Here is a 144,179-nt window from a genome sequence, read left to right as displayed (position 1 = left end):
ATAAAATTAGCACCCATGATTTGTGCATAAAAACATGACAAATTTAATATATCTTAAAAAATGAGTTTTGTTTTGCACTTAAAGATTTAATTCAGTCTTTCTTATATAATTATTAAAGTGAGATCTCAGAAGAGGTAGACTAAGAGATCTCATTATTTTAATTTTAAAGGGTTTTTTTCATCCACATTGCCCTTTGATTTCGACAGTTGTGATTTTTTATGTAGTAATGCATCACAGAGTTTGGGCAATTTGGCATAGAATAAAAGGAACAAAATTAAATTATAAAATACCATAAATCTTCTCTCTGCTATTTGTTTGCACCACTACACTTTGGCGTGTTAAAATTAGTCCCAAATTTCTGATGGGGATGGAGCATGGAAATCATCTTTATTTTCTTTGGATTGGTTTTCCCTCCTTGGAATAATTCTGAAGGGTGGGGCTTTGACATTTGTCTTAGTTTTCCTTTTGAACCTTGAAATTATAATTCATAAAACCCTTTGTGACAAAATCCTAACACCTTTCCTGTGCTTCATCAAGAAGTTTTTAAAAAAGCCCTAATTGCTTATGCATCATCCCTCTTTATTGTAGGGTTCTTCCTACTTCCATCCTGGTCCTTCTATGGAAGCCCTGCTGAAAGAAAAGGTGTTTTCACCTGGGCAGTGAACGGTGTTTGCCCAGACAGAGCCCTGAGGATCAGAAATAGCTTCTGGCCAGCTGGCTTCAGCTGAGGTGGGGTTAGGGGCAGTCACATCCATCTGTGAACATCTGTGCACCCCCCTCTTTGTTACCCACAGAAACCACACATCTTTTTTTCCTGTGGAAAAGTCATGCTGAAGAACTTCTACAGCTTTGGATTTATGCACTTTTCAGGGGACTTTCTGAAGACCATTGGCAAGTTTTGGATCCATCCCCTTTGTCATAGAATGGTTTGGGTCAGAAGGAATCTTAAAAATCATGTAGTTTCAACTCCTCAACCTTATTGCTGGGTCTGCTTTCTTGAGGAGTGTCAGGGCATATGAAAGGGTTATGTTCTCTTCTTTTTGGTGTTTGCCAATCTGAAGGAGATAAAGGAGTTCAAGGATGTGTTCAGAGAGACACTTGGAAACCAGAATGTCCATCCCAACATCCCCTGGAGTAGGTGCAAATGTCACCTGTAGCCTTCTTGGAGTCAGGCTTCTCCTCTCCTTCTGTAAAAAGCCGCGCAGTTAACAGATAAACAGGAAGGGACAAACTCTCAAGGACAGCACCCACCTCTTTCCCTGAGCCTTTTCCTGCCTACATGCTGCCCTGAGAAATGAAGACAAGTTAAAACCAAAGAATTACCTCGTAATTTAAGTCTGTGACAGCACATGAAGGTTTCTGAAAACTGATTGCTCCAAGACCTGAAGAGTTCATGGTTTGGCCCATGCTGCGTTCACACCCCCGCTATTTGACTAAGGAAGTGTTCATGCAGCTCCTGCCCAGCAGCTGGGGAATTGCTCCTGCCTTCCTTTACAGCCAAGCAACCACTGCCCCCAAGTGCCCATTTAGTGTCTGATTTTTTAAGTTGGGCTTCACGAGGTTTTTACAGAATCACAGAATGGGCCAAGCTGGAAGGACCACCGTGGGTCATCTGGTCCCACCTTCCTGCTCAAGCAGAGCACACAGCACAGGATTGTGTCCAGAGGGTTCTGGAGTATCTCCAGTGAGGGAGACTCCACACCTTCTCTGGGCAATCTATTCAGCGCTTGGTCACTGCACAGGAAGGAAATTTTTCCTCGTGTTCATGTGGAGCTTCCTGAGCATCACTTGCTGCCTGTTCCTCCTGTCCCATTTCTGGGAGCAGGGAGCAGAGCCTGGTGCAGCCCGTGTGTGATGCTGGGGTTGGCAGCCAGGACACCTCACCAGCTTCTCTCAAGGTGTTCTTAGCCTGCCCAGCACCAGCAGCTGCTCACAAAGCTGAGTCACTGCCCTTAGAATCCCACTGACCATTTTCTCCCCTCTCAACACCTATCACCTCTCAGAAACAATGTTGTTTTAATGTCTCTTTTTCCTATGGTATTGCCCTTACACCCTGCACAGGGAAAATGTATTCCTTGAAAGCAATTTCATTGTCAATATCAGTGCCAGACCATAATTTTTTCCATACACTGAAAAAATTACGTTTCCTTCCTGAGAAATGGTCTTTGTCATCCAGCATCATTATATCTATCTTCTCTTTGCTTTTCAAATCAAACAAATGCACTCTTGGCTTTCTCCAGTGTTCATTTTCCCATTAAAAAGATATTTCCCCTGTAAAATTCAGCTCTTTTCTCACCTGAGCAATTACCTTCTTACTGCTTTATTCAAATCTACTGAAGGTAATTAAGCATATTCCTTTAGTGTGCACAGTGTATCCGAAATACAATATTGCTTTATGTTTGAGATAACTATATAAGAATGGATTAATGGCATTTGAATCTCAGGTATCTGATACTACAGTTGAATAAAACAGGCCATGAACACACATTACAATAATATAAACTTGAAATGAAGAATGGAAAGAGACACCACACTAATGCTTTCCAGAGTAGATTTGTGATTTGTGCTAACAGGGCTGTAATAATTTTGCATATCTAGGCTGATGTGCCCATCAAAAAGGTTGGCATGAATACCAAGGAAAAAATTAGACATCAGTATGTTAAAAGCTGTTTTCTTTCCCTGTGACAGAGTCAGCCTACTCTGATCCCTTTATCACTACCAGAAAATCAGAGCATCTGATTTAAGAGTTCAGTTTGTAATGTGTACACACACATTAGGAAAAACATATGGAGAGGCTTTCCCTGTTCAGGCCAGTGAGTAATGCAGCAGTGTCTGGATTCCTCTCCCACACAGTGAGTGATCAAGCAGAAACCCTGCTGGTAGGTTGAGCAGGGAGAAAAAAAGTCAAGTTTTTGTTAATGTGATACTTTGCAATCAGGTCAGCAGCACTTCTGAGGCTGTTTCACCAATGACTCTCCAGTGGCATCATGGCTTTACAAAGCATGTCTGGAAGCAGCAAATAATTGCCAGCAGGCAAAAGAGAATTTCAGGAAAAAGGAAAACATCAGGAGAGAAAATCACAAAACTAGTTGTTCTGCCCAGGGGGCGGTTGAAAATCCTGCAGCCTGTGGTGCTCAGGGGAAGAGGATTTCAAGGGAAAACCTCTGGGGCAAAGCTCTTGTAGGTGCTGCTGGGAGCTGCTGAGAAGGTCCATTCTCACTTGTGAACTGGTCACTATTTCCACCTCTTACTTCCTCTTACATTTTGATTGCTTTTGTGATCCACTGACTAAAACCACTCATTTTATGCACTGTTTCTATTGAATCCAAATCACCAGTGGAAAGGGAGCCTTGCACAAACTCCAGACCCTGCTATGCACTTAAATAGAGTAAGAAATACACAGCCATAATGGATTTATTTTACATCTTGAATTCCCTCCTTCATGTCAGTGGCCATCTTATTTCAGAAACACCTACAATGTGCATAGAAAAGTCCTGTGTGAACTCCAGGTGATCTTTCATTCTGTAAGGATAGTGTGCCATAGGAACAGGAAAGGAACTTTTCTTCAGGTTTTGTAGTCTGCACTTTTGCTTTCCACCATCTCATCATTCCATGCAGTTTCCAGGTTATCTCGTGCCTGTAAGTGACTGAGTACTTGAGGAAACCAGCACCTGGTGAATCTGAGATGTGGAAAAGCTGTAAGACACGGGGAGGAATGAGCCTGTTGGGAAGTGTTTTCCTCACGGAGGGCTTGGTGAAACAGGGAAAAGGGCCTCGCTTGCTCGGGCAGTCAGGGCATGTAATGTTGCATAAGCAAGGCTGAGTGCCTTTCCCTGGGTGCAGGGCTGCTCCACCCGAGCGCTGTCAGGAGGTGTTATTTCCAGAGCTGTGAGCCTGTTGGTTATCCATTTGTCTTTCACACATACCCTGCCTTTCTAAACAGACAAGCCAATTTCCAAGCAAGCTGTCTTATTAACTATACAACCCTGAACAACAAAATGCATTCATAATTTATGCATAGCTAGAAAAGCAATTGTAAACTCTTAAGTGTTCAGCATTACACTTTGGGTTTGGTTGTATTACATGGTGGGATGAGCTTTGGAACAAATTTATCTGCAAATTCACAGAATCTGAGTAGTTTGGTATTGTTGGGGAGTTCCCTGGCTTCCTAGATAGCATCTATCTGACTTTCTAATGTATTTATACATTATAAATAACAAACGTATACATATATATATATTTGTTACCAAAACTAGGATTAAGCCATGTGATAAGCATTACCAGTTCCTTTTCTATACTGCAGTGACTTGTTTGCAGGCCAGATCTAGCACAGATACCACAGCAAGCCTCTCAGACAAACAATAGGTTGCAAAATGTGTGTTTTATTCTGGTCTTGTAGTAGCAGTACTGTAAAGAGGATCATGTTCCTCACTGTATCTCAGTATCTTAGAATCTTTCAGCTTATCAGCTGCTCATTTTCTTAGAGCTGATAGGCAGGGTTCTACAGATTTAAAATCCTTATGTTCACTTTCTTATTGCTGTCCTGTTTCTCGTTCAGACACATCTAAGGACACCTTTTCCTCCCCACTGCCCTGGCTCCCACTGTGCACCTGGCAGTTTAGCTGCTCCCTCCCCTGCTGCCTTCCAGCTCTGGGGTCATGCACAAATACCCATCAAACATTTACCAAAAGCCTCAGGTGCACCTGCTTCTGCTCAAAATGAGCTGCAGATCACAGGGATGCTGTGTGTGTTTCATTAACTTTTCATCACATCTAGACACGAGGTTTCTCCACCAGAATTTCCCTTAATGAACCACCCGAGTATTCAGTGCCAGCTTTTCCCACACTGAACTGCTCTGTGGAAATTATCTCATGGGGTGATTTGCACTGTAGTTTCTGAGAGGAGTAGCAGCCTTCCTTCCCTTCCCTTCTGACGAAAGACAAAGCCAGGCAAATGTGCACAGCCTTGAAACTGGAATTCTTGATCTGGGATGTGATCTGAGGAAAGTTGGATTAATTCAAACCTGTGCCTGGTAGAAAAGGAAGAATCTGCATCTCGTCCACATAGACAGTGACAAAAATATAAGGAGGCTGGGTTTGAACCTGATTTTGAACTACCTTTTGGGCCTTGCTTCTATTCAGGAATTTAAAAATTCAAGGCTGGCCTTGAGCACCTTGGGAGCAGTCCCATGTGGACAGGCAGTGGCTTCAGCCTGCAGGTGGCACATGGAGAGCACCGAGTGAAGAAACAAACGCACAGAGCCCCCAGGGGCTGCCCATAGTAAAGAGAATTTCCTACTGATCCAACCCAGGCTTTGCTTCGCTCACAGGTGGCTTGAAAGACCTGGTCACAAACACATCTGCTAGCAGGGATGTGGGAAGGGAAGGGAAGGGAAGGGAAGGGAAGGGAAGGGAAGGGAAGGGAAGGGAAGGGAAGGGAAGGGAAGGGAAGGGAAGGGAAGGGAAGGGAAGGGAAGGGAAGGGAAGGGAAGGGAAGGGAAGGGAAGGGAAGGGAAGGGAAGGGAAGGGAAGGGAAGGGAAGGGAAGGGAAGCAGGAAGGGAAGGGAAGGGAAGGGAAGGGAAGGGAAGGGAAGGGAAGGGAAGGGAGGGAAGGGAAGGGAAGGGAAGGGGAAGGGAAGGGAAGGGAAGGGAAGGGAAGGGAAGGGAAGGGAAGGGAAGGGAAGGGAAGGGAAGGGAAGGGAAGGGAAGGGAAGGGAAGGGAAGGGAAGGGAAGGGAAGGGAAGGGAAGGATTTTTGATACTAGTTTAAAACAGAAATATCCTCCTCATGGTAAAATTGACCTATAAAATCATGATAGCTAATGAAAGGAATGTATAGAAAGAAAAGTTTTTCTACACTGGAGAGCAAATACCTGCAAAAGAAGTTAAGCTACCTCTAATGTGGCATCCATAGCATTTAGGCATTTGTCACAGCTTGCAACAACAAATACACGAGTTTGACTACGTATTAATTTATTATTATACCACACCAATGGGATACAAGAGCATGGTTGATTAGTCTAGTTTTGGGGACTGAATGTCATGTTTTATGAAATTAACATCTTGTGAAGGTGCAGGCCATGAACTCTGAAAAGAAATATTTCTGTACAGAGATATCATCACAGCACCACAGTGTCGGGCCATAGGGCAACACAGGCCAGTGACCAAAGAGAGAGGATGAGCTGTTCCTTCCAGGCAAAGGGCACTGAGAATCACTGGGACTTTCTTCTCCCACCCTGGGCCACCTCTTCCTCTGCCCTTCTGGTTTGCAAAGTCTGAGTCCTGGCAGTGCCAAGCTGCTTAAATGTTGTCAGCTCAGTGCTAGTTCAGCAAGGTCCTGAAGGACATCACATTCATGTTCTGAAACCCTTGTCACTCTCCAGGATGAGAATCAGAAAGCTCCTCTCAGTGGGCTGCTCTTATTTCAGGTTTTTAAATTAACTTAGTAGAAAAACAGATGAAGAATAGCATGATCCACTTTTTTTTCCCTTTTTTCCCTTGAGAGAAGGCTTTAACATATAGACAGAGGTATTTTTATGTTATATCATTATTGACTATTTCAGAGAGTGAAAGTTCTGGCAGCAATTCCACTGACAAACCTTTAATCAAAGTAAGCGACATAAAAAACTTTGACAAGGCTGGTGTAAGTGGCACTTTGTTTGGCATGACCATAATTATCCTTTTTGTCATCATTGTGGTCAACAAAAAAAATGGCCACATCACTGATGCAACTGTGCTTTTTGTGTCTCATTTACATCAACATTAACAAGATATTGTCTGGTGCCTGGAGTTCACTGTTAGATAGGGGGAAAACACAGAATCATAGGATTGTGTAGGTTGGAAAAGACCTCTAAGGTGATGGAGTCCAACCATTATCCCAGCACTGCCAAGTGCACCACTACACCTTGAACCACTTCCTTGGGCAGCCTGTTCCAATGCTTGACAGCCTTTTCAGTGAATAAATCACAACAATTAAACTGGTAAACAGTTACTGCTGGTGGTCATCTCCCCTCCTGACCTCTTCTGCTGTGTTTTGGGTCCTTGTGCTCCCATCTCTTCACAATATACACTCCAATCCTTTCAAGTCAGGAAGGCTTTTCTCCTGTCTTTTTGTGCTTTCTGCTTAGGGCTTGCATAGCTATTTTATTGATTTTCATGTTCTTCAATTTCTCCATATTTTCACTTCTTTACCTTACCCACACCAATATTCCCTTTATATGTCATCCCTTGTTGAGGAAGTAAATATTCAGGACTCACAAAAAACAAAATTCAGGTGTGGGGAATTTAGAATTCTTTACCTTGGCAGGAGAGTTACAGCTGGAAAACAGAGGCAGCACCAGCAGGAACTGAGGATTTCTCTTCACCCATTAGTGCTCCAATTATAAGGGCAAATGCTTAGAAAAGAAAAAGATCCACCAGACCTCAAATAACAAACCAAGAGAGTCAGGTACTCCTTGGGCCTGTGTTTTATTTCCCATTTCCATTTATTTACTTGCATCTTACTCATTATCCAGTGCCTCTGAGAGTGCCCAGCCCTCTTTCCTTGTGTAGCATCTCCTTTGATAATGTAGTCTGTGCAAATTGCAGCCTGACAAACTGCAGCCTCATCAGGATGGCAGAGGCACAACACGAGGAGGTGCCTTCCCCTTGTAATCCTTAACCATCAAAGAAGCCAATAAATACAAAATCTTCATTTGCTTTGAGACACCCTATGGCAAGGCAGATCAAGCTGCCCTTTTCCTTTGTTACAACTGTGTTTTCTCTCTGCAGGATTAACAAACATTACTGAGGATTGGGGTTTCTGTGCTGCCAGGGATTGCTTGCAGCCATCCCAGCAGCGCAGCAGTAGCTGGTACCCTGCTCATCAAACCCAGCAATCTCTGCTTCTTCCTCATTAAAACAACCAGGGCTGCCCCCTGACTTGTCTGAGCCCATGCCTGAGTCACACATGATGTGGAAGAATGTGCTTCAGGAAACCAGTCCTTTTCTCCAGGGCAGATAAGGCAGTGTTGTGAGATAAAAGGAAAGTTTACTAGGCAGCACTGATTTAATGATGTTAATAAACCACAGCTATTAGTCCAATTACATAAGAGCAGGTTACCTTGCCAGCCCTAATACCAGGAGATGATAAATGCAGATTAATCTCAGCTTCTTTACCGTATCCCATTCTCCAGATAGGGAATTAAATGCCTGAGTTTATCTTTTTGTAAATTGCCCTGATATAGTTTAATTCTATCTTACAGAGAGCTTTCTGCACAGCAAGGGAAATCCTTAGCTCTTCCCTTAAGCAGGGCTGAAACTGCTCTTAGCTTGCAGTTACTTGTAGGTTAAAAAGTGAGAATTTAGAGTGATTTTTCCAGGTTTTTTTACTTAGAAGTGGGGAAGGGAAGCAGTGTAGCCTGTGTCAGAAATGTAGCATTTTGGGTTGGTTTGTTTCCAAGCAGCTGTTTGGGGAGATGCTCTGCTCCCTGGGCACCACAATGGTGGCAGAATGGGGTTTTGTGCCAGGGGAGGGTTCCAAAAACCAGAAGGCTGTCACCACCCAGTGACTCTGCTGCTCCTCACAGAGGCAGCAGACAGGATCTGAGCTGCTGAGCCAGCAGGCACAGACTTACGCATGGCACATGCCCTTCACTTCAGCCCATGGCTCACCCCAAAATGACCTGCCCTGCCTTCAAAATGATATTTTTGTGCCCCCAGAGCACTCTGCTGGCCTGGCCCTTAGTGAGGCAGCAACACAGGGGTGGGGGGCTTGTGCTGTCTTATGGCTTTAAAGATTTGTTCTCAAATAGCTGCTTACAGCTTACTGAGTCGAGGGCAAGTGAGGAGAAGGGATCCCATTCCTGTTTGCATCCAACCTGGCATTCAGCTTTATTTCCTGTAGTTATACTTTGTCATTTGATCCTGTCCCTTGATCCTTGCATGAGAGACTAAACAACAGTGGCCACCCCAAATTACAGTGCTGGAAGTGATAGAAACCCATGCTTTGAAATGTACAGTTCTGCTAGAAATAGGCAAATAATTTTAAATGTGTTTAAAATATTAGTGCAGAGATATTCTAATTATACTATTCTAAAGCATATTTGCAAAAATTCCTGGACATGGGTCTTTCAGGCCAAGTTTCATCTCAAAATGAACTCCCACAGCACTTGATATCATTGTGAGACCATTAATTATATCTTGGCAGAAACTGAGCCCCTATAATTAGGCTGATGTATCTGACAGATTATTTTTCACAAAAAAGTTGACCACAAATAGTTCTCAATCAAGCTAACAATCTTCCCATTTGTGAACCCCTATGCAAATGTAAAAGATACAGTCCATCTTGCCTCTCTAGTGGGCTTGATATGATTTGGCACAACTTCCAGAGGAGCTTGAAGCCAATTTGTTGGTGGAACGAGCTAAGAGGTGATGAAAGAGCTTTAGGTCTTGGGCTATGAGAAGGCAGCTGGCCACACACTTAGATAAATGGAAAATAAAATACATTATTGGATGAAATTACAAATATTCCCAGAGGTTTCATATACCCTGGAGTGCCTTTGCTTTCAGAGTGCAAGGACAGCCAAATGTCCCTTAGGCTCAGCCTTTCATTTCTCATCCTTGAAAAGTTACTCCAGAAAAAATCACACAGCTTTTTTAAGTAGTTCACCATTTTTTAAAGCTGGCAAACATGGGGTGTTTGACCCAGTTTGCTCTCAATAACTGGAACTTGCTCCTCATGTACCCAAACTAAGGCCATGTGCCCTGGCTTAAGCTCTGCTTAGTGAGGTTTAAGCTGAGGGATGGAGACAAGGACATGCACAGGGGTAGAGAGAGGGACTGAGCTGGAGGGAGCTGAAGCCACGTGCCTGCATCTGCTCAAGAATATTCTGATTGTCTCACCCTCCAGCACAGCACCCTGGTGTGGAGCCTACCCTGTCCCTTCCTCATGTGGGGTCCTCTCTCTCCATGGCAAAGGGATATTTGATGAATTGCTGGGCAGTTTCAGAGATTTAATTTTCTTTTTGCAAGCTTTAGTTTAGATTATATTAAAATATCATTTGTGAAAGAGGATATTTCTGTTGGAAAGATGCAAGTTTTCTGCACAACTTTATCTGTTCTATCCCTACAGAAAGGCATATATATACATATACATATTTTTTTTTTAAACAACCAACATAAAATCAAAAGTTAAATCGTTGAGGGGCAGGAAATGTGCTAGAATCATTGTCCAAGGACAATACTCCTATTTAATGCAAAATCACTAATGCCTTCTAGTTACTAACTAGAGCTGCCTCAACAATACCACAGGTTGGAAATGATCCTTGAGATTCAAAGCCCCTTTTTTTTATTTCATTTGATTTGTCAGATAAATGTGATAAATATATAAATGGCTGCTGAAAGTGAACCCTCACATGGAGCAGACTGTGCCTTTTTGGCTAGGAAGAAAAAGAAAGTTGGACTGCACACAGACTGAGGAGAAAGTCTGGGCTGTAGTATCCACAGAGGAGCAGATGAACAGCTTTTGTGAATGAGACTAATGATAAAGGATTTTAAATGTATATTCCCATAACTGCTATGAACAATAAACATTTCTGTTGGTACAATGCTCACTCATTTCAGTCTGATGAGAATTCCTACAAGGCTCCACTGTGGTAACTTCCCTCACAGACCAATGACAGTCTGTGTTTTCCATTATCCTGGAATACTTGATATATTTTTATTACACTGGATACCTTGGCATAACTGATGTGCTTCTGGGTGTCTCAGTAGCCAAGGCTTCTTTTTGTAACAGAGCTGAACATTAGGATGTTTGGTAAGAGGTATGAATTTCTTTGTACCTCAGTGATGTTCAAAGCAAGCTTTTTGCATAATTCCTGCCTTTTCTCCTCCCATGGAAATATATTTTATGAAACTTGTGAAGCTGTGGGCTTATTTATTTCAACCTCTTTTCTTCCAGACACCTTTGTGCCTCTTGAGAATATTTTTATTGCAATACCTACACCCGTGATCTCCAGATGAGCACTCTGAGATAGTGAATGTCATTACCTTCAACTTTCCAAGCAGATAGACTAATGCAGGAAAGGAATTCATCTCCCTTAACTTCAGCCTTATGAGAAAGTCAAGCATCTGCTACAAGCTTGTTTTCCATGAGTCCTCATGGGCAGAGATCCCTTCATGAGGTGATAAATGCTGTGTCTCTGAGGCACTTTTCTCAAGAGTGGGACAGTTCAGCCTCTGGAGGTGCCTTGGCTCTGGCAGTCCCAGAACACTGTGAAAGAGCAATGAGCACTACCAGGATGCCTGATTTCTTAATTCAGTGCCTCTGCCTCCCTGTACAAACACATAGGAGAATGAGAACATGAATTGTTCATTCCAACACTGTAGCTTTTGCACAATGAAATTTTGCAGTATTTTCTGCTGTTTATTCTATCATATTCATGCTTATTTCTGTATTGTGTGTATTGCATTTCACTGTGTGTCCAGTCTTCCACAGTGGCAACAGCACTCAGGAGGTTCCACTGGAAGGTTTTTTGGGAGTGACCAAAGCTGGAGCAGGTCAAGAACTGTGTGTTTTTGCTAGGAGCACTGTTGGTTCAGACGCTGCTCTGAAGTTCACAGATCAATTCTTATTTTGTTTTCTCTGTGCACAGGTATCACGGCTTGGTAAAGGTTGATACAGCTCTTGTCTCAATATGCCAAGACTCTGCAGAGTAATGTATGCACAACTGTGAGACCCCTGCATGCTGGGAGCATTTCTTATTCCTTTTATGGCTGTAATTCTGTATCTTCAGGTGTGGAAGAACTGCCTGCCAGCATCTGTTTCATTATCTGTTGATAGTTAAGAAAAGTTGAATCTTAAACAGTTCTGTGCCTAAACTTCTTTCTGTCCTAAGGAAGAGAACTCTATAAAAAGGAGACATATTTTTCAATGTATTTGTTTGATGGACTTAGAGATGTGAAAGACTTATAAGGCCTTATAAGGAAAAGGCTTGGAAAACAACATGCTACCACTGCTCTTCCACTGTTTTATAGATGTTCAGGTTTCTGAAGCCCATAAGTACATACATTTTCTCCTTTGAGTAGTGATTTCAAATCAAATCAGAATTTGACATAGTTCATAAACACAGATTTCATTACCATTCATTGTTAATGGTACATATTTGAACTTTCCATCCATATTCCTGTTTATGTATTAGGGAAGCAGTGATTTCTGGAGTCCACAGAAGGCAATTTGCAAGCAAGGAGGAAAGAAGACTCTTCATGATTTCCAATCTGAGCAGGGTGACTTTCTAAAGATGGAACAGATTGGAAAAAAAAAAAGTCACAGAACAGGCAGGATCAACAAACAGGCTCCAGACAGTGAGATCACCCCTGCCAACTCCAGCCTTGGCTCCCACAGAGCCCCTGGTTGTGCACCTTCAGATTAGAAAAGAAGCTAAAACCATAAAGCACTAGCTCAGCTGTGGAAGATAATTAATGGGCAACCTCTTCCTCTTCACTCACACTGAGTGACCCCTTGCTGAAAGGAGTGGGACTATTTGGGGAGAAAGGTAATTGCTCTAAGTGAGCAGCCACTGTAATTTTCCAGCCCTTTCTACACTGCAAAAATAGCCCTGTCTGTACAGTTATATAAATGGATTGCTGGGGTAAAGGGAGCAAGGGTCTGCTTCTGAAGAAGAAGGAGAAGGACCTAAAGATCCAAGTGCACAGAGCCCTCAGCACCAGTTGCATTTAAGTAAAACGAGTCCTGTGGGTCAGCCCTGTATAAAATGTCCTCATTTCTGCTCCCCAGGTCCCAGCCTGGGAGGGTTGTGGTGATACACCAAGAGCAGCCTGGCAATGCATGTTTGCTCCCAAAGTACTGCTCTCTGTGGATGTCCAGGCAGCTTGGCAGCTGCATTGGGATGTTTGCATGGTTCGTGATCTGGCTCAGCAAAATTATTTGGGGCCTTACCTTTGCAAGGAGGTAACTTTTCCCAGGGCTCACTCGAGTTTAAAGGAGAACTGGGCCAGTTCCAAGTGTGACCATGGCCAGCTATATTCCCTGCCCAGGAAAAAGTAGTACTGGGAGTTTCTATATTTTCCTGGTTAGATTGTAGTTTTCAGATGATACTTTTATTTGATATGTCAGTTTAAAAGAGAAAATATTTGTCTTGTAATGTAATTTGGATAGTGGCTGCAAAATAGGATGTTTCTTATAATTTCAGGTGTACTTTTCCCTTTTGTCATCTGATTCTGTTCTGCCAGTTTCTGGAGAGATGGACTGAGAAGCCATTCACTGATCTATGTAAAATGAGCCAGATATCTCTTGTCTTCAGAGATCATTCTTTTATTCCTTTCAGTCACTCAGGTTGGTATCATATTATTGTGTCATGTTACCTTATGTTATACTAATTTCTGGTTTCTGGTGCTGTATCTCTTAGAGTGTTATGGTGAGCTGAACAGGCACCGTCTTACTGCTGCCAGTGTTTGTGACAATTATGGAAAACATTGACTTCTGCTTGGCATTAAATTGCATTTCAAGGGTTTCTGCAGCATATAAAAAAGGACACTTGCTTATCATGGGTTGTTTTTACAAGCATTGATAAACAAATGCTATTGGCTTGTGTTGAGACTGACCATGTTTCAATGAGAAAACATAAATAGTCAGAGATATTTATTCATTACATGGAGAGCTTTGGCTTGAACCAGCTGCCTATGAGACATCCACTTCACATCCTGAGGTTTCTCAAAGCAAATGTTCAGTCTCCTCATGAAGGCAGGGCATGATTAAGGGTCTCTCAAAAAAAAATGAAACCAACAACAACAACAAAAAAAAAACCTAAAAAAACAAACAAAAAACAACTCTACTGCTATGTGGCCCAATGAAAATGGGCTGAAGAGGAGTCAGTTCCTTACACATCTAAAGGATTTAAGCATAAAAAACTGAGCCTGACTATTTCAATATGGTCCATGGATACCTGCAAATTGACAGAAAGTGAAGTCCCAGATACAGCTATAATGGCTTTCAGAATGGATGCCATCAACAATCCCTGACAGGTTTCCATTGCTGAGTATGTTTAATTTTACTCACAAGAAAGTGCACCACCCATGGATCTCATGCCATTTTCAGTTTGGCACCGTTATAGAACAAAACCAGTGTGTTTCATGTAAGCTCTGTCATGGAAGGAAAAGAGTTTCAGTACACCACTCATTAGCATTTCAGATAAAAAAAAAATCATACTGCAATTAAAAAGAATGGGATTAAGCAGTAAAATCCTTGTAAAGCACACATTGTCCCTGTGAGGAGCTGCAGGGGCAATGGCAGCTATTGCAGCGTGGGGAGGTGGCTTAGGCAGGGTTAATAATGCTCCTTATTAGTGTAAACCAAGCCCAAGTGACAAAACAGGACTGAACTCACCCACGTCAGAAGCAGGTGCCCCTGCACTGACTGCAGGCTCTCAGCCAGCCAACATTTGTCTCATCTCATCTCTCAGAAGACAGCGCTGCTGACAGATCCTTTTATGCCCATCCCTTTCTACATGCAGAAGATCCCTTTTTCCAAACACAGGAGCATCCTTCTCAAAGGCAGCAGAGGCTGGCCAAGACCTCTGGTTGGTTTGACTTCATTTTCCCAAATCACAGCACAGGGGACACATCACACCATAATTAACCCTTTGGTCTGCTGGGACCCAGAGCCACACTCTGAGCCCACTATCAGCTTGAACCATCTCAGCAGGCACCAGCCAGAGCTTTTTGCTCTCTGAGGCAGGTGTTTCCAGCTTGCTGTTTGTGATCTGTGAAGAGGTTAAAGCCAGCTAATGCAATTTGGTTCCAGCTCAGCAGAGCTTGTAAACACGTGGTTTAATTTGATTGGAATCCCTGGGACTGTTGTGTTGTGTGTTATTTCCCATGTGCTTTGCTAGCACAGCAAAACACTTCCCAGTTTTGTAGGTCTCTAGCAGACAGTAGGACTGTCTAGACAACACCCTAAACAACCATTGTTTTTCAGCAGTTTTTTGGTGGGAGCCAATCTTCCTCCATGCATTTTGCAATGTCGCTCTGCCTAAATGCACTTCAGGGAGCCAGAGACCAGGCTCTGAATGCACAGGATTTACACACCTTACATCACTGGATCCTGAAGTCCCAAGCTCTGGTTTTTGCCACCTCTATTAAGAGAAGTTTCAGAGGAGGCTGATTTTACAGCTATCTCAACCAGACAGCTGTGTTGTATTCCCTGTTTCCTGCTCCATATTGCATGGAGCAACAGAAATTACCCACTCTAAGTTCATGAGAAAAATGAAATTTCTTCTGAGAGAACAGATATTAACAATATAAATTAAAAAATCATCAAAATCATAAATTTTTATCAAAAAAATTATTGACTTTAGACCACAGAGCTGCTTTGTTAGTACACTGCTAGAAACTGAACAAGAAAGGGATGCAGCTTTTAAATGTATTATTTACAACATTTTAGAAAAGCAGCACATTTTTCTCCTCTCTGCAACAGAAATTGAACAATTCTGTGTTCATTTTCTGGTTGGTTGTGCCATTCCAAAAGAGCAATTTCAATTAAAGGGACATATGACCTTCTTTTGTCCTCAAAGGAGACTCATTTAGTCCTCTGGTGTAATGCAGCTGGGAGCAGCAAACAAAACCTTGCAAGCTATTTATCTAAGTGTAATGTTGTCTACTAAACCAGAGAAAACTGTCTCTATCTGGATGTGTCAATGTAGGACACAGGGATCTTGTGAGAATATCAGAAGACCCATCAACAAAACTCAGGTGGTTTACAGCAAAAATGGAAAGTGCTGTAAATATCTGCGGATATTTTTCTACTCTTTGGACATAGTTTCCAATTTTGAGTTTTTCCTGGCATTAATTAATCTAGGTCTTTGATTAATATATTTCTGATTTTCTATAGATACAAAGGACTGTTAAACTTAGTTCTTGGACCAGTGCATCGTCTGCATCACAAAAACTGCAAAGTAGAGCATGTAAAAATGAGCTGAGGTCTGTGCATGGGTGTGTGAGTACACAGAGGGGCACTACAGATTGCCAAGGAACTGTGCAGCGGGATCACACAGTTCACCAGCTAAACTAGAAGGTCAAACTTTATTTATACCCACATGGGCAGGGATAGGGCCAGAAAAAACAGAAAGGAAACAATATAAGAGCTTTAGAATATATGAATCATAGAAATATAGAAAGTCAGGCAACTAAAATAAAATGACATGCCTCTGAAATGATGCAGAAGAGCTGCACTCTCTAGGGTGCCCTGGAAATGCCATAAGCTTATGGAAATAGGAGAGCTGGAAAAGGCAGAGGAAGAAAAGAAAAAGAAATGAGTGCCTGTGTCAACAACACAGCCCATGGATTCAGGTAATTACTTCGCAAGAGTGAGGGAGGGATTCTCTTGTCATTTAAAGAGAAACAAACCTTGAGGAAGTGGAGTCACAGTCTTGGGTCAGGCAGACTAAGCTATTGCCCTAATGCACTGAACAATCAGAAGTGATGAGAGATCTGTGGGATTTTGTCTTTACTTTGTCCTTCTAAATCAGGGGGGAAACAACTGACTTGCCTTTTATTTAGTGGGTTTTTTGAAGGAATTAGCTGAGACTGGAGCTCTTTATTTGTAAAGACAAGGGGCAGATGTCTCTGGAAAAGAAAATGTTCCCATTGTCTTTCCTGAAGGAATAACAAAATGGGGATAATTTCTTCTCTATCTCCTTGCCACAGGACAGAGGTGAAAAAAAATTAAATCTCTCCATTCAGACTCCTAAGTGAAAAAGCTACAGAGGAAACATCATTTGACTTTCTTATGTTTTACAGCAAATTTGCAGGTTTGGATTTGCAATTAGTTCACGGTGAAGCTGGCTGAAACTAAACCTGCTGGGGGAGTCCAGCTCTAAACAAACCCTGCTGTAACCCAGAGAATCTGAGGGAGAGGAGAGGGAGAGGAGAGGGAGAGGAGAGGGAGAGGAGAGGGAGAGGAGAGGGAGAGGAGAGGGAGAGGAGAGGGAGAGGAGAGGGAGAGGAGAGGGAGAGGAGAGGGAGAGGAGAGGGAGAGGAGAGGGAGAGGAGCATCCTCCCTGCGGCGGGGGCCGCGGTTGCCATGGGAGCGCGGATGTTTTCCCTTTCATCAGCATCTCATCTGCCCCCAGCGCTCTGCCCTTACAGCCCCGCGGACCCGCAGATGCGGCTGACGTGGGAGCTCTCCACGCTTGTCGGAAGGAGGACCTACGGTTCAACCCTGCAATTCCTTTCTGCCCAGCTGGATAAATTTTTTTCTTTTTAGAGGGGGAGGGGGTGAACCAGGGAGGATGCAGTGTCCTGTTTACCATTTGAGCGCACGCTGCATGTGCAGGGCTCTGCCAAGAGCCGGCTCTCGGTGCTAGGGAGGAAGCGGGAGGATGCGGGAGGAAGCGGGAGGATGCGGGAGGATGCGGGAGGATGCGGGAGGATGCGGGAGGAAGCGGGAGGAAGCGGGAGGAAGCGGGAGGAAGCGGGAGGAAGCGGGAGGATGCGGGAGGAAGCGGGAGGATGCGGGAGGATGCGGGAGGATGCGGGAGGAAGCGGGAGGATGCGGGAGGATGCGGGAGGAAGCGGGAGGATGCGGGAGGAAGCGGGAGGAAGCGGGAGGAAGCGGGAGGAAGCGGGAGGAAGCGGGAGGAAGCGGGAGGATGCGGGAGGAAGCGGGAGGATGCGCGGAGCTGCCGCGGGCGACCCCGGCCCCGCTCCCATCCCCGCTGCTCCCGGCGGCTTTCCCGAGCCGATGCCGCCCTCTCGCGGGCTCCGGGGAGCTCCAGGCACCCCCGGCTCCCGTAGGAAATGAAAAAAAAACCAACATAAATCCGGGCTGCCCGCTGCTCTCCAGGCAAAGCCCGACCTTTCCAAAGGCAGGGCGCCCGCGGGTAGAACTGGCAGGAACGGCGCTCCTCAGGTTTTCCTTTCTTTTCTCCATTTGACACTCTCTGGTGTATTTTCAGACCTGATTGCAGGCGCCCTCCCAAGGCAGGAGACGCGGGTGCCTGGTGGACTGCTCGCACAGGCAGAAAGCGCCTGCCCGGGGCAATCGGCTCCGGCAAACCAACCCTGGGGCTGCTCTGCTGTTTCATTAGCGGTCTGAGGAAGCCAGCAAGCTCTTCCATCCAACCCAAGGCATTGGGTTTCCCCCCGTCTCTAGCTTCAGACTCCAAAAAACCCTGCCAAAGCTGTCCTGCAGACTCAAATTGCATGTGGTGTTAAGCAGTTCTTACGAGAAGGAAATTCTCCCTCTGGTAGCAAGTCTCCAAGGGAGGGAATCTGGAGTCAGCCTGAGATTTCAGACACTGCTTTAAATCTTGTGACCTCATCTGGCCAAAGCTAGCAAGGCTGAGGGTGTCCCTGCCCTGACAAAGGTTTTTCCTGGTGCCTTATGCAAGGTTCCTGCTGTGGGACTTGACCTGAGTGCCTGGACAGCTCTGGGATGCTGAACAGCAGCAACAAGGATGTTTGCACCTCACCTGGCCCCAAACTGCAGGGGACCAAGCAGCCTGGGGAGCCTAGGGGAGTGGACAATATTTTTCTCCCCTAAATTAATCTTTCCATGGAAAAGGAGTGCAGGAACTCCTAAGATTTCATCTCAAGAGCAAATCCTATTTATTTGCTGTTATCCACAATTCCCCTGGATCAGGAGGACCCAGCACTCCATCCCCCAGCACATCTGTGCAGCCGCTCCCTGGAGCTTGACAGCAGTTTGGGCATGAGGAAACAGCACTGCAGGGCTGCTGGTCTTGGAAGGATGATACCCAAAAATTAATGAGCATTGCTACAAAAGTCTGGAGGATTGAAGCATGGCACTAGAGGGACCTGTGAGCATTTTACACCAAATGTAAGGGGTAAGAAGGCACCACAGGAACAGCTCCAGTACAAACACTCACCAGTGCAGGAAACTGTCTTCAAGTGCAGATGCTCTTCCTAAGGACTTTATTGCATATCAAAGGCAATAACAATTTATTTCAGTGTATTCACTGTTAGATATAATAGCCAAACAGAGGTATGAAAGACCCAAGCTGACACTCCGGTTAAAATCTATTGCTCTGCCTAATCATTGTACAGCTGAACAACAAATCACCAGAGTGGCTATAAATTGTGTATTTGCATAAATAAATAAATGTAGTCTTGTGCAGACAGGTTTCCCATTGCATAATGTGGCTTCTCTAAGACCCTTCTGGGGACTTCTGAGTATTGCTTGTCAAGCTCCCAATTCATCCCAACATGTCACTTTTCCTCCTGGAAAAAAAAACAACATTTTGTTTTACCTGGTCCAGAGAACATCTGTGTGCAATTGGGCTCATCCGTGTTAGAAAAAGGGATTCAAAGTGTTCAGAAGAAGGGATTCAGACAAAAAAAATAGAATAGACATCCTGGACATTTGTGGCCATGGAATAATCAATTACTCTCAATACAAATTTAGGAGGACTCACCACATTTTTCGGGGCCCTGCCCCATCCTGCCTCTAAACTAAAATCTTCCCTGCAGCTTTTTTGTGGTGCAAGGTTAAAAAGTTCCTGTTTGCCATCCCACTGTGGATGTAATTATTGCTATATATTCTCATTTTAGCACAGTTTGGTATGTTTGGGAAACAAAAGTCAGCAAATGCATGTGGTGATTATCCAGAGAGTTCATATTTTCTGCATAAGCAGAGGGAGCAGTGAGCTACTGATCACCTCTCTGTGAACCTTTACATTCTGTTTGCTCTGTCTCAGTCTCTTTGGTGTTCATTATTGCTTTCTCTCTCTCCTGCTTGATACAGTGAAGTAGACCTGAATATTTTGTGGTTCCTTTAATAGGCTCAGTGCAGCAAAGTGCTTCCAGTCCACATACACTTCTTCTGATTCCAGGGAAGGAAAAACAAAGTTAAGGGCATTTTCATTAGTGGCTGTTTGCTGACTCAGTCCCTTCTAATTTTGCTCCAAATCCTTATAAGAGTTTATCTAATAGTTTTTAAAGTAGCTTTATAATCGTGTCCTCACTTTAAAAAGTTGTCCTTTGCCACAATATGTTATCTACAAAGGGTGAAGCTGCTTTTCACCACACTCAGTGCCAGGATCTGCACTTTAGGTGAAAATACAGAACAGAGAAAAACAGGCTTGAGAGGTCACCATGAGAAAGATAATAGGACAAAGGGATGAAAGACTTGGCAAACCTAAATCCCTTTTTTATTATTATTTAATATTTTAAATCTGATCATCTTGACTCTGTTTAGGTGTACGTGTTCATACTACACAGGTGGTTTGTTTTTTCATATTGCTCACAACATTAACCATCAATTGCCAAGTATCCATCCAAAATAATGAAATTTGACATTTAAAAGACATCTCATTTATTATTCTATTTCTGTGGACACCATATGGCCCAAAAAATAGACTCGATTTGTCTTCCAATTTTAGAAATGGGTTTTTCAGACTGTCCAGCCTTCTGGTCTGTGCCTGTTGTTCCAGCTTCTCCAATGCCAGGAGTCACAAGTCACAAAAGCCCTGAAGACCTGCAAAGCCAGTGCTCAGGAAAGTGAGGGTGTTGCTGGTCCACTGTTAAAACGTGTTTGTGTGCTAAGCCTTGGATGTAGTGATGGAAATTTCAGAAGTAAAAGAAATTTTCAGCAGTTATTTTTAAGATTTTCAAAATAATTTACCTTATCAAGTTTTTCTGTAGAGCTCTGGGTAGGTGCTGCCTTGCACATGTGTGACATCCCCAGAAAAATCCTACCTCACCCTGCACAGTAGCACCCATCAGGCTTCTCCAGAGGTAGTGGCAATTCAAATACCAAAGCAATAATTTGTCCAATTACTGGTAAAAGCCAAAAGAGGATCCTGGGTCAGCTTCATCTCGTTGTGTCTTCCTGATGATCCTCACCAAGTCCATTTGCTTGACAGATTATTTCAGGTCTCTCTGCCAACAGTGGAGAGGTAGGATTCTGATCTCCTTTTAACTGCACAGCACATCTTCTCCACACACAGATATAAAAATCTCATCCTGTTTCTTCTTATTTCAGAAAACTATTTCAGACTCCACTAGCAACTGTGTCAGACCATGACTTCTCTCAACCTGTCTTACTTTGCCTTTATTTCCACCTGTGCCCATCAGATGTGGTCTGATACTGGTTTAAGGAAGCCTTTCTGTCACAGTCCAGCTTATTAATTCCAGCAGAAAAAATCAGGAAGAATGCCAAACAAATTCTGCATGAGCTAGCCATGTCTCTAGACATCCCACTGCCCTTTAACTCTGACCTGTTCTCATTTCTCCCCTCAAAAGTCCTTCCAACAGAGGCCAACCACCACACAAAACTGACCTACCTTCAGTCCGTGTCCTCACAGAGATCATCTGCAATAAACAAAGTGGCCAACACAAAGCACCTCTACACTTATTGATGTTGATGCAGATTTGCTGGGGTTTTGAGTCATTTCATTGCTTAATTGAACAAGGAATCTCCATCATCAGTACTTTTGCTTGTATCTTAAGCCCCAGCTTGGCTACAGCTGTGGAATATTTTATTGACTTTTGCATTATTTTGCCACAAAGACATTTTTGCTTTGGGCAAAGTCAAAGGCTTTGTGCAAAGTCAGAGGCTCTGGGTTTTTTTCTGTATTATTCCCCTGACTTGGTAGTCTAAGTCATGCATGAGAAATATGGGTTTCAGCATAATTGCATGCCTAATGAAGCTTGAAATGAATGGTGTTGTCCACTGATGAACGAATGGTGGACATTGACCCACATCATGGCTTTAAGCCTTTTTAGTTGGGATTGATTAGCAGCAATTAGCACACAGCATGTGGAACCCCAGGTGTTCTCCTCTGCAGAATCAGATCTCACAGACTCCCTGTGATGCCAAACACCTGGCCCCAGGGAGCTCTGCAGCTCAGGTGGCTCTGTCCTGGGTGAGCCCAGCCCCAGGAGCTGAGGGCACTGCAGGAACCTGATCCTGCATGAGTGAGAGCAGTGCTACACAGCTGGCACTGTGCTCAGAGATGAGACTGCAGCTAATGCAGGGCACCCTGGCCATGCCTTTCCTTGCTCTGCTCTTCACCTTGGGCTGGTCTGAGCGAGGAAACAGTCCCACAGACATCCTGGGGTTTTCTGTGTGGGGACTCAGTGCCTGGCTGTGCTTTGATCTTCAGCAGATGTGTCTCCCACACTCACAGGTCAACACAGCATAATTTACATTCCCAGTGGCAAAGCTAAGAAAATGAGAGGACTCATCTTTTCTTTAGTTCAACAGGTATGAGAGCAACTATTTCCCAAAATGTTTCAACAGTGCTGAAGCATTTGAGATGTGCACAACAAGCAATGTACCAGTGGTTTTTCTAAGCTCTTTCCCAGCAGGGTCCTGTCCTTTAACCAACCTCTCTGAATATTGCTGTCTTCTTGCATCAACAGCTCGTCCTATTGGGAATGTATACCTGAATTTTGTTTCATAAAATACTTCTTCTCAGTTAGTTAATGGCTTGGTTCAGCATAAACTGGCAAATGCCCATTTGTAATGTTTACACCAGTTTATCCCAAATAAAGCTATTCTCACAAAGCAAACATTATGAAAAACATCAAAATAGGAGATTAGAGCAATTTAATTGACCAGTCATGAAATACAGACATCTGAGTGTGAAAAGTAGTTTGTTTCTTTGCAGAGGAGCCACTAATTTCTCTCAGCACTGAAAGATAACCAGGCAGAAATGGCCAGCCTGTGCCTGCCCACAACTCCTCCAGACCCTTCTCCTTCCTCTTGTCTCCACTCACTCCTTGCACCCTGCAGCAGCTGGAATTTGGCCACCTCTGGAGAGGTGCCTCTCTCCAGACCCACACATTTTCCCTGGCCAGGGGGAATGCTGAGGCTCAGGGAAGAGCCCAGCTCCAGCCAAATCCAGTAAATTGCTTCTTGTCTGCAGCATTCACTGTCCTGGAGTGTCCATCAGTTTGGAGTGTGCAGATCTTGCACCATTGGCCTAAAATCCCCCCAGAGAGTCTCTGTCAATATTAAACATTCTGCAGGAGGTTTATCTTAAAACACATTGAAGCTGTAAAATAATGTCCAACACAGAAAAAATACATTTTTTTTTAATCTACAAGAATTAACTACTCAATTAATTTAGCATGGGGTTGAGTCAATGATGTTGGAGGGTGGTCAGATCCACCCTGTGAGAGGATATTTTTCTTCAGGGCACTGCAGGTTGTGGATGGGTGGAACTCAGGAGTAAGAAATGCCCCCAGAGCATTGCTGTCTCCACAGATTCCTGTCCAGTAGAAGCTTTGAAAGCACAGGTTCCTAGGGACTGCCTGAGAGAGAAAAAATCATCACATCTTTCAAAAGACACAAATATTTCTGAAGTTCTTGCGTCATTAGAAGCTGGGATATCTTTTAAAAGAGTTGGTGCAATTTTGGGTTTCGATACTTTTTATGTGATTTGGCTTTGAGCAAGAGCTGAGTTGGGGAGTTTGAATATGTTAGTCTAACTGGAGGGCAGGGAGAAAAAAGAGGCAAAGAAATAAACATCATGTCTGTTAATGTCTAAAATATTAATTTGAGCTTGAAGTCCAGTAGAGTTGTTAAAGATCCAGTACAGCTCTGAAGTTTTGCTTTTCTGGCTCCAGCTAAGCAGCAAGGAAGATGCTGGTGCCTTTATTGTATTTTAAAAGCCTCATTATAAAGCCCCATTCCTTATCCAATGAACTGTCTGGTCCTGGGCTGGAGGACATCTTTCACACTTGAGAAGTGACCCATCAGGAAAGCAAATGCCTTGGCTTTTCCAGGCAGGCTGTCAGAGATGGAATGGAGCTGGGTGACAGCCTGCTCCAAAGGAGGTGGCCACTCCAGACCCATCTCTGCTCTTTTCCCTGGAGAGGCTTTCCCACAGGGTTTAGGGGCAGAGTGCCCAGGGCATCCCACAAATTGCATCCCTAAGGAGTCTGCTCAGCAGGGAGTGGTGGAGATGATCCAATCCATCCCTGATCCAGTTTGTGAGGACGCAAACTGCCCCAAAATTAATCAGGGAACAGCCCCAGCCAATCAGCCTGACAAAGTTGTGAGAGGAGGAGAGAGGAAGAGGAAAGGGGAGATTCCAAAGGTGCTGGTGCCAGAGGAGTCACTGACTTTTGGGGGAGAGCAGTTGTCAGGGTGGGAAGGGGAGGCTGCTGAGGAGCAGGGCCAGCACTTACCCCTGCTGAGGGGTGTAAGTCCACTGCAAACCACAGACAGGCTGCAAAAACTAGAAAATAGATCTGGTAAACAAAGAGAGAGAGTCAGACGAGCTCTGAAACTGGGGAAATCATCTAAAATATTGTCTTTCCATTTTGTACCTTAGAGAGTGAAATGCTCAACAAAAAACTTGATCTTTTACTTTCCCAGAGTGCATTTCTTTTTTTTGTTTGTTTCACCGCTTTTGAAAAGAAAACACCTGACTTGAAAAAATAGGTGGCATCTTTTACTTTTCCAGAGGTATTCAGTGCCAACAGAACTGGCATCTACTTTGCATGCCCATCCCTGGGCAAGCAGAGCAATCTCAGGATGGGATTGAGTACCCACCAAACTGGAGAATTTCAGAATTTCAGAAAACTAAACACAGTCCACCCTGATCACAGAACTGTTTGGGTTGGAAGGGATCTTTACAGGCCATCTAGTCCAAACCCCTGCAGTGAGAAGAGACATCTTTAATTAGATCAGGTTCCTCAGTTCCCTGTCCAACCTGACCGTGACTGTTTCCAGGGATGGGGGATCCACCACTTCTCTGGGAAACTGATTCCAGTGTTTCACCACCCTCATCATAAGAAATTTCATTCTTATAGCTAACCTGAATCTACCATCTTTTAGTTTAAAACCATTTCCTCTCATCTTATCACAACAGGCCCTGCTAAAAAATCTGTGTCCACGTGTGGGAGTCAAGTACCAGAAGCTGGAGAGAAAGAGGCAGTGGAGTGACAGCCTGTTACTGTATGACTCTTTATTGTCACAGTTCAGGCCTTGATATCTTCTTTACTTTTAATTGGCAGCTGGGGATTACCACCAAGTCTTTCATTTGTGTTTTGGAAGCAGGAGAATTAATTCAAGCCAGCTGTGTGGGAATGTTATTTTTCTTAGCCTGTGAAATATCTGTAATCCACTATTTGAGGTCTGTTACAGCACCTAAAGCCCCTGATGTTAATTCTTTAGGTTAAGCTTAGCCAGCTTACAGTTTTATCTCTGAGTATCTACATGTAAGCCAGTGCTGCCTCAGCTGCAGTTGTGGCTGTCAGGGGGACACATCCTGTTCCCTTTGTCCAGATAAAACTGAGATTGTAAATTCCCTGGAAAACGTCGTGATCTAGGCTAAATCTTCATAGATACAACTCTTTCTGGCATGGTTATGAATATGAAGCCTGTCACATTCCTGCTCATTACCATGCTTTCAAATGTCTCCATTAAATGTCACTGACGTGAAGGAGCTGAACATCATTGTTTCAGTGAACAAAGGACCAGCCATGTGCCGTGCTGCCCATGAGACCAGCAGCCTCAGAGAGAGCTGATTCAGCTTCTGTAGCTTACAGTGTTCCATGAATTCAGGCAGAAACAGATGTGGAACTCCACCTGGTTCACTTTCCCAGCATCTCCTCTGTGCCTGGGCCACTGCCTCTGTCCTGGACAGCGCTGGAGCACCGGGAGGAGAAGACGCTGGTGGCTGTGGGACTTTCCTCCTCTGGTCTGTGAGGAGCTCATGAGGCTTGGTAAAAGGAGTCCCACACCAGAGTGGGGTCAAACTCCTGGCAGCAGCATTTCATGCAGTAATACCGGTGTAGGTGGCCCTGTCCCCCGTCCCAGTCCCAGTGTCATGTCCTGCTCTCCATCGTGGTGCCCAGGCAGGGCAGTGTGGGACCCAGCAGGGTGGCACTGGTGGGCTCCTGTCCCCCAGAACTGAGCCAGGAGCAGGTGAGGGACAAGGAGATAAATGAGCACAGTGACAAATTCAGCACCCAGGGGGCCTGGCAGGCTGATCATGCTAGGAGACAACCAGGAAAAGAAACACCCGATTTTACTGTCAGGAAAGCAACACCTGATTTGTACCACAGCTTACAGTGCCAACACTGTGGGTTAACTGGATTTTGAATAACTTATTTCCAAACATTTTACAAATACTTCATCTGTCTCCCAGCCTGTGTTTTGGTGTGGAAAGTAAAAGAGGGAAAACATTTATTACAGGAGAGTATTAGCACAAGCAGCATGTAGGTGTGGAAGGAGATCTGTATTTCTAATTGTCACAAAACATCCTGTCTCCAGAATCTTGTTTCTGAGGGTACCATGCATTTTTACATAAATCATTATGCTTGGACAGAAATCATAAATACACTTCTGGAAATGCTGTAGGTTTGTACCAGCTGCCTCAGGCCTGACTGTAGAGAAACAAGAATAAAGAAAACAACCACTGAAAGCCCAGGATTTCTTTTCCTAGAATCATGCCCAAAATTCCTGTGCTTTTCTCAAACTTACTACAGCTGTTGGATTTTCCATACAACTGAGATGCAAAACTGCCAATTCTTCTGCCTCCACCAAAAACCCCACTTATGACACTTTGTCTTTAAAGCTTTGGACTGCAGATCCTTAAGATTTATGGAAATCTTGGATTGTGCTGGTTTTAAAGGAGTGAGCTTCTGCTGTCCAGAGCTGCAGAGAAGAAACTGCACCTGTAATTTCTCTAAAACAACAAAAGAAATAGCACAAATACCTCTTTTCTTTCTATGGTTCTCCTTTGTTCCAAAGAGTTTTAAGCTGATTTTTCTTTTTTACAGGGCCTGTTTATCTTAGAACATATTGAAGTAGCAAAATAATGTCCAGCCTGCCTGATGGTGCTTGGCTATATGGTGCTAGAAGCTGTGAGAACAAGGCCATGTGTACCCCGTGGTTTGGGGGTAGCCACTGGCCAGGCTGTTCCCTCTGTCCCCTGTCTGCACCTCTGGTTATCAGGTATAAACACCATAAACATCAGCAGATGGCTTCAGCCTTGTCCTCATGGGCAGCTGGAGAGGGGCTGCTGGGCACGGAGAGGTCACTTCTCAGGGGCTACAAAATGTCAGCTGGGCTGGAGTATTTGGGCAAAGAGAATGTCACACACACAGTCAGCTGGGCTTCAAAACTGCTCCTGACAACTCCCAGAGCATGATGAGACAGAGGTAAGGAGGATGCAGAGTCCCTCTGAGACATCAGGTGTTTCTGATGGTGACCCCCCCATCCTCCTCCTCCTCACCAAACCCACTGCTTGGGACTGCTACACCTCTTGGGGGGGTAGTGCATGCTGGTTCTTGTGAGATGAGCCATCCCTTGTAGTATCTCAGCTTTACATCCCATCCTAATCAGATGGACTGTGGCCAGAGATGCATGAAAATGCAAAGTAATGAGGGACAGGTATGGCCTTTATCGATGCCAAAGGTTGAAACTGTCATAAAGCCTGGCTTTGTGTCACTTTGAGTGGATTCACCAGCAGCGTTTCGCTCCCATCAGAGCTGCACATCTGCTGCACAGCAGTGGCCACGGGCTGTCCCCAAACCAGTGCTGTCCTCACAGGATCAGAGGTGTTCCATGAGCTGTGTTTGCCACACTGCCCAGGAAACCACGCTGCCCTACAGCACTGCATCATCGGATTGCAGTTTTGAATAACCATCTCCACAATTAGATCTTAGCCTTGCCCATTCTAGGCAATCTTCAGAAACCAGAAACATTTGAGAAGACTAGTTTTTTTTTTTTGCTTGCCTGCTTTTGCAGTTGCTGTTGCAGGCACCTACCTGCTATTCATGGAAAGAAAAAAAAAGAAATTAAGCTAACTGCTACATCAACGGTACTAAAAAAAGTACATCAACTGCTAAAAAAATTCCTAGAATTCAGAAATTACTTTTAGGAAATTAAGTCATTAGTTAATGCTTAACAGGTATTCCAGGATTTTAAAGTTTTCTATATTTATGCCACCATAGCTACAATCCTATACAACTGAAAACATCCTCCCTCCTTTTTTTTTATTTCTTTTCACAGGTGCTTAAAGATACCTGCTGCCTTCTGGAATTGGCTGCTGCTAGATAGTCAGAAAATACATTTGTTAAATACCTAAACATTCTGTTTATTAATGCATTGGTTTATTTTAATAGGGTTTTCCTTTTCTGAATTAGCATTTTCATTTTAAAGACTTTGCCAGCTTCTGGTGAGATGGATTGTGGAAGCAGCCTTAGCATGTGAACTGTGTTTACTCCAAATTCCTGATGGGCAGAGGCTGAGGTGTGCTTGAACCTTAAGGATGCTGTGTGCTCATGTGTGTACATTTGTGTGGGAATTAAAAAAAAAGTAAATCACATGCACACAATTCCTTTGTTAAAGGATCCGGGAACGAGAAAGAGATTTTGGCTGCAGTCATCACTGGGAAGAGCTCACTGCACATCCTCCTGTCTGAGAGATTTTGTGCTGCAATTTTAGCAGGTTGATGGAAAGCACAAAAATGCAGGTCAAAGTAGAAGCATGAGAGCTGGATCGTCACCTGAGCTGTCCACACGTCTCAAACTAAAATCCAGATAATCTTTTTTTTCATTTAGACAAACTTAGTGATGGGCTCAGGAGGAAATTTCCCAGAAGGAACAAATACAGTCAGCACATCTGTCTTAGGGGTGATAGAATGGGATTTTTTTTCTCTTGGGATCTCAGCAATTCCCTTTACAAGTCTCAGCTATGCCAAAGAAGCACTGAAAAGTGCATAAAAATGTAAGTAGGAGCCCTGATCCTGTCTCCTGTGCTCGTGCATCTCATCATTCTACATTCTGCAGTGATGGGCAGGAACTCATCTGGTCCAATTTCCTTTCCAGTTACAGTTTTCTCCAAAGCAAAGTTTCATTTTTTCTGTATTTTTGTGTATTTTATATTGCCTACCATTGTCACACATTTACCTCTAAATGCAATTTAAGCAGAATGAATGAATTCTGCCTGTGAAATACACCCTGCTCCCTGAGCTGTACTGACAACTTAAATGTCATCTCATTAGATGAATCAGGAGAGCTGCACTGTACTCAGAGCCACTCCCTCCTTACTTGGCCTGACAATAAGAGATTCTCTTGGTTATGGGTGGCTTAGAAATCAATTAGTAATGTGTTTTCATGTCCACAGCCATGCAAGCAGAAGATCCAGCTTTTTCTCCAGGCTTGGAGAGGAACACCCTGGAAGCCAGCACATCCTGTGGGTCAGCACCTGCTGTGCCAGGAGGGAACAACTCTGTCACTCTCACCTGCAACTGGTTCTGCTTGCCCTTGGCTACTACACTGTGGCTTTTTACTTTTTTTCCAGAGGGAAAAACTCGATGAAAACAAACAAACAAACAAACATGCAGATAATCAATATGTTTTGCTGCATAAGTATCTCTATTATGTGGCATAACACATGAACAGATCTTTTTTTTTTTTCTGTGGAAAATAAGATAAAAAGATCTAGCACAGTTCTGATAGAAGAATATTTAATAAGTGGGATTATTTCCCATCAGATCAGTCACTAAGAGATCTGGATGTGATCAGCACACCTCAGGCTTACCAGGACTCTGAGGAGATGGCAAACACACTAGAAAAGAGGAGCTATTAAAATTACAACAAGCATGTGTCACAAGCTGGTGGTTTAAATAGGCATAGAAAAAACATAGAAAACATATAACAAAGTGTTCTGGGGCTGGTTCACATGTCCTAGCCCACAAATACACAGGAATTTTATACCTAATACTTTATTGTACTTCTGTTTATTCACTCTCTTTCCAGGGATCTCCTGTTGATAGTCATTCCCTCACAACATAAATGTTTTCTCAGTAAAAAAAAAAATAAAATATGTCTAGGTATTATTTTTTAGAAATATATTTGAAAGCCACTCAAACTGCAGAAGAGATAAAATTCTCCTTTCAAAGGAATCCATGATTCACCACTGTGTGAACTTCAACGCCTGCAAACACAAAATGTCCTGGAGGTGAAAGGTTCAGGCAGATATGAAAGCACACATACAGGAGGCCCCCACAGTTCAGAAAGTGTACTTTCACACTGGAGAGCAAACACAATGAATTGCTTATTGCTGTAGGCTCCTTCTGATAGCTCCATGATGTTCAAGATAGTAAAATTCAAACGTGTCAGAAGTCAAAATCTAAAGAGCACCAAATAAGATATTTGCTTACTTAAGCACTGTACAGTTGATACACAGAAATTACCTTTACACTGAGGCATTGCATTAGGCAAGGCAAGCACCCCCAATTGCTAGAGACTGGGAAAGCTGCAGGAACTTGTGTCAGGTGGCTCTGTCTTGTAGAAAAGAGGAAAAGTCCAGAAAGGGAAATCAGAGTACAGAAAAATGTGAAGTGAGATCCACAGTCAGAGCTCTTGCTGATGGTGCTTTCACCTCGTGTTTGGCTGAGCTCTTCAGCCTGTGCTGTGTCCCCCAGACTCTGCAGCAGGTGGAGAAGTCACAAACTTCCTCAGGAGGGGCAGAAAGCAGCCTTTGGAGACACTTTTTTCTTCCAGCCGCTTTTGAATGCATTGCAGACACACAAGAGAAGGTGCTGTGAATCACTCTCAGCCTCCACTCCCAAGCCCCAGGGTAGAAATCACGTCACCCTGGACTGGCTGCTGTCCCCTGTCCCTGCTGCCACCCAGAGCGGTGGGCAGAGGGGTTTTCTGGGGAGAGCAGCCCTGGTGGGCACTGCTGATGGAGCCACGCCTGTCCTGACCAGCATTGGGTGGCTCCAGTCCTGCCAAGACAAAATAAATGTGCTTTATCCCCTCAGTTCCCTTCTCACAGGTGCAAAGTGAGGTTTGAGCTCATAATGACACCTGTGGCCCATAACACTGCTCACAAGATTGAAAACCACTTCTACAGCTCCTTCAGAAATATCTCCAAAAACAACTGGGGAAATTGCACTGATCGCCCTAGCTCTTAAATGACTCATTAAGGGGAGAGACATCAGGCCATGTGTTTTTCTGCATAAAGGTACCTGCAAGCCTGCCTGCTGCTGCTTCCCGTGCTCCCAGCTCTGTGGAGGAACGAGCAGCTTCATGGGCTGGTGACAGCAAGGACTTTGCCACCCTGTCTGGCACCTGTGCTGAGACAGAAGAGCAGCCTGGTCCTGGAGCCTGTGCCAAAGGCAGAAAGCAAACACATCTGCCTCTCTCTGCTGCAAATCTCACATCTGTGCCGGAATTTTGGCTGGAGATAAACCACCAAGGCAAGGAGCAGGCAGCTCAGTGTGAGAGCAGCTCCCCTGTCCTCCCTTCCTGCTGCCCTGGCACTACAAATTGAACTTTGATTGCTTTGCTCTGCTCCTATTGTGGATAACCCTTCGAGGCCCTGCACACTCACTGGCTGCTCTCTGCGGGTGAAGAATCCACATTTATTGATCAAGAACTTACGTGTAGGCAGGGGTTTCCATTTCCCTTCTGGGCTGTATGGTTTGTGGGTTTTTTTGTGGAAGCTGGGGGTGACTACTGCTAAACAGAGCTCTCAAAAAACTGCATAAGGTGGTGCAGCACTCAATTTTCTTTTACAGGCAGCATGTTGATGGACTCGATCAGAGATTATTTCTGGTTTGAGGGAGTTTTTAAATGAAGATCCAGATTAAGACACTTTTTCTCTGAAGCAGTCAAAAAAGTTTAATATGTTTCTAAGTTGCATGAAGCAGAAGTAATCAATATTATTTTAGAGAATGTTTGATATCACCAGACAAGCAACAGTCACTATCAAAAATACTGCTGAGACAGTATAGTTACACAAGAGCTCAATGAAGTTACCAACAATTCCCATTAATTTAACCAATTTATTCACAGTTCCTAATTACAATTAGGAACTGTGCTAATTCATTGGATCTGACCAATTTCTAATAATTGATCATCCAAATTTGCATGATTGTGTGAGGAAAAAAGATGCTCTAAGTCACTTTTAGGAATGAGCATGATATCGGGATCTGAGATCCTCTGCTTGGATTTGCAAAAAGCAAAATAGGCAATTAACATTATTTACTTATTACTGGAATGTGATTCCTTGGGTCACACAAGAAAATGTCCTGCATCTACAGGGTACCATCCAGTGGAGGAGTTTAAAGAAAAGAAGAAATGGCACCTTGGGAATGACTCTTCTCAACTCATCTGCCTGACAGAGGCAGGGAATTGTGTCTGTGTGACTGATTTCTACCTGGTGGAACTTGGGCTGGGGTTGCTGCAGGGAGAGGAGGGCTGGCAGAAAGGGCTGTTCAGCTCCCAAACCCCTGCACTAAATTTGCTTCTCAGGAGGAGTGCTGAGGGTTTTAGGTGTTCAGTGAAGCAGTCAATTATGTAGGAGAGAGATGAAACTGCTCATGGCTTCAGTTCACTGCATCCTGTACAGGATTTGCAGTGAAGAACAAGCTTTATTTCTTTTTGGTTGCTTCTACAGATTCCCAATGCTGTTTTACCTGACAGACAGTGAGGGCAGGACAAATTTCTCTGAGGTAGCTCAAATTTCCTCTGATAGCAAAGCTTTTTGATGCTTTTGGGGTTTTTTGCTGTTGGCTGGAGCTTTATGTCTGTAAGTGGATTATTTATTTCTTCTGGTGTTTCTACCAGGCTTTTTTACTCTCCCAGACCAAATCTTTTTTGCTATTTCGACGTCTACACTAATGATCTCCACTCATCTCCCCATATGCCTGTAATGGCAGGTCTGCTTCTAAAATCCTGCTCAAGCTGCAGCCAGGCTTTGTGATCTATAACAAACCTTTGTTCTCCAAAGGTGGTATTATGTTCAGATTGTTGTCATTTCTTATACAAGCTTTGATCTAACCCCAAGTGATACCAGCAATCCATCAGCTACATACAAGCCACTCTTTTATGGAGCTGGTAATTAAAGGGACATTTAGTTAATACCACTGAAAGTTCATTTTATAACAGGATGCATAAAAATTATCTGATATTGGGATGGTTGTGACAGAACAGAGAAAAGCTGATAGCAGCAATGACATTGCACAGTATAAATCTGCTTCAAGTGCTTTAAACAACATGAGCAAAGTTCAGGTGCTCACATCAAGTCCCACTCGCTGGCTGGGTCACACATTGTGCAACACCCACCCTTCCCCTCCAAAGGTCAGAGGGTGCCTGCATTCATGTGGGGTCTAAAACCTGGGAAGAGGTTTAGCAGCAACAGGAGCTGCTAAACCAAGAGTGCCATTAAGTCAGTTTAACATGCCCTCAGAAAGACCAGAAAGACCAGGTAGGTCTGGTACAGGGACAACCTGAAATGTGCAGGTTGAGTGCTAAACCCATGCCCTGCTGGGGCTGAGTCCAGCAGAGGGGACACAGAAATTTCTCCCAATTTCCAGAGCCCAGGCAGCTCTGCCATGGCTGCTCCTTGCTGTCACCTGTACCACTTCTTGGAGTCTTTACAGGACTTTTGGACAGAAATCTTGCAGACATCTGTTGGCAGCTATTTGGACGGCATTGAAAGCACCACGAGTGCTGCCCAGCAAAGTCTCTCACCACATCAAGATGGGATGAGGGAGTCCCAGAGGTTGGAGGAGCACCTGGAGCCCTTCTTCTAGACCTCCCTTGCAGGGTCTCCTCTAACTGACTTCATATTGGAGTTTATATTGGAGCAGAAAGTGTCAGTCAAACAAAAGTTCCAGAAGGATTTATTTAAGTTTGTTGAAAATGTTTCAGGGCTTCTTTTACTTGAAAGCAAATACAGACATATACATTTTTAAAAATACTTATTACTACAGTTAGTTACTATATTTTATCCCATATTTATTACAATAAACTTCTTTTGAAGGCAAATGAGTCATGAAGATAAGTCAGAGAGAAAGGGAAAGACTTCATGTCTGTCTTGACACTGGCATTTGACTAATGCACATAATTAAGACAAAAAATAGAGACCTAAAGAGATTAAAAACAAGTTACCAGCATAATCTCTTTAGTCACACATGTTAACTTTAACTTGAATTACCTCTATTTTGTTAGTGGGAGATGTATCTGCAGCTATGTTTCTTTCACATCTTCTGGAAAAAAACCCACTCCCACACAGAGGGATTGTACATTTTTAAAGGCAACAATTCAGTTTTGTGATCATTTTGCCTTCAGAAGATGTTTGTCAAGATGTGGTCTGAAATCTGTTGTTGCCACTGAAATGTAACTTGACTAGCTGTGAAATTGTACAGATATCTAAAAATCATTGTTTTCTTTCAGAGAGGCTGTGTGTGGGGGAAGGCTGAGTCTGGAGAAAAAAAATGGGTTTATTGCACTTCACCTGCTGTTTCCTGGAGCATTGTGTTCGTGTCTTCAAATACCTGGAAGAAAATTCTCCTCACTCTGAACCAAACAGGCACTGCTCCGTGTGAGAACTGCCTGGGCTCATCTTCTGCTACCTGCAGGTTTGTGCTGTTATTTCACCCACTGATGATGCCTGCCTAACGCTCATCAGTAGGATGCTCAAATTTTGAAGAAAATTGAAACATTTCCTTCATGTAAAAGTATTTGACAATTCTGAGACATACAGACAGGAGTGTCTGGTGCTGTGAAAGATCAATAAGTGTTTTAGTCAGAGTGCGCAACCATGCAGAGAAGTTACTTTAAAAATTTGAATGACGCAATTCAGTCTCCTTCTCAAAATACCTTCTGAATTTTCATACCACACACGCCTAATTCTGTTGCATTACACAATGAAATAAAGAGTTGGAAATATTTTGCAAAATGAAGTTATTGATGCTATCCTAGCAAAGAAAGAAAGAAAACATTTACCTAATTCTTTGGTGGCTAAAATGTACTTAACATTTTATTCCACATTTCTGTAGAGCCAAAATATCTTTTGGCATCTTGAGGCAGCAAAACTTCATCCAGTGAGTGCAAAACATGTTTCTCTGGGGGAACAGAAAGTTTCATTGCATGTAGCTGAAGGCACTGCTCTTGAGGGAGCCAGTCTCAAGCTTGTGTTTTGTTCTTTCTTCCAGGTGTAGAGGAACACTCTGAAATCTGAATTAATGTTTTAAATATATTCTAGTAGATTTACCTACCTTTTCTTCATGGCTTTAAGAAATCTCCTGACCTGCAGTTGCCTGTTTTCTCCACTGCAGAATCACAGAATGGGTCATTTGGAAGGGACCTTCCCCTGCTCAAGCAGGGTCATCCCAGAGCACACATGGCACAGGATTGTGTCCAGATGGTTCTGGAATATCTCCAGTGAGGGAGACTCCACAGCTTCTCTGGGCAATCTGTTCAGTGCTTGGTCACTGCAAGGGAAAGAAATTCTTCCTCATGTTCACGTGGAGCTTCTTTCATTTTCTTCATTGCCTCCTGTCCTTGGCACCACCAAGAAGAGCCTGGATCTCTCTTCATGGCACCCCCCTTTCAATATTTATATCCCTGCTTAAGGCTTCCAGGCCCTCAAATGCAGTCACATAATGATGCCTTCTGCATCCAGAGCTGTGGAGGAACTGAGAGCTTTGTGCAGGTGAAGGAGAGTGGATAAGGAGGTCCTGCATCAATCAGTTGCTGAAGAGCAGGAGCTCTGCCAGTGTTGGGGGCTGACTCAGAGCATCCCACTCCCCTCATCCCCTTCCATGTCCCACAGCCACTGTCCTGCACTCAGGACAGGCACTGCACCAGGAGGTTGGTGGGATGCTCTGTAGATGAGTGAGAGGGAAACATGGGTCAGCAAGAGGGTGGACAGTGAATTTTTGTTGTCTCTGTTTGTGTATCAGAAGATTCCTGGTTGTGATTGTAATGCAAAATGAACTAACCAAGTGCAAAAAGCCATGAGTGATGATAATTTGCTTCAAGGTGCATATTCATTGATTTGAGTTCAGCACAGTGCCTGAAAAGGGCTGGTCAGGAAGCATGAGATCACTGGGACTGTTGAAAACACACCAGTGAAAATGAACACTGATGAGTAAATATTCCACAGCCATCTTCGTGTACAAACACATTTTTCATACCAGTGAAGACTGTTCTGCAACATCAGACTGGTGATGGTTTTCAGATGGTTTTGAATACACATCTAAGGAAGAAAATTATCTTGAGAAACAAAGAATATATATCCTAGTCTATAAAAATGAAGATAAATACTCAACAGTGCCATCCACAGTTTACCAATCTGATTCTAACCAGTTTTTGCCAACATGTTGAACAATCTGTCTGTGAATCCTCAGCTGGGACTATTCCAGTGCATCAAGATAACTCTGTATTTGGGGGACCAGAGAGAGGTGAAGAGATTATAGGAACACTCCCTAAGGGACCCACTGAGGGCATGGTATCATGATGTTTTACTTTCAAGACCTACTCTGCCATGTCATGGTTTTAATGATTCTTGAAATGCCTCCAACAGGAGAAGTTCCAAAACACAGAAGAGCCCCCAGCACCCTGTGATGGAACAGGGGCACCAAGCACAACCCAGAGCCACAGGAAATTCCAACTCAGTATAAGGAAAAAGGGATTCACTCTGAAGGTGGCCAGACCCTGAAGCCCACAGAGCTTATGGTTTTTCCATCCTTCAGTTCATTCAAACTACACAAGATCTGCTTTGGGCAGGAGGCTGGGTAACCCCTTCCTTACTGTTAGTGAATACACATTTTCTCTTCTTCCTCTTGCACAAAACCTTGAAGACAATGATCTGCCATTGTTTGTTTGGAATTTGTTTGAGAGGAAAATACTCTACAGCCTGGAACATTCTATAGAACTTTTTTTTTTTTTTCTTTCCATAGATATGGTGTGCAACACTGTCTAAATATCATGTCCTACATGGTATTTTATAATCTTCTTTACTGATAAAGTCCTTGGGCAGGGAGAGAAGAAGGGGAAGGGGAAGAAAACCACAATCTATAAACATCATTAGCCAAACAAAATACCTGTTGACCCTAAATTTAGCCTAAGATGGTCTAAGATACTGTTCCAAAATAGAAAACTGTTATTTGAAAAGACAGTATCACCTAGAGCTGAGTTCTGAAGTTGCTCCACACCATTCCCTGTTGCCCCACAAACGGAGTCCCAGCAGAACTACTGAGTCTGATGCCTGGGAGAGTTTATTTTTCACATTTTTTTTTCACATTTCAGCTTGATGCAACCCAGATTGCTAACCCTATAATTACCAGAATTAAAATGTGTGTGAATGCAAATTTCTGTGATTTAGGCTTTGCAAAAGGCTCTGGTGCTCCCTGGAAAGCTCATCTTCGTGCATGCAGAGTGCTAATCAACACAGATGATGAGTTAATGGCAAAACTTTCAGCTGACAGTTACACTGAAGATGACAGGTTCTAGGGTATTTTAGAGAAGCTCTGTTGGTATCATTAAGATACAAGAATTACATTACTTTAGAGGTGGCTAAGTGGTGCTAATTATGACCTTGATAATGACAATCAGTCTTCTAGGAATAATGCACTCTTTGCTTACAGCACTTAGGTTCTATTTACCTTTCAAAATGCACTCATAAAACAAATAGATAACTAAAAAAACCTGTACTATGCACACAGATGTAGAACAGATAATTTATTTTATTTTTACAAAAACAATTTATTTTAATGCTAGAGATTTACCCTATGTTTGTGTTCTAATTTTTGGATGCATTGGCAAAATAAGTAACATTGAAATCAGGAAGGAATGCAAAATATCTGTGTCTTTCACAACAATTATAACTGATTTTACTCATCTTTTGGGGTATTGAGCAGACACAAAATAACACTTAACTGTGACTCTTGATGGCATGACCTGAGAAGTTTGACTTCCTCACATTAACAGCTGGTAAAATTGAAAAGCAAAAGACTGGTAGTACAAGAAAGAACTTGGTGGACTTGGACACTTATTTTTGGATACTTTTCTTCTTCATGTTCTTTCATCAACAAATTGATCCATTTTTGCCCATTCCTGGGGCTACCCAAAAATATTTGTTGTAGCTGACACAGATATGATCTCAAGTGGAAGCTTTGTTCTTGATATTTCACTGTATTTCTCAGCAACTTTCAGTCATTTTTCCCTGGCAAATTAGAAAGTCTGTGTCTGTGGCTTGCTATACCTTCACATTTATGATCATGCACTTTCTGCAGGCTCAGCAAATTATTGCTACAAATCAATCACTGAGGCAGACATAAATCAACTAGAGAGATTGCTAGGAAATGGTTTCAGCAACTGAAGCTTCCTATATTCATCCTTCAGTGTTGTTCTCTTGTTTTTTATACTGCATAACAAAGAGGGCCCACTGGTGAGCATTTCCTTCTTAATCAACTCTTCTTTCTGAGCAAAAATTGATTTATTTCCAAATAAAATTTTATCTGCTTGGAATTTCCTTTAGTTTGGCATCCCTTTATTTTCTGTTGATTTCTGAACACATTTCAAGTCTTTATTTAAAAATGTGGTATCACATTTAGGAGGATCACTCTCAATATGACACATTAACTTCCTTCCCTACTTCTTGCATTTTCAGCAAATCTATAAGGTTTATCCTATTGTTCTCAAGCAAGGCTTCAGGGTTTGGTTTTTTTCCCCAAATTCTAGATGTCTGCAGGTTTGAGTTAAGATAGAATTATTCTGAGTGCTCTTATTGATGCCAAAGACTAAGCAGTCACACAGCTCTGACAGGCATCACTACCTCTGGAATCTGTCAAAGCCCAAGGTAACCCTTGGTAACCCCTCAGGAATTTTTTCAGTCTTTACTACAATGGTTGAGCCAACAATTTGTATAATTCACTCTTGGATATCATCTCTCATCATTAGAGCTGGTCTAGGTAGAACCACTTCAGTCTCCAGTGGCCTTTAACAAGATTCTTACAGCTCCTTTTAGCACTGGAGATTTGTTGGCAAGCTTATCTATCAGCAAGTTATCTAGATGCACACAAGTTTCCTGTTGTTATCACAACGGATGTTTTTGTTGCTTTCCTCCAAACTTTGCTTCTGAATTATGAGGGAAGTGCCCCTGAGTGAAGTTTTTTCCCTGTGACCTGCCCACGGGAGCCAGCAGAGCTCTGAGAGTGGGTGTCCGTATCTCCCTGGAGAAACAGAGAGTTTTTTCCTGTTGAGCACAAAATGTTGGAACATTAGGTTTTCTGTTTCAGAATCCCAACCACTCTGGCAGCCTTGGTCTGTTCCGGCAGTGCTCCCTTTACCCTGGTGTGGAGCAGCAGCAATGGCAGTGATAATGAGCTTCTGTGTCAGCAGATGATCTCCCAGAGCAGCAGGGATCTGTTGTTCTGCCTCGCTACCGTGTCTGGCACTTCTGTGTCTGCAGAAATTGCAGCACTCTTACTGAGCTCTGCACTTGCACTTTGTAAAGTACCTGCTTTGGTTGGTGAAGAGGATCCATTGTTCTGTCTCCCGCACCGTTGCTTAGTGATTTATCGATGTTTCTGCATTCAGTCACTGCTGCCATAGAACCACAGAATGGTTTGGGTTGGAAGGGACCTTTAAAGCTCAGCCAGTCCGCTCACCCTGCAACAAGCAGGGACATTTTCAACTGGACCACGATGCTGGGAGCAACCTGACCTCGACTGTTTCCAGGGATGTGCCATCCATTTCCTCTTGGAGCAACCTGTTACGGTGTTTCACCACCCTCATTGTAAAAAATTCTTCTTTATAGCAAACCTAAATCAGCTCTCCTTTAGTCTAAGCCTGTTCTATTCCTTGTCCTGTCTAACAGGCCCTGATAAAAAGTCTGTCCTCACCTTTCTCATAGTCCCCTTTAAAGTACTGAAAGGCCTCAATAAGGTCTCTCCAGAGGCTTCTCTTCTCCAACCTCAACAATCACAGCTCTTTCAGGTGTTCCTCACAGGAGAGGTGCTCCAAACATTTTTGTAGCCCTCCCCTGGCTCACACCAACAGGTCTACATCTCACCCATTTGGCACAATTAACAAAAAACAAAGGTCCTATATTTTCCTTATGGAAGAGAAATTTCCAAGAACACCAGCCAAAAAGTACTGCAGTCTTACTGGATTCTTTGGTCATACCCAGGTATGGAATATGATTGCAGAATTGGGCATCTCTCAGAACTTATACCAATATTTAACATGAAACTGCATGAAGATTTCCTGTAATTGTGTGGACTTTAAAGGTCTCCTGTGCTTGCTTGGAAGGGGATGGAAGGGGATGGAAGGGGATGGAAGGGGAAGGCTCTCTATTTTTTCCACTCCACAGAGATGACATTTACATTTTGGCAATAAAACCTGTACGTGCTGTGCAGCTCATGGCAAGGAATATCACAACCATCGTGTATTCCAGAGCAGTAATAGTAGCTAAGTACAAACAGAATTTTGACAGCCAAGTATTACTTCAGGCATTGTCTTTGGGAAGATACGCCCGTGGAAAGGTTAACCCCTTGTTCCCTGGCTCATGGATCAACTACGATTTGACTCTAGCAGGAGGTGAGGCTTGTGGGCTGCCACAACCCCTGGCTGCAGGAATCTCCTCCTGCCGCGGTCACTGCGGGTCATTAGCCCGGGGTTACGAGAGCGCGGCTGGTTCGTACGGAGCATCCTGCCCGAGACACCCTGCCCGGGACACCCTGCCTGGGACACCCTGCCCGAGACACCCTGCCCGAGACACCCTGCCCGGGATACCCTGCCTGGGACACCCTGCCCGGGACACCCTGCCTGGGACACCCTGCCCGAGACACCCTGCCCGAGACACCCTGCCCGGGATACCCTGCCTGGGACACCCTGCCCGGGACACCCTGCTCGGGACACCCTGCCTGGGACACCCTGCTCGGGACACCCTGCTCGGGACACCCTGCCTGGGACACCCTGCTCGGGACACCCTGCCTGGGACACCCTGCCTGGGACACCCTGCTCGGGACACCCTGCTCGGGACACCCTGCTCGGGACACCCTGCCGCCGCCTGCCTCAGCCCCCGGCGGGGTGCGGCACGGAGCGGTAGCGATGCGCGCCCCGGGATGCGGCAATCCCGGTGTTCATTCCCGGTGTGTATTCCCGGTGTTCATTCCCGGTGTTCATTCCCGGTGTTCATTCCCGGTGTTCATTCCCGGTGTGTATTCCCGGTGTTCATTCCCTGTGTGTATTCCCGGTGTTCATTCCCGGTGTTCATTCCCGGTGTGTATTCCCGGTGTTCATTCCCTGTGTGCATTCCCGGTGTTCATTCCCGGTGTGTATTCCCGGTGTTCATTCCCGGTGTGTATTCCCGGTGTTCATTCCCTGTGTGCATTCCCGGTGTTCATTCCCGGTGTGTATTCCCGGTGTTCATTCCCTGTGTGTATTCCCGGTGTTCATTCCCGGTGTTCATTCCCGGTGTGTATTCCCGGTGTTCATTCCCTGTGTGTATTCCCGGTGTTCATTCCCGGTGTTCATTCCCTGTGTGTATTCCCGGTGTGTATTCCCGGTGTTCATTCCCTGTGTGTATTCCCGGTGTTCATTCCCAGTGTTCATTCCCGGTGTTCATTCCCTGTGTGTATTCCCGGTGTTCATTCCCTGTGTGTATTCCCGGTGTTCATTCCCGGTGTTCATTCCCTGTGTGTATTCCCGGTGTTCATTCCCGGTGTTCATTCCCTGTGTGTATTCCCGGTGTTCATTCCCTGTGTGTATTCCCGGTGTTCATTCCCGGTGTTCATTCCCTGTGTGTATTCCCTGTGTGTATTCCCGGTGTTCATTCCCTGTGTGTATTCCCGGTGTTCATTCCCGGTGTTCATTCCCTGTGTGTATTCCCGGTGTTCATTCCCGGTGTTCATTCCCTGTGTGTATTCCCGGTGTTCATTCCCAGTGTTCATTCCCGGTGTTCATTCCCGGTGTTCATTCCCTGTGTGTATTCCCGGTGTTCATTCCCGGTGTTCATTCCCGGTGTTCATTCCCGGTGTTCATTCCCTGTGTGTATTCCCGGTGTTCATTCCCGGTGTTCATTCCCTGTGTGTATTCCCGGTGTTCATTCCCTGTGTGTATTCCCGGTGTTCATTCCCGGTGTTCATTCCCGGTGTTCATTCCCGGTGTTCATTCCCGGTGTTCCCGGTGCTGCCGAGCACCCCTCGCCCCGTCGAGCCGCGCGCCAAGCACTGGGGGCGTGGCCACACGAGGCCCCGCCCTCAGGCAGCGCCCATTGGTGGCAGCTCGGTGTGACCCCGCCCAGGGGCGGGGCGGCGCCGTCCGAGCAGCGGGGCCGGGACGGAGCCGCGGCCGTGGCCGGGGGTGGCACAGGGACAGCGGGGACGGCGCCATGGCCGAGAGATACGACGTGATCGTGATCGGGGGCGGCATCTCAGGTGGGCCGGCGGGGGAGCGGCGCGGCATCCCGCGGGGCATCCCACCGGGAATCCCACCGGGAATCCCACCGGGAATCCCACCGGGAATCCCGCCCGCAGCGCTCCCGGAGCGGGGCCGGGCGGTGGCGCGGGGGTGGCGATGGACGGGCACAGCGCCAGGGCCACGGGGGCTTCAGGAGCGCTCGGAGAAGGAGAGGGGAAACGATCCGTGTCGCTGTGTTAGGGACAAATCGCTGCTCCTGCCTCGCTGGCCGTCGGGAGGAGGCTGGAGGGAAAAGTGTCTCGGCAGAGCCCACAGGTGCGGGACACGGCAGGGGTACGGGGGCACGGGCTGGGGTTGCTCATCCCCACAAAGATGCTGTTTTGACGTGGTTTTTTCAGGTTGCCCATGCAGCGGTGGCAGTTGTTTTGTTTGGAAAAACGCTGCAGAATAAACATCTGGGAGTATCTCTAGGTTAGGTTTGGTTGCTGTGAGCTGTTCTGGAGGCAGCCCGATTCCCCAAGTGCCATGGACTCCTCACACTTCACCAGGCAGCACTTCCCAAAATACTCTTCAGATCTGCTTTGACACCAGCAATTGCATCACGGCCTCTCATCCTTGTGCTTAAAAAAAAAAAAAAAAAACTCGTTAATTAATTATTTTTATGTTACCTACAATGAGAATGTTGCTGTGTTGGAGAAAATTGGTGTTTAGGTTGTCCCTCAGGTCAATTTTGTGTTGGCAGCTTTGGCCAGGTCTCAGGTTTTAGGCAGCCCTCACTACACTAATGATTCAGAAAAGGTGAGTTTTATGATTGTGTGACTTCAATGATGTTACAGCCATTACTGGTGTGGGCAAAGTTAGGTATTACCAGTACTGAGAGCGAGTCAGTGTAATCTGTGTATTTGTTTTTGTAATTGTAATTGTAATTTTGTAATGTAATTGGTGTAATCTGTGGTGAATTAATGCAGAAAACAGTAGATGCTTTACATAATTATGTTATTTCATTTACTAAAAGAACAGTAATTGTTTAAATAATTATTTGTGAATATGTAAAGATGCAAATAATCTTTAGCATCACTAGACAGAAAGGAAGACTTTGAATCTAGATTTCCTTGCTTTTTAGTTTTACCAGATGCCTGGTAATTTTCCTGCTAGCATGAGACATTCGGTCTTCATCCTTAGGGTTCCTGTAATGCACACACACAGTGTCCTTAGGGAATTGCCACCCATTCTGTGTGCAGCTGATGGCAACATCCTCTTAACATGGGTTTTAGAGCTCTGAGAAGCTCTTGTTCCCTTCAGGGTGCCTCGTTCCTCCAGGTCCCAAACCTGTTGCAGTGTTTCAGAAAATGCTTCGAGTATTTCTATGCGGTATCTTGCCTCACTAGTACAAAAACACGAAGTTACTTTGTAACACCTACACCTTGGACCAAAACCAAGGTGTGGGGATTGAAATGGAGCCAAGCAGAAAATTTCATGATGTTCACAGTCCCCAAAAATTTGTCGGTGGCGTGAGAAAGGCAAATAAACATGTCACAGCACTCCTGGGGTACAGGAGCATTTTTCATGCCAATGGAAACCCTATGCCAGTGGCACTGAAATTGGTGTTTGCCTGTTATGAATTAGAACAGGCACCATTTTGAGAAAACAGACATTGAAAAATAGACAATAAATGCCTCATTTAATAATTTATCCATCTTTACACTGCCATTCATAGCTGGGGATTAAAGTCTGATCAGCCTCTGGTCTGTTTTGCTTTTCTCACAGCTTCTCTGTCACTACCATTTCTGTACCAATATGCCTACACCTCAGTTCTGCAAGAGGTTAGACAGTGCTGCTTTCTGATCTTAAAAAACAATAAAAAGTAATCTTTATCTAGAATTCTGCTTCTGATGGAGTACATAGTAAATCATGCTCCAGCATGGACAGGATTTCCTCTCAACATCTCTGACTCCAGTCTTGACTTGCTGTTTGTAACTCTGAAATTGAATTTGCAGTTGACTCATCTGGTGAGATTTCTGTCTCCTCTCCTACTGTGTTTTAAATACAGGAAAGGATAGGAAATCTGGGATAAACTATTTCTTTACTAGAAATACATGAAATCTGTATGAGGTGTAAGCAAGGTGCTTATTGAGTGTGAACTTCCCAGTAGTGACACTGTGGCTTTTAAAAATATTTGTCCACTATTTGTGAAATGAAGCTCAAATCCTGACAGGCAGCTCTGGAGTTGTCTGTTCCTCAGAGCAAAGCATGGTCCTGAGAGGCAATTTCTGAACAAAGCCTGATGGATGTTCTGCTCATCCATGCTCCTGGCACACCCCAATGTGGTCATTCCCAGGACACAGAATCCACTCTGCCTGTAGGGAACTGCAATTTAGGGGTGGAGGGAGCTTCTGCAAAAAGTGCTTTTGGAAGCAGAAGCTTTTGGAAGAACTCTCTGCTTGGGTGGCTTCTACCTCTGAGATTTTCCTGCTGTACCCCATGGAATTACAGGCAAACTGCCCAGGCTTCATCAGCAAGCGCCTTTGGATCCCTACAGAGACGGAGCTGCAGAGGTTGGGATAGATTCCTCTTTCCTCTTGGTCTTGCATGTTAAAAATGTGGATTGTGGCCAGTAAAAGCCTCAGGCACGTTTGTGTTGCTCTTAATAGATAAGGTCCCCTGTAATACAGTTAATATTGATTACAGCATTTTATACCCAAGCATATTAAATAAACTGGTGCCTGAAGTTAAAGACTTTCCCCATACCCACAGGGAATTTATATGGCTTGAATATTGCTCCCATTTTCTATTTATAGCATTTTCTACTGAACTGAAGAGTGTTGTTTTGGATTGATTTTGACTTGATTGATTTTACTTGGTTGTTTGTTTGTTGAAACCCAGCAAGCTGATGGTACAAAATGTTGTAAGGAGGTCCTGGATGCTCAGTCAGTCCTCAGGCACTGCTCAATAACAACTGGACAGCAATAAATGCACAGAGAGTTTTGAGAGAAACCTCAGATATTTCAGCTTGTCAGATCTGAAAAATGATTGCTGTGACGTGTAATTTCTGAAAGCTTTCTAACTGACCTTATTGGGGCATATTTTCACATGGATAACAAACAAAATGTGCTATGTTGACTCCAGGGTTACCTCCCTGCCAAATTTCAAGTTGCTGCTGCAGTGTCCAAAGTAGGAATTAAAAAAAGGCATGATTTTCCAAAATCAAAGAATATGTTTTCCCTAGACATTAAGAAATAGATGGTCATTTTTGACCAAGATTTTCCAGCAGAAGAGAATCACAAAAAAACCACACCCTAAAAAACACGCCCTGAAAATTCAAGCTTAAATAGTTCCAAATTTGGAAAGGCAAAAAAAAGAATGTAAGCAAAATACCTTAAGTTTTTTCATGGGAGTATATTCATGTGCCAGCCTCACCTCATGTGGAAGACAAGTTTATCAGAAGATTGCATGGGGAATTAATAATGTTTTTCTACATAATGTAAACCAGAGAGGCAGCAGATATGGAGAAGTATGTCCAGAAGCAGAGAAGTCCAAAAAATGTTGTATGCAAATATCTTTTAGAAGAAATTTCAGCACATTGTGTTACAAGTACAAAACACAAGGGAAAAAGAGATGTAATTGAATCTTACACTTAAGACAATAATTTGCTGACATGGATAGTTCTTATTTCCACTGAAAAAGATGTTTGTTCTTATGTAGAAACAAGGAGATTGTGTGGGTGCATGAAATCAGAGCTGGGATTTCCCAGCCATGTGCAGGAAACAGTGCTGCTTTCTGCTGAACTTACAGGGGAGTCCAAGGGCCACAAATTGTAGGATAACAATTGTATGTAAAAATAGTAGTGATTGGTCTTTATATAGAAATAAAACATATGATAGATTATTAAGACTTTTTTGTTTTTCTCTCTGTGGAGAAGCACTCTGTGTTGGCATCTCCAGCTCCACAGAGTGTGATCGACAGCCTTACCCCTCGAGCTACCTACGCCTTGGCTTTGGGCTCTGAGAGAAAGACTGAATAATGAGGAAATGCAGATTTTCCTTGCTTGCCATCCTGGCAGCACCACTTCTGTTGTACACTGCCCTGTTTGTTTTGACAGCGCGCCAGGCTGCTGGTGGGTGGTGGTGTCAGATAAACTGTCAAACACACAGTTGTTGGTGTGAGACAGAATCAGTCTGACCTGTGCAAATCTGGACTAGTTTTCAATAGTTTTGGGGTTTTTTCCCCTCTACTGTTACTTCTGTATTTACCTGGGATTTGACCTATAGGAATGCAACATTTGATTCATAAAATGTATTCTCCGTTCGCTTTGCATTTGTCCTGTGCTGGGTTCCACCTACCCAGTTCCTTCCTTCCTTCTTCCTGGATCCAGCCAGTGGATCATCATCATCAGTGATGATGTTGTCATATAGTACCAGAGATTCCTAAAGACCATTTTTGGGGATGCAGAAATAAATAACAATGTTGCACAGAGCTCTGAGTTCCCAATGTACTCCTAGCAAGCTGACTGTTATTGTGAGAAAGATTTATAGCAGGGACAAAACTCCCAGAGCCCTGTACAAAGTGTAATGGATGCTCTATACAATAATTGCAAATAAGCAGAAATATCAATTTCCATTTGCCTTCTTGTTCATAATGTGTTCTGCTGTTTTGCTGCTGAAATCCTATGAGTGTTATTTGCCCCAACCAGCAAAAGAAATAGCCAAGTGCTTATGACAGATCCCTGAAAATACCCTAACATTACAAAACCAGGCATGGGACAGGCATGATGTCTTTTCTGGGAATAACTGTTATTGGTATTTGTGGTGATGACATTAATCATAATTTAGTAGCAACATTTTTTGACATACTTTTTTAGTTGAACGTCACCATTTAGATAACAGAAATTAATTCTGCACAGCACTGACTAAAAAAATTGTCAATAGTCATAAAATGTGTGTAATTACCTTGGTTGTTTCCATTACTAGGTGGCATCAAACTGTCATCATTTTAACTGCTCATTTTAATATGTAATGGGACGAAAGATGCCTCATATCCTACCCTGTGCTTATTAACTTTTTTCTGCCTTTGTTTTGGGGGAGGGCATTACTTTGGGGAAGGGATGTAAACTGCAAGAAGCTGTGGGCATGAAAATCCCAGTGGGTGTGTAGAGGAACAGATTAATTCTTAGGATAGAATTCCCTCTTCCTGCCCACTGTATTTCTGTTAACATTGTCCATGAGGAACTGTCTTTGTGCCCTTCAGAACAAGGCTTGATCTGTAGAAAGCATTTAGACAGTGATGCCATTGAAACCAGTAAGTGGCTTGGTCTCCTTTGGACAATGTACTCTGTAATAAAAAATATTTATTCTCTTTTGGTTAAGATCTTTGCTGAATCAAGTGGATTTTTTTTTTTTTTCCTAGAAGGGAAAAAATACTGATGAAAAAGAAATTAAATACATTTAGCTGAAAATGACAAAATACATAAACTCAATCTCTCTCCAGTATCAAGTATTCTACAAGAAGGGGTGTGAAAGGAAGTATGGCAAGATAAAACATGGTTTCTGACAAGCAGAAAATGAGTGATGTTATGGTATTAGGCAGCACTGAAATAGAAATAAATGTAGACTTGTGATCCACACTGTGCATTCTTGCTGTTTTGTGTGGATTTAAGATGCTGTTACTGAATTAATAGCATTGTTGTTTTGTTTTATTTTGTTTTACACATATATTCAGTGGCAACTGAGAATCTTTAAATCCTTACTCAGTGAACAGAAACAATTCTTTCATTCTCAGCTTTCTGTGTGTTGTTGCCCATTAGTGGCTGCTCTGGTCAATCTGATGTAACTGAGCACATTTTAACTGTATTTTAAAACTTAAATAAACGCTATGATGCACACAAAAATTCCAGTGAAAGGGTAATTGGTGTTACAGGAGAAGAATAAAGAGGTGACAAAGGGAGATTTTACCCTGTGGTCATGGCAGAAATGTTTTACATCTCTTATTGACTGGTTCATTTTTACTTGCCAAAGGGATTTCTCGCAGGAGAAATGAGAGCTGATTTTAAGGTGGTCATTGACAGGTTTAATTACTCGATTGTTAGGTTTTTCCATCAATGAAACAGTAAAAATAATCACAACATTAGAATGTCATTACATTGGAACTTCAATAGTAATGTATTGCCAATTATCTTATTTTACTCTGATGCATATTAGAAAAATGAGCAAAAAAAGTCTGAGAATTAGTTCCCCACTCAAGATCAGAAAAATGTTGGGATTTTACAGGAAGATTTTTCCCCATTTCCTCAATTAAAGCCTGCTAGAAGACTACAGTAAGGAGTTAAACATCTTTCTCACAATGTGGCTAACCCAATGCCATGTACACTAGGGTGGATTAATAAGAATTTTATGAATTCTAATGAAGTTCTGTATTTACAGAGCCTAGATTTTGAAAAGTATGCAATCACTACGACATTTCCAATAAAGCAACTTTTTCAAAACTCTCAGTGTGCTGTAGAACTCATCTCTGCTCATGTGTCCTGTATCAACCCCAGCACTGAGGCAACTTGGAATTATCCTCATAAATCTACTCTTATAACTTCCTTACAAAACAGGAAACCGTTCTCCACAGTACAGGACTCCTTTGGAATCAAGTTCAAATCTCTTAAGTCCCAGTGATTTTTGTGACCTGTGGAGGTGAACTTTTCTTCTCTGTGAGGTAGAAGTAGGGTTTTGTTGTATTACTAAATTCAGTATTATTCAGTATTCTTATGTTTCAGTCATGGGGTGTGTCTTCTAATCTGCAGGCTGGCATCAATTCATTTTAGTTTATTTTCTTTTTTTTTTTTTTTTTTTTTTTACTATATACCCAGTGTTTTGATGAACTTCAAAGGGCTTTGCTTGTGGTAGGATTATTACAGTTTTCTGGGATGAGAGCAGCCACAGAATGATCTGTAGCAGCGGCAATTCTGAGTCCTTAATAGCACTGCAAAATCAATAGGAACAGAGCTTTCCTGCATGGCATCTTCAGAGGAAGGGAGCTGCTTGTAAGATTTCCATAGAAACCCTCGTGGAGGATGTCTGGTCTTGTTTGTTCTCATTTAACAATAAGTGAATTTCCACAGCCAGACACTGCAAATGAGGCATGGTTTTGGCAGGCTCCTTCCATTTTGCTGAGGCAAGTAGTGTATTTCTAATTCATGGGGTTAGGGGGATATCTGGAAGGAGTTTGTCCAGTGGTTTGGGGTGGTTTCCAGCTTTATCTCAAGGCTGCACTCGGAGGAGGTGGAGGTGACGCAGCCCCAGGCTGAGCTGTGACAGGAGTGTCTGCAGCACGGTCACACACTGCGGTGTCTGAGTCTGAGCACCGAGCCCAGTGCTCCCTTTGGCCTGGGATAGTGTGCCTGTGAGGAATGCTTTGGGCTGGAAGGAACCTTAAAGCCCATCTCATTCCACCCCTGCCATGGGCATGGACACCTCCCACCGACCAGGCTGCTCAAAGCCTCATCCAGCCTGGCCTGGAGCACTTCCAGGGATGGGGCATCCACAAGTTCTTCCCTGCTCCTTGGCAGTTGCTGAGGCTCGTGATGTCCTCTGGGATGGAGATGGTGTAGAGGAAGTGAGAGGATAGCTCCATGCAGCCTGAGGGGAGCTGAGCAGGCAGGGATGAGGCAAGGAGCAGGAAAAGAGAAGGTCTCACTCCTTCCTCTCTCATTCTTACCCCATCAATCAAATGGTCACTCTCTGGTGTCCAGTCCTGTCCAGGATACTGGAACAGCAACAAAAGTCTTGAAAACTCAAGCTATGCAGAAGATGAAGGGCAAATATGCAGTCAATTTAGAGTTTAATTGTGTGTAAAAAGCACGGAGGTTTCATGACCTGTACTTTAGACAAACCTGTGGAAGCACCTGGACCTGGTACACTTCAGTCTCACCAGGATGGAGCTAAAGAGGTGGGTCCAACAGACAGTGATGGGGATAGACAGGGAGATGCTGTGAGTGGGTGTTGTTCCTAGTTCTCTATTTTCAAAGAAAATAGTTTCCATGCTTTGAGCAAATAAATGTGCAGTAGTAATCTTAAATAAACATATTTTGTTTATTGTTTTTACTTGTGAGTCATGCCCTCTCCCAGTTCCCAGTAAGCCATTGCTGTCTCATTTTATTTTTTGCTGTTTCCCAACCTATGAAGCTTCAAAGCCTTTTTCTTTTTTTGAACCAGTTTCTCAGATGACCATTGGGTTAACAATAATGAAACTTAACCACCTGTAAGTCTGGAGTACAAGTTTAACAGGCAAGCAGGTTAGAGAACCTGAGGCACATTACAACACATTCTTCATCCCTTAGCAGCCCTTCTTTATTTGGATATATCCCATAATCAAGCTATAATCCAGTAGTGAACTTCCAACTCAGTCCAGTGTAACCATTATTCTTCCTAAACAATTGTGGCGGGAATAGAGCTGTTGTATTCAGCATGAAATTATGTTCTTAGGCACAAAGGTTTGCATTTAATTTTGGTTTTTTTCATACCTAGGCTGGACATTTTTAGGCTTCATTTTCAATTTTTTCAAGGCATGTATATCTACAGTAAACTTTCTTACAAAAGAATTACCCACTCATGTCTGAGTGTCCAGTGGTATTTACACAGAATGGATAATGCAGCCTTTTATTTTATGTATGTAGGATATCCACTATTTTGTGACAAAACCCACTGTACATTTTGAAATCTCATTTTTCTGCATATAAAAAATCATGTATTTGTAAGAAAATACTGCAGTATGTGTTTTCAACATCACAGATTTGTGAGTTCTACATTTATGTTGGGGAGGAAGAGAAACCATCTCTCAACAGATTAAATAATTAGCTAGAAAATAATTGTTTCTAGAGTTTCATGGAGGAAAAAAATTATCACTGAAATAAATTAGATCAATTTATAAGATATCCATTCCACTGAAAAACAGCTTGCAATTAAAAAAATTAGAATATTAAATAGATGGAAGAATTAAGTATACTTCTGCTCCAGCAGCAATCTGAAGAATATGGTTCAAGGGTGTAAAGTTACTTTTAGATGAGTATGAAAATTATATATATAATTTCTGCCTATGTAAGACATTTGAACTTCCTCAGTTCTGGTTTCCAGTGAATGGCATTTCACTTTCCCATTAAAAGTTTCTATGCATAGAAGTTTATGGTCAATTCTGCATTGCCCTTAGAATAAAGGAGTATATTTAACTCTTCCCAGGATGATTCCTCTCCTCTGGTCTTTTCAGACATGCCTTCTTTAGGCTCACAAGCAGTTGATTTTAATCACATTTCAAGGTAGTGTAATAAACATGAGTGTAATATGGTTACTCCTGCCTGCAGGCTATCCTGGAAGTTCTGATCAATAGGGCTGCCTTTTGTGTACTTAAGGAGGGGAAACAACTCCAAAGAAACAATGCTTCAGTGCCAAATTGGCCTGCAGGGCTGTGGGATAATCTGATTTCACCAACTCATGATTGCTTTTTACAATTTCAGCTTGCATCTGTCAGAAGCAAAGAGGTCTCCTGTCCTATTGAATTTCAGTTGTCTCCAGAGTGGCTCCATCACAAAGTCCCATAATTAGATGATTTTTGCTGAGACCATAATTCCTTTTATAAAGTATCTACATGCAGCCTGTTTGATTGTCATGGTCAAACTCCGTTGCTGAAAATGAATCCTGACAGTGAAGCAGACTTTCCTTCTGCATGTGAATGAGGACAAGGGACAGCAGAGGAGCAGGGGGTTGATGTGGGAGAGGAGCTTTATTGATGTCACTGTAGCACTGCAAGTCCCCCAAGCTGGGTGCTGCCTTTCCATAGGCTGCACAAATGAAGAGTAAGATGTGTGTCTGTACCTTAATAATTGATCTTTTGCTGCTTTTAAAAGGCCAAAATGCCAACCCAAGGAGGAAGCTTCAGTCTGTGAATGCTGTGAGTGGTTATAATGTGCAGCTAAGCAGCAGCCACATGATTTCTGTGGTGAGATGCCATGTGAAGTTCCTAACTTCTCCCAGGGATTTTTGGGACCACTCTATTGAAATCTCTGACCTTGAATCTTAGGTTCAGTTTTTTGACCATTAATGTGGCTGATTGCTGCCACTTGCTTTAATTCTCTTTTTTTTGATAGGTTTGTCAGCTGCCAAATTGCTGTCTGAGGCTGGGGTCAGTGTGGTGGTCCTTGAGGCCCGGGACAGAGTTGGAGGAAGGACATTCACTATCAGGGTAAGTGCTTCATGGGATGTGGACTCTCACTTGTGCTGGTCTACGATGTGACAGATGTCACTCCTGTTATTTTGACACAGGGAACTGCAATTATTTTGATTCAGAGAACTACAGCTTCAGCTCAATCCCTCAGAAGGTGACAGAGCTTCTTTGACTAGTCCAAAAGTCATCAGTCAGCATGTGTTCACCAAGAATTCCTGCTTGGCCAACCTGACAGCCTTCTAAGGTGCAGTGACTGGCTTAGTAGATGAGAGAAAAATTAATATTGTCTACCTAGACTTCAATAATGTGTTGAAAACCATCATCTGGGATCATGAGTGTCAGAAAATTACCCCTCTTTTTCCCATCTCCCTTTGCATTCTGTAACAGGCATGATAACTTAGAGCTGTGTAAGAAGCAGCCTGAGCAGGGCCAGACATCATTATGCTTAGATGTATGTTTTAAAATGTCTTAAAATTATCTGAAGTAACACTCCTTCTTCTAAAAATGAACTGCATCTCAATTGCCATTAGAAAAAAATAAATGAAAGAAAAGAAGAGTGACTTGTGGCACAGGGTAATGTAATACAGACATTACCTCTGCTTCCCACCCTGGAATTGAGGGAGGTGTAAATTATGTCAGGTGCCATTGCTGGGGAGCCAGAGATAAACAGTGGTGTTCCAGCAGAAATGATTGTGTGTGAAACATGGAGCATAAACACCATCCTTCTGTGACACTGAGAGTGCCAGGTTTAAAATACTCACTATAAACAGTGCTGAAAAGAGTTACTGTCTTGGGAGATCAGCCTGCTGTAATAGTGTGCATCCCTGAAACCTTCTGCCTTCTTCTCAGTTCCCAAGTGAGTGGGATGCTGGTCTGAGGGGTGCATTGAGCACCTCTCATGGCAGGCATGGCTGGGGGTCCCTGTCCAGACAGCAGCAGGCTGGAGCCAAGGAGTGCAGTGCTGGGAAGGAGATTAATCTCCTGGAAAACTGCAGTGCAGTGCTCAGCACCTGCAGCATTAAGTCTAGGCAGGTATCTAGGGAGAGAAAATGAGCCTTGATGCTGGAGATGGTTTCAGCTGCAGAAATGTTTTGCAATGACAAGAAATGCAATGTGAATTTCTTGAACATCACCAGGGGCGGTGACTCCACCACCTCCCTGTACCCATTTCCATGCTTGGCAACCTTTTCCATGAACAAATTCCTCCTGAATGTCATACCCATACATTCCATACACGTTCAGCATGGAATAATTCTTTCTGCTTCTAGATGTTTCTATTGAGGAGCTTCCTGCACAGCTTCTGATTCCTGTGTTCTTTTCCACAGAACGATAAAGTGAATTATGTAGATGTTGGTGGATCTTATGTGGGACCTACCCAAAACCGGATTCTCCGACTGGCAAAAGAGCTGGGGGTGGAGACCTATAAAGTGTATGTCGAGGGCCATATGTTCCATCATAAAGGGGTAAGTGTTGCATTTCCATGCTGAGGGACCCAAATTTCCAAAAACTTGGAAATTACTGACGGTCATCAAAAGGGTTTCATTTAAAACTCACCCTTAGTAATCCAGAAAGCACCTGCTTGAAGTGTTGTTATTCTGTTTTAACTTGTTGGGTGTGTGACAAATGGTTCTTACTTTCTTTTTAAAAGTGTTTAGAAAATGCAGCTGACAGCAGATCTGGGATGCCTTTGGCACATTGTCTTTGAACATACCCTCCAAAGAAGCTTTGCATGAAGTTCAGAAAATACTTGTTCTGAAAAAAAAGCTAAATTTAAATTCAAAGAATGATAGTATTGATGGATAGTATTGAATGATGATACTGGACAACAGTATTATGGAGCTAGCCTGGGACTAGGACAATATATTTTGCCCACATGACTGGATTCTCATGAGATCTCTCCCAGTCCCGTGGGGTGGGATTCATCTCACAAATGGGTGTTTGGAATTAATCATCCCATCTGAGACTCTGAGGTTCCCTCTCTAGCTAATGATGGCACAAGCCCTTCCCAAGAGTCACCAAAAGTTTCTCTGAGGTGTGGGGCAGCAGCAGTCCAGGTGGCCACTCTTGAGCAAGTACTGCTATGGCTGAAGTGACCAGGAATGAAACATGTCCTCAGAGCTGATTTCCAGCCCTCGTGACAGATCTTTGGCCCACTGATATTTTTGCACAGGTCCTACCCAGGATCTGCTGCCAAAACCAGTACAGGGTGAGAGCAGCAGGGAGAAGGACAAAGAAAGACCTAAGATTCATAGGAGTGAGATGTTACTGTCTGTATCCATAACTCAAAGTATTATTTTAATTTGCAAAGACCATCACTTTCAATTTTTTTAAAAATATTCTTTAGTTTTGGTGCTTAACAGACTCTGGCAGAACCAGACTTGAAGCCTATATGAGTCACAGTTGACATACTTGATATAGATAAGCCATCCTATGTGATGGATCCTTAATTGGTATCATTCCTATTACCTTCCCACTTTTTTCCTAAGAATTAGAGCAATGTGTTCACGCTGCAAAGTTTTACCATCTGCTTCTGCAAGCACTCCTTATTGGGCAGATTGATGCCATGCTCATAAAACAGGCACATCTTGAATAATTGCACAGCCACTCCATAATACTAAAAAAGTTATTTGTCACTCCCTCATGCAAAATTGATGTAATTCTACAGCAAGAGGGATGGGCTGGTTTGTACCAGCAGAATGTTTGTCCCACTCCAATTTAAGCTCAGGCATGTATCTCTCAGCATCCTAAAAGGCACTTATCTTCTTTATGTTAAATAAAAGGCTCTAATGGGTTATATTACTTTGAGCCCTTAATCCATTTTGACACAAAAGCTGCAGCTTTTTATTGTCCCACATTGCATTATGCATGTTCCTGCTAATGACCACCTAATTTTGTATGTTTTCTTTGAAGTGAAAGCGTATTTCTAAGCAAGAGGCAGCATTATGAGCTATTCAACTGGATCACAGGCTGTGGATCAATTCTGGGTTTTTCATCGTGGCCCTGCTGAGCTAATCAGGGAGCTGTAGTTGTTGGAGCAGGGTGAGAGCAAAGGGGTTTTAAGGTCTCCCAGATGTAAGCACTGGGTGAATAATAATGATGCTTTTCTTCTTGTAGGTCTCATTTCTCCCACATTCCCTTCCCGAATTGTAGCCCTTTTCTTCCATTGTCTTTTCCTAAGGTTTCCCACTGCTTTTTCTCCTTCCTTTTTCCTTGAGACATTGTGCAGCCACCATGCCCTTTGATTTAGGGATGTGTTGTTGAACCCTCTCTTATATTCCACTTCTAGCTGAAGCTTTTAAACTCCACCTGTGCAGTCCTGGCTGTTGGCTGGGCTGGTCAGAGCCCAGGGCTCTTTCACCTGCCTCTCTTTTACCTGCCTGCTGCACCCTGACCAGGCTGGCTGGGAGGTGCAGGTAGGGGTTTGTGCTCTCCCAGCTGAAGATGCACCCACCATGTTCCTTTCAGTTGCTCCAGGAACACAAGCACCTGTGGCATCTCCTAGATGGCAGAAAGTGTTAACAAAGAGATTATTTGATATTAAAGGATCATATCCACCAGAAATTGAATATTAATCTGAAAGATGGATGTTTTCGGCTTCTTGGGCTAATACACCATCAGCCATGGGCCACCTGCTGCCTTTCAGGTTTGAAAGGTCTGATTAAACCTTCTCCCCTTGTGTCTCAGCTGTTGTTTCTGTCAGCTGGTGGCTGTCCAGGAGTGTGTAGCCAGGGCCAGACAAGAAGGTCTCCTCCCAAGAGCTTTCTCCAAAGTCTGCAGTGCGGTGTGGTTTTGTCAGAGGGGAGAGGAAGTGCTTTTGCCATGACTAAGCACAGCTTTAAAAGTGTTTGTGACATCTGTATGTAATCTTCAGCACCCTTGGATTTAGAGATTTTGGGTCTTTTCTTTACCGTAACAATCAGTTCAGTTTGGCTTTTTCTGAAGATTTCCAGGATACTGCTTTGATTGAGTTGGGAGAAAGTGGGAAAATGGTTTCTCTGAGCAGCGGAAGCAGCCAAGAGAAAGTGAAATTCCCCAGAGGGATTTAATGAGCCGCTTCTTTCTGACAGGAATTTTTCCCATATGTGTGTGGAAAAATCCCATGTACTGCAAGCTTTAATAACCAAGTTGCTTCATTGGTGCAGGTTTCCTTTGTAGTTACAGTTTCTTTGAAAATTCAAATATATAACTATTGTTTACCTTTTTTTTTATCCATTTGTTCTTTCTTTTCCATCAGTTAGCATGGTAACATGGACTCCTTTAATGTTAATGAGGAATTCTTTTGATATCCTGTCCTTGTAAATCTGTAACTTAAATCTTCAGTGTTTGTTATGAGCCTCTATCCAGCTAAATTTCCCTGTCCCATAATTCAGCCAGAGTGCTTTTGGACTGAGAAAGGGCAGATGTGCTGGAGTTCTCCTTTCCCTGAGCTGGCAGACAGCTTTTTGTTTTAACAGAGGTCCTTGAAGCTCTGTGCTGTTTTCACCTTTTCAGTAGAAGACTCTAGAAAATTGAGGCATTGGTGTGGTAATAACCTTCTCCTATAGCTGCACTCCTGCAATATCTGGCAGCAGCACACAGCTCCAGGATATACAATATTACTTAATAAGGAATTATGATTTTCAGAGGGAAGGAACACTTGATAAAATATGAGGATTTCTATACAGTGCTTCAGATTAGCCATCTAGTCCTTTCTTTTCTTCATCCTGCCTTTAGATTAAGAGCTTGGGGTTCAAAAAGTGGGTCTGTGACTAAGACCCTGCACATCACCACAAACTTGCTGCTCAGACACAGGGATCAGACAGTCCCAGGCACAGCACTGCTCCCAGGGATAGTTTGATACCTGCTGGAGGTGGGGACAGGGAAGGATTCTCTCCTGAGGGATCTCACCACGGGGAGCTGCTGCTCTGTGCTGGGCACAGCCCCTGGCAATAACAACCCCTGCTCTGGGGCATGGGGGATGCTCCTCCTGTGCTTCCTGCAGTGTGTCCTGTCCCTGGCACAGCAGGCAGGAGGCAGACCTGCCTTTCTCAAATCTGGCAAAATTGTCTGCTCCTCTGGCACAATTTGAAACTTGGGGTGGTGTCACAACTTGGGGTTAATTCCTGTAGTTTTGGCTCCAAGCCCCAGCATGGTCCTGGGCAGGGAAGGGACCTGGCAGAGCTCATCTCTCGCTGCCCTCTTTCTAACCACTGAGGGGTGGTGCTTGAGCATCTTGTTTTCTTTGGATTGGTGTGGGGTAACGAATCCAAGCAGGCAGCAGGACTCAGATCTGACTCAATACACCAGGAAATGAAAATAAGAGTTGGATAAACTCTGTGGGCCAGTCAGGCAGCCATGTGCCAGCATGGGAACTAAGCCAGTGGGTTATTTGCCTTTCAGTTAAGAGAACAGTAGTTCTGAAAATAATACATCCAGAACACTATAAATCTGTTTAAAAATGGAAAATTGCAAGACCTGCCCTGTTTGCAGTGAGCTCCTCTGTGAAACTTTCAGCCAGAGCTCTTCTGCCTAGCAAGGAGACAATATTAAAACCAAATTAATATCTTACCAGCCCCATCTCACTTGGACTAGATTTACTCCCTGCTGTGGAGATACTTGTGCCAGAGAGAAAGCTGCAGAACTGATGTGTCTAAGGCTGTTGGGCTCACACTGCCCGATGGGAAATGGGAGTTTCTCTCCTGGAATTTGCTAGAGCTGGCATTCCTCTGATCCCATCTCTGATAGGTACAGCCCCGCCACACAAGGATCACTGTGTCTGTGAACTATTTCAGCCTCTCTGAATTCAGTCTTAGCCTCTTGCAGGTCTGTTAGCACTGTTGTATTTTTCCATCTTTTCCTGCCATTGGGTTCCAGTCTCACTGAGGCTGTGGGCTTTTTTGCATGCAGAAGAGGGCAACAAGTAACACAACTTTAGACTTTTATAATTATCATTTGGCATTTCATAGTTCTCAGGGGATAAAACATGTATTCCCTTTGATCTCCCAGGGCTATGCCATTGACCAAAGATGTTTTGAGCTAAGAAAGCTAAGGATAGGAGAGCTGTTTGCAAGTTACAGCGCTCTATACAAGTGCAGTCACTTATCAGAAGGACTTTTGAAAAGAGATTTTCACTGAACAGTGAAAAACTGGGAACTTCTTGCTGCTGCTCCTGATTGGACACAGGCTTATCTTTTGCCTTTGCCCCCATGCAGTATCAACAGCGCAGAACAGCAGTAATAATAACTGCTCCTCACCCTGATTTGGGTGGCCTGGCAGCACTGCACCTCCTCTCTGCTGAAGGGCAGAATTATTGGTGTTAAAGCATGTCAAGGAAGGAATGTGGATTGCACCTGTGTTCCCAATCAGAATAAAATGACTAGCAATAAGTGGATTTTGAGCAGAAGTGTTTGACGATCTTTTAGAAGTGCAACACAGTGCTGCAGCCTGGCAGTGAGAAATTGTCCTCAAGGGAAAGGAAGAGCCGGTGTATTTTGGATTCCCTGCTGGGAGTTCACAGGAGAATTTACTCTTCTCTTGCCATGGCAGAAATGTTTTGCATGCACATGTGCACCTGGAGAAGGCTGGAGCAGCATCCCCGCTGCCACCTTCCTTCAGGGTAAGTCTGCAAAAGAACAAAATAGGGAGAAAAGAGAGAAAAAAATGTATGTGGTACACAAGGTTGAGATTACCTACTCAGAAATCCAGAGGCAACCAACCACCTCCTGGTGACTTGAAAGCACAACATTTGTTGGAAATGAAAAAAAACCAACCAACTCTAAAACATTGAATTTGCAAATCTCAGGCTGAACTAAGTGCTGTGACCACAACCTGATGCTTTGCTTGTCCCAGAGCAGAATTTGTTGAGTCTGGCTGGAACAGGAGAGTGGCTTTGCTGCTGCCCTCACTGAAGATGGTGAGGAGGAGCAGCACAGAGTGACCTGATGGGCTCCAGAGCTGGGGTACTGCTGGAACCCTGCTCTGAGGAGAGAGGACCAGGCAAGTCTTGCTGTGGTCCCTTACCCACATACATTTGCCTCCCCTACTGTGCCTGTCCTGGGTCTGACAAAAGTTCACCAAGGTGTAGGAATTTCGGTATTATACTGCTTTTGCCAAGTCTGAAAGCTCACTATGATCTCTGAGTTTCATCTTGCACCTTCTATCTTTGTTATGATCTTTGCAGAGAAAAATGTTCTGCAGAATCAGAAGCCCACATGCCTTTACACACAAATACACAATTATCAGTGGGGAAGATCAATGAATTCTCTCTCACCAAGTGTGAGGAAGGTGTGTTTGGCTCCTGCTTCATGTCCTCTGTCCTGGGTCCCCATTTCCTGCATTTGAAGCACTGCAGCCTCTCTCTTGGTCTGTGACTCCCACCTGCCAGGTGTGATGGGCTGGCTCGGGCCATGAAAAGCAGGTTGCAAACTGCTTTAGCACCACAGCTCCTACCTGTCATGGTCAGAGTGTTCCCTGCATCCTCACTCCAACTTCTGACACATCTGGAAAGGCAGACAGCAGAGATCTGATGGGAAATTCACACTGACTTACATGGGGCAAGGTCCAAAGCAATTTAATAAGAAAAAATATTACCTGCTGATCCCCTCCTCTTTCAGATTAAAGTTATCACAAAGAAGCAGCTGCTGTTAGGTTGTTTCTCTTATCATTATATCACAGGATTATCTGAAACAGTTTCAGATAATAGCAGCTCTGTGTCACACACATCGTAAGTACTGACATCATTTTTGCAAGCGTACAATATTTTTCTTCCTGCAACCAAAAACTTCCCATTCAGATATTTTCTTATAGGCTAGGTTATTTCCATGGAATAATATAGAGGTAAGGTTGCTTTTAAGGTGAGGTGTACCATAAAGGTGCCTAAATAATTTGAAATGCATTCAATTTTAGACCCACACAAATTTCAGGAAGCACATTTCAGCAGCAGGCAAGTAGTAGATTCATTTAAATGTAATAATGAAGGATTCTTAGGAACGAGGAATATTATCTCTTTGGCCATGGCTTGAGTATCCTTAGCCCAGAATTTGACAACCTGCTCAGAACAAATGTACCCCTCCCCACCCTTTCAGAATAGTGGGTATAAAAATGTGTTATTGTCATTTTTAATGCCAGTCCAGCTGTTTTCAGCCCTCCTACTTAGCAACACGCGTTCCATTGCTTGGTGCATACGCAGGAGAACGAAAAAGAAGAAAACAAAAACCCAGCCAGGTCTTTTGGGGCCAAAGGCCAAACACGTGATGGCTCTGAGAATTTTGTGTTCTTGAGTAATGAAGATGTGCTCTGTTGTATTTCAGTTGTTTGTGGTTTTCTGTGCATTTCAGGGAAAGTCACGAAATTTCACAGGAATTTGCCCTTCAACATGGAATCCCTTGGTTTATCTGGATTACAATAACTTCTGGAGAACCATGGACAAGATGGGAAAAGAGGTAGGCTGTGAAAATTCAGTGTTTCCTACAATGCTCATGTCACCGTGAATAAATCAGGTTTTTGTTTTCTTTCTGGCAGGGTTTTTTATTGCTTCTTTAAAATTAAAAAAAAAAAAAAAACAAAAACAACCCTCAACAACAAAACAAAACAGAAAGAAAACATCCATCAGAATGATTTCTGTATTTCCCAGGAATTGTCAGAAATAATAGGTCTTCCTCACTGAGAGGGGGGTGGACTAGATGACTTGTAAAGGCCCCTTCCAACACAAACTGTTCTATGATTCTGTGAGAGGAGACAGAAAGATCTGGAGGTATCTAAGATATCTGAAAAAAGAGGTTGAACTCAGTGTAAGTATTTTCTCATGACAGGAAAAAATATCCCATGAGCTGGGAGATTAGAGGGTTTTTTTCTTCTTCCCTTGTGACAGCATTTTGAGTAAAGATGATTATTTTTTTTTGTAGCTGCCTAAGCTAGGCTCCAGTTTGACTTCACAGGAACTTTATTTTTAAAGTTCAAGATATAAGCAGTACAACTGCAGCCCCTGGAGCATTATACTCTCTTTCAAATATTCATCAGCTCCCATATAATCTAGATATAAACCAAGGGCTTTACCTTACCAGAATCTTCAAGCATAACTCACTGTACTCCTGCAAATTCCATTGATTTTATGTAGTTTTGCAGAATCAAATTTATGTATTATGCTACACATTTTTTTGGTCAATAGTACATTTTCTAAAGTTTTAGGAATATGGTAGTATCCTCCACATCATATTACTTACTGCAAAGAATTATTATTAATAATTTAACTGCCTAAAATATTTGAAAAGTATCTAGATAATTTTTTTTTTTTACTCTGCAATTAGCAGAGAGACATAGGAGCCTTTGGATACTCATCTTAGAACTGACTGGATAAAGAACTTTCCCCTCAACTTCTACAAGACACCACTAAATTGGAATTGCTTCTGGACAACTAAAATCCAGATGAGTCCCAGCAGAAGGATATGGTTCACTGGTCAGACAAAGACAGATTTGGTGGTCATGGTACAATTCATGCCCTAAGGTGTGAATGGAAACTATTCCATTTAGTGAATTTCCAAAATTATCCATGTGCAGGGGACAAAGGTAACTCCTGGCCAGCATATCAATTAAATCTGTGCTACTAACTAGCTATGACCAGGCAATGGTGAAGTACTGAATAATTCCTTGGATATTTCACCTCTGTCTCCAGATTCCTGCTGATGCTCCATGGGATGCTCCACATGCTGAAGAATGGGACAAAATGACCATGAAAGAGCTGATAAATAAGATTTGCTGGACCAAGTGTGTAAATCTTTACCTGCTTTGAAGTTCCAGCTGTGGAATGACGGTGGCTTTTTGTCAGGTTCTGTGGTAGAGCTGAGCACAGAGCAGGAGGTGTTTGAGATGGGCTTTGCTTGGCTGGCAGGTGGCATCAGAAGTACTGGGGGAGCCTGGGGTTTGCTTCAGCAGGTCCCTGCACACAGCAGTGGTGTGTGAGCTCTTCCCAACATCCTTTCACTTCAAACCATTGGATCATTGAACTCCAGCCAGCACTCCTGTGGCTCTTTGCCTTACACAATAGTTTCCTATGAGACATTCAGGCCCTCGAGGAGGGTGAAACCTGCCCTTCCAAATTCCAGGGCTGCAGTTGTGCTGTTTGGAGTATTCCTCAGGATCTTAAACTCCACAGGCCACTGCAGCCAAGGCTGCCCTTCAGCTTTGCATCATCCCACAGGTCCTCCTTGTTTGTCAGTAACAGATCCAACAGAACATCAACAAGAGCTGGTAGGAAGAGGGCTCAAGGTGTTGCACCATCTATAAAATGACCAATGTATTTTCTGTGAGGGACTGCACTGTACAAATAAAAAAAGGAACAATGTTCAATCCATTGAGGTGATGACAACTGGGAATTCTCTTTCTTTCCTTTCTCTTTTCAATCATTGCTCTTTATAAGGCAAAGAGAAGTGTGCTCTTGTGAGCACTCATGTCCCTGCTTGCTGTGCTAGGCCCTGTGCTGTTCTCTCTCTCCTCCCTCCTTTTCAGTGTCTTTTATTTGTGTGGCTGTGCTCTGTTTGTCCTTTCCTTCTGACTGCAGTTTAGTGCTGTGCCTGCAGCTTCCTGACCAAATCTTTCCATTTGAAATTCGTTTTTATGGCTTAGGTCTTGCTCCAGCTCCATGGGATATGCTGTACAGCCATTTGGACTTGCTTGTGCTCTCTGTGGCATTGGAGTTTTCTTTGCAATTAATTTTATGAGCCTTTTGCCTGCAGACTTGGTTACTTTGAACTGCTGTTGCAAATGCACTGACTCTTCCTCTTCTAGTTTTACTGCTGCTTTTAGCCATGGAGCTGGTGGAACATAAGCAGGACTGGGTTTGTAGAGATCCCTCCTTTAACAGACTTCTCTGCTGGGCAGCTTCTACTGCCAATAAAACATCCAGTTTTAATGGATGTGCTTATTCAAAAACTCAGTAAAAACCCATTTTAGATTTTTTAAGCCAAGTCACATTTTTCTACACAGTTAAAAAACAGTGCTTAAAGAGAAAAACTTTTCCATAGCATTTTCTGTATGACTCAGGACCAAGACTACAAAAGATTTGTTTGTCCTGTGTCACAGATCAGCATCTACTGATCCTGTAGACTTCTGTCACATTTCTTAGGCTTGAACCTGCTGCAACTGCTTAGTGTCTTGGTACTCTCAGAATTGTCACAGGGGGTTCTTGTGTGCAGGCTGCTTTCATATCCTGGCTAATGAAATAGGGCTGAATGAACTTCATACTTAGGGAAATGAGGTTATAAAAGTTTATAAGTTACATATTTTAGCACAGACAACTTGCAAAGTTCCTTCCTTTATCAGATGATTATAAATTCATGTTGTCTCATGAAGCTTCATCGAAGTCAAAGTCCTTTTACCTTCTTTGCAAAATGTTCTCAATTTTCTTAGTAATCTGTGGCCACAAATGCAAGTAATGTGAATAGCCAGATCCTCTGTTCCTTCTGCTGTTTCTCTATTTATGTTCAGAGGACGTACTCTGGTAGACAGGTGACCCTTCCTTTATTTTTATGGCAATGATTGCTAATTTGGTTTCTGTGTCTGGGTTATTTACCAAGTCTAATTCTTGATTTCACAAAAGATCAGTGCAGCACTGTTACTGTCAGTGGGGAATGTCCAGGCTGTGTGGCTGCTTCAGTCCCTCAGGACCCATCAGACCCTGGAACTGATGTGCTCCCCATGAGAAATGCAGAAAAGTTTCACTAACAGATTACAAAAAATGTTCTTCTGCTGAGAAAAGTATTTGTTCTGATGAAAGGAATAGCAGCTGGGAAACTATTTAACTAGAGGTGAAATCAGTGGGAATTCAAACTAAATGGGTAAATACTTTGGGAGGGAGGGAGATGCTGGTAGGAACCCATTTGAACAGACTCAGTACAGAATGAAAAATAAAACAGATATTAAACATCTTGACTTTTCTGACTTTGGGAAAGCAGCCCTTGTTTAGTATGACAAATAAATTCCTGAAAGCAGTCAGGAAGTCATATTTTCTCATAGTCTTTTCCTGGTCCTGTGTCTCATGCAGAGCTGTCAGAGACTTCGCCACGGTCTTTGTCAACGTCAACGTCACGTCTGAGCCTCACGAAGTCTCTGCCCTCTGGTTCCTGTGGTATGTGAGGCAGTGTGGGGGCACATCCAGGATTTTCTCTATCACCAATGGGGGCCAGGTACAAAATGTCTCATTTCCTTCCTCCTCTCTCGAAATCGTAATGAGCAAGTGCACTGTTGTACCCATCCAAACCCTGCAATTAATGAAAAGATGAGAGCATGTGGGGCCAGAGGGAAATGTGTTCTCATGGGGTGATACAGCCCTAATCCTAATTAGGATTAGCCCTAATTTTATTAGCTAAAATGTGGAATAAATGTGGACTATTTAAACAGTTGGGGGTTTTCTGCATTCACTTCAGCACAGTACTGTTGTTGCAGTTGTGTTGCTTTTTTGCCAATTTATTTTCTGTGGGTTACTTGGCACATTTGAGTGTTCACAGAAGTTCAGAACAAGTGTACTCCAGAGTGAAATGTGGGTGTTTTTTTGGTGTTGAAGCCTCTAATGAAAAGAGTTGGTCGTAAATAGCAAAAGGCCCTTCCTTCTTGGGCCAGCTCACATGGCAACAGTTTCCATCAGCCTCTGTCCATTGCTGTAAGACCCACGTGTCAGGAAGGATGTAAGCAGTGCTGATGCTCTCCTGTGGTAGGAGACAGACCTGACTAAGAGTCTTCCTCCTCAGGAGCCCCTCAGTCATGTTTGCTGTCCCACATCAGCAACTGCTAGGTGCTGCAGCAAGAGTTAAAAATAAAATTAATCCCGAGATACTCATGGCTAAATGAAACGTGTGGAGAAGGGAAAGCTACCTGGGAAGAGCACTTTCTTTTCTTTGTAGCTGGATTGTAGCTGGAAAAGCTGTCTGTGTTCCTATCATGCTTCCTTCTTCCCTCACCCCAATCAATTTTAGCTGAGCACAAGCACTGAGGAATTCTGGCTTAGTGGCCCTGGCAAGACTTATAAAACCTGCTTGGGTAGCCATTTCAGTCTTTCAGCATGAAACTTTATGGATCCTTTCCTCCCTGCCTGTACCAGCATCTTGCACATAAAAGTGAGATGCTTTATCTACTGCTGGTGGCTGGTAGATGAAAGAGGTTTTAGTGCTTCCCCTGACCCTCTGCACGGACATTGCAGGGAAATGTGTGTCACAGATTGTGACATTTCTTCCTTTTTTTCCTTTGTGTCTTCCCAGGGACAGAGAAAGCTCATTACCTCGAGACCAGACCCAGTTAAAGATCTGTTTTGCTTCTGGGCTGGCACAATGTTTCACTTTACAGTCAGTTTCTTTGTTAACACTTGGAGGTTTTGATAGCACCGTGGCGGGTAAAAAACTCAAAACCTGTTTTGAATGAAGTGATATGTTTATTTTTGCTAGAAAGCCTGCATTAATGTTCATGTTCTCTAGGCTTAAAGAGTCTTTAGGCCAGGTCATTAGGGAAGCCATTGCAAAAGTGGTTCAGTCAGTGATCCCCACTGAGGCTTAGATCTATGCCCTCACTCTTCTGAAAGTCTGGGTGTTTTATGCACCCTTAGGACCTGAAGATTTGGCCTGGAATTTTATGATGGTGAGCAGAAGTCATATTCAATGTCATTGTGAATAATGCTGTTGATTTTTTGTTTGTGTTTCTTTTCTCTTTGTTGTTTTAGGAGAGGAAGTTTAAAGGGGGTTCTGGTCAGATATCAGAGAAAATAATGGAACGCCTCAAAGGCAGAGTTAAACTGGAGAGACCTGTGATCAGTATCGACCAGACAGGTGATAATGTCCTTGTGGAGACTCTAAACCATGAGATATATGAGGTAATTCGATCAGAATAAAAGTGGAATATGCATTTAGTAGGGGGATACATCTGCTGTAGCTCTTGGCCAGATGTAATCAGGAAGCACCCATTTGTGTGTGTCTATTTCTTGGACTGTGCTGACACTCCATGGACCCTGCTTTCCAGATTTAATGACTGCCTCTCTTCTTGGTGTCCTGCTACTTGGCTTCTGTCATTACTCTGACTTTTCTACCTTAACTTTCTATGTCTTCATATATTTTTATGTTTTAGTTCTGCATTGAGACCATTTCAAAGGAAAGAAAAATAACCTTCCTATTTGTGTCTAAGTTTGTGGTTCACAGCACAAAAAAAAAAAAAAAAAAGACATTTCAAGCACATTTAATAAGATTTTTCCTCTCTACCGTGGTGCTTTGAAATGCTCCATCAGCACATGATTACCCACAGTGGCAGCCCCAGCCTGGGAGCACCTGAGAGCAGCAGTGTTGTGCCATAGTGTCACCCTACAGGGCCCTGCACTGCTCCAGTCAGACCCAGGGCCTGTGAGAAGGATGGAGCACATTCAGAGCAGCTGGAATCACCATCAGTATTCCTTGTCCTGAAGTAACATCCTGTGAATATGCACAAATGTGATTTTTTTAACATCTTATAATTGGGAAAAATGTGGGCCATATTTTCCTGGAGATGATAAAAGGCAGTTTTACCTGAGCCATAGGATGTCTCTTGTCCCATTTCCCTACCTGTCTCCAGCCAAGTTTCAACTCTGATCTCTTTTTTCCAGCTCCTTTTTTCTGAGATGTCAGAATTACTTTTGTCACCTGGAAATAAGTGTGTGGGAAAGCCACCTAGCAGGGTCAGATGTGGGAAAGCTGTTAGCAGCTATTAAAGGTGTCTTTCAAACTTGTCCCGTGGGATGAGCTCGCTGGGAGGCAGCGCCTTGTGCTGACTTTGTTCTGCATTTCAGGGCAAGTACGTGATCAGTGCCATCCCTCCAATCCTGACAACAAAGATGCATTACAAACCAGAGCTGCCACCAAAGAGAAACCAGTTAATTCAGCGTTTGCCTATGGGGAGTGTCATAAAATGCATGATGTACTACAGGGAAGCCTTCTGGAGGAGGAAGGGTAGGTGGGAAAAGTGGAGGACTTGGGAACTCTGTGCAAATTTTGAAGTTCTGCTGTCAGAGAATGGTGTCAGAGTGCTAATCAGGGAATAAATCCAGAGGAGGATTAAATGTGCAAAACCCCAAAATCAAACATACAGAAAAGTGAAAAGTAAAGCTCCTTAGAGAGCAGAACTCTTTCTCTGAGCTTGAGTGCATGCCTTGTCCCAAGGGTGAGTCCAGATCCAAGCAGGATCCCGAATCCTATTGCAGTTGGCTGAAGTGGGATGACCAGGAGAACAAGCAATGTTTCCCTGGGAAACCTTGCTGAAATCTACAGAGCACAGAAGCATCAGCCTCCCTGCAGCATTAGCTCCCTCCTCCTCCTGGCAGGGACAGTTAGGTCAGCCAAAGAGAATTTACAGCAGATGACAAGCAGAGCTTAAGGTATAAGCAACACCTTTCCCCGATTTTAATCTTCTGTTCTGCAGACTTGATATCTCAGAGGATTGGGAAGAGTAGGTTAGCATTTTGGATAGCTCAAGATATTTTTTCCATGCTGTAATAATCTTGTTTTTCTCAGCTTTAACTGATACCATTTTCATAACTATTTGTATGAACAGATTAGTTCCACTTTCTTCCTAACAATATTGAGAGTGGTGAGAATATTTCTTAATCAAAGTAATATAATTTTTGCATGTTTCAGGCCATAAACTGGCCATTGAGATTAGGCAGGAATGCAGTCAGGTGTATACATTGTTCTCTAGATGAGATTTTTCACATGTTCATCTGAATCACATCATGATGTGATCTGAGATTAGACAGCCCATGCTTCTGTACATTGCTGTTATGGAACACCATTCCTAACAATCTTATCACCAGAAAAATCAAAATAGTGTAAATTTGAGCCTGCAGTGACCAGATGTAATTACACTGGGTTTTGTTTTGGTCAAAGTTACTCATGGAATGAATCACCATAGCCCTGACTAGATCAATTTATTTTTAGTGTTTGTTGTCCCCAAAATAGAAAGCCAAAGGGACTTGCAGCAATCTGTAGAAATTCCATGTTAAGTAACAATGGAATTTTAAAGATTTTTACAAATTTGTGTACAAACAAATCTCTTGATTTCCCAGAGTCAGAGAGAAGAGGGTTGAGAAACTGTTAGAGAGACACTTCAGACATGTAGGTGTTTTTGGTAATAACAGAATTACTGTACAGTTCCTTTTATGGATAATTTTCCTTGCTCATTACTATCAGCAACAGTGATCATCAACAGGTTTTTAAAGCTATCATCTTGGGGTTTCTTTTCCCTTAGGTTACTGTGGTTCCTTCATCATTGAGGATGAAGAGTCTCCAATTGGAATAACCATAGATGACACAAAACCTGATGGAACTTTTCCTGCCATTATGGGGTAAAAGCTGCTAGCCCACACTCACAGATGTGTATTTCCTCTTGTAAGAGATAGTGGGAGAAGGAGGGAGAGGGGAAATGACCAGGTTACATCTGTGTTTGCCACTTCTACTGTTTGCACAGATGGAGGAGAACACTTCTGACAAGCCTCTTGTGCCTCTCTAGTCCATATAAACTTTCTGGAGAAGGTTCTAATAAAACAGCCTAATACAAAGGATGTGGTTGGGAAGGACTTGCTGAATTTAGCTGTAGTTTTTTTTTAAGCATTCAGTTCATGGTTTTGTTTTGTTTTTGTTTTTGTTTTTTTTTTGCTTTGGAGTAGATTTAGAAATAACTCCCTCTCATACCTACCTGTGTGAACCTGTGTTTGGCTTATGTTGGGCTTTTATGTTTAGTGCCTGGTCCAAAATGACACTGCAATTGTCCAAGAAATCCTCATTTGTCTCCTCTTTCCACTGAGCTGAGGCAGGACAAGGAACATCAGCTGCTGGAGCAGGGAGGCAACTGTGCAGTGAAAAAATCAAGATTCTGTAGAAACTGACGAGTAAAAATGTTACAGTTTGGACAAACGGGGGAAAATACATGACAGCATTGACTGGCTTTTAAAACAGCTGAAACCAAATGAACAAACGATCTTTACAAGTCTTTCCACTGTAATCTGAGGTGAGACTGCCAAAAAAAGGCCAATATAAATAAATGTCAGGCAACTACTCCTTAAGTGTCTGGCAGGGGAAGCTCACCATTTCTACTGAACTGTACATGTTTATGGGCATGTTCAAGGCTTAAAAGCTTCCATGACCTGAGAGCAGCAAGCCTCCTCCAAACCCCATATGGCAAACAGCTTCCAGCTTTCTTCCTCCTCACGGATTTATGTGACTTTCTAAAAGAGTGTAGGAACATACTTCATCCCCTGGATATCTCCACTAGGGTCAGATGAACTGACTGGCAAATCTGTTTCCTTCAAGATGAATAAATATTGATCCCAGTTCTTGCAGGAGTGATCCATGACACTGTGCATGCCTGTAAGAGCAGCAGGCTGCCAGCACTTACTAACACCAAGTGGCACAGGCAGCTGCCTGCTGGATTTCAAAAGCTCAAGAAAGCTCAGGGTCTCAGTCCTTTTGGATCAGAGCCCTCTGGGAATGCACACCCTCCCTTTCAGTTAACTCTGCAGGTTACCCTGCACAGGCTTTTTCATGTGTGGCCTGTAATTGTTAAATGCTGAGGGATGATGACAAACATGAAGCTCATTACATACCAGAAAAGTGCTTTGATTTTTTCCCTTTTTAGAGTCGTTTTGAGCAAGAGCTTGCATATCAGCTGGGGTGATGTTCACATGCCTTATTTTTATTTTCAGTTTCATCCTTACCAGAAAGGCTGTCAAACTGGCCCATCTCAGCAAGGAAGAGAGGTAAGAGTTCAGAAGCTGTAGATATTCAGAAGCAAATTGTTTCTCTGGGATGCTTCCCCACAGGAATGTGTGTGAATATGTGTGTGAATATGCACATTTATACATGCTCAGTGCAACTACCAGCACTGGAAATTGGGGCAGAAATTGACATTTTAGCATAAACAGGCCGAGATGCTAATGCTAATATTCATCCAGTTATGGATATTTCTAAATTTCCAAGTCCTGCCCACTCTTCCATGCTATGATTTACCAATTCTGGGTCTCAGTGTGAACAGAGAAGGTTTTTCCAACCATGTTCCCAAACTACATCTCCACTGAATGATGCTTTAACCCAGGGATACAGGAGTGCTGACATGTCTCCTTTTGGGTCTTCAGATTCAGACCAGGTGATAAAATTTTTAAACTTCTGCGTTTGCAAAAGCATAGTTTTCCCATTAGTCAGTGAAATGAACAAACAGTACTTTCTAAATGTGACTTTTGGTACTGTGCAAGTGAAAGAGGAGCTCTGCTTAGGAATGTGAGCAGCATTCTTCAGCTCATATTTTATTCCCAGCTATAGTAAATCTGTAGGGATTTAATTGATTTATATTGCTTTTCTTCTGGTCTTACACCAGTGAACATGAGAATGAATTGCCTCTGCATCCTGAAATAGCTGTACAAAGATTTATTTTTGTAGACCTCATTGCCAAAATCAACCTTCATTTCCCATTCCCTGAGTCCATTTTAGATGTAACTTTTAGGCATCAGCATTTGAAATATGTATGTTAAGAACTTGAAATCAGACTTAAAGCCTTACCTAATTTGCTTTCCAATGTGTTGCAATAAATTTGTTTTTTTTATAAGAAAGATGTGAGTGGGGAGCTTCCCCCTCCCACCCTTTTTTTTTTCTGACTCTGATTTTATCTTCATATAGGAAAAAGAAGATCTGTGAGGCATATGCCAAGGCACTGGGGATGAAAGAGGCTTTACAAGTAAGGAATTAATGTCTGTTTTTGCCTCTGTTGCACAATAATGTTTCTCCTTTTTTTCTGGATGATAAAGGCAAGTTCCTTCAAGTGCCAAAGTTCTCTGGCACCTTGAAATGTGTACCTAGAATTGCATGTTGTGCCACAGTTTGTGTTCCCAAGGGGAGGGCAGCACGGAGTACAGGAAGAAAAGAACTGCCAGTCTCACCCTGCACAAGAAAAGAGAAGGCAGTGCATGTTTTAATTTGTCCTGTCATGTACCCATGGGAGACTGGTGTTTCTGTAAAAGCACAAAATTTTGTTTTGTGCAGATGGATAGGATTAGCCAGATGCCATGGCACTCCTTTGTCGGGTGTTCTTAGCCTGTTTTTTCCCCCCTCTTCAAAAGAAATATGTTATTTCCAATTTCTCTGAGTGTTTCACTGTTTTCTCTGTTGATACTCACAGCCTGTGCATTATGAAGAGAAGAACTGGACCATGGAGCAATATTCAGGGGGCTGCTACACAGCCTACTTCCCACCAGGCATAATGCATTCCTATGGCAGGTAAAACAGAGAATGCTTTGCTTTCAAATTCACATTTCTTAGCTCACATATATACCTTATGCAAAAAAAATATGGCATATTTAGAATATATGGGGAACTTCAACACTCCTTCCACTCCCCTACTCCCCATCTAACAAGGATCTTGCTATTTACTTTACTAAGAGCAGAATTTCCCTTGTGCCTTTCAAATAAACAAAACACAGTCACAAAGGGAACCTGCTAAAGCCACAAAACTTTTCCCCTCTGGATTATTTACAGTAGTTTGTGCTGTGCAGAATTTGCAATGGAACCCTCTGGAGACCCCCAAGCCCATGAGGACACATATCTTGGACAGATGAGGGGTCTCCACTGACTGTGTAGGTGGTTCAGGAGAAGCCCAGGAGCTCCTCCCCATGTCCAGCATGAGAGCATGTGGGGAGGAGTCGTCCCATGTACAAGCCCTTCTCTTGTCACTGATCCAAACACTCAGGCAGTGATGGGTGAGGTGTCTGGCCTCCAGCAGCCTCTGGTTGCCAAGCAGACAAGGAGAACCTACTGGGGGATTAGATGGGAGCACATTCCCAGTGGAGGAACACTACAGCTGGGCTGGCTGGAATGCTTGTGCAGCACTGCAGGGCTGAGGGACTGGCTTTATGACCCTGTGGGGTGAATGCAGCTCCCTGAATGCCAGGCCTTCAGCAGCCAGACAAGTCCAGCCTCCAAATAGAGGCTAATATCAGTGATCTATCACTGCAAAAACATCATTCACATTCCACAGTAATGGCAGGATAACAGCAAGGCTGCTGTGCAGAAGACAAATCTATCAGCTGCACTGCATTGCTGGAGGCTGTTAGGATTATCCCTTATCTCAGCACTAAAATAAGGCCTGTATTACTTGGCATGGAAGCTGGGAACACTGATTTATGCCTTAGGTTTTTCTCTCTCTCAGATCTTGAATTCTGGGCGCAGAAGCGAGCAGGTGGTCCTGCAGGGACAGCAGGTCTGCAGGGATTCTGGAGAGCTGAAGCCACACACTCCATCAAAGCCATAGATTGCTTTTAGAAGGATCATTGCTTTCCTGTCACTTGTCACCTGACATTCTCCACTTGTTTTGAAGGATCATTCGCCAGCCTGTTGACAGAATCTACTTTGCTGGCACGGAGACAGCAAGCCAGTGGAGCGGATACATGGAGGGGGCCGTGCAGGCGGGAGAGAGAGCAGCCAGAGAGGTACACTGCTCTGCTTCCAACATCTCTATCAAAAGGCTAGAAAGGATTAAGTACAGCTTGGTGGGCCTGATTTAATGCAAAGGCTCCTAGAATTGACAGGGAGGAATCCCAGAAAACAACGTGGCCAAAGTATTTTTATTTTTTTAAACTTACTTAATTAGTTGTTGAATAAAGTGAAGCCAAGAATCTCAACTAAATCAGAATGTTACTGAACTGGAGACTTAAAATAAAGCTTATGCTATGTGCTGCATGTCTAGAGGAAAAAAAAACCCAACCTGATCCTGCTTGTAGATACACTACCTCAATTTCTAATAAGTTAATCACTGCATGTTTTAAAACTAATCTAAGTAATTTCAAATGCTCACAGCTATTTCCTGTGCAGAAATCTGGAAATCTGAACATTGTTCTCGTTTCTGATCTATCCCTTCTGCTTCTATTTTTACAAGACAGTCCTGTTAGCTGAGCTTTATGAAATTGTAATGTGCAGCTCTGATAATGTCTAAATCTTCTCAGAATGACACACATTGGGCTGGGTTCCCAGTCACAGTGAAATCCCTTTACAACAATCTGGAGGGAGGGGAAAAAAGCATTAAAGGGTGCACATTGCAGTTACAACTGCTGCACTGCAAAGCCACAGAGTTGTTGTTTAAGAGAAAATCTTAAAATCCCTTTTATTTCCATTTGACAGAATGTCACATTTGCCTTATAATCCTTATTACTTGCTTCATTTCAAGTCACCTAATTCTTCTTTTCTCTGTGCCTGTGAGCAGTAGTTACAAAGACAGTGAGCTGTCTTCTGGAGGCATTCGTTCGCCCCCAAGAATCCCCATGATTGTTACAATCAGTTTATTCTCAAGAAAAATCCTTGGTGAGCTTTGTACTGCCTGAATAGGAGAGGGAGGGCTCCATAATTCTGTGCCGTGAGAGCCTCAGGGCTGCATCTCTCCTCTTTCTATGTCCCAGAAGCATCACTCCTAACAGGTTTTGTGTCCCAAGTGCATGGTAGTAACCTCACCTTGGTATTTCTCAAACTGCCCTGAGAAAAAGCACTGTAACTCAGAAACAAACCCCAAAACTAAAAACCTCCCACAAAAAATATTTAGAGACGTTCTAGTAGAAACCACTGTACATTTTCTGGTTCAAGAGACATTCATCTAGTCATAGTTACACCTTTTATCAATGTCACCTTGCTCTGACTTCCTCTCCTTCTCTAAAAGTGGAAGAGTTGTGGGTTATCATTTTTTCACATAGTACAAATAATTTTTTTCTTCTAGGTACTGCACAGTATGGGGAAGATCTCCAAGAGTGAAATTTGGATGCCAGAGCCGGAGTCAAAGGTAAGCCAGAGTATCACTGTCACCCAGTCAGGCACACACCCCTCAGTCAGGTGTGTCCCTGTTTCAGGGATTCCCATGCACCCTGCTCCCAGGCAAGGCTTCAGCCACCTCCCATGCTGATGGTATTAATTTCTGTGTCTTGTTCAAGGAATATTATTACCCATGTCTGAAGGGTGGGTGACTAAGAGCCAAGGACAGTGATCTCAGAGCCTGGGGGACTGAAAAATGCAGCCTAATTCTGCCCAGTCCCAGGCCATGGTTTAAAGCCAACTAGAACCTCATTCCAGCCACAAGTAATTCCATCTCCACTGTCCCATGGCTGGTCAGGATGACAGAAAACACATCTCACAGCCATGACTCTTCCCTGCACAATCTGGTCCTTGATAAAAAAACCTCATGGAGGGCATTTGTCACCTCCCTGCTCTTGTGGTGAGGGGGGACCTTGTGGAGTCACCATCTCCTCTCTCCCCCAGGATGTCCCAGCCCAACCATTCACCACCACCTTCTGGGAAAGGAACCTGCCCTCGGCGCCGGGGCTGCTGTGCCTGCTGAGCTGCACCCTGTGTCTCACCTCTGTGGCTGCTGCGGGGCTCTTCGTCTGTAAAAAGGGACTTGTCGCTCGAAACTAGCGGGGACCACGTGCCCAGTGGAAGCTGCACACCCCCTCTCCTCCCCTTTTACCAGATGAGTGTTATTTTGGAGAAAAGTGGCATGGACATCTGGAAAGAGCAAAAGTTACTCTCCTTGTGATTTTTCTTTTCAGTCCCATAATTAATGCATCGAATCCACTGCAGTTGCTACCAGCTAAACAGTAATAAATCAACTGTGGGGGAGTTTTTCAAATTTGTCCATTTGGGTTTTTTTGTTAGACATGATAATATCAATGATATATTCCTAATACAGGCAAGGCAAAATGCAGATCACACCTTTTCTGAGTTGCAGAGGGGTCTCAAAGAATGCTTTTGTTTCCACTCACTGTTTTATGTTGCACCACATGTGACAGTAAATGCCCTCATGCATTCACCTCAGTCAGCAGCTCAGAACATCTGAGTTCTCTTCTGCTGCACAGAAGAGATTACCATGCCAATCAGTTGTAGAATTGCCAAATTAATTTTCAAATGCATTTGATTAATTATTAATCATTAAAACGTGAAACTTAACCCTGAGCTAGATGAAAGGAGGTAATTTGCACAAGGCACAGCACTGAACAGGGAGAGGGGAGGCATCAAGGAGACTTCATTCTGCCCACTGCCATGGAAACATCTGTGCACATCGGCTCCATCCATCCATCCATCCATCCATCATCCATCCATCCATCCATCCATCCATCATCCATCCATCCATCCATCATCCATCCATCCATCCATCCATCCATCCATCATCCATCCATCCATCCATCCATCCATCCATCCATCCATCATCCATCCATCATCCATCCATCCATCCATCCATCATCCATCCATCCATCCATCCCATCCATCCATCCATCCATCATCCATCCATCATCCATCCATCCATCCATCCATCCATCCATCCATCCATCCATCATCCATCCATCATCCATCCATCATCCATCCATCCATCATCCATCCATCCATCCATCATCCATCATCCATCCATCCATCCATCCATCCATCCATCATCCATCCATCCATCCATCCATCCATCCATCCATCATCCATCCATCATCCATCCATCCATCCATCCATCCATCCAGCCCATCCATCCAGCCCAGCCTTGTGCTGCCACAGCACAGTGAAATGAATAAGTGAAGTTAAATTCCCCTGACTTGCAGCAGGTGCTGGCTGTTATTTTCCAAATGGCAGCAGCTTCCTGGCTCCCTGATCATTCACTGCCCCTCGTTTCACTGCTAATCCATAGCCCCTTCTTCCAATAAGGAGAAATGTGTTTGAGGTTCGAATTATTGCCTTGTAAATTACAGTAATTGGATGCATCTGCCTGTTCCGCTCTTATTATGTACATGAAACACTTAAAATAATCACTTTAGTGTTTTACTAAAGTCTGGAATGTATGTTTCACAATGTATCATCATTATGTGGTCTTTTTGCCATGAATTCTGAGCGTTGTACGTGTCCATGAACTCAACTGTTGTTCAGCATGGGTGAAAGGTGCCTTTCAATAGTCCTGGAACCTTGATCTTCGTATAAACTTTTCTTCAGATTCTTTCTTGCTTGTTTTTTTGTGAGTTACATGAATTGCTGGTTGACTGGCGGGCTCCCTGCTCCGTGTGCTCTCCCCAGCTCCAGCTGTTGCTGAGCAGGGATTCCTGTGCACAAGGACTGCCCTGTGCCTGGCACAGCCACAGTGCCTCCTGAGGGAGGGAGGGAGCACAGCCTGCTGATGAGCCTTTTGTGGTGTGAAGCAGTTCTACACTGCCACATGCTTCCCCCAGGGGGACATTTCCACCTGAAAAACACTGCCTGTACCGGTAAAAATATAATTTATCCATAGGTATATTTCAGAGCCATTCATTTTCAGGCTTACTATAGACTTGACATCAGAACTTCTGTGTGCACATGAAAAAGAGACCCCAAATCATCTGCAATGTCCCCGTGAGCCAACGCTGTCCAGCTTCACTTTCCACCTTATCCACGCACATTTCTGTTGAAATTAGTTTGGGGTTTGAAATTCCAGTGCAATTCAGCTGAACTCATCTCAAACTGTGAAACAGAGCCAGGTACAACATTCCCCCCTTTCCAGGGAAGGGCACGTCTCAGTGCTGTGGGATTGGCAGGCGGCAATTGAAATGAGAGAGATTGATTAAAATTGGCATTTCTGAAACTCCTGCAGCTCCCAGGCACCAGGCTGCTGCAGAGAAAGGGCAGCATTTGTCAGAGATTATAGACCAGTTCCCATCCTGCTTTAATGCCCTTTCTGACAATCAGACCAATTTCCCTGTTTAAACATTAAACATTTCGCTTAAATATTAAACAGCCAGGCATCTTTCTTAAACCAATTCTGGAACAGAATGGGACCGAGTCTATCACGACTGACAACTCCCCAGGGGAGCTGCTGCTGGTATTAAAGCCTGAGGATGAAGCACCAGGGAAGCACCTCTTTCTCCTGGGTTCCAAGCAGAGCCCTCACCCAGGCTGGGGAGTGGGAAAGCCTTTGGACACCTTCCCTAACCAGGGATGCTCAGTGCCCCAGTGTTTGGAGGAAGAGCTTTGCACTCCCTTGGCAGAAATGGGAAATGTTCTGTCCTCTTTAAATACGGGGTGAGATGGGAGAGGCTGAGGTCCACACCAAGTCCTTCATCCCCAGGGAGGGAGCTAAATTGCATTGACACCCTGGGAAATAGGAAAACCTTAGGTGAAAGGGCTGCTGGAAGTAAAACAAAGACCAGAGCAAGCACTGGCAGAAAGAGTGGCAGAGGGAAAAAAAAGTCCCTAATACTCCCCAGCAGCAATGAAATAGGAAGCACCACTGAGCACATAGATCAGGCAGTCCAAAATAAGCAAGTGGGGATGATACATGTGAGAAGGTCTCTGTTTAATCAAGTTGCTGGATTTGCTTACAGATAGCACAGCAGCTTTGCCCAAGCCTTGGGGATGGAAAAACACTCCTGTGAGACTCTCCCTCAGCTTTTCTGGCTCACTCCCCTTGGCTGCAGCTCCTGTCTGTAAAGGCTGACACAGTTGCTCCCCCCTGGGTGCCATCATACACCCCATGGGGACAGGGACCCTGAAAGAGGATGGGCTGCAGGGTCAGCAAGAGCTGGATGGGCAGGAGGTGCAGAAGAGCCACTGGCTGGTTTTTTAGCACGATCAGCCTAGCAAGGCTTTCCTTCCCTCATTACCTGCCCAGCCCACAACCTCCTGGCATGGGAACTCACAAACCAAACCCCTCTGGTTGGAAACTATGTGACAGGTCTGGGAAAGGGCCACCACCCCAAGGAAGCAGTGCCAGGTTGCAGGGGCTCCATGTTTTGGAGCAGGGAATGTGGATGTCCCCCAGGGCACACAGTGGTCCTCCAGTCATGCTCCTTGTGTGAGGCAAGGGGGAGGTCTGACAGACACACCCAGGTTGTTAAAAAGGTACATCCAGCCTCAAAATGCTGAGGGACAGGGTGCCCAGAGAACTCAGGCATGCCCTATTCCTGGAAGTGTTCAAGATTTCCTTGGATGTAACCCCAAGCAGCTTGTTTTTGTCATAGGGGAATTGGAACGACAGGATCTTTAAGGTTCCTTCCAACCCAAAGCATTTTGCTGCCTTCACTTGGTGTCTTTGCTAGTCCTTCACCAGCAGTACTTCTCAATTCACATTTCATTCAGCCCACAGGTTCATACTTGATCTCTTTTCCCAGGGTCAAACGTATCTCCCAACTACTGGCAAAATTAGTATAATATATTTGAACAAAAATACCGCACAGGGTGATGTGCCAACACAGTCTGACACATCTCAACATCCAGGTTTCCCACCAGTTGGTTCCCATGTCCCACTGACCAGGACTTTGACTGACAGCAAAGGCTTTCCTCAGCCAGAAACAATGCTGGGGTCAAGCTGGGGACTGGTTTTATGCTCTCTGCACAGAGTTCAGCTCCCAGCTCCAAACACAGAACAAACCAGACAGTCCTCTACTGTGGAAACATGGCTATAGACAGTTCTCTTCCTTGTGGGCTGTTTCTCCCCTGCAATAGTTGCTTTTCACACACACACAGAGAAAGGAAATTTCATCTTGGTGAAAATCCAGGAGGGGAAATCAAATGCGCTCTTTGTGAGTGAACTGTAACTTTTTATTTTCCCACTCAGCTCCTGCGCTTGCCAACAAATGCCAACAAATGCTTCAGGCTCCAGCTGCAATTCCTGTTCAGCTCTTTATTTGTAGCACTTGGCTTTCCAGGTTCTGTTCCCTGTTCCTTGCTCTCTTTCTTTTGGTTTTTTTTTACTCATCTTACACAACAAAGACAGAATAACCCAGAACACACAGAAGGAGCAGGGAAAAAGTTTCCCAAGCGAGAGCCCCGTCATGGCTGAGAGGAGAGGGAAGCTTTAGCAGTGGTGCTGGCACCTTGCTGGGTGCCAGAGGAGCCAGCAGTGCCTTCAAGCCAACATCTCTTCTTCCAGAGTCCCAGTGATGCTGTTTTCCCTGGTCTATAATGAACAGATCAGACAGGGGCATGAATTTGCACTGCCTCTAACCTTATCAAGAACAAGAAAATATAAGACAGATGCCCTTTGCCATGTTTCTTCCCACAGTTCTTCTTTATGAAATGTAGAAGAACTGCCACTCACAGTACAAGAGGACAGCTGCCACTTAAGATGGGGTTGAAAATGGAGCAAAGGATGCAATTATTGTTTGTGTTGTCATTTGGACTTCCATGACCAGACCACACACTTGAAAACTCCTTGGATTATAGCCTGAGCCCCATCATTTTCATCAAAACCTTGGTTAAATCCAGGACACCTGGCTGAATTCCAAAAGGCAGAGGCTGGCATTTGAGGACTTCTGTCAGCAGCCACCAGCTGCAGACAGCTGAGCTGAAGCAAGGCCAGCTCAGCAGCATGGCACAGCAAGGCTCAAGCCTGAAATAAAGGCTGTCATCTTCTGGGCTACCTCACAGCAGTTTTTTATCACTTCATGAAAAAAATGTGTCAGGAACTTCACACTTGGGCTCGCAGAAAGGTCTCTGTGGGCATTTCTGCACTGGTGTTTACCCTTCCTGTTGAACTCCAGAAGAAAAGCACACTAAAGGAAAATGATGCAAGTCCCCAGCTTTAAGCATAAGTTCTCAGCCTTCTCCAAGCTCTGATGTGCCACACTGGAGGAAGCAGAGAAAGGCACGCTCCATCCCTGCAGCCTCTGCCTCCTGGCTCTGGCCAGTCCCTGGCAGAAATCAGGGCAGTGAAATGGCTGAGGCACCACGCCCCTGCCAGCACTGCAAACCTTCCTCCAAAGGCAACTTGAGCTGTCCTGCTTGGCAGAATAAAGGAGCTGGAAGAACAGGGTGAGATCAGATCCCCTTCTCAAAAAAGGGAGTTTCTGTGGGGGAAATTTGCTTTGCAGAGATGGATGGAGGTGCTGGATCAAATATGCACGCTCTGAAAAATTGCTCTGGCCAAACTCCATCTCATAAAGAATTATTGGGAAATAATACAGCTTCTAATTAAGTTAAATATTCTTGTTCCACTTTGGACTGAATTGGCAAGTGGAGGCTGGAGTAATGCCTTCCCTTGATTTTGATTAAGTACAAGCACGCATTTCAATTGTTTAAGCTAATGACTGCACAGCCCAATGGGACACCTCCCTGCCTCAGACCTGGAATAGAAATTTCCACATCTGAAATTATAATGTAATTTCTGCTAAATGCAACACTGCTGTGCAAAGTGTTTTCTTACAGCTTGGAGCATATGCAAATTTGGCACAGCCTGAGGGCTGACAAGGATGCCTCAGTGCATTATTGATATGTCTCCTTTTCCCTGCTCCTTCCCAGCCAAGCACCAGAGCATATTCAAGTTAAATCCCAGCAGGGAGAGGGGCAAACAGAGCCACTCGACAAACCAAATCATCCAAAGGCTGGTGTTTCTGCTGGGTACCACCTCCTCAAGTGCTTCTTGGAGTCTCTGCTGCTGCAGGGAAATGGCACTCAGAGACACTCCCCCTCTCAAAGGTGCTACCAAAATTCAGTGACATTGTGCCCTTGGGCAGACGAGGCTGGTCTGTGCTTGCTCAGCCCCTTTCTGCTGTAGGTCTGATGAATGGCTCACTTAGAGTTGGATGGGGCTTCTTCTCCCCTAGAAAGCTGGAGGGATGGTGGGAAGGAGTCTGCAGAGCCTGTAGACGTCAGAGTAAATGGCGCTGGATGCATATGGATTATTTTGTTAGGGTCATTCTGCTAAGAAAGGATTAGAAACATTGCTATCAGAAAATTCACTGTGCACACAGCAAAACCAGCCCTGGAAAAAAGCTAATACCCTTTGCTTCTAAATTAGAAATGGCATCTCACCTTCTGTAAAAACAAAGAGAGACCAGCTTGGACTCAAAACAACTTGGTTTGCCTCTTTCAGCAGTGCCAGGAAGAGTGGAAAACTGGGATGACCCAGCATGGCACTGGGTACAGTCCCAGTGGACGAAGCAGTGAGTGTTTCACAGGTATTTGGACAACAGGAAAGACATGGACCTGCTGGAGTGGGTGCAGGAGAGGGTCACTGAGCTGATCACAGGGCTGCAGCACCTCCTGTAAGAACAGGCTGAGAGAATTGGGGCTGTTCAGCCTGGGGAAGAGAAGGCTCTGGGGAGACCTCAGAGAACCTTCCAGTACCTGAAAGGCGTGGAAAGGGACCTTTTAGCATGGTTTGTTGTGATAGAACAAAGGGGTTAAAACTAAAATAAGTTAGATTTAGATTAGATATAAGGTGAAACAATGGAACTGGTTGCCCAGAGAAGTTGTAAATGACCCGTTCCTGGAAATGTTCAAGGCCAGGCTGGATGGGGCTCTGAGCACCCTGGTCTAGTTGAAGATGTCCCTGCCCATGGCAGGGGGTTTGGACTAGATGACCTAGTAAGATCCCCTTTCTATGTCCCCTCCAACCCAAAATATTCTGTGATTATTTTTTAAATTATTTTTTGAGCTTTTCCTAGCCTAGCTTCAGAACAGCTTATTACTGCTGACTGTACAAGTCATGCACACTAAAATCAGCTTACAAAGTCTCTTAGGTGTACTTTTTTTACAGCTTATCTTGGCATTAAGCTGCTAACTGAAGGCTTTTCTAGCAAACTCTGCTAATATTATGACTAGAATATCATGGTTCTGTTTCCAATGACAAACAAATCAATCTCTAGCCTGCCTGGGTAAGGGACATCTGTGTATTAACACATTAAATATGTGCAGCTACCTATTAACATGCAATATTAACTTGCAATGTGTCAGATTCATAGAGCCCACATCATCCCTGGTGCATTTCTTCAAAGCTAAACAGCCCAAGAAATACCTAATTGCCATCAGCTGTTGCCTGGTTTGGTACCCAAAGATCATCTGTGCCACAGGGCAGGCTGGTTTAGGACATCTTTCCCTTGGGCCTCTGGAAGAGCTGCCTCCTTTTGGGACAGCAGCTGGAGGCTGAACAAGGTGCTCTAGAATGTCTGAGAGGCACAAGGCAACTGATTTTTGGCTCATGAATTGCCTTCTAGCTGGGTAAATATGTGCTCTCTGCAGAAAAAGTGTGATGCAAGAAAATTCCATCCAATTACTGAATTTCAAAATCCCATTCATCCCACTTCTACAACCACACCACAGTGCAGAACCAACCTGAGAAAAAAGTGTCTTTTTTCTAGCAGATACCAAATTGTACTTTGGTCCCACCATCCAAGGCAAATATTTCCTATCATTCTTGGATGCTTTTTTTTTTATTTTTCTCAGGCAATTCCACAGGCTCAGGGAGAATTTATCCTGTCTTGACCTAGAAGGCAAAACTCACCAGTCCCTCCAACATCTTGGGATTTACCCTAGATGAGCAATTGGTATAATTACACAAGACAAGAAGAAAAAATTATCCTCATCTCTTGTAGTAGCACAGAATTATGCATGATGTAGCCAAATAATTTGCACACACATCCTATCCTCTTCTAAACAATGAGTAGGATTTCTAATTGGTTTCTTGGGAAATCATATTTGTATCTTTTATAGATGTTAAACAAAATGGATTTCTTTTGTATTAATCTGTCCACATTAATTTTCTCTACACTGGACTGATGGAAATAATGAAGTATCTCTTGGCTGAGTCTCTCTGAAATGCACACTGAAAGCTTTGTAAAGAACTAAATTAATAATAATACCATTTCAGTTATGTCCTCTGGGATGCTCCAGGATATGTCTGAACAAAGAGTTAAAGAGGTAGGTCAAATCTGACTCCACTTTCCACCCCTAACCTCTGTGAATCACATATTTAACTATGTAAGAATTATCATTAAAATCTACATCCATCATACAACCTGCACTCACATCATTAAAACCAACCAAGCAAAGCAAGACAAAAATTCCCCACACAAAAATCAAAATAACATCATCACAACACAGAACAAAAATTGGCAATTCACACAAAATCCATCCCTTGTGCCTTCACCACAATTACAGCAGAAATTCATCATGAACATTCAACACTCTAACACTGTTCAGTCCATGTTTTGCCCAAACTTTCCTAGCTACCATCCTTATCTCAAAATCATCATGATCCCAGGTTTCAGGACCAAAAACACTGTGATGGGTTGACCCTGGCTGGATGCCAGACACCCACCAAAGTCACTCTGTCACTCCCCTCCTCAGGTGGACAGGGGAGAGAAAATATAACAAATGGTTCATGAGTCAAGATAAGGACAGGGAAAGATCACTCATCAAATACTATCATGGGCAAAACAGGCTGAACTTGGGGATATTAACTGAATTTATTACTAACAAAATCAGAGCAGGATAATGAGAAGTAAAAGTAAATTGTGAAAATAACTTCCTCCCACCCTTTCCTCTTTCCCAGCCCTCCCTCCTCCCCCCCAGTGGCACAGGGAGATGGGCAATGGGGGTTATGGTCAGTTCATCACACCTTGCTCCTGCCACTGCTCAGGGAGAGGAGTCCTTCCCCTGCTCCAGTGGGGGATCCCTCCCATGGGAGATTGTTTCCATGAACTTCTCCAGCATGAGTCCATCCCACAGAAAACAGTTCCCCACAAATTGCATCACTGTGGGTCACTCTTCCACAGGGTCAGTCCCTCAGGCACAGCCTGCTCCAGCCTGGGTCCCCCACAGGGTCACAAGTGCTGCCAGGAAACCTGCTCCAGGGTGGGCTCCTCTCTGCACAGCTCTGCAGCTCCCAGCCAGGACCCTGCTCCAGCACAGGTCTCCCATGGGTTCACAGCCTCCTCTCAGCATCCCCCTGCTCCATTTTGGGTCCCCTCCACGGGCTGCAGGTGGATCTCTGCATCCCTGTGCCCTCCAGGGGCTGCAGGGCACAGCTGCCTCACCCCGGTCTCACCAGGGGCTGCAGGGGAACCTCAGCTCCAGCCCCTGGAGCAGCTCCTGCCGCTCCCTCTGCTCTGGCCTTGGTGTCTGCAGGGCTGCTCCTCTCATGTTCTCACCCTGCTCCTCTCTGCCTGCAATTACATCTGCACTGGAACTTGTTTTCCTTCTTGAATTTGTTATCCCAGAGGTGTTACTGCCTTTTCTGACTGGCCCAGCCCTGGCCAGCAGCGGCTCCGTCCTGGAGCCATCAGGGATTGGCTCTGCTGGACATGGGGGAGGCTTCCAGCACCTTCTCACAGAAACCACCCCTGTAGTCCCCCTGCTTCCAAAACCAGGCCATGCAAACCCAACACAGAAGCAATGTTTTAGTCACGACCACTTGCTGGCTGCTTTGAGGGCTGTGCAGTGCATTGCTGCCTCTGACACGTTTCTTAGGGGACAGATGCTTTAGAGAGTGTGTGAAGGATTAGTTGAGGCTGTTTGCTTTTATTGTGTTTGTGCTCCTTTATAACTTGTAATGCTGAAAGTTAAGCCTATACAAAGAGCACTGCACGCTCGATGTTTCTCACATGGATGGTTACACTTTCTCCAGTATTCATGGCCAGCAGTATTGTGCAACTCAGGTCCCTTCCCAGGAGCAAATCTGTTCTTCAGTTCCATTATCTCTCTAGTGCTGACACTGAGCTAGTGGGTGGAATTAAGTGATCTTGGTCTCCCTTTTCTTCTAGGGTTTTTATGTTTACATCAGCAAACATCAATACCCAGTATTTAGTACAAGGTCTGTTTCTTCTTATGTTCAGTTTGAGCCACCTGCCCTACAGTAATAAAAAACTAATTCTTAAGTGTAAGAGGTCATTATACTACTACCAATGTAGTTTGATTTTTTTTTTTATATAACTGTGTATTTAAGAGGTTGAGTGGGAATTTCTGCACTGTTTTGGGCAGTTGCTTGGGTGGTATTGTATTTTTTTTTTTTCTATTATACTCTCCTTTTCTTTACAGAGCTTTCTTTACTAAGAAAAACTGAAGTTACTTCACAGGTTTCAGTATGAAATGCAAAATGCTGTATCGGTAAGTAATACCACTACAACCAAGTCAAAAAGGACAAGTCTTCCACAAAAGAAAAGTCTCAAACAACATATGTGACATGACAATATTTATTGATTCTAATTAAGGTTAAAAAAATTTCACAGCTGTCAGATAAAAATATCTGCAGAGCCTATTGAAAAGGGAGCAGAAGAAGGAAACCAAGGGAGACAGTCACCACAGAGGCACTTTAGAAAATGCTACGGTTATAAAAGGCACAAATTCATCACACACACAGCATATATATATACTCCTGCAAAATCAAGTCACTCTTATTTAAATTTTTTTCCAAAACACAGAGGCAGGCACCACGGAGCACTGACCTGCACACGACCACAGCAGACACGCTATAAGCGGCAGTCTATGACTACGCCTAAACAAATTCACTGGAGAGACACTTGGAAAGCCAGGCTGCTTTGGCCATCCCATTTTTACAATCTGTTCTTCAACAGAAGGAAGATCACCTTGATCTTGAGGTGGTGGAGACAGGAGAGGGACTGTTAGATCATCTGAACACAGGTCAGGTTTATTTGTGAACGTTTGTCACCTGTGATTTGAGGGGGTTTGCTTCTTACCCAAGAGCAGATCTGTTATTTAATCTTGACTCCCTAGTACTTCTGGAGGTCACCCAATTCCTTCTTCCTCAAAAATATTACTTTTTCATGTCTCAAAAAAGGTGAAAAAAAAAAACCCTTAAAATTTCTGCACATCTGTAAAGCCTACTTCAGTGAAACAATAGTCCCACTGTGGAAACAGAAAGATTTCTTTAAGCCTCATAGTTTCTTGTTCAGGCCGTGGGTTCCACTGATGAACAGCGCTCAGAGAGGTACTTAATTACCTGATTAATGTCTTCTTATTGAGAGCAGATGTGCTATTTGGAATCAGATTTTGTGATTTGGAATCAAGATCTGCACTGGGGGAAAAAAATGCACAAACTAAATGGAAGACAAGGGGGCTGCCTCAGATTGCTTACATCCTTGTTATTGTTGAGTAGTTTATACAATTAGATTTCAAGTACTTTGGTTAACACAGATTTCTGTGCCATGACCCATCATTCCTTGCAAAGTACAGTGGCTATCAGAACAGTGTACAAGAACGTAAATTTCTTTCTTTTTTGTAAACTCTTAAGAGCATTACAAAATCTGCATGGTAACACAGTTCAGTCCATAAGAGACAAATACAATTATTTCCATGGTTGTTCCTACAGTATATTTTACAAAGCTGGTAAACTCTTGGAACTTTCATGATACCAGTTATTTCATCAAATGGGTTAATAAATGAAGAATACAGCACAACTAATTATCCATTAAAACAGACTTCATTCTTCTCTTCAAAGGGTTGGCATGGATTTTAATTTCAAAAATGTAAGCCGGTGCTAACAGTTCCCTCTACCCATAGGGAAGCAGCTTGATTCTCTGCCTCAATTCCCTCATCACACTGGCATCCATGTACACAAGGTGCTGTGTATTCCTTTTGTGTGGAAAATGTTGAGAAAACAGTGGCAAATCCTTTCTTTAATCCCATAGTGGTGGCAAGGTCCTCAGCACAATCATAGCAAGACACGGCTGTAAAGACAGAGAGAGCTTTCCTAAAGCTTTGGCAGTCTGCAAGGAAGAACACAGAGACTTTAGAGTGTTAATACAAATGTCACAATTCAGACCTCCCAGCTCCAACCTGATTTGATTAGAAATCTCAGGGAATCCAAAGTTATTTGGAGATTCCCTGCCTCTCCTACTGTGGCAGAATAAGATGAGAAATGCTTTGTGGGATTGCTTTATTTGTTTTTGCAGTTCTCTTTTGCTTTGAAACTAAGAATAAGAAAGGTTTGTAAGTATGGAAACTTTTTCAGGTTTTTTGTTTTTTTTTTAATTGGCCAATCTCATTAAAAGCTTAGGTCATGATTCAGTTCGGTTCTAACTATCTAATTTGTGATTTTGATTGGAATTTCTCCCCCTGTGGCACACAACATGATCTTGTTAAACTGGGAAAAATTTCTGCCAGATTCAGAAGCAAAGAAGAGAGAAATGCATTTTGAATGTGAACAAAACTGATTTATCCTCATTAATTTCATGAATTTGCTCCCCTTTAGAGAATGTGGAGTATTTCTAGGGCAGAAGCAGGACCTGAATTCCAAGCAGTTTTGGCAGAAAAATCATCTGCAAATGCAACAACTCTTTATATGTAATGTATGCATTCACTATCTAGCACTTAAAAATATTGGGGCCAAGAACTTAAAAATGCCTTCCCAAATTTAGGTTCCTGTGTTTATTTCTGGCCTGAGAATTGTGTGAGTTGCAAAAGCTCTGAACTTCCCATTCAGCTTTCAGTTCCTAATTCATCTAGTAAATAAATCACAGGGAGAGAAAGCCACGCAGAAGCTCTCTGCAGTAGGCAAATGTCCCAGCAAATTAGAGCTCGATGTGATACAATGAGAGAGGCCATATGTACACTGCTGCACTCTTCTTCTGCCTTAAAGATCTTTATGCCTGAAAAGTTCCCCCATGCATTTTAAAAGGCTGTTATGAGGCTATTCATTTGTGATAAAATCCAAGCTGCTGCTACAAGATGATGTTCAACCAGCACATCAAGTTAAAAAGAACAAAACCTAAGGGCCAGAAAGCGAGGTGCTGCTCGCAAATGTTACAGCTTTCCAAGCAGTTCAGTAAATTTCCATGGGACTACTTGGAGAACAAAGTACTGCTCTACACAAGCAAGATCAGCTGCTAGCCCAAAGAGTCTGCCTGAGACTGGTGATACAGCTCCTCCACCGTCTGCTCACACCAGTTGCTGAATTTATTATTATACTTCCCTCCACGGCTCTTTACTGCAATCCAATATTTTTTACATATAAATTGCTACTCCTTGAAGGGAGAAGTGCAGCAAACAGGCTCTGAAAAATTCCAGACATCTCCAACTTCATGTGCACCAGATCATGCTCTCAGCCATACCTGTGTCCTCCTTTTTGTTTTGTGCACAGGTAACACACCAGAAATATCTAGAACAGGGTACCAACACGCTGACAAGCAGGCCCTGAGGTTTTGGAAGGCAGAATTTTTTTACTTCTCCCCCCAGCCCTGCATACTGCCTTCTTTACATCTTCCCTTTTTTTCCTTCCATTGTCTGAACAGTACCAAGCTATGGAGAACAGAAGCACTTGCATGTGACTCCGGAATCCACAGTTCTCTTTGATCTCACTACATTTAGATCCCTGATTATTTATCAAAAGTGCATTGTCAGTGCAAGCAGCAGGCAGAAGTGGAAGTGCTAATCCCATCAATATGCTTGTTAGGAAAGACCAAAACTCTGTATCAGCAAATCTGTGTTCAGCATGAAGGAAGAGTTTGGGGGCAGATAAGTTGTTTTTTTGGTTTTTTTGTTCATTTTTGGTTTATTTTGTTTTTATTTTTATTTTATTTTATTTTGTTTGTTTACATTTTCAAGCCCATTATGCCCTAGCAGGCAAGAGACAGCCTCAAGGTGCTCACAGGGCCAGACCCCACTGGACAGGAACTCTGCTGTGCCAGGCAGCTGTGAACACATCTGGGGAGCCTGAAATTCACCCACATTGCCAAACACTGTCTTTTAGCTCACTGTAGGACATATATGGCACTGGAAATGCCAGCATCCCGTGGTTGCCCTTGCACGGCTCAGATGGATAAATTTAGCCTGGCTTGTCCCTTATGTGCTCCCTGGGCTCTGGACATCTGGGTAAGAAATAAAAACACTAATAGCTTCTTACCAGTGATTTGCATGAACTATCTGGTTATTCTGTAAGCTATGGATTTCTTTTCTCAGCCTACCACAGAGGAAGGCAGAAATCCTTTGTTTACAACTAGAGATTTTGTTGTACAGTACAGTACAAACAGGGCCTGTGGAGATGTGGAGTTTGGGGTCTGGTTCTGATGTAAAACAACCAGAAATCTCATCAGAATAGGTTTTAGGGAGGTATTTTTTTCACTTCTGTTCTAAGATCTGGAACAAGACCTCAAGGTGATAATGCTTGGTACCCTGGAAATTCAACAACCAAAAAGGTATTGCTAGAAGTAGGCCTGGACTCTAGGGGATCTTTTTCCCTTTACTATATCCCTTCCCTCCACTGAGGGTGAATGTTTTTACCTCTTCCTCACATTCTGGAGACAGAAAATACATGACAAAATAAAACCTCTGAAAAAAAAAGAACAAAATCCCTCAATCGTGAGGCTTTGAGTCGGCACCTTTTTTCAGTTTCGAACCAGAAGTCCCTTTTTGTAGGCAAATAACCCAGCTGCAGCCACAGAGGTGAGGAAAGTGGAAAATCCAATCAGCTTTAGCAGTCCTGGCACAGATGGCAAGTTCCTCTCCCAGAAGGTTGTAGTGATGGGCAGAGGTGGCACGTCCTGTGGGGAGAGCATCCATTACCCACATAACATCTCCACCGTGAGAGGAGGGATATAAATGGAGAGATTCTCGCAGCAGGAGCAGAACTGGGCTGAAGCAGTTATATCTTATCAAGAAGAAGCATATCCAGATTTTCTGCTCAGTTAAAGGGAAGAACAAACACATGGAAAGGATTCATAGCCCAGTTAAGAAGTGCAGATCTTTCCAATCCTGCCTTACAGATTTGTCAGGTGGGTTTCTAAACTCTTCTTTTTTCAGGGAAGGGCAATTTTGGTGAATAAGGGGAATTTTATTGTGGCTTTGATTTAGTGAACTTATATAAAAATAGACAAAAAAAAATAATCTCATCAGCAAAACAGCAGAAAAAAACCCCAATCCATTTTATCTACATAAATACTTACAACTGATTCAGGTTCTGGCTTCCAAATTTCACTGTCTGGGATTTTTCTCATAGCAAACAGTATCTGAAAATAAATGACATTCTCAATAAGTACCACTGATTCTTCAAGACAGAAAAAAACCAACCTGGCTTCAACTGTTGTTTAAAAATGGCATAATGACTGAGCACATAAATCACATTCAAATCACATGTAATCAAATTTTAGAAGAAAACTCAACCTTTTAAAACTTATTTCTGGGGAGGGCTGATATTTAATAAGACCTTCCTCCTAGTGGAACATAGAAACAGTAACAGAAAAATCTCTTTATGCTCAGTTAGTCCATGCAAGATACTGGAATTTGGCCAGTCCCAGGGGAACAGGATAATGTGACTATGACTAAGAGTTAAGCAGACACTCATGGCAAAGTGAGGCATAAAGACACCAGCTACAAGGAACAGCTTGTTTTTCAAATTTTATCATGATGTAGGAAGAGGAAGAGCACCCTGGGAGGGATGACAGACCACTACTCTCAGACAGAGAAAAGCAAAAACCAGAACAAAAACCTTCACAATGGGAAAATTACCGAAGTATCAAAGACAGCAGAGATGACTAGCAAAGACTATTTGAAATTATATTCAGGGAAGACGGCAAGATTAGCTGCTTCTACAATGAAGTAGAATGGAGATGGCAAAATAATGTTTTTTCTATTCCAGGCACTTGTAGATTTAACATCTTTTACGAGGAGCTTTTAGTGTAGACGAGATTCATGGACCCTGTCAACTCTTCAATGAAGGAGAGTGAGAAGCACCAAATTTTCAACATGTTTTCTTTCATAAGTAAATGAGGAAAGGAAAACATTAAATTTTTTACCAATCAAGTGCACTTATCTACTCCTCTGCTGAGGCCTATGGAGGCTCTGCTGTAATGTCCTTACATTAGAGAAGTCATGAGGCCTCTGGAGCTTTTCAGGAGCACCTTAGGTATAACTTTCTCAAATGGGATCATTTATGAACAATTGATCTCTGTCTCTTGGGGCAGGGGTATGGGCTAGATGAACTCTCCACATTCCTCCCAGGATAACTTGTGTTCCTTGAATAGTTTTTAACCACAAGGTTCCCTTCACCTCATAAAACAAAGATTATTTTTCTTTTGCTGCTCGATAAACTGTAATGTTCCTGAAAATACTTGGGGAATTGGCATTTTCTCAGAAGAAAAATGTCTAAGTCCTTGTTTAGTGACTCTGTGTTAAGGCTGTCTGAGTGGAACATGACTGTTGTGTTGGAAAGTCTGAGGAAGGGCCAGGCTTGCTGTGCAGAGCTGCAGCACTGAGCTGTTCCCATGCTCTATCAGCCAGGATCTGGCAGTATGATGATTCATAGATTTGGGAGAAAAATGACTGGGGTAGAATTTGGGATTTTTGAAGAAATTATTTAATCCTAGAAACAAGGGGAGAGTTTGACAAAACAGCCAGAGCCCTTCCTAACATTCCAAATCTAAGTGCAAAACCTTCATTCTTGTTGAAGTCAATCCCCTTTACAGGGATTTGCATCAAGATTCAGAACACCTGAAGCTGTCAACACTTCTCATTTCCCCCCCAACCACAAGATCTTTCCTTTTCCACAGGACATTTTACAGTGTCCCCTGAGCATCTGTACCTCTCTGGCTGCTCTTTCTCCAGCCTGGACAGCCCCTTCCATGTATCCACTCCACTCAGTGGCTGTCTCTGTGCCAGCAAAATAGATCCTGCCAACGGGTTGCCGAATGATCCTGGAGGGGGACAAGCAGAAACTCTCATCAGCTGTATCAGGAAAGAACTGAAATAGCTGGGTTAATGTTGGTTTTAAAGTGTTTTAAATGACAGCAAGCACTTGAAGATAATAGCACAGGCTGAGTGGAGCTGGAGGAGGAGTCTGGGTTGCATTTAATTTCTTACAGTGAACACACCAGTGTTCATATTTTTTAAATGTTTACACTGTTCATAGGTGAAAATGACAACTGTAGGTGTAAAGGACAACTGTTTTGAGATGAGATTTATACTATCCCACAGTTCCAGCCCATGGCATAATACCAATGCCAGGCATTACTGGCACAGTGCAGCATTCTGAAATATATCCCCATAATATTTGAAGTAATAGGTAAATAAACAAAAAAATATTGTTTTAACTCTGTTTTTGCCAGAATCTGCAATAACTATAATTTTAATTACTTCAAATACTGAAGCCTCCATAAGATCTTTGTCACAGCTCCTTTATTACTCTAAGTTACTTTTAAATTATAAGAACTTAAATGTCAAAAGTGCAGCTCTCCTACCACATTAAAACTTGTGCATCTAAATCAAGTCACCAGTCTGAAGTAAGTCTTTTTCTTCTTGGTAAATCTTATTTTCACGCAAAAACTTGAGTGGGAGAGGACTGTATACAACAGCACCCTGATCAGTATATTAAGCTTCCACTGCTAAAAAGAAAGGTCCAAAGAAATTGCTCATTACTAGCAATGTTGGCAAGAACTAACTCTCTGTCAGTATTTTTAAATCAGCAGCTAAAGGCATGCTTGAAATGGTTACACTGATGTCAAACACCCAAAGCCATTTTTGTAAGCAGGCTGGGGAAGCTTCCCAACTCCCTTCCCAGAACCTCCTCAGCTGAACTCACCCAATAACAGGAGTGGATAAAAGCTCTAATGATACTGTACTCATCCATCATAAAGCCCAAAGGAGACAAGTGGAAGGTTATCCCATCTGTTTAAAACATCCCCCAGTGATCTTAAAGGTATAAAGCGAACAGTGACAGAGGATTTATGACCCTTTCTGAGGATATTTATTAACTTGGTCTTATCTTACCACTCCAAAGCCCACTATAAATAGACACTGTACCTTCCATACTGAGTCATTATGCCTGGTGGGAAGTAGGCTGTGTAGCAGCCCCCAGAATACTGCTCTTCACACCAGTTCTTCTCTTCATAATGCACAGGCTGTAAAACAGAGATTAATTCACTCAGGGAAAGGACAAAGTCACGAGGAAATTAATAACAGAACTGAGGAGGGAGCAGAGAAGAACAGCTCATCATTTGTTGCATTTCAATGTCTGACAAGATGAGCACATTTAACATGTCTCTTAATGCAGCAAGAACACAACACAATAAGCCCTAGTTTTTTAAAAATAGGAATACACTGTCTAAAAAAATAGTTAATCTGACCATTGTAGAACATAATCCTCTTAATCTGTCAATGTTAATTTATGCTTTGTGCACACATTTATGCTTTGAGCCATGTGAAGCAAAATTAACCTCTGGTGTATATAATTGTCATACTTGTAATGTATACATTGGGTACAAATGTACACAGTTAAAAATGCAAAGTGTGACATTGGGTACAAATGTACACAGTTAAAAATGCAAAGTGTGACATTGGGTACAAATGTACACAGTTAAAAATGCAAAGTGTGGCACTTGCATGGTTCTGCACACAGTATCATTGTGTGGAAAATCATGTGCTCTCCAGATTGGTGTCTACAACTTTTAACCCTGTAAAATTGTTCTTATAAGTGTAAGTGGCATTAATCACATAATCCAAGTGTGAGATCACACAAACCCTAACAATCATTTACATTTACAGGGAAGAGAAGGCAAGAGAAAGGCAAAAGAAAAACAACCCAGCACATGCAGCAGTGGATCTAATTAACAGCTAGTAAGAAAGAAGACACAACATGGACAGAGAGGGAAAGCAAGCCTGTCAAAGTGTGACAGCAGCTGAGGTTTATGGTGGCAGGCACTGAGAATCCCACCCAAGGAGCAGGACAAGAATATATCAACAAAAACATCTTTTAATGTTTCATCAATCTTTACAATGCTCGTTCTTATCCTCACTGTCAAACACAGCACAAGGCTTGCCATAATCTTCTCTCCACTCCTCTAGTGAGGGCAGCAAGTGCTCCCATAGCAGATACTTTTTCCAAAGGTACCTTTTCCAGAGATTTTGTGCTTACGTGTAAAGCTTCCTCTGATCCCAGCACCTTTGCATAGAGCTCACACAGCCTCGTCTTCCTGCGAGACAAATGCAACAGAAGACTTCAGTGTGAGGAAAGAGAAAGCAAATCACTTCTAATATACCCTACTTCTAAGAGGACAAGTATTATATCTGCTAATTTGAGGTTCCAGCTTTTTAGGATCTATCCCAATTCATCAGCCTGTGGATCACTAGAAATAACCAAAGCTCCTGTGCTGCATAAGTGCTGGTTTTCCAGCAGTTTTACAAACTGTTCTCTTAAGAGAACTCCAGCAGCCCAAACCCCCAAATTAGCCAAATGGTCTCCAGGCTGTCAGGAAAAAAAATAGTAAGGCATTGCATTTTTTTTGTCTTGGCACATAGTCTAACTTACAGTCTGTTCCTACAAAAATGCAGGTCTTAATATGCTGTGGCTCTCAGGGAATCAGTACTTAATTTCTGTTTATATAAAATTTCCTCAGTTTTAAGTTTAGGAGTCTATAAATCACTGAATATACTTCATTCTGTAGCCAACCCAAAGTGCAATTAAGTTTGTTCCTACAAGCCCTTGGGTCTTACTCTTAGCCACGCTGCACCAATTCCCAAAAGATCAGGATGAAATAAGCATTATGGAAAACAAACACAGCTCTGGAAAGACATTCACTTGTGGAAGAAAATCCAGTGTTCCACAAAAAGCCGTGCTGGGGACAGAAATACAGGAGTCCCAGCTCTGTAACTGTGAGGGGTACCCTTTCAGCTATAAAAGCACATGAGGAAACCATACATAATTGCTGTAAAAAGCAGCCCAGCTCTACAGGAGCCCAGCTATACCCATGAGCAGCTGTGGATGAAGGGAAGCAGGATGACTTGAAGGGCTTTGAAGGTGTCCTCACATGCAGGTTGGAGCTTGAGCTGGAAAGTGAAGGTTGCTACAGTTCAGGAAGAGCTGTGGCCCTGGGGTGGTTTTGCAGCTGTCAAGCCCAGCAGCAGAAGGGGGAAAAGGAAACGACCCCTTCCTTTTGCCCTGGGGCAGAGGACAAGGGCCAGCCTGCTCCAGGAGCATTCATGGGCCAGGAAGGCTCAGAGAGCTCCAGGATCTGAATATGAACATTCCTCTGCACTCAGGGGTGACACAAATCCAGCAACTGCCATAAGGAAAAGGATGATTTCCCAATTTCTCCCTAAGTGTGGCGAGCACTGTGCCCTGCAGATCACCAGCACCTACCCAGTGCCTGAACAGAACAAAACCATTTCAACAGCAGGACCCAGCCAAGCCCCTGCTGAGGTCTGCCCACCACCTCTCAGAAATGCCATCGATTCCTCCTTTCAGGACAGGTCAGAAACACCACAGGGCTCCACAGGAAAGCGAGTCATCACCTTGGGACCCATCTGCTTCTGCTCCTCCCAGCACCATGGCAGGGATGAGAAAGACCCCTCTAGACCTGCCTGTGCCCTGTCCTTTTTCCACAATGACTTGCAGACTCTCCAGGGAGCCTGGAAATGGCATACCAGTGACAGGCAGATATTGTCACTTGTGGCCAACTGCAGGGCTCCACAAATGTGCAAGTTCACAGCTGTGTGCTGAGTACATTGCAAACACAGATTACTTAGTTTAAGTTAGCTGTGCAAAGGAAAATAATAAGCTTCAGGTCAAGGGCATCTTCAGACTCTTAAGAAGTGTAGACATTGGAAGGAATTATTCACCAGTAGTGGGGTATTATTTGACAAGAAAAAAACCCAAATGAGCAAACAAAACAAAAACCAAACCAGCAGTTTCCAAAGGATTGAATTGTATCAAGATAAATCAATCACTGAGGACATTACCCCTAGAAAGAACAATCTTTGCATCTTGCTGGTCTCCCTGCAAGATCTCCACTTTTTTCCAGAGAAGTTTAAAGAAATTCTTATTAATGGACTTATAGTTAATGCTAGCATGGAACATAATAGTACTACATGGAATATGCAGTGAGTAAAATCCTCATTTCTTGGCTTTGGGCTCAGCTGTGATATTGCTACAAGCACTAAATAAGAGGAATGTTATTCCTGGAGCTCCCAAAATTGGGTCCTGTTAGGAGTCACACTGTGCCCAGTGGGGAAGAAATGCACATGCAGACACTCAGCTCTTTTCTTGGTCTCTTACTCCACAGCAGTGAGAGGCAGGGCACAATCTCACCACTGACACCTGGCCTGGGTAGACCAGCTGGAAGGCAGCAGTGAAATTTACTCCCTTCAGCCTGGCTTAGCTGTAAAAAGATTTCCATCCTCTCCCACAACTTCCAATTCACAATTTAGGATAGCTGCCACAGGCTCTACATCCTACTTTTCATAGCCAAGGACTACCAAAACCCTCACCCTGTCCTCAGTACAGTGGAGAGCCCAGGTTGTGTTGGCAGGTGAGCACAGCACCTCAGCAAGGTACACCCTCTGCAGGGTGTCACAGGAAGCCTGTGCTCCAAAGAGATCCCTCCCTGAAGCACCACAGCCCTCTCCTAAATTACACAAACTGGTTGCACCATGAGTGTACACTGGGAGAAGGTCTGGGTTCATGTTCTGCCTTCTTCTGGACCCCCAATTCCACTGGAAGGAGAGTTGTGCCCTAGGGGAGCACAGGAGCTGCAGGCTCCTGCCTTTTCTGGCTGTGGCCAAGGCCACTGGAGCCAGAGGCAGCCCTGCACCAGGGGACAGCCAGCTATTTCAGAACCATCCTTTACCAAAGCAAAGCCCCTCCTAGTCTAAGGTTTATTCTGCTAGATTTCAAAACTCTTGTATAAAACTTGGCTGTTGGCAGCAGCAGAGTCAGATAATTGCAGCAGTGCTTTCAATGCCCAGGGAAAAGGATGATGCCTTGCAAACAGACAGGACAACCCTAATTTCATGGAAAGAAAAGCTGTTCTCAAAGACTGCAAACACCCAGCTGTATCGAGGGTATTCACACACAGTGTAAGACACCATTTGGTGTTTAGGATGGCTCAAAATGCTGGGCATGCTGGGTTTCAGAATACCTATGTGACTTTTATTACCTGGCACCTGCTGGGCCTCTGTCTCAAAGCCTCAGTTCTTGTCCACTCCTGCCAAAATTAAAAGGGCTCTGTGGTACCAGGCTGTCGTTTGAAAAGACTGGGACATAAACAGCTCCATTTAGAACCATTATCCACAGACTGCCAGACTATCTGAGATGACTGCATCTTTAGTTAGACCAGCTATTACTGTAAAAATGTTTACTTGGGCACAGTGTTCCTTTATCATACCTCAAAATCAAATGCATTTTCTCCCTGTCAAACCAAGGCTCTCCTCACAATCCACAGTTTCTACTTGCAGCTTTGATTTAATCAGATACAGTGAATCAGTGAGATGGAAAATAAAAAAATCATTACTTTATAAATTCTATTTCAGTAATATACCAAAGAGCACTACTCCATGCAGAGATTTGTTTCAAGACAGTAAAATGACCTTCATCTGTGCCTGAAGGGCATTTTTTTCCCCACACTGAGGGTGCAGCTGTCTGATCCCTTCATGATGCTGAAGTTTGCTCGTGGCAGCTCCAGGTTCAAGTTGCATGAAGTTACAGATACTGAAAGGGCCCTCCAGGGTGAACAGAAAAGAAAGATAAAATCAAACACAGAGGGCAAACCTTTCCCTTCTGACAAGCTTTCCAAGAGCTCAGGGCACCTGCAGGAAGCCAGGGAGGCAGCAGTGGAGGGAGGAGGCTGGTCCTGCACAATTTCCAGCAGAATATCTACACTACTTTCATATTCAGCACCTTAGAGCTGTTCCTTAGCAAGAGCCACATGAACAGAGAAGCCTTGTGGGAAAACAAGAACCAGGACAGAGAGTTTCAAAAGGGCAAGAGCTATGTGGGAATTTCGTGGGTCGTTCATCCAAAATCAAGGTATCTTCTTCCTTAGTGTCTGCCTACTGGCACAAGTTACAGACAACTTCCTTCAAATCAGGGCATTTTTTTTCCTGCTCTGGTCATTTTAAACAAAATTTTAACTTGAATTCCACACAGATCTCCAGGGTTTGTACTTACCTTTCTTCTCTTGTGAGACCTGTCAATCTTCTGCACTTCCGAGCAAGAATGAAGCTGTAAGACCACAAACAATTTATCCCCATTATGCTGCTACATTTCCTGCATTATTTAAAATGCCAATAACTTATGATGGGATGCTGTGATTCACAGTAATAGCTTTAGGTCCTCTAATAAAAACATCCATTTCATTTCTCTGCATAATGCTCTACCTGCTGCTTGCAGGACTCATTTAGGAAGGAACCACTCTGAAATTCATGTTAGAATATTTGCATGAGCTGTTTCCCAATTACTTTAATTTTATCCAGACATATAGCAATGATATGAAACCTGGGATTGAGCTGGAAATCATTTTTTAATAAAACTTTTAAGACTGATCATAGTCTCTGGTTGCTAAAATAACCAGAACAAAATAAAATTTCATTCTAGAAAACAAATTTTCATTTAAAGAACTGAAGTACTTGGAGAAAATTTTACATTTTTGCAATCATTCTCTTTTTTCTTCTCTTTCCTTTCCTCTTCTCCAAGTTTGTACTTTGCCACACACAGAGGCAAAAGATAACGGTGATAAAAAGGAGAAAGAGAGAATTTAAGTTTTTAAACTGGCAATGAAATCACAGAGGAAAATTCTGAAGTAAAACAATCATAAAACATCACCATGCACTGAGAAACTCCACTTTTAATTATTTCTAAAGTATTTTCTTTCAAAAGTATTGGGTTTTCTACTTCAATTCTTTCCTCTAAGACAAAATAAAAAGCATTAACTAGACAAGACACTTTCTTTGTCCTCCCTTACCCTATTATGGCAGGAAAGCTGCCATCAGGCTTAGTGTCATCAAGTGTTAGACTAATTGCAGCATCCTCATCTTCAATGATCATGGTACCACAATACCCTGGCAAGAACAAGGTGGAAAAGCAGTCAGGATCCATGAATCAAAATGCAGGAGCTTACAAGAAGTTGTAAAATACTCAGTCACCTCCTGCTAATCCATCCCAAGACTAATAGCCAGCACATGACAGGATCCAGAACCTTCAAGTTCATTTACAAAGATGGGGGTGGACTATATTTGTAGGCAAACAGATGTGGCCTCATTATAGCCAATAATGAGAAGTGGATGTTACTGCATTGCAGTTTGCCTTGGATTCAGTAAATTCCAAAGAGGAGTCATGATGGAAGCATTCAGCATGTTAGAGGAGCCCAGGATGACTAGGCCAGCTGAGGATGGCTGTGTGAAGACACCTTCAATCAATGCTGACCAGTCCATCCAGAAAGCAGAATTTTTACAGAACCAGCCATCACACATCACTTGTACCTTTACATCCCTGTACAAGTGAGAGAGGCTCATCTCATACCCAGGTGCCACTCAAGGAGAGGACAGCAGAACAACCAAGGCAACAAGCAACAGGCATGAACTCTCCCTTCATGACTGCCTCATTGTTTTATTCCCTCATCCACCCTCTCCTCTCAACCAGCCTCTCAAGTTTCTCTCACAGGGGAAGGCAAAAATGGCATAGAAGAATATGAAGTCTCCTTCTAAGGCTTAGCATGCTCTGAACAAAGAGTCTGTTCTGTTGCCAGGTACTCTCTTCCCTCTCTCTGTCACTACTGTTCCTTTCAATTAAAATGCAATACCCTTCTTCCTCCAGAAAGTTTCCTTGTAGTACACGATGCATTTGATGACTGAGCCCATGGGGAGTCTGTTGATGAGCTGGTTCCTCATTGGGGGCAAAGGTGGGTTGAAATGAATCTTCAGACAAAGAGCTGGGGGAATGGCACTGATCACATATTTGCACTGGAAAAGAAATTATCCATAAGCCAAATACATCCTCCCCTACTTCAGCACAAGTATACTGCTCTAATGGTCTTAGCGGACATCTGGGGAGGCTGCAGGGTGTATCTTGTGAAGCAATTTTGGCATTTAGCGTAAGAATTGCAAAACTAAACCCTCAAAAAATCCTGCTCATTAGATAGCAAACAATCATTACATAAACAGCCATCTGTTCCAATGATGGGCAGCAGCCCTTCCCCTGGTGTTTAAAAGAAAGTGCTGTGCCCTAAGAGTCCACTTGTCTCCCTTCCATCTGGACTCTGTTACAACTTGGAAACCAAGCTTGCAATGTTTTTCACTGAAAGTTTGTTGCTAAATTACATTTTACACCTTACAAATTACCCTCTAATTCAGAAGGCAACTGAACACAAAGAGATGCCAGGAAAGGAAAAGTCTGAATCCACACTTTGCTTTTAGGCATCACTTTAAAGCTCCTACACTACTGTTACTTCAGGACAACGAGAACGTGTGACTTTCTGTCACAGTCACTTAAATCTCTGCTGCATTTTCGTACAGGGCTTCGGAGAAGTCAAAAAGGAGAAGCCAAAGGTTTTGTAGCCACCCATCCCACCACTAATGATTTCTTAGTGGACATGCCATTACCTCATACAACTCATGGTCCAGGGTTTCCACGATGACGCTGTCCCCCGACTGGTCGATGCGCACCACCGGCTTCCTCAGCCTCACCCGCCCCCCCAGGCGCTCCATGATCTTCTCACTGATCTGCCCAGAGCCCCCAACAAACTTCCTCTCCTGAAGCACAAAAACAACAGCACAGCAGAGCAGTGCTTACGGAGCGTGTACCGCGACAAGCATTTCTCTTGGCATTCAAAACACGCCCCCTTCTTCCATTGTTATCAAAACATTTCGGGGAATTTTTGCACTCTCACCTGGAAATGTACCCATTTTACTTTCTCCTTCCATCAGCTTCTCAAATCCTTCCCATATCTGACCACCATTTGAACTCTAGTCAAACTAAAAGTAATAGTAATCTCATAAGAAAATCCCTTCTCCAAATGTGGTCCCCAAAAAGATTCTACAGGCCTGTGTGAATCAGCAAGACTTCTGAAAAGTGCTTAAACCTTCAAACCTTTCTCTGAGTTCACTCATCCCTGCAGAGCTCTGTGCAGCAGAAGCAGGAAACCTGATCTTCATAATAAATAACAAAATGTAAGAAGTAACATAGCTCACATCAAAAACGTCTGCTGCAGTACGTAATTCAACCCAACTTAAACTCAAATCATCTCTAACATAATACAGAATTCAGATAGTATTTAATTAAACATACTTAATTTATCTACTGTAATTGCTTATCTATGCATAATTATGCATTTTCATGTGATTAAAGTATTTGCATTTTTATTTATGATTAAATAATTAGCATTTCTAAAAATATATCTTTTTCTAACACAATTAGTGAAATTTGTACTTCTCAAGTAGAAGACTGTTAACAGTCTTTACTTTCTTCAAATGCAAAAGCAGCTCTAATGTACCAGATTGCAAACATTTCAAAGCAATACCATATTTAAGCAGGGGTGTTAATTTTCTTTAGACTGATTTTAAAATCTTAATGGTGTTAATGTTCAGAAATTTGCATCTTAGGAACCTAGCTCTAGGCTACAATTTCAGTATTAACTTGCAGCTGACATTGCCATCTCCATTAAATGCTTCTGCAGTGCTAAGGATGCCTTCAGCCTCATGACAGAAATAAGCATAAGTAAAATTTTCTCTTTTCAACATGGATAAATATGTTAAGCACATGTTTTAATCTGTATCCAAAAAAAAGCCAGATACAGATCCTCTGATCCCTGGGGACGATGCCTTCAGTAGGCAGCAATCTTCAACACTAGTTTTGCAAGATCCAGGTTAAAGAGGAAATGAATAAAACTAGTTATCAGTGTGCTACTGTCTCAAAAGTCATGGATGTCTGTGGACTAAAATAAACCAGCAAAAGGATGAAGTTAAAGCAGGGCCTGCCAAGAGCTGCAGGAGGTGACAGTACCTGTCCCCCGTTGGTCGTTGAGAATATTCTTGCTGTGCCCCCACACTGCTTCACGTACCACAAAAACCAAAGGGCAGAGACCTCGTGGGGTTCAGAAGTGACATCCACATTCACAAATAGAGTTGCAAAACTCTTGGCAGCTCTGCAACAAGGACAAGAGAGCTAGTTAATCTAAAAACAGAATAATGCTGACAAGACTGTTCTTGAGTAGGCAGGAGCCTTTCTTTGGCAACCTTCTCTTCCTCTGTGGGGGCAAAGGATTCCTTCAGCTGAAGTGAGGAATTATCAATTCCTTTTATGCAACATTTTTCAAGTAATCCTGAAAAAAAAATATTAATGAAACACTCCTGTATTCCAGAGAAAATAGGGCATTGAGAGACACAAAAGCCCAAGATTATATCACTTTATTCTACTAATGCAAATTTAGGCTGTCATCCTAGCCTCAGGATAAAGCACAGCAAGTCCTCCTGTCTTCACTGGACTCCAAAACCACCCTGTCCCCAGTTCCTGGGTCACAAACCAGATCTACAGCTCTGTCTGCCCCTGCTGAATGCCTGTCCCCTCAAGAACACAGCACAGAGTTACTATTCAAAACCCATGGGAAAAAAGGAGGTCTTTTCTAAGCTAACTATCTATTATTTAAAAACGTATGGATTAGTCAGCATCTGTTCACTGCCCAATCCTCTGCTGTGCCCAGGGAGAGTTTTGCAGCTGGAACACAACAAGGAAAGAAATATAAGTAGGAAGCCATAGCAGAAGAGACATCACTCATGCCAGAGTCTGGAAGAAAAAGGAAGTGAAAGGATAATTTTGGTAGCTCAACTCAGTATTTTAAAGTGTCCAGTGGCAATGAGCACAGAAGCAGAAAGTTGATCTGTGTCTGAAAAGGGATCACTGCTTTATTTCCTGCAACATCTTTCATATCAGCTCTACTGCAAATTACTGTATATGCCTCTACAAGATTTTGGGGTGCACTAAGACAGAGTTAATTCATGTTCAGGGAAATATTCCTCCTGTTTCAAATAAATACTTCCCTCTGCCTTCACTCTGAGGAGGAGTTTAAAGAGACATGAACAGGACCAGAAGCTGCTCAGTTTAACTGCATTGTAACTGAGATAGGGATGAAGATTCTACAGATAATTCATGTGTAAGGCATCAAAGCCAGTGCAGAATTCACTTCTGGTTGCTTCTTTCTTTTGGTTAAGTCTTCAAACTTTAAAAAAAAAAAAGTAATTCTAACATGGTATTTCAAAGAGCTCTAGATCTATATAGAAAAAAGCATCTTCTTTCTTTCCAAAAAATGCAAAGTCCCACTCAAGTAGAAAGCCGATCCATTTTCTGAAAAATGGGTGCATTCTGAATTCATTCTTGACAGCCAAAAATAATACAGAATTTTTTTTGTGAGTTTTTCATCTGTATAAACACATACTGTAAAAAACTCTCTATGAGATGTTTTGCCTAATGTATGTAAATGTATAATTAATGTATTTATTAATATTTTATAAGCAGATGCTATTACGTTGTGGTTACCTTCTACCAGATTTTACCACCTTCTTCCACTGCTTTTCAGTTCCTGATGTTTTATCTAGAAATGGCAGTATGATTTCAGCCAAGAGCACTCAGGATATTTCCAGCACACAGCTCTAGCCAAAAGCAAACCTGTACAGTCTGTTAGATAAGAGGAAAGAGTAGAAGATTGCCCTTCTGGATCATTACCTGCCAGGGTGGGAAGTTTCTGCAGCATGTTACCTCAATCTTGAACAAACCAAGCAAATCAAGCCAAGATGCACATATAAAATCTGAAAAGCATCTTCAGCTGATGCCAATATTCAGGTAAAATGTCAAGTCTTATATTCCATCAGAGCTGGAAAAAACATGACTGGGGTCACATGAGCTATTGGATACTGAGTGAGCACCAGTGTGTGGTGTTTTGCTCCCTTGCGCAGTGCTGCACCCTGTCTGAGGCTCAGCACAGCTGTCAGCACACATTTCCATCTGGTTTTAGTCAGAATGGGCCATGGTACAAATGAGAAAGGTTTTCTATAGGCTTCTGTTCAATTGTCACCCTTATGGAAGCAAAACTCTGAACCAGAAGGCTCCAAGTGTTGGGACAACAGCCTGTCCAACACGAACCACAAAGGCTGTGTCGCTCTCTAGAGGCTGCCTGAAGCCATAAAATTGCCCCATAAAAATGTCACTGGCTGCACCAGCTGTAGTGGGCACTAACAGGTTTTCTTCACCCAGCTCCAGCTCCTGGCAGCCCTGCGCTGGGTGCTCAGCAGTTCTGAAGAGGTTGCTGTAGAAATCAATCTGCTCTACAGCAACCAGAATTCATGGTTTGTTTTTGGTTTTTGGGGTTTTTTCCCCCCCTTCAGTGAGAAGAAAAACAATCAAATTGCTGTTGAATGGCAAGTAAAGAAAAATTGCCTTGAAGTATACCTAAAAACAGGAAGCATTTTCAGTTTCCCTGGGTGGTATATAGTGCGACAGCTAAACAATAGAATGATGAGTGCTAAAGTGATTTAGTGCTACTGAAAGACAAAGGTTATCTTTATAGCACCTTGGTAAAATCAGCTGGCCCAGCACAGAATAAATGTGCATTGTTCCATCAAGAGTTTGATTCAAAAACCTGCTGCAACCATAACATTTTCCTCTTAAAGGCTAAACACACAGTAAAGAGCAGGGAAGTGCCCATAACAGATTAGGGTACTACCCATCTCTTCAGAAATAACCCTTCCCAAATATACTTTATTTTTATTGTTATTTTTGCCTAAAAAGTTAAGGAAATGTATCAGAATCTACTGAGTGTGCTGACAGGTGTTGTGGTCCATTATTACAGCACTTTCTCACCCCTTTTCTTTAAAAGGGCTGTATTTTGGTGATAGCTATACCTGTTTGCAAAGCAGTAATGCTTATTTGGAGCTCTAAAGTATATAAATGTAAGCTATTATATTTCATATAAAAAAACATTTCTTACTTTGTCCAGCATATTTTATCTATGAAATCTTGCATAGTCATTTTGTCCCATTCTTCTGCATGTGGAGCCTTCCATGGAGCTTCATTGGGAATCTAAGGAGAGATAAAGAAAAGCATTTATCAGCAAGTGAAAGAGTGGCAAAGAAATACAAATAATCTTGTCTTTAAATGTTAATTCAGCCTGAAGATTTCTGGCATGTAACACAGTGAACTTAACAGAGAATGCTTTCAGGGGAGGGTTATTTTTTGTTTGCTTGTTTTAACATTCTTTTTTTTTAGATTAAAAAATAGAGAACAGTTTTAGAGGTAATAAATGTCTCTAAGTTATTCCATATCTCTCATATTTATCTCGACAAGTAAGAGTCTCAAATTTTGTAGCTCAGTCAATGGAAAATCGGTAACAAACTAGAACAGACAAGTTGAATTTCAGGGTAGAAAAGGGCAAATGTTTAAGTTCTGCAAGCCTCTTAAAACATTAGTTACAAATCATCAGGAAAAGCAGTAAAAATCCATCACAGGCATAAAACTTGACATTCCCATAACCAGAAAAACAAAGGGATGTGTGCAGACAGCCTCAGCAGCACAGGAGTCAGAAGAGCTTGCCAGGAGGCCACTCTCAGATGTGCTCTGGCCATCAGTGTGTACCAAAACGTGTGGCTGCTCTTGCCAGCACTGGGTTTGTTCAAGCCAGAGCAGCTTTGTCTGTCTGCACCCTAATCCCTTCCCTCTGCCCCTCGTGGAGACAAGCTGAGCTGACTCAGCTGCAGTGCCTCATGCCATACCTCCTTCCCCATTTCATCCATGGTCCTCCATAGGTTGTTGTAGTCCAGGTAGGCCAAGGGATTCCACATGGGAGGGAATGGGCCTTTAAAGGGGTAAGATTTACCCTACAAGACGAAAAACAAACAAAAGAATCATAACACCCCCCCAAAAGATAACCATAATAATGGGTTCCAGGAGTGGGAAGCGGCACCAAAAGGCTAAGTGTTCACAAAAAGCACAAATTTAATCAATCCATGTGACAGCTTCTGATGGGGCATTGTGTGTGTGTGCAGGACACAGGACAAGGGACAGAAAGTGAAACACAAGACTTCTGAACATCAGGAAATGCTTTTTTACCATGAGGGTAGCTGAACACTGGCAGTGATTGCCCAGAGAAGCTGTGTGGTCTTCCATCCTCAGAAATACCCAGAGGTTACCTGAACATGAACATGGGAAACCAGCTGTGTGTGGTTATTCTGGTTATTCTGGATGTGCAATTTAGGTGTGATACACAGCTGAATTAGCAAGTCACACTTGATCAAGTCAGTGCAGAACTGATACTTTACCTTTGAAGCCTCTTATTCAGCACTTCTGGGCAACCAAACTAACACCCTGCAGAAGAGTCACTAATATCAGAGCAATAAAATGAGATTAAACAGCACTGTTTGACTGATGTCAAAAAACAACAGCAAAAAAATTTGTCTATTTGCTACTGAAAAGGAGATATTTATTTATTCATTTATTCATTTATTCATTTATTTATTTCCTTTTCCCACCAAACTTTTAATGCAAACACTTAATTGCATTTAGCAGTTTTGTTTTTTTTTTTTTCCTTTAGAAATCAGGAAAAAGTAGTTGTAATAAGCTTTATTGTATGCTAAAAAAAAATAGTTTCAGGTAACCCAAAAATTACTAGCCCTGCAGAAAATGTAGCATTTACTAATTAGACTTATTGTTCCAGTCCAAGACCCCTAGCTGTAAATTAGGGTGGGACACTGTGATCAATACCAACATCCTAATTACATAATTCCATATTTAATAGTCAGATTTTTTGTATCTAAATCTCCATTACTAGATATTCAGAAAGTCTAGCTTAATTAAGAGTGGAAGACAATGGGTAATTTGTAGAGCTGTTTTATTTACATGGGATTTCCCTGGCTGACTATATGGATGGCAGCCTAATAGCTTTAAAAATTCACAAAGAAAGACTCATTAGCTTTATGTGGGTACTTTTTTTTTTTCACAATGCATTGTGGAGTCCATAAGATAGATAACTAATAGAGGCCATATTGCATGCCACAGCTGATTTTTCAAAATTTATATTAAATTATGTATTTAAGTGTGCACTGTGTGAGCATGAATGTCAAACAGCAGAAGTACTAACTTTTAGTAGATATTTGAGGCACTACCACACCAGTCCATCATTAAAAAAGTATTTACACTGGCTTAACAAAATCATACTGCACCAAGATTTAATATTTATAACCAAGTAACAACAACAACAACAGTGTCTTTTTGAAGAGAAGTATCCAAAGACCACTTACTCAAAGAAATGTCAGGTTTGATTTGGTCTCTTTATTAACACAGGGAAAGAAGGGACAGAGAGCACATTATTCAAATTTTCAGGTGTCTGCAGGCACCAGAAAATACAGTAAAAGGGCACAAAGGGATCCTGAAAGACTCAAAACTTGGTCTGGAAATAACAAAATGAGATATAACTTCTAAAAATACTGGCTAATACCTTTGAGGACTTTTAATTCAAAGAGAAGGATACTCAGAATCAGCAAGAAAAACATCAAACCTATGAGTAAGAGAAAATTAGTTCACAAAATTCCCAAACAGGTCAGAGAAACTGAAGAAGAAACTGTTTTTTCACCTATTCTTTATGGACAGAAGTCTCCAATGGAATCCTTGTCAAAAACACCAAGGCAATGACAGTTAGGAAGAAAGCAAAATGGAGAGGAAAGTATTTAATTCTTTGGTAAATGGAAAAGAAGTAGCTACAAGGCAACAAATTAATTCTGCAGTGCTTTGGAGGATAAATTATGTTTTTTACAATGCCAAAATACAGTTTTTTTAAGTTTTCAATCAGAAATTCTGTCACAGCTAGAGTACATCTCCGGTCACTTCATGTGCACGAGGCACCAAAGTTGAAAACCTAGCACTTCCAATTTAAGGATGGATATTATGGCACATGTTCACCCAGAAAATAGAGGCTTGTCTTTATTTTTTTTTTTATTCAGCATGAAACCAAAGTGCATTTCTGCATCTTTTGTGCTCAACTGTATGAAAATATTGGATTCAGGAAAACAAAATCATGAATCGGGAAAATATATCCCTGTAGATGGAGATGAACCGAAAAAGTTTGTTTCATTAGAGGCATTTGGTCCCAGCATGAACATCTGGGTATTATTATGGAATCTCTTCACACGGAATCAATTTATAGCAGGGCATACATCAATTCATATGTGGCTGCCAAAGGGCTGTGAGAGAAGAGCAAAACCTCTCCTGCCCCAGGTGATAACATCTGAACCATGTTGGAAATTGCCTTTTGGGGCACATTAGAATTCCACAACTGGGCCTGTGGCCTCAAGAAGTCAATTTTACTGTGGCTTCTTCTGAACTCTGGAGCCTTCATTATAAATATTCCAAAGCCAGAGCTTAACAGTTTGGCTTCAAGTTTCCCAAATTTAGGTTTATGAAACAAGCATACTGCTGTGCTCAAGAAAACCAGGACAGCATCAGAATGGGTTACTCTAATTATTGATTTTGTTCTGAGCTTCCTGGTCTGCCAGAGGCAATCCTAAGCCAGTTATCCCCTCTGAGTTAATTCAAGTCCTGTGAATTCCCAGCAGTGCTTCCTCATGAGCGCGTGGCTAAGAGACACACAGACCATATTTCTGTTTTACTGTTCTTCTATTTCACTGCATTTGAACTGCCAAAAGGAAAACCTTGGGTATGTCTCTTGTGTAGGAATCTGGGGTGGTAAGTCTCATAAAGAACAGGAACAAACTTCTCCCTGAAAAAAAAATAAAAACAGCCATCAAAGGTAGCGAGCTTGTTGTGAAAGTTACTTTCAAGAGCTCCTAAGGCATCTCCTAAGGCCTGATCCTTATTTCATGCACAAACAAAACTCCAGGAGCTGTCAATCAGAATTTTGTTTGAGAAGAGACTGCCAGACTAGGCTCTGCACAGAAGCAAAAATAGCAGCAGCAAAGAAAGACTACAGATGGCTCTGAGTAGCTACCAGCAAACCAAAACATTTCAGCTTCACTTGTGCTGAATTTGCATTTTTGCAAACACAAAACCTTTTCTTGTATTTGGGCAAAATTTGCTTATTTGCTAGGAATAGCATTCTCTGTGCCTCCTGGTGGTGTGTAATCTCTAAAGAATAACAAGGCACTTGCATGTCCCAAGATGCACAAAACATTTCCTTTTCAAATATTTTTATACCTAAATCAGAGCTGTATAAAACCGTCAACAATAACCATCCCTTCCAGTCATTTGACATGCTATTTCAACACCAGTTCTATGATGCTCAGAAGTATTTCTTGCCCTTCTTTTATTTGCATATAAAATTTTAGAAATGGTTTCATGATGCCACTTGCACATCTTCAAAAATCCGCAACAGCAGCATCAGCGCTTGCACATCTGCCTGCCGTTGCATGGATCACTCGCTGCTCACAGAGGCTGCTGCTGCAGCAGGGCTAAAGCTCACTGAAGAAGCTGAAACTAAAGGGGGGAAACTTGTGCAACCCAGCTGTCCCAGGAATAAACCAGCAGGGAAATGAGAAAGCTGGTGTTTGTCACAAACTTTACAATTCCCCATAGATTTTTTTCTCAGCCATCTGTTCCACGTAAACCAACACTTGGCTGAGTTATGATGGACCTGTGTAAGTCGTGCAGAAATAAGATTCCTTTATGCATCAGGTCTGTTTCAGGTCACATAGCTGACATAAGAAATGGGTTATTACAGGGGGAAAAAATCCCACAACATGACAACTGAATATCAGTAGCCTCTTGAATATCAGCCCCAGCACTCAGGAGGGCGCAGGGACCAGATCTCATGCACCTTCTCCCATGAATGTGACAGTGAGGGAATGCTTAGCTGAGAAAGGACTGCCAGGAAATATCAGGATCTCAATGCAGAGTAGGATTCTCAGGAGAAAACCTGCTTCTGCAGGCCCAGGACAACTTCAGGCTCCCCTAAACACTACGTACCCAGGTAGTGCCAGAGTGAGATGCAGCACGGTGAACTGAAGCCCCTGCTGACAATGATCCATGCATTTTTCATAGCACAGTATAAACATCTTATAAATAAAGTCAGCTCTCGCTGAGCACTGATATTCCCTCAGCTAAACCATCTAAACCCTGGACTGATGCTCACTTCACCGAGGCTGTCAATGCATGTTAATTCACAGCCACACAGGTTTATTGGCACGTAGTGCCCTCTGCTGATTCACAGCACTGGTACACCTCACACCCCCTGTTCTCTCAGTTTAAAATCACAGGAATGTCATTCACACAAAGCTCTGCAACTGTAAGACCCCAAGCTGTGACAAGGAAAATCAGAAACAGAAAAGCATCACTTCAGCCTGTAACTCTGTACCTGTCTCAGATCCTGTTTCTTATCTGCTGCTTTCTCTGAAACTATAATTTTGGTTTGGTTTTTTGAGGGGTGCTTTTTGGTTTTGTTTTGGTTTTTTTGGGGGGAGTTTGTTTGCTGGTTTTGGGTGTGTGTGTTTGTTGGTTTTTGGTTCATTGGTTGGGGGTGCTTTTTGTTTTCAATTCATAACATCTAACAAGATATTTTTGAGACTAAGCCTCTTGTATAATCATAATCCTCAATTAAAAAATGGCAAGTAGCTGGACCAAAATGAGAGAGATTTTACAGCCTACTTAGAAACTGTAACAGAGCTGAGCTTCATTAAAGCTCCCTTCATTGCAAAACTGTTCAGGATTTCAAATGCTTGGCTGGTTACTATACTGACAGATACTCTAAAGGTAAAAAGATCTGTAGGTTAGTAAATATAATTGCAGCAGAAAAAAAACCCCAACATATAACTGATGGTGCAAAGCTAGAACATTTAGACATGCCAAAATGTCCTCCAAATATATTTCAATATTTAGAGTTCATCAGCTGTGGATGCGAACATGTCTTGAGAATTTCATTAAGAAAACTAATTCCATTTTAAGTGTTGCAGAGCCAGACACAGTGGCTTGAAATGCATTCTGATAAGGAAAGGAGTTAATTTGGAACAACTTGTTTCTGTTGTATTATGGAAATAAAGTTCATCTTCACCCTGCTGCACTGATCATGCAATCTGTTAAATACTTGTCATCCTTAAAATAAGCAGAATTAGAGAAACACTACCAAAGTGGTATAGAAAGTGAAACAGGATCTTGAGGATCTGCTCTGAATTTAAAGTCTATGCATAACTACATATATACATAACTATTTGTTCCAATCAGGTCTGAAAATAATTAACCAACTCTCCTTCCTACTATACTGAGATTTTTTTTGTTGTTTTCAGACACAAAAAAACACCTTTAGAAAAATAAAGTATCTTATGAAGCACAGATTTACAGAGACTTTGTTTCTAAACAGTCTTTGATACTGGGCTTGCATGTGGCTTTCAAACTTGAATTAAATCAGTCAACAAAACATATAAAATCAGTTGAAAACTTTTCAAAATTTCTAGAATTAGTCTTAAAAAAAAATCTTCTTTCCCTTCTAAAAAGCAGATAAATGGGGCAAAAATAAATGAAAACAAAAAGAAAAGTGAAGCTTCATTTGAAAGAAAGCCTTCAAAAGAGCATCTGCCCACAGTATAACTGAGTAGACATGCTGTCCCACAACCAGAACACTGGGTTTACACAGAACATGACTTTGGGGTCACTAAAAATATGAAAACTTACATAAAATTTTACAGACATGTGAAACCCAGTATGCTCAGCCAGTTGTTCCAGTATTAAATATACATTTCTCTAACTCTGTTTTCCTGTAGACATTAATCATCCTCTCAAGGGAAACAAAAATCAGTTCTACAATCAGATGCAACTGAAGCTTTTCTGCCAGCAGCCTCAATTAAATAATCTAGGTAGGAGCACAAGTCCTTTTCCTTGTCTCCTCACAAACAGACTGTGGAGTCTGGGAAAGCTAAGACTCAGGAAGATATTTTCCCCTCAAATTTAATTAAGAAATGCATACTTTATTCACAGTTCATTTTTTCTTACTGCTTTCATCCTTATGTTACCATTAGGTCACAACTTCCAGCCTTCCATTCAATATTCTTCCATCAATAAACATCCTTTGCAAGACCTTGCTTTACAGCTCCCCTTGACAGAGATCACTTTGCAGATTCGCTGTCCATAATTGCTTCTTTTAAACTGCTGTAATACAAATATCTATATTTTAATTTTAAAAGTCCTAATTAGGAAATTTCTTCTTGCAAATACTGCCAACTGGCTGGCACAGAGAAAAGAGAAGATGCCCCTCTATTTACAGGGCAGGTCCAGTGAGACCAAACAAGTCCAGCTTTTCCTCTAGTCCTGCCAAAGCTGCTCTTCATTCTCCATCTGGAGGATATCCCCTTCTGGGGGTCTGGAAGATGCTTTCACCAACCTGAGCCTGGTCAACCTCAGACTCACTTTTGAAGCTACAAATGAGTGTGATCATGACACAGCATCTTGTGGCAGGAATGTCTGCATCCTCATCTCCAGTAAAGAGTTAAAATAACACAGATCTGTGTTCCAGTAAAGACATGTGAAACTATCCAGGCCCTGCAGAAATTTAAGTGTCTTTGAATTTACTTGGCTCCTCTTTCAATACACAGATTCCCAGCTTCTTCAACATTCAGATGTCTTCTTCTTAGTACCCCAAATTCTTGTTTACAAATTGTCAGCAAAAAGGGAAGAAAATAAAGGACACAGGGCTATTTCACCTCACTTAAACTGATAGCTACTGAGAGTCTCACAGTCTTTCTCTGACTGCACTCTAATTGAGATATACAAAGAACAATGAAAGCACTTTTATCTAGTCATTCAAAATCCATTTAAGCAGTTATGTTCTATACTACAGACTATGCCAGAGACACTGCCCTTAGACTTGCAGGTGAAAAGCTTAAATAAATCATACTGCTTAGCTTCAGTGCATATATCACAGGTATCACAGAAGAAACACCACTAAATTCTGTAGCTTTAGATACAGCAGTCACTTATCCAGCTGCTAATTGAATCCCAATACAAGGCAACCATCATATTTCTAATTCATGAACGAGACCACTTGCAAACTGCATTTTAATAAGCACAATAGTGATGAAAATGAATGACACCCAAGAGGGCTGTAAAATTTTGTTCTGCATGTCTGCTGTAGATCAGTAGTTAACCTGGCAAAATCAGTGCAGATTTGGGTTAAATGCACTGTGTGCATAGGATTAAATATTCACCTTCATGAGGTGCTGCAGGCAGGGCTCACGTCATCACTCTCCCCAGAGCTGTCAATTATTCACCCTTGTATGAAGGTGGTGCCAAATTTCACGTGGGCATGAGATGCATTCAGACACCTCCAGCCAGCACTGCTGGCAGAGGGATGAGCATGAGGAAACCCCATCCTCTTACTGGGGATTTAACTGAGGTAACGATGTGGTGGCAAGCTGCTGTCAAGAACTTATCCAGTGACTGGGGAGGGGATGCTTCATGTCTCCCCCAGCATCCTAACCTGAAAGACCCCCAGGATAGGTGCCATGGCAATGGGGCCTTTTTGGTGCTAAAGAACCAAGTCCACTATAACCACATGAGGAATGTTTCAGGTGCAACAGGCTGTGAAAATAGCCAGCTATATCAGCCAGCTGCTAGTGTTGCTGTGGGATCTCGGTCTCTTCAGGGCTGAGCCCTTCTGGGATACCCTCTCAAAGGGGAGTTTCCCTTATTTCAGTTCTGTTTCAGAAAGGATACTCCAAAAGGCTCGTTAGCTTCTTGTTTCTCGTGTTTATTAATATATAATTAAAAGACTTGGCAGGTCTTCCCCAGACTTTCTGCACAAGTTTACCTACCACAGCTTTGGCTCAAGCTGGCTCATATGGCACGAAATGGCTCTGAACTATGCAGTCTCTTTATCTTTATACTAATAAATTATTAAACTAAATTATTTTAATCTAATTAACAATAGACACATATATTATTTTTCTTAGTGACCCAATGACCCAACACCTGTGTGCTGCACTGTGGAATTCTCTATCCAATCACCTATTACTACCCAAAAACCTCTAGAAGAAGATGAAGAAGAAAGGAGGAAAAGAGACAACACCTTAAATCCTCTATCTTGTCTTCTGTTTTCTAAACTAGCTTATACTCTAAACTTTAACTTTTTTACCCAGTGACTTAAGAAAACTTTCTAATCTACACATTTACACTTTTAGCTTTTCTATTTAATTTTAACAGTTATTTTCATGGTGCTATATGAAATTCAGTGTTTTCCTGGATGTCAGAGCTAGGTATCAGAGACAAGGGCACAGTCTATGCCTCAGACTCCAACAGTTAGCACTATCCACAGCCTGCCCTGAGACAAGTGTTTCTACCATCTTTTATAATAAGGAATTTCCAGGAAGCATCAATGGTATTATCCCATAAAAAGATCTGGTAGAAAATAGGATCAGAGGACGTAGATTTGGCACCGCAGCTGGACAAAGTGTGGATCATCCTCACAGTACACGAAGGAATTGTGTAAAAACATTCATTGGGCAAACCATTCATATAAAGAAATGTTTCCTCACAGAGACTGAGGATGGCAGAGCAAACCAGTTCCCTAGTTATCTTGGACAATGAACCTGCAGTACAACAGAAGATGTGGTAAATTTGTGTTTTAAAAGGCAGAAAGTTGGCATGGCTAATGAGACTCCACAGAAGTGAAGCACAACTTGAATTAACAAGGAAAATTTGTTAATTAAACCTTCACAATAATTGGCATGCTTTCATATTTCAGTCTTTCCAGGGACTGTTACATGGTAAAAATTACCTGCACTATATGCTCTTAGCTTTGCTTTTTGAAAGACAAAAGCTGTCATTTTGGTGAGGAAAATAAACACCACTAGTCAAAAGTTTCAAATTTGCATATCTAAGGTAGGACCCTGAATCCTCTGCTGGGCAGCTAAGACGCTATCTTAATTTTAGAATAATTTTTACAGATTTTACGTCTGCCTACCAGTCCAGTGGGAGAATTGTTAGGAGATGATGACTTCTCAGCTCAGCTTTTGCTTCTTAAAACTGGATTTATGAACCTAATTTCAGCTAGGCTATGGAAAAATCAATGGTGTTCAGGCAGCAATTTGCCTACCAAATACTACTTACAGAGCTATACTAATTTTCTCACTAAGGCTGATGAACCGGTATTTACAAAAATGAAAAGAACATACTAATCTCTTTTCAAAGACCATGAAAAAGGCTGCTTAACAAGTGGAGGGAAAAGAAAAAAAAATGTAGGGCAAGAAACATAATTTTGACTTTCTGTGAAGATATCACACGCAATATAAAACCAAAAATAATCTCACAATGGAACCTGGCATTAAAGAAAGATTAAAGGAGAAAAGAACCATGCAACCCAATCAAGTTGGTAACACCTAATTAGCAGAGACCCACCCAGAGATCAACAAAATGCATTCTTTTCATTTTGTAGTACAAAGAAGCTGCATACATTACTTGTATTAAAAAGCCGCTAAAATGAATTTAATTAACTATGAAAGGCTTGATTTTGCCTTTGGGTGTAAGTTAAAGCAGAGGCTGATTTTACAAGATGCACTGTGATGCCTGATTTCTGTGCAGCAAAAGAAGAATTAAAACCTTTAGGTTTCATTGCCTCTCTGGGCTCAGATAATTTTGTGGTCCAGAATTTAATTACATTTGGCCACAGTCACCAAGCTTGGGTCAGTGAGTGAATTCATATTCACACAGGGGACACAGCCCTTTGTGTACTTTGAATCTATGACTTGGGAGCACTGCCTAGATTTCAAGGAGCACACAAGCACTGTACATTTTCAGAGAAACCATGGACAAGCCACATGGCTCAGAAACCCGTGAGGAATGTGTTGAAGATACATGAAATGCTGAAGATTTGGCCACAAGACAGTGGATATGTTTATTCTATAGTGCTCACATGCCAATTATGTAACTGAGTAATCTTTCAACTGTGTTAATGTTTCCCCACAATTGTATAAACACAGAAGAAAAGTGGAAATAAAATATTTTAAATGAATGAAATTGGGAAATGCAAAGGATGTGCTACTGTCTGTGGAATTATCTCTTCTCTTTAAGCCTTGTTTGGCTACCAGGGAGTTCTGGCACACAGTTCTCTCCCTCCTCTCTTCAGGAACTCCTACAGGCAATAGAGCCTACAAACTGTCTCCATACAACCTTTAGGCTCTGAGCACAGCTTGGGAGTACTCAGCCAGCAGCTGGAATCTCTGTCCTTGGAGACTTTCAACACTTGGCTGGGAACAACCCCAAAAAACTGTGATTTCTGGCAGTACTTTGGAATGCCACCATGCTTGGACAGCAGGTTGGCCTGACAAGTTGGGCATCCTGACTGGCCATATCAAGTGTTTCCCCCTGTGACATGACCTCCTATCACTGCTGGGGAGATTTGAAGGCCAAATACTGTGAACAGAAAATTTGGCTTTGAAGATGATGGCAGAGGCACACAAATCAGAGCAGTGTGGATGTATCCATTAGTTCTACCACAGAAATGGTAAATACAGACAGTCACCATATCAAATCACTGAGAGAACACTGTTCTTTTTCATAACAATTGAGTGGAAAAAATAATGGAAAACATGACAGGACATCTTTTTGTTTTTTCACAATCTGTAAATGTCTTCTTTAACATTTGATCAAACACCAACTACAAATATTTTGCCAGCCATTGCACAATGGTTTTTCCTAATGAAAATGGCTTTTCCATAATGAAACCCAGAGTTAACTTCCTTGGGTCTAACCAGGAAAGTTTCCTTTCTGTACAAATGCAACACTGGTCTATATCAGGAAAGGAGAAAGGATGCTCTTTTGGAGAATGACTACTGAGAATATGTGGGTTTTTTTAACAGCTTTGCCATAGCTGTTCTATTTCAGACCATGAACAGATCCCTCAGATCTGCCTCCACAAGACTGTCTGGTTCCCAGAGCCTTTTGCAGTTACTATTTTGCTACTCTGCATGTTAAGTCTCCCCATCAGCAAAACCAGACAAAACCTCTCACATTTCTTTCCATCAGCATAATTGTCACTGGTTTAGGAAGCCCATCCTGAGAGACTTTCAGCCTGCTTGGAGATACATCCAGGACAGCTGAAAGGTATTTTCAGACACCTTGGGCAGTGCATATCAGAGCTGACCTGCACAGAAGAGTCACAGTTGCACCATTCATAAACTAGGAAATTTTTTGAGAGCTTTCAATTAAGTGGTGAGGCCTGAACCAAGGCATGGGCTAACGGGATGTTCCCACAGGGCACACACATCAATGTGTGTGCTTGTCATAATTTGTACTAGTATAGCAATTTGTTGGTGATGTCATTATCAACATAATTATTTTTATAACCAACAAACTCAGATGCTGCATACTCAAACAAGTATTATTTGAGTTTGCATACTCAAACAGGTATTCGCCACTGCAGGAAGAGTGGAAAACAAGGAGAAAGGACATCACTACAATGTTCATGTTTACAGCAGCAGCTTGAGAGTGTCTCTTACCTTGACATGGTGTATCAGGTGCTCAATTTCATTCACTTTGTACGTCTCTATTCCCAACTCTTTAGAGAGCCGCAGGAGACGGTTCTGTGTTGGCCCCACGTAAGCCCCTCCAAGGTCCACGTATTTAACTTGCTTATTCTGGTGTTTCACACACAACACACACAAAAGGGAAGGAAAAAAAAAAAACCAAAACCAAAAGGGATAAGCCATTTATAAATAGCACACAAGTTAAAAGAGCAATACAGAGGAATGAAATGAAAATTAAATAAAATACTCCCAGAGCATTTTGGCTAAGATTCTTCTCCCCATGGAAAACAAACTGTTTGGTAGAGTTCTGGTGTGGTGATTACTGAGTTCATAACTAGCATATTGATTACAATTTGGAGTTCATAACCAGAATAGGTGACCCACTGTTACATTACAGCCTTAGAAAGAGGAAAGAGCCTAGCTGGCAGAGAGAGGAGAGTCAGAGACATCTGTGCAGCTCTTGCTCAGCCAAGCATCTCAGCAATGAGCAGTTTAGAAATCTCCTTCCTAGGAAGCAGCGCAGGCAAGGTTTTCTAATGGGCAGAGTGAGAGGGGTGTCCCACACCAAGACAGAGCAGAAGAAGGGAGTGAAGGGAGACAGGGTGGTTCTAGCTCCCAAGCAGCCCTGACACTCCTCTGCCCTACACCATGGGCACGTCACAGTTCAGCTCAAGATTTTACAGCATGGTTGGTGTTTCTTCCACAGAGATTTACGCAGTGTCTTTCCCTAGGAAATGATTTTGAAACTTAGCTCATCACATTTTCCTTCCCAGCTGGGTGACTCCAGAGCCCAAAGACCACAGAAATATTATGTGCCTACCATCATGCCAGTCTTTCCCTACTCTTACTGGTACAACATCAGGAAATTTCCCACCTGCTGGTACTCTGGAAGTTTTCCCCCATATGGCACACACTGTAAGCATGAATATGTAGTATATAAATGGCACTGGGGATAATTACCCTTATGGTGAAGGTTCTTCCACCAACTCTGTCATTGGCTTCAAGCAACACCACATTCAAGCCTGACTCAGTCAGTAGCTTGGCTGCTGAAAGACCTAAAAGATAAAAAAGAAAAGCAATTAAAGAATACTGCTGTATATGTGCTGCACAGCTTTTGTGACTTGATAGGTAAACACTCTCATAGCTGTCCATCCAAATCCTGAATTTTTTATTCAAACACTGCCAGAGTGGTGAGGTCATGGAATTAAAACCCCCAAAACCCAATAATCATTAAGTGCAACTGAAGCCACCTAATTAAACAGTTTGTTGTCCAGTTTTACATGTGCTGAGCAAGTTTTGCACCACATGCTCAGGAATCCTGATGCATCAGCCAGCACTTGTTACAATGGTCACCCAGCCAGGCAGAGAAATTACAAACTTTATTGTTTTTAAACAGAACACTGTCCTCCCAAACATTTCATTTTTTATAACCCCAACAACAACCAAAAAAAGGAAGAATATTATTAGGACTGTCCTAAATTAGTCAAGTTTTCCTGACACTTGTTCTATGTCTCTGTTTTCCAGTTCTGAGTATTTTAAAATACTGTAGCAGAGTTCCCAAACATCAGGTCACAGGTTTCATCTCCAGAAGAACACGTGGTCTGACTAAGAAGAGACAGAAAGTGCAGCTGTGTGTGACAAGAAGAATTAAAAGTATGGCTAAGTCTACCCCAAAATATTGCTTTGTTCCTCATCCATTTTTTAATACATTTTATTTCCATCTTGCATCTCTTGAAGCTGAGACATCCAAGTGAAGGAACAGTAAAAACAGTCGAGGCAATATCTCTTTTTGGTTGTGATGTCATAGATCCTCACACTGTGGAAAATATCAGTGTCAAGCCCTGTCAAGCTGCTGTGGGAATGAAGGGAACTAGAAAGGGTGCACACGGAGGGAATCCAGCCCACAACCTCTCAACTTCCTAAGATCATCTCTGCCTTTTACTTCAGCACACAAACTGAGATTTAAATAAACCGAGGTGCTTACTTTGGCCACATGTGAATTTCTAGTAGGGCAAGAGTTATATTCTAGCAGGTTGTATCATCCTTTTGAACCAACAGGATGTGTTGAATAAAGTTCAGCAAGAGGCCAGGCTGGAAGCCACACTCATACATCATAATTTATCTATCCTTTCTGGCTCCCTACCTTGTTACCATGAGAATGCAATCAGCTCCCTCTGTGTGTCCTAGTACATGCAGTTTTTGAGTTGTCAGCCAAGCAGATTGTTCCAAGCAGAAAGCAGCCGTGAAAGAAATGGCAAAAAGCACTGACAGCAAAAACAGATGGTCCAAGATAACATGGCAGGACTGAATGAAATGAAAATGAAGAAAATATAGCAGTCCTGGGGAGAGGCTACAGAACATTCTGGTCACCAACTCCTGGACTGGGAACAGGAGAACCCAACCCTGCTCCTAGCCCTGTAGTGAAACTGCTGCAATGTGCTGCAGTTAAGCTCTTTCTTTCCCCATCTGAAAAAAAAAAAAAAAAAAAAGAAAAAAGAAAAAGAAAGGAAAAGAATGTTGCAATAGTGTCAACCTATCTATCTAAAGAATTTGACATTTTCTGAAGACAAGCTGCAGATGTTTCCATTAAAACATCATACCCCCCTGCCTTTTTTTTTTTTTTCTTTCCTAGTTTCGTGGGCTTACTTATCTTTTTCACATAAATGCTGGTGAAAAAAACAGTAATGAAACTGATAAAGGTCTTTCCGTACTTCCTGCTGAGGAAATTATATTGCAAAAACATCTGGCTGGATCTGTGGTCATGACTACACTCAAAAACATTTGAAGATACCAAGGAAGAACATAATGTAGAAGCAGCCATGGTATATAAACATGGACAACCCCTCCAAACAACTTGCAAAGAGAGATTGGCTCCTGGAGGAAAATTAAGCAACAAAACTCCTAAATAAATCTGACTTATCTTTTAAAGAAAAAAGAAGTTACTCCTCAGAAAAGACAAATATTTCATCAGTTGGGAGAGAATCAATAGCAGTTATTAATAATTTACAGAATGAATGCATAAACTGAAGGCTGTTGTCATTGAAGGTCTCTGCTGGCTTTTCATGCTAACAGGTATTGAGTAATCAATTAATAGCATTCAGTTACCAACACTGATTAAGGGATATGAGATTTGACTTTCTTTATTAAAATCTAATGAATAAACATTTCAGTGCAGCTGGGAACAAAGGCAGTTTATTCCCAGGAGCTGAACCAACAGAGAAGTTTGTGAAAAGATAACTATCTGATTCCACTGAAACGCAGCTGATTCGCAGCCCAGGCACCACCTCCTTGTTTCCTCCTGCACTCTCCATCCACCTGATTGCACCTACCATTTATTGCCCACTGTTTATTTTGGGGCATGTGCCACCTTTCTCCCACCCCCTGCCACATTCACACATGGGCCTGTTAAAGATGGACAAGATTTTACTCTTTCCTGAAGCAAAAACAAAAAACCAAAACAGTGTTGAGGGAAGGATCAGGCTTGTTAATATCTCACTGGCCCATCCATGCTCATTCTCCAGCAGATCTGATCTCTGCAGGGGGAGGAATTGTGTCCTTGGGGCTTGGAAGATGCAGTCTGCAGGGTTCCCAAACTAAGCATCACCAAGGACTAAGCATCAGTTCAAGGGCTGGTGGTCCCCCCTTCCTCTCAGCCACATCACAGCTCCGCTCTGGTCCCAGGTTTGCCGCAGAAATCATCACAAACAAGTAACAGGAAAAAGATGGAAGAAGCAAAGGCAGAGGCTCAGGAGGTCAGAGGGCACAGCAAAGGACAAGAGTCGGTGTCTTAGCACACACAGAACAGGATAACTCAAGGCTGCTGGTGACAGATACCACATTACAGTGCAAATGTCAGGTGGGAATGTTGCTGGATTTGGTATCTCACACACTGGGAATCACAGTACTGCCACACCACTCCATACCTGTTCCTGGAGCTGCAGCCAAGGCCCCAAATGGGCTCCTGGACTGTCAGTATAATAACAGTGAGGGGACTGGGTGATGTGGAGGGACAGCTCTGAGCCAAAGTGGTACAAGGGCAGGTAAGGCACTGGGAGCAGCAACAAAAGCATATTAAGATGGAAATGAACACTAGAATGTGAATATTGGGGCATGAGGTTGAGGTTTGCCCTTCACAAACTAACAACTGCTGCAGCAAACCCCACAAACCACAACCTTGTTTCTGGACAAGAGTCAGAGTGATCTCTCTGTGCCCCAATTGCTGCAGACAGAGCACACATGACACCTGCAAAGAAAATCAGTCACACATGATATAAGGTCTCCTCTTGCGAAGTTTAACCCTTCACACGTTTCACATTCCATCACTGCCTCTGGCTTACCTGCCACTCTAACACCTCACTAACAAAAGGCAGATCTTTGAAATTGCCCCCATTCCCCACAGACAAGGCAAAAAGCTGCATTCAAATGCAAAAGCCATCCAAAACTGTGACTTATGATATTATTGCTCCTATTTCATGCACAGTGTTTTGTCACTCAGAGGCAGCTTTCCCTCTACCCCAGGAGCACGTCAGTAGAATCAGATCTGAACTGCAATATAAGGGCTCAGACAGTTTTGCCACCACTTCACAGAAGACAGAAATTGGGTCCAGTTTCCAGCGCAGGTCAGCTTTCTCCAAGGGGCTGCAGAGAGCCATATATAAATATATAGAGAGGGATACAGCAGAAAACAAACAGTTAAGCAGCCTCACCTGCAGTTCTACTTAAAGAACCAATAGGCAGATAATTAATGCAAACAACAAAGAAGCAAAGATGAGTATCTGAAGCCCCCAACTGAAAATACCACCGGGTTTGGAGGATGCTTAACCGGGCAAGCCTCCATCTGTTACCATGGCAACCTGGTACCCAACGGCAGCCACCCGGAGATCCTGGTGGGAGATTGCCTCCCCCAGAATCTTAGAATGCAAGTTCAAGTCACGAAAATCATTTCTTTCCCCATCGTGAAGTATTCTGCATTCACACAGATTGGGCTCAAATGTAATCATCACAGTAATTATTTCATCTTCAGCTCCAACTTATTTCTTTCTTGTTTGATGTCTCTGTACCTACTAAACACCTTAAATTGCACCATTTCACTAAACAGCTTCATTACAGCCTCACTTCCTAACATCAGCAGTTTTCTTATCCTGAGAGAAAATTTATATTTTTATTTATATTTTTAATTTATTTTTTTTTTAACAGAAAATCTTAAATATTTATGCTAGGGAAAAATCCAAACTGCTATTTCATAGAATCATAGAATCATTAAGCTTGGAAATATCTTCAAGATCACTGAGTCAAATCTTTATTATATATGTTTATAAGTCTCATTTTTCATCTGACCTCCATGTGCTTTACAATGTGGCCCTATGATCAAATATATTTGACTAAAGAGTACTTTAGAGTATATCTTCTAAAAAAAAACTGATTGAAATTTAGTAACATCATTCTATTCTACCTGGAATCAGCAATTTTACTGAAACGCCCTTTCATCTTAGCATTTCAACAAAAAGAAACATTAGAAAGGACATGACTGGAAGTCACACCTCCAAAAAGCTGTAAATTTCTGAAGGTGTTCCTATTGTACTTTCTCTGTACTATTCATTACCTTACCATGTTCCTCCATATTTATTATCTCCTTTCTAGGAAAAAAAATTGCTTCTCTCATTTATATAATTACAAAAGTCATCTACAAATTCTAGATTTTAATTCATGGAGGGAGCAAAGAAAATTCTAAACCACAGGGGTTCAATTAACAGCTTCTAAAATGGCTGGCACAAAAAAAAAATTGTTCACTTTATCTAAAAATTCCTCCCTTTGACTAAAATTGTACATTGAGGAGGAAGAAATGCTGCCATTGTGCTGTATTAACTTGCAGGTCTTAATGCAGAACTTCCTTCAGTTCACGGAATTTGCCAACATTTTCCTCCCTGTATTTATTTTGACACAAAAGATATGTTTGCAAATGTTTATTTATATTTTTTTTTTCATGGCTGTCAGCCTGTTCAGCCACATCTAAATCAATGAGTCTGCAGAGATGTGGGGGAGCAGATGCTGCTTTACAGAGCCAGTGGGCAGAGCAGCCTTGGTGCAGCCCAGGGCAAACACAGCACCAGGCTCAGCGTGAGGATGTGTCCCAGACTGCACCTTGGAAATGGGATAACACTCAGCCTGCAGAGCAAGCACCATCCTCTGCCCCAGGGCTCATGGAGAAATTGTGGGATGCAGAAATATTTCACAAGACTGACTGCAAAAAAAGGAAACATTTCGCCATAGATTATATGTAGACAAGACTTCAGGTTAAGGTAAATGAACTCAAGTATTTTTAACTGAATTATTAAATTATTGAACAAATGGATTCCATGGATATTTAACACACTGAAGCTGTTATTTTAATAATCTTTGTATTCTTCTTCTTGATATTAAGTCTCATTTTAACCAGAGAGGCTATGGATTTAACTTCTTAATTTAAGGGATGAGTCTCAAAAGAAAAGAGAAAAAAAAAAAAAACAAAAACCCCCAGAAAAACAAACAAACAAAAAAAAAAACCCCTGCAAACCTAAATAAACAAATTTGAAAATCCCCACCTGAAGGGGGATCTAAAATGCTAAGAAAAAAACAGGAAATCTGTCAAAACCTACAAAAAGTTACAGAAGCTGGTATTGCTGTGGGATCACATGGGAAATACAATTTTCCTCACTATTAGATGTCTTTGTACAGTATCCCTGAACTACCACCTTTGATGCTTGGGAATACTTGCAAAATACATACAGGAAATAAAGTAATTTGGTCAAAACTGCTGCACTGCACCCAAAGAAACAAAATCCATCTGTTAATGCTGCAGAAGGACATTTGGGGAGAACACCACCATTTGTGGTCAACACAGTTGCAGTAAATGAGGTCAATACAAAGAAACTCAGAGGATTATGCCCCAGGCAGGTGAGGTAAATTGTGGGGGAAAGAGGAAAAAACACTCTCTCAAACAGGAATTAAGTTTCTAGCATGTAAAAATTAGATCAGCTAGAAGAAACCAGTTCGCTGTTGCTTAGACCTAATTACTCAAAAATTTAAATAAATTGTTTATATTCAGGGCTCTCAGACCTCCTTCTAAGAAATGTCCCCACAACATCCAATAATTCAGTGCCATCAGCATTAGTTACAATTTCCATGTCACCATGACCCTGGACCAGGGAAAAAACCTCACCCACAACCAAGCTGCCATTTTGCACCAGGGGGATTTCTCCTTCGTGCCCCACAGCTTCTTTATTGCATTGCTGTGCTAGAAACTGCAATTTAATAGCATTGGTCTTGTTTGTGCTCTAATGAACACAATCCGATTACTGCTCCTCTGCTGAGAGATTGAACCTGGCACTGGTCACCTTTACCTCTGTCACTCATCATTAGCCAGCTAAAACGTTTTAATTGAAATAATGGCTTGAGAAAATAAGGCCTGCGAGGCATTATAGATAAGGATTGTAAACAAAACAAAAAACAAGATAACAACAGCAACAAAAAAGCAAAACCAGCGTTGGCTCAGGGTCTGGGTGAGTTAAGGTGGTACAGGATTGATTTTTAATCTTCCTCACATTATGGAAATGTTGAGGAATTTTGGTTTTTGTGAAGAATACTGTGCCTTCAGTGTGAAGGTAACCTTTTAACTTCTCTAATTTAGGCCGTCTTAACAATGGTAATTTAGATATATGACTCCATCTCACCAAAGAAAATTGAAAAATTATAGTTCAGACCCTAAAACCATGGTAGAGCTGACCCAGTGTAAATTGTCACTCTTGGTCATGCCTTAACTTCATGTCCAAACAGTACAGTGAAAACTAGCAGGGGCAACTCTTTTTTGAGCCAAGTATTTTGGCCATGGGGGGAAATACTGTTTTCCTAAATTCTATCACCGTGCTGCAATTAATGTCATTAAAAGGAATATCAGTCACCTAGAACATTATGGAGCTTAGGAAAACAACAAAATTACAGTTTCAGAAACCCCCAAGGAGCAAAAAGAGACATTATCAATCAGACTATCTGCTTAAAATGCACATTTACTTCAAATATTTGTAGAAAGGGCCTAACATTTCTGCCTAAGATATGGTACTCTATGAGCAAATATAATTTATTTCTGTTGGCATTTCATTGTCTAGCCAAGGCATTGAGTTTTTCTGTCTGAGCTCTAATTCTGTAATTTTGTCACTGAGGTCAGTATGAGCACCCCCATGAGTTAATGGGAGCATAGACTCTAATCCCAGCTTTCTGTGATCTCTTCTTCCTGCAAAGAGCCCCTGGATGATCCATCCACGGTGCAGGGAGCAGAATTTATTAAGCATTTATTAAGTTTTTAAAACCAGAATTGCAAACATTCAGCCTACACTTGTCCCAGGCATTGCAGCTGGTGATGTGATAGAGAGCCTGGGTAGATATGAGTGAGATGACCACAGCTGTGGGGTGCTAAGCTCAAGCCCTGCCAAGCATGGGATGAAGACAATTTGTGGCCTTTGAAACCCATCACCTTTGGGACCCAGGCTCAAGCACTGCAGGCACAGCTGCTCTGCCCAAGGCTTCCCTCGTTTCCACCTCACTTTTACATCTGGAGTTCCCCTCAAAACTTCATATTGACAAAACTGGGCACTCCAGATTTTCAAAGGTTGACTAATTCTAGTATCAATCATTTACTGTGCTCTCTTCATTTAATGGACTTGTCAGGAACAGCCATGCCCATCTCACACTTTAAAAGCCTGACAGAAGTCTTCTAGGCTTCAGTCAGGTAAAAAAAAAACAATCTGCACAAAAAACACATTCTTCATGTGCTTTGTTATGGATCCAGGATACACTGAAAAGCTAAAGCTAATATTAATAATAATATTAATAATGTAATTATCATTTATACTCTGATATTATTACACACCCTCAGTCCCAGGGGCTCCTTTAGCTTAGGTCATCCCTTTCTTCTAGTTTACAATCTGGGCTGCCTCTAAATACAATAGACACAATAGAGGAGGGAAAAAAAAGGGCAGAGAGAACTGAAAGTGCTACAGCAAACAGATCATAGCACTGGATCAAATAAAGCTGAGCACAGTGAACTGGCTGAGGGTCTACACAGGCAGTTTCCTAAAAGCATCCTTTTAGGCATTACTATTATGAAGACATCTACAAGCAAATAAAACACCAGCCAGATTTATTCTGAAGAATAATTTTGCCTTCCATACACAGCAATGGGGGGAAAAAAAGGTTAAGCTGCATCTGGAAAATTTAGCAAAATTATGCAACAGTTTTCTCAGAAGGGAAATGCTTATCTGTTTTGCCAAGTCTTGCTCGTTCTGAAGTGAAGAATTAACTTTTTTAGGCCTCTGAGTAAAGTAAATGCTCAAAAACCATAATAAACTGGAAGAAGTAAACTTCAAAATTAATCAGACTATCATTTTCATATCTTGACAGATTAATATGTAATTTCCCAGATTTCTCAGTATCTAATGACTCACAGGTGTTCACCTAGGCCAGGCTGGGCAACAGCAAAGCCCAGCAGACCTATTGTGTCCCCATTCCATTTTGTTTCACGTTTTAATTGATCTTCAGCTAATGATTTTCACACAAATAGCACATAATAATTACAGATTTATATTGAGCACCTCTCTCAGTGTCACTTCCAAACAGCCACGCCCCAGAGGCTCTTTGGAAATTCTCATCATAATCACAGCCCACAAGTAGGTGTGTACACACACACACAGGATAAATTGTAAAGCCTGCAGGGATTTGTGAACATTTTATTTATTTGAACAACCGAAAAATTAAGATGAGCCCTGCTGAAAGCCCAAGCCATTCCCCAGCTGAGATACTAAAGACTGAGAACATACATGTCATCCAGAGAAGCCCAAAGAGAACCACTAAATAAAATTACTTGTGATTTCCATCCATCTCTAAGTGCAGCCAGAAGGAAGTTTGAGCCAAACAGTTACTAAAACATAAAACATAAAAAATATAAAAACATCACTTCTATCAAAGAAAAAATGCTGCCACTAGAATTATACCATAAATTCTGATAGAAGGTGTAGAGGAAAAAATAGTGAAGGAAGCATAGAAGAAAAGATAAATATCTAAAGTGGAAAATAAAAGCATTTACACCCTTTCCTTTCCTCATTTGTGCTCATTATTTAGCATAAATCTCTGATTCAGCCTCTGGCCAAGCTACCTCATAAAAAATTAATTCATTTTGGAACAAAAGAGGTGTCTTGCTCCAATATTTAATACATTCAAACACAGATTTATCACTCAAGCAAAATGAGCCCAGTTTATACTCAAGCTACCCAGGTAATCATGGTGCACACTATGAACCTGCTGTTTGATCAGCTGTTGCTGTGTGCAGTCAACTGAACAGACTGAATTCAATGTTTTATATATGAATTATACTATCAAGATAAAGACCAGCTGCCTGGGAGGCAGGAGGCTACAGGGGCATCTTTCCTCCCCACCCTCCTCACTTCCAGCTCTGTGGAAACTGAAAAGCCTGAAAAAGTTGAATAGTACAAAGTAATATAATGTAAGATGAGCAGGTTTAAAATGAATCAAAATTTCAGGGAACTCTGTAACCACCTGAAAAATTAAGTGCCAACAGGTCACCACCGTAACTTAATCTTTGCAAGATGCCCAAGCCTCTAATGGGCCACAGCCAGACTCTTCAGTGGTAAAAATCAGTGCACCTGTGATTTATTTGGCCAGATGTTCCAGCTACTAGAAGTAACCCACCAGGTCTCAGACTCTCTAGACTAGATCACCCATTTTTCCAGGGATGTTTCTTGCTTTTCATTCCCCCATCCTATCCCTTGCTCTCCTCTCCCCTGCCCTCCTTTCCTGTGCAGAATGGCACACAGAACCCCTACAAAAATCCCAATGCCCATCATTTCCTTGGGGAACCCTGCTCTCCATCCACTGCTGCTGCTCCTGATGCTGTAAAGAGCCCACAAAATTCACACAGCTGAGTCCTGCAGGGCTATGGGTGGCACAGGAGCAGAAACCTGTTCTTCTCATAAATAGTATTATCACTGGCTTTTGACTAGGTCAATGCAACTCCTCTCTGGCTTGATAGGCACTTTTCAACACCTCTTTTATTACTAACTTACCCAGAAATCAGGGTCTCCCCAAATAATGAGACCCTGATGACCATTCTTCTTTCTCTTTCCTTCCAGCCCCAAACCAAATAAAGGTTTGTGGAGAAAATGAAATTTTCCAAGTGACTTTATGCTCATTTTTCTTTTAAGCAAGCTGTTTGAACAGAAAACTGACAGGACAGAGAAAGTTGTGCAAAATACAAGAGCATGGGTGGGTTATTTAGAAGAACGCTAGTCATTCATGGTTTAAATACCAATGGCCTGTAGTGCAGCCTCACTGACCACTGAAACAGCAAAAAAAATGTTAAATGAGAATCATGTAGCATCACAAAATTATAAACCTTGACACAAATCAGTCCCCAAGGAAAAAAAACAAACTAGTGGATTACATGAATGAACACATTTTGACCATCTTTCAAGGCAGAAATAATAGTAATAGTAATAATAGTAATAGTAATAATAGTAATAATAATAATAGTAATAATAATACTATCTCACATAAATTTACAAGGTTGAAATAGTTTATCAGCCCTGAAGGATAATCATGTTAAGTTCAAAAATGGCTGTAAAAAATTAAATTATCAAAACTTTAATGAGATTAATATAATTTCCTCAAGAGGCCAAAGCCAGGCTGAAGCCCTGGGTTCCTCACCACAAAAAAGACAAGGACCTATTGCAGCAGGTCCAGAGGAGGCCCACAATGATGATCCAAGGGATTGAACACCTTTCCTATGAGGAAAGGCTGAGAGAACTTGGGTTGTTCAGCCAGGAGAAGAGAAGGCTCTGGGAGGACACTAAACAGCTTCCAGTCCCTAAAAAGACTGACCAGAAAGATGAGGATGAAATTGTTAGTAGGGCCTGTCACAATAAGACAAGGGATAATGATTTTAGACTAAAAGAGGGTAGATTCAGATTAGATGTAAAGAAAGAAATTTCTTACAATGAGGGCAGTGAAATGCTGGAACAGGTTGGACAAGAGAGGTGGTTGAAACATTCAAAGCCAGGGCTTTGAATGCAACCTGATCTAGTTGAAGTTGTCCCTGGGCTCTGAGCAACCTGATCTGGTTGAAGATGTCCCTGCTCATTGCAAAGCAGCTGGAATACATCATCTTTAGAGGTCCCTCCCAGCCCAAACTGTTCCATGACTACAATTTCTCAGGAATGTGACTGATTTTAGAATCATCCCTGAGTGCTTTGTAAGTACATCAAGACATCCTCAGCAAAGGAAATCCAAAGGAAGGTCTTCAGTAATCTAGGGCCCTGCCCATGATTTATAACCATGATAAACTTGACTGCTGTATCAGTGCACTGTGTGAAATAACTGCTACAGAGCAGAGACACAACACAAAGGCAAACAACTCCTGTTTTGGGAAGGGGCAGCGAGACAATATGGCTTTTTATCACGAAATAACATAACTGTTTAATTACAGTTGTCAGTTGTGCTATGGAGAAAGAAACTGTGGCAGTGGGAAATGTGCCAAAATCCCCCAGATTGTTTACACAGAATAATAACTTCTGAAGAAGAAAAGCCTTCTGAATTGATTAAATTAAGCGTAAAGCATAATTCATTGTCATTAGCTGCTATGTAAGATATGTAAATATACAGCAAAGTCTCTGCTGGTTTATAATAATACAAGCAGTACTGGAAGTTTACTTCTGGGACTATCAGGGCTGTGTAAGCCCACATTGCTCAGGCTGCCTACTTAGGCAGTGCAAACATGAATACACAGCTTTTTGGCACATCTCTCCAGATTTGGATAACACTACATACACACACCAGTTGATGAGAGTACCTCCAGCAGTCAACAGCATCCTTGTCAATACACTCCTGAGATCATCTCAGACAGCCTGAACACTCCAGGATGGAGCCAGAGCAGTGGGCTGCTCATCACAGCCACTGGGACCACAGGCACCAGTGTTTAACCCAGACCTGTGTCACTGTGGTGTCTGACATCGTGTTACTGCCTGACACTGATCACTCATTACAGCAGGGGAACCACAATGAATTGCATTTCTCTAAAGTAACTCCTGAAATTGATGGTGCCAAGGAGCAAAATGAGCAAATCATGATTTGTAAGTATGCAGAATATGATCTTTTGGCAACCTCTTGATGCTGCAAGGAAATGAAAGAAAGAGAAGCAGGCAAGAAGAAGACAGAGAGGATGGCCATGGAGGATGCAGGTGCACATCAGTAGTGATGACCAAGTAAATAATTTTTAACTGTGTCTTCTTGGAAGGAGGAAGAGCACAAAATTGAAATACATACTCTTTCCACATCACTATCTTTGATCAGGGAAACTAAGTTTCCCAAGACAACAAGCTGGCAGTGTCTATGTAAAAAAACAGTGCAGAACATCACACACTTGATCTGAACCAACTCCCTAATGCAGACAAACACCAACCACCATCTCCAGCATGATTAGGTTCCAGTCAAGTGCTAGACCAAACTCTGACAAATCTTACCAACTAAAAGAACCCACCAAAGTGGTTGTCCAACCAAACAATGCACAGAACTTGCTTACAAAGAGCTTTCAGCCTCTCCTGTTTCCGTTTCCAAACTTGTTTGCCCATTACAAAAAAAAAAAAAAAAAAAAAAAATTTCAGCAGCACGGATTAGAAAATCCTGTGGATTTTACAGTTTGTAAATTTAAGTAAATTTAACACCAACTGCTGCACATAAACTTTGGTTCCCTACCAGTTATTTCCATAATAACTTATTTCCCATAATAGACATAACAGCAATTCCTTTCCCAAATTTTTGCCATCCTAGCTTACCTTTTTTCCCCTTCCATAGTAGTTTTCACATTTTGTTGAACAGACTGAATGAACCTTCCCTAGCAACACCCCTTCATAATGGTTAAATAAGCTAATGGAAAACCTTCCCTTAATGACACACCACCCAGAGCCTTATAAGATGAGATGGCTCCTGCAGGTAGACTGGAAAGCTTCTTATCAAATCAACTCTCAGACCAATTAGGAGGTCTCAGACAGTGAATTATAAGAGCTGTCCCTGCTGCCTAGGCTACCAAACTATTTCACATTATGCAGCTGCTTTCTGGTCTGTTTACTGTGCATTGCCAAGTTGGTTTTTTTTAATGTGAAGTGTCTAGAAGTCAAATGTAGGTTCCCTGTAACTGGCTCATACTGCTTTAGACATGAGGGTGGTCGAGTACAAAAGGAATAACTTCCTGCTGTCAGATACAGAGACAGGTGACTGAAAATGTGAACCAAGAGTTTCACCATGTCAACTGACAGGAAAATATCCTGGATTGCCTTTGCCAGAGTGCATCCCAGAGAGCGTGACATTCCCTGGAGAGGGTCAGAGTCCTCCCACTGACTGATCCATTCTGGCTCTTCATGGACCATGGGCTATTTCATACCCTTATTTTGGTTTTGTAGGGTTTCTTTCTTCTCCAAATGGACACCTAGCATAGGACTCCCAGACTAGTAATGCTCTCCAAAAACATTGTCTTGTTCGGTAAACCATCTTGACTGAAGAGGAGTATTGAGACATTGTAATTTACTACAGGAGGGTAAAAAGAAACAAGCATCTACTGAATATTACGTATTTCATCTATAACAGATTTGTTTTTAAAAAATCTGTCCCAGATTTGTTTTAAAAAACAATTTTTCCCTCTGCATTAGTCTATTTTCAAACAGACAGAATACCATCAGATAATAGCCCTCAAAACACCTGGTCTGTTTTGGTTTCATTTTTATTTTTAAACTAACTTGACAGTGGTTCACAGAGAGCTACTGTAATTATACAGCACATTAAATTGTTACACAAATTAAAAGTGAGGCTTAAGAAGAGTAGAGAGCACAGTGGCATCTCAATAATGCAAAAATAGGTATGGAAATATTTTTAAAACCCAAAGTAATAATTGAATTATTTTATCTTACAGTATGTTTTGGTTCTAGACTTACAGGAACATGACAGGTTGCTTGTGAACAGCAAAACACTAAGCATACTCCAAATAACACTATAAATAAGAAAACACTTTACCTTTAAGGAAAAAAAAAATCAATTAATCTCACTTTGATTGTAAAATCTGTGCACTAGAGATTTAAGAGAAGCGTCTTCTTAAGTAGGACTGGCATAAGATTAGGATAAAATCTGGTAATTTATTTGAAAGCAAAACAACAAAAGCAGTTCCCAAGGCAAAAGCAGGGACAGGAAGACACTTTTGAAAACAAAAGGAGAAAGTCTAGACAAAATCTCTGAACAGATTTCAAGGTTTTGTTTGAAGTAATTGGTGTCTCAGTTAAGAAGATAAACAACTTTGATGAGGTAACTTTATAGTTTTCTCATAGTTGTTTTGACCCTCGTGCTAGAGGAGCCCTTCAAAGTAACAGAGAGGACTCAAAGCAAAGAGAAGAACCTGTCACGATGCACATTTCAGCTCTAAGAGGGTCTGTTATGCTTCTGATCTAAACATTCTTTAGCACCAGGCATACTGTATGCAATGTGTGGCTAAGCATTTTCATATATGCTTTTTGACTCTGGGAGATTTTCTTTTAAAATATTTCTTTTTAATGTGCACCCTTTGCAAAAACTTTCAAAGACTTTTGCTGAAGTTTTACCCATAAAACCTAATCTACCCTTAGTAAATCCTCCTGTTCCTCAAAGGTCTTCATTATCATCAATACCATTGGGATTACCTTACATCTTCAGAAAAGCCACAGAACATCACTTTGACTTGAAAGAAATGAAGACTAATTTTGAGTAGATTTTTATTACATAAAATTTAAATTGGCCAGTTCCTTAGTTTTATTCTTCCCTTCTATCAAACCTGCAATAAATTACAGTAAAAACGATTCAGCAAAGGAAATGGCATCTTCAGATAAAAGAACAGAGATTGCCAGGGTTGTGAAGGCCTCTGCACTGTTATTTCATTATCAGCTTTTCCCTCTTTAAATTTTAGACCCTACTAATTACATCTGGATGAAAAGACGGGCAGAGCTGCTGCCAAAGGGGGGTCTGCAAATGGGCAGCTTGCTTTACCTAAAGAAATAACCAGCAAGGAGATAGCTCTGTGACATTGTTTATTTGCATCCTGCTGCTGGCACAGCAAGTTTTGTTTGCTCTGCAATTACCTGCTTGGCTGAGGGCTGGAGTGAGTGGCTCGGGCACACCTCAACGTGACAGGAGCCTTCTGCTGCTTTTACAGGCAGCAACCACGGTCAGAAGAGCCTCAGGCAGCTCAAAAAAATGAGACTTTCTGTAGGAACTCACACCAGTTGTGGAGCAGCAACAATCCCGGTCTCCAAGGAGTGCCTCATTTTAAAAGTCATACACTTCACTCTCTGGTGCACAGCAGATCTCTGCAGCAGCCGTGCGTGTTAGCAGGGGTTTTAAATCAGTGTTAGCAGGGGTTAAATCAGTGTAAGGAGATCTAAAACCATAGTTTCATCACCTGGCCACAAGTTCAGAGATTTACAGGCAGGTGTGAACCAGAGGTGAAGCAGAAGCTCTACGTAACAGCTAAAGGAAAATGACTGAAGAGAGGTACTTAGTCTAAAGCAATTTTTGTGTCTGTATATTTTTCCAGCCTTTGTGGGAAGACAGGAGAAAAGTTGCTACAGCATGACACAGGAGCATTTTGGTGGGTATTAAATAATAAGAGAAGTAAATAGAAAACTGGTTCCCCCTGCCACTTGCTGCTGTCGGCAGATGGCAAAGAGCAAAGCACACGATTTGCCCCAGCTTAGCGCTGCTTCCCTGCCCTGATGCTCTTCCAGAAAAACCTAAGTGGGATGGGCAGGCCTGCCACGAAAATATTCCCATGGCAACCAGGAATAACAAGGGTAGTTTAAAAGCTGTTACACTGACTCTTTCACTCCGACTCATTCAACAGAGGGAACGTAGCACCACCGCTGTACAAAACCATGCCACTGGAAATGTTTATGTTTAAGAGGCATGAACAGACCTTTACCACGGACTAATTACTTTAATTGAGTTTCTCTGTGATACTTGTTGCAATTTTAAAATTAGCCATAACACTGTGTTCAGAACCCACTGTGCTTTATAGAAAAGCAGTGGTTAATTTTTTGCTGTTTGTATAAACATACTTGAAACATTCAAACATTATTTGGCAGTTTGTTATCAGAGAATCGTTCTCAGGAAATAATGCCTACGGTTTTGTCTCTACGTTTTGTGTATCGTTCAAATTGCATGCTACACACCTCAGCATGATGGTTAAACAGACATCTAGAATTATATATAAGTAAACAGTGGAAATTAAAAGTCATGAGAAAAATGGATGGACAAAATCACATTCTGTAACAGATCTCAATTAACTGCGGTTTGGAGAAGATACTGCTTGGATTTGTGGACGTGTCACACTCATCATGCTCTGAGATCACCACATGGGACAGGAGCTATCATTCCATACCTCCCAATGCTAAGGGGCCGAAAAGCAATTTTGTTTGATATGCCAAAGGCATAGGGAAAAAGAATCTACTACCCATGCACAATTTATTTGGCACATGTATTTCAGAACAAAATGCTCAGGGGAGAGATTTGCTGTGGGCAGGCGCAGGGGTATTCCAGCCCAGACTGGGTTAAAAACAGCTGATTGTCACTCAAGTGCAAGAAGGCTCCGGGCCCCCAGAGCCATCTGTCCATTCTGCCAGGCTGCTCCTGATCTCAAACCCATACCTGCGCTGAAAGGGGAGCTAGAAACTTCCTATTCATCCAGCTGATTTCAGGCATTTTTCCTTTATGCCTCTACCTGAGCTGAACAAAAGGCAGCCAAGGATTCAAATTAATCACATGTGACCGAAGGCCTCTGCTTAACACCCCTGGAGTGGGTGCAGAGGACGGCAAGTGCTTCTAGCCTTGCTTGTCCAAAAGATCCAGGGGCACTGGAAGAATTGCACAGGTTCAGGGGATGCCAGGACTGGACAGTGGAAGAACCAGAAAAATAAAATAAAATGTAAATCTATAGGATAAAATTGAATTAAAAAAAAAAATTAGTAAAATGAAAAATAATGGCAAAAATGAACGACAATGGATATAAACGATAAGGAAAATAAATTATTATGAAAAATTATTATAATAGAAATAAGTAATAATGGAAATAGATAATAATAAAAATAAAGAATAATAAATTTTAATGATAATATAAATTAAGAATAATAAAATTAATAATAGAAATAATAATAATAGAATTAATAATAATAATATTAGTAATAATAAAACAAATAATAAAGTAAATTGTAAAATGAAAATAAGATAAAAATAACTAAAATAACACTACAACTGAAATTACGAATAGTTTATAACAATAAAATACTGCCTGCACCACACGGCACTCGGCCCGAAGGACGGGGCTGTGCTCAGCCGGCTTTACCGAGCTCGGATGCGGGGTCTCGCATCCCCCGCCGCGCACCCACCTGAGATGCCGCCCCCGACCACGAGCACATCGCATCTCTCGGCCATGGCGCTCCGGGCTCGCTGCTCCCGCGGCGGCTCCGGCCGGGCTGTGCCGGTCCCGCCCCGCCGCTGGCACCGCCCCGCTGCGGGCCCGGCCGGGCCGCCCGACACGGCTGCTGCTGGTGCTGCTGCTGGTGCTGCTGCTGGTGCTGGTGCTGCTGCTGCTGGTGGTGCTGGTGCTGCTGCTGCTGCTGGTGCTGGTGCTGCTGCTGCTGCTGGTGCTGGTGCTCCTGCTCCTGCTCCTGCTCCTGCTCCTGCTCCTGCTCCTGCTCCTGCTCCTGCTCCTGCTCCTGCTCCTGCTCCTGCCGGTGCTGCTGCTCCTGCTGCCGCCGGTGCTGGTGCTGCCCCGCAGGCAGGGACTGCCGCTCTCCTGGGTCTCTCCTGCCTCCCTCCCGCACGGCTGGCGGAGGGAATTCACCCCTGGCTGAGCAGCGCAGCTCCCAGGGCGCAGCAGTCGGGGGCTCTCTGCTTGGTTATGTTGGAATCCACTTCTGGGGATTCCAGAGGCTGCCAGAGGGGACCTGTGGCTGCTGAGGTGGAGACTCTGGGAGACCAGCTGGTGTTTTCCTTGTGAGAGCCCCCCGAAATAAGGGTTGGAAGCTGGTGCCAGCTGCAGTGTGTGCTGTGACCGTGACTTGTGTCAGTGCTCCTGCACAGCACAGAGCTGTGTGTGAGACCCACTCACCCACAGGACAAGGATTGGCTCATCCATTTGGTGACCGTGTCACCAAATCCACCGGGATGCTTTTGGCTGGTCCCCCACACACCCAGCAGGGCCTTCCATTGCTCAGCTTTCTGCTTTACCCTGAGGGTGGCACCAGGAGAACCGGCTTGGGGATGGTCAGAGCAGGGAGATAGTTTGTTCTGGTGTATCTGTACGGATCCATCCAGCAATCACCTCGGGCATACCTGACCTCCCACTTGGCAGGCTCGAGGCAGAAGGTTCCCAGCTCCAAGACATCCCTGAGCCAAGGACAGTTGTTCAGTGTCTCTCATTCTCCTTCTCCTGGAGTTCTACATTGGAAAATCATGAGAGTCTGGAGAGGGTTCCCTGTCCCTCCTCCATTATACCTCAAGTGAGAGTTTATGGGGTTCAGAGATAGAGACATCTGTGATGGAAGTCGTAAATATTGACTGCAATGGGTACAGTCCTCCATTTTTAGGCAAGATAGGAGGGAAGAAAATTAAAGGGACAGGAAATAGAATGAAAATAGAAATACTCTGATTAAAAGACTCTGATTAAATCAAACTACAAGACCTCTTTATTCTGAGAGAAACACAATTATCAAATTATCAGAATAATGGCTGCAGAGACATTTCAAATCCCATATGAAACACTGAAAATTGAGGAATGCTATTCCAAAAGCAGAAGTGGATAATTTTATGGACTCTTATCAAGGGTAGCTATGGTTATATTTATGTATTTCATGCCAGGTGCCACAGTCTCCTAATGTTCCCAATATATAACATTATTTCTAGGATTCTTCTGGTTCCTATTTTTCTCTTGTGGCTCTAAGAATTAATATATTTTTTATTTATTTATTTTTAATGTGAGTGTTTGAAACAGAAGGCTGAGTTGCCTAGATTTGAGGGTATGTGGTGCACACCCTAGAGTCACATGAAGGTCCATGGGAGTGTTGGAGGGTACAAAGCCCTAAAAGGGCTCCTGTTAAAATAGTGAATAAATCTAGCACTGCCTAGAGCTAAATCTCCCAAAGCCAGGTTGGTGTTTTCTCCCTCTTCTCTCCTGCAATAAGTCTGGTTCAAAGGTTCATTTTTTTCATCCCCATAGCTTCTGAAATGTTTACACCACGTGTGATGATAACCCCAAAACTAGCACACCATGGTACATTTAAACAGTTACACTGTATTCCCTTCTTTGTTTTTCTGTTTGCGGTGTTGTGATGCTTGTCAAGCACTTTAGGATCCTCAAATATTTGGATACACATCTGCTGATCCTGATAACAATTTTATACACAAGTCCCAGTCCAAAAGTCTCTGTCTTCAGCAGGTATGAGCAGAATGGTGTACATAACTCTAATAAAGCCTCTTTGATGGCATAAAGATGATTTATTTGGGGGTTTTTTGGTCTGGAACCCTCACATCTAATCACATTAGGATTCAGTTTCTGGTTTTTATGGTCCCATTACTTCTCTCATCCCATGTGGTTCTAACTAATTAAATAGATAAAGTGTATTTTGCCTGGATTTTGGCACATTATCCTTTGAATGTGTGATGTTTCTGTGAAAGCTCAGCAGCTGAGAGCCTCCATGTTTTCTCACCTCAGACTAGACCTTTCTGAGATAAAATGCATTGTTTTCATAAATTTTCTTAGTGTCTCTGACACTGTGGCAATGAAATGGTATAATAGCTATGCTGTCTGGTAGATAATGGACTGACAGCCATGGACTAAATTTTGAGGACTTAGTGGAAAGTTGATGGAGTAGGGGTCAAAGCCAAAGATGTCCACATTTACAAAGTGTAAGAGGTAGAATCTCGGTGCATGATCCATCACTGTCTGGCAAAACCACTGGACAGCTTTTTAGATTACACATCTTCTCAGTTTCTAGTCCTTAAATAGCAGTGCATTTAAAAAAAAAACCCAGTTTTTCATTGTTTGCTGTGTGTTACAGTTATTCTTCAACATGTTATGGGGAAAGTCTCTTCTTCAGGACAAGCTGGTTCACATCTCTGAAATTTCCTGCTGGCAAGTAAATGGATGTTAACATCACCTTTAGTCAAAGCATCAGAATGGACTCCTCTGTTATCTGCAGGCTATATTAGCACCTGCTTCAGTTGCAGGGGTGTGACTGAAGCCAGGAATTCTTCTAAATTCCTGGTCTGAATGCAAACTCCCACTGTGCCAGCTCCCTGTCAGTAATCCCTGGCTGTTCATCCTCCTCCCACCCTTTCCCTGACATTGTCACTGTCCTGACATGCCCTGGGACTTGGTGTTTTCAGGTACCCAGTGAATCTGGTGCTTGCATTCATCCCTGGAGGAGAATCCCTCAAAAGGAGGGATGAACATGGCTTGACACCTCCCTAATCTGCTGCCAGGCTGTGCTGTTCTCCTGCTCAGTGCCTTTGTGCTTGCTGAGAACTGATGCTGCAGAAGACAAGCAGATCTAAACACATTTCTAAACACATATTTTACACAGGTTCAAATTTCCCTCATGCATTCAGTGCAGAAATTGGGAAAGCATGTCAGTGCTTTTGAAATACTGAAATAATTTTGAAATACTGCACAATTAAATGAGCATAAGCTGCATGTCAGGCTTTCCACCAGGGGAAAACTGCTGCAAGGTGTCTCAGCAGGTTGTCTGGTCTGTCCTTGCACTCTACAGCGGCACCAGCCATGACTGAAATGTATCTTGATTAGCAGTGAATGATAACTGCAGTGGTAAATGTTAATAGCCAAGAGTATTAATCCAACATACACAGTCTGGCATTCATCTAGAGCTAATAAGCAAAAATTGAATATTTTATCAATCAGATTGCGTTCAAAGTAGGACTGATCATTAAATGTTAAACCTACAAGATTAAGCCCATTAGTAGAAGCCATGAGTGAATGTAAACATTCACATTCTGAGCACATACAGAGCCAGAGCACAAGAACAGAACAAGGGTCTGGGTGGCACTGTGCAGCCAGGCCTGCAGCTGCCTGGGGATGGGGGCAAGGGTCATGGGGACCCCCAAGGGAGGGTGACAGCCCAGGCCTGTCCCACCCCAGGCACGAGCAGCACCCAAAATTAGGTCCCAACTGATGCTATGATTATTTAATACAAATGCACAAGTTTTTAGAACAAAATAATTTTAGTTTTCTTATTATTATCATCTGTCTGTGTGGACTTAAAGATCTTCCTGGTCAAAAGGGTGTAGAGGCAGCCTCCCATTCAGGGGAGGGAGGCCATGTAGGCTCCAACTCAACAAGGAGTCAGTCACATGTCCCCTCGTTGGATCTCAAGAGAAGCCATTCATCAAGACTGCTTGTGTAATGAAACCCCAAGAAGGAGTGGAAAAATCCGATGTGACGTCTCAAAGCATTCCAGCTATCCTGCTCACAGTCTCTGGTTGTCTTTCCAGCTGTTTGTCCTAATGAGCCCACTTTTACAAATCTGTGACTGGTGTAACCACCGTTCTGATGGAAGGATTAAAAACAATAATGGTAATCATGCAAATATATGCATACTCACTAATACAACCAACAAAGAAAAAACAGGGGAAAACCTTTAAACTAACATAAATTAATTCCTCAATGTCAAGCTCATCTTTGCATTGTGCTAATCTCTTCCTGATGATCAGCTACTGTTCAGGCTGATCCAATTTCCTATTCCTTCTCTTTTTTTTGCAAAATTTTCCTCCAAAAGAAATCCATTTTCATGTTGGTGGTGGTGTTCACTATTGTTATTGGCATGAATACCTGCATGCAGAGGTGCTTGGCACTGCCATGGTGTCTGCGATGTGGGCTTGTGCCAATTTCTAAAGACACTTTGCATTTGTTCATGGGCAATGTCAGTTCCTGCCATGCAGAATTCCTGGGGGATGGGTCCACAGGTCACCCATACAGGCAAGGGTAATGACAGAATGGAAAGCAAGGTTTTATGTAGATATAGAGTTAGAAAAGTTAAAGTATGTTAGAAGGTACCATATTCCTGCTTCAGACAGAGACAGACTCAAGGGCAGACTTAATCAAAGGGTGTTGCTCAAAAATAATCAGCGTTTTTAAAGTAGTGACCAGGAGACACTGGTCACTACTTTATATTCTGAACTGAAAACCAACAGTCTTTGCTATGTAATGCCTGGTTTTTTACTGACCCTTGGTTAGAATCTGAGCTCAGTTCTTTTCCTCTTGAATTAGATGAGCAAAAGATAAATATGCAAAGCAGATGAGAGCAGTGACATTCCATCTCCTACCTCTAAACAGACAGTGTCCTGTGGAAATACACCCACATACCTCAGAACACTCGAGGAAATGAAACACTTTCATCCCCTTAACAAAAAATCTACCATGTCCTTCACCAATAACCTAATCTGAAGAGTCCCTGAAGAGACAAGTTATGCCTCTCACTCATGTCAAATGTTTTCTTGTAAATAACGGCTGGTGACATTTTATTTTCACTTGATCATGATGGTCCTGCTGCTTTGCATCTATGGAAGTCACAGCACACTGCTTCCATCTGTCACTTGAAAGATAGTCCACTACAGCCTTCATTATTAATTCATTGCTGATTTATTTCACCTTTATGAGAGTCAAAAGAAGCTCCCAGGTTGGCATTCCTCTGGTTCCTCATTCTCTTTATCTTTCCCTCCCATGTTTTTTCTGCCTCACTCCCTAATTTTTAGCTGTGGTGATAGCCCATCATCAGTAGCAAACCTCATGTTATCCTGAAGGAAAAAACATACAGGAAGATATTCCAGAAGCTCCTACAGTGCAAACTTGGGAAAGAATTAATGAACAGGGTGCAGGCTATCATGTATTGATAAGGAGGTTTTTGTGCATGTATTAGGTATTACAGTGTGTGTACATGGCAATGCTGCTGTGACTAATGGGGTACATTATTTCCTGCACATTTCCACAGCTCGAGAGGGCCCTGTATAAATTGGAATGGCTTCAGTGAAAAGCCCTGAAAATAATTTATTAGGAAATATGCTTGCTAGTGAAAAATCTAAAGAGGAGAAGGTTAAGAGGTTTTCCTTCTTACAGGTGGGATTCATTTTGTCTTCTGCTGCTTATCTGCACTGGCTCACAAGATCCCTTCTCTGGGCTATGTCAGGGACAGGTAGTTATAGAGACTGATTTATACTGTACTAGAGTAGTTAATCAAGACTGGCAGGACAAGTTTCCTGGGATTCCTGGCTCTCTCAAAGGACACTTAATTGATTTGTGCTAAGTAAACTTTCAGGTGATTAGAACCAGTGAACTCAATCCCACCCCAGGTATGTGCTTGGGGAGCAAAGAGCTACTCACGCAGTTCTCCAGTGAAGGTGACAGAAGTGCAAACTAACACTTCTAACCTAGGAGAAAGGGAGAAATCAACACAAAGCTTCCCTGGAAACTTACCACTGGGTTTATTTTGCACAGACTGTAGGATCTTTGCCCCTGAGAAGCAGCAGGAGGCTGTAAGTTTAAGATGGCCTGGCTCCTTCTCCTGCAGGAAGGTTGGGACTACCTTGCAAACGTCTGTGTTGTGCTGCTCGTCCTCAGTGCCCCTCAGTGCCCTGGGACAAAGCTGAAACATCTTCCTGGGTGGGCACGAAGGAGCCTTTAGCATGGGAAGGCTGGGGCCTTGCACATTTTTAATGTCATTGCACATTTTTTATGCATTAAGCAACATGAGCTGTGTGCTGGACCAAAATCAAGTTTTCATCTTGTAATTGCCCTTTGCACTTTGTGTTTTCTAAATACTCAAAATCTCAGCACTGCCAAGTGCTGATTTTAATCCAAATCTTTCTGTGCTAAATCTTCTGAGCTCAGGGCTTGATCCCATTCTCTGAGGCGTGGTTTAAATTTTCAATGCACATGTTATTTTTTTTATTCTATATACAGTTTTCATTCTTCTCAGGTCTAAATTTCCTCCACAATCTTTAGTTACCCCATAAATTCCAAAGTCCAACCCTTCATCAAATTTTCCTTGTATACTTCTTCCTTTAACTCATTTTCATTAACACAAACCTCCTCCAAACAATTTAAAAATTGCATATGCATCCTCTTACTAGATGGCAACTAGACTTACAATAGTTTAAAATTTATAGAATCTGGATCTGACAATAAGCAGGACTTTTCATTTTCATGCTATTTTTGGTCTCTAAAAATATTTAGGGCTATCTTTGCTTATTGTCTTCCATTTTATAAGTGTCTCCTTTTGAAGTGCTTGGTTATTTTGATAAGCTCAACTGGCAATGATGCTTTGTTTATATTAGCACTTCTGTACTGGGCAGCTAGGACCACACATAAGTATCTTTGTTTTCTGCAAAATGAGGATGCTGTATTCATTTTATGCTTACACATCTTCTGTTAAAGCAAATCTTCTAGTTTCAATATAATAAAAATTAGTTTAGAAACATCAGAATTTTAACTACTGTCCCATACAGACACTGAATGATAGTTTTCAAATTGGAATATTATTCAATTTTCTCTCACATTTCTCATTATCAGTATTTTGGTTTCATGAGGTAGCCAGCATGTAGTTAGTATTACTGTGGCTTGTATTTTACAAATAGCAGATTTTAGAGGAGAACACTACCAGACAGGGTATTTTAAAGTGCTGCTACTTTACAGATGTGATCAAGCAGCCAGACAGCATCAGGGCCCCTTGTTTTGTCCCATTCCTCAGCTCAAGGATATATAGTTTCTTGTTGCTGGTGACTGCATTGAATGGAATTGCCAGGGCCAAGGGCTAGGGCATCTTTGACTATTTTACATAAAGACCTCACCTGGTCCTGGTTCTATCTTCATGAACTAGATACTTGAACCAGAATATCACCTAGAATCTAGAATATCACCTAGAATCTAGAATACCTACCATCTAGGTTCCAATGTGTAAACAGAAGCTTGTCATGTTTAAACACCTGACCTTACTGTCTGCAGGCTTGGGAAAAGGATTGCAGTGATCCTCCATCTTCTGGCAATTGTCATTTCATGGCAGATGGAAAAAAAGAAAAGAATTCAAGGTGAGCCTTCTGCATTTCCTCTGTTGGGATTAAAATCTTGGTCCTGAGCCACTGTGTGCATTTTTCTGATTGACTCCTTTCTGCATGCAGTGTCCATTGCTTTCCCTCATGCCTGTCTAGGGAATGGCTGATACCTGATGGGGATGTGTCAGGTATTTGTAAATCTTTGTGTGCAGGCACTTGGCAGTAGGGTACTCTGCAGGGCTATTTCCATCCACTTTCCAGTTCAGACATTGTTTTATCTTAAATCGTAGAATTTTATAGTATCTTGAGTTGGAAGAGACCCACAAGGATCATCAAAGTCCAACTCCTGGCTCTGCAAAAAACAGTCCAAAGAACCCCAGCATGTGCCTGAGAGCATTGTCTAATGTTCTATCAAAACTCCAAATGATGCCCTGGGATCAGAACATGCACTGATTTGGGTCTGTACTCTTTTTGAAGTCTTGCTTGCTTCCCTAATTTCCTTTTGCTCTGTCTTGGTTTGCACTATTTACTTCTGGTTCCACATTATTGTCATTCTCTCCTTTTGTTGTGTGAGCCTGAGCTCCTTCAGTCTTTACTCCATTCCCTGTATGTATCTGCAGCATAAGCACAGTGGTTGGGAAAACTACTATGGCATTTTTCTGAGTGACACTCCTTTCTGCTCTTGTACTTGTGGTTTGTTCAGCTGAGGAGTGATTCATCCG

At 42.6% G+C, this 144,179-nt stretch overlaps 2 protein-coding genes across 4 annotated transcripts; one reads left to right on the top strand and one right to left on the bottom strand.

The window, feature by feature from the left end:
• Nucleotides 1-42,052: 42,052 nt before the first annotated feature.
• On the top strand, nt 42,053-76,315 carry LOC102105564 (amine oxidase [flavin-containing] A). The gene is made up of 15 exons (XM_014255718.2): nt 42,053-42,162; nt 52,266-52,360; nt 53,668-53,805; nt 60,658-60,762; nt 61,992-62,083; nt 64,359-64,500; nt 66,024-66,173; nt 67,116-67,275; nt 68,570-68,666; nt 70,023-70,076; nt 70,990-71,047; nt 71,489-71,586; nt 72,683-72,794; nt 74,069-74,131; nt 74,605-76,315. Exons 1-15 carry the CDS (start codon nt 42,117-42,119, stop codon nt 74,758-74,760), a joined length of 1,566 nt encoding a protein of 521 aa, XP_014111193.1. The 5' UTR covers nt 42,053-42,116; the 3' UTR covers nt 74,761-76,315.
• An 8,928-nt stretch (nt 76,316-85,243) lies between these two features.
• Nucleotides 85,244-135,924, bottom strand: MAOB (monoamine oxidase B). 3 transcript variants are annotated; one of them, XM_088051432.1, is made up of 16 exons: nt 135,783-135,924; nt 118,246-118,340; nt 117,259-117,396; nt 105,544-105,648; nt 104,763-104,854; nt 101,786-101,927; nt 100,387-100,536; nt 99,588-99,747; nt 98,751-98,847; nt 97,958-98,011; nt 93,905-93,986; nt 92,818-92,915; nt 91,601-91,712; nt 89,967-90,029; nt 89,403-89,564; nt 85,244-86,792 (listed from the first exon to the last, which is right to left on the bottom strand). In XM_088051432.1, exons 1-15 carry the CDS (start codon nt 135,826-135,828, stop codon nt 89,409-89,411), a joined length of 1,590 nt encoding a protein of 529 aa, XP_087907558.1. In that variant the 5' UTR covers nt 135,829-135,924; the 3' UTR covers nt 85,244-86,792; nt 89,403-89,408. The 3 variants fall into 3 exon arrangements, with proteins under 3 accessions (XP_087907558.1, XP_087907559.1, XP_005526561.1); XM_088051433.1 differs by having other exon boundaries at nt 85,244-86,753; XM_005526504.3 differs by having other exon boundaries at nt 93,929-93,986.
• Nucleotides 135,925-144,179: the final 8,255 nt, after the last annotated feature.

This window comes from Pseudopodoces humilis, chromosome 2 (genome assembly GCF_049639895.1).
Source record: "Pseudopodoces humilis isolate 2021_Gansu_Grassland_sample_001 chromosome 2, ASM4963989v1, whole genome shotgun sequence".
NCBI classification, from domain to species: Eukaryota; Metazoa; Chordata; class Aves; order Passeriformes; family Paridae; genus Pseudopodoces; species Pseudopodoces humilis.
The sequence above is the reverse complement of the archived record's forward strand: the minus strand, read 5'-3'. Positions and strand labels throughout refer to the sequence as shown.

Coding starts and splice junctions, on each gene's coding strand:
- MAOB (XM_088051432.1), bottom strand. CDS start 135,828: ATGGCCGAGAGATGCGATGTGCTCGTGGTCGGGGGCGGCATCTCAG. Junction 117,397..118,245: donor GAAGAACCTTCACCATAAGG/GTAATTATCCCC, acceptor GTGAAACACCAG/AATAAGCAAGTTAAATACGT. Junction 98,012..98,750: donor AGCTTTCCTGCCATAATAGG/GTAAGGGAGGAC, acceptor GTGGTCTTACAG/CTTCATTCTTGCTCGGAAGT.
- LOC102105564 (XM_014255718.2), top strand. CDS start 42,117: ATGGCCGAGAGATACGACGTGATCGTGATCGGGGGCGGCATCTCAG. Junction 72,795..74,068: donor GAGAGAGAGCAGCCAGAGAG/GTACACTGCTCT, acceptor TTTTTCTTCTAG/GTACTGCACAGTATGGGGAA. Junction 74,132..74,604: donor TGCCAGAGCCGGAGTCAAAG/GTAAGCCAGAGT, acceptor TCTCTCCCCCAG/GATGTCCCAGCCCAACCATT.